Source organism: Nilaparvata lugens, chromosome 5 (assembly GCF_014356525.2).
Source record: "Nilaparvata lugens isolate BPH chromosome 5, ASM1435652v1, whole genome shotgun sequence".
In the NCBI taxonomy this organism is placed as follows: domain Eukaryota; kingdom Metazoa; phylum Arthropoda; class Insecta; order Hemiptera; family Delphacidae; genus Nilaparvata; species Nilaparvata lugens.
The window spans coordinates 73,937,328-74,081,506 of record NC_052508.1 but is presented as its reverse complement, the minus strand read 5'-3'; the positions used below and the strand labels follow the sequence as shown (position 1 = coordinate 74,081,506).

Genomic DNA, 144,179 nt, shown 5'->3' with positions numbered 1-144,179 from the left:
CTAAAAGATGACAATAAACGTTGTTGAAAATGTTAATAGGAGGCATAGACCTATCAGATATTGTCTGTTTCCTTAATTTATCTGAAAATAATAGGTCTTCAGTATTTAGTAAGCCTAATTCTAAAAGATGACAATAAACGTTGTTGAAAATGTTAATAGGAGGCATAGACCTATCAGATATTGTCTGTTTCCTTAATTTATCTGAAAATAATAGGTCTTCAGTATTTAGTAGGCCCAATTCTAAAATATGACTGACAAACGTTGTTGAAAAGGTTTTAAAGGCATAAACCTATCAGATATTGTTTTTTTCTTTAATTCATATAAAAGTAATTGACCTACTATTTAGTAATTTTGAAATATGACAAACGTTGTTAAAAAGGTTAATAGAAGGCATCGACCTATAGTGAGGTCCTCATTATAATGGCAGTGTTTGATTAGCAATATCATTATTGATATCCTTGTCTATCTTTCAGCAAAGCGGATAGCACTTCTCTTTCTCGCTTTGCTCTGTTATTGTCGGATCGTCTTTTAACAATGTAGAATTAATAATTAATTAACAAAATATTTCATCTTGATTATGAAAATTCATTATGAAATCATTGAGAAATATAATTTCTTGCTTGATAAAATATAATTGGTTATTGTAAACCAGAATGAACAGTTAATATTACAAGAATAAAACTGAATCAGCCACCGTCTATAGAAGGCATTGATAAGATTTGAACAGTTTTGGGCTTTAAGCCTGTTGTTCCTTTCCCAATCATTTATGGTTGAGAATGATATTGTATCTATCAATGTATAAATAAATAAGACTGAGGATCGGCAATGTTGTTCTCCTATCTTTCTCCATTGCCATTATAACGTGGACCTCACTATATCAGATATTGTCTGTTTCCCTAATTCCGTTTTGTTCTCATTTTGAAAATTAAACTATTTCAAAAGAGTTGCATCATCTTTTGAGTTATCATCCATCTGAGGTCAATATGAGGTTTGTTTTGGCGTTAAGCTATAAACTTCATTGAGTGGTATTATCATGTAATGTATTTAAAATAAATAGAATGCATCGAATATTATAAATAGAATATCTCATTTCAAAGAATATCAATTTCAGGTAAATATTTATTCCAGTTAAAAAAATAATATTACTTGATAATTAAAAAAAAAAGTCAATAATACATTTTTCTAGATAGTCTGAGAAATCAAATATTGATTCATACAATAAATACATTATCAAAATGATAGGGAGAGAAAAATAAGATAACCTTGTGCTATTTCTCTTCCAAATTTAGATAAGGTGACACATAGTCCGAAATAGGTTGAGTCTTGTAGTTGTTCACTCGACAAAATGTTCAGTCCCTAATTATTCCACAAAGTAAATTTTTAAATTCAGATGCTTCAAAGCCAAACATGGAAGAGATACGTCACATCATTTTTACTAAAATAAGAAATATTTGCATATTGAAGAAATAATTCTGCAGGACCAAACAACAAACTTAATATTCTCAAATATGTCATGAAATAATCAATATCTTAGAAAATAAATCTTTTTAATTCCATTGATTTATTTGCTACTTATTGGGAAATGGTTCTCCCATAAGATTCTACCTCTACTAGGCGACCATATCTCAAAAATTAAAATTTTCCCTTAAAAATTGGTTCCATTCTGGTAACTTTATAGTATCCAAATAGATATACTTTAAAGAATGTCCCCATTAAAAAGCTTAAAAAACTATAAATCGATATCAGAATGAATTAAAGATAGGGAAATATCGACTATAAGCATAATACAGATAAATTGTTCAAAATTAAATTACACTCCTTGGTCTGTATTGAAAATCTTTGGTATACTATATTGTTTTTAAATGCGTGGTGTACAGCTATAAAAACCATCAAGACCTGACGCTCATGAAATTCTTGTCCTGAAAATATATGACTGACCAACCACAAGTCCTGCAAAACATAATATTATGTTTTGTTGAATACATTATATTGATTTAATGAGTTTACCTATTTTATTCAGATCACAAATGAATTTAATACATAATAATAATTATTTGTCAAAATATTTTAATACTAGGCATTTATCATTCTTTATTTTCAAGTTTTATTTAATTATTTCTCCCTTTACTACCTGAGAAGTTGTCTCTCAGACTGAATTCAATTTATATAATGTTATCCTGTACTGTATTAAATTTTGTTTGTTTGTATTATACATTTTTACTAATTTTATTATAAAAAACTTTAATCCCATATCAGTGAATGAAGTTTGTAAATAGTAATTATTACACGCAATAAGCAACTAATTACTTATACCCCAACACATATGATATATAGTGGGGTGTATATTTATTCATTGAAATTATCATTTATTCATTGTTGAACACCGCTGATTTATGTAGTTATATTATCAATATTCTAATGTTGCATTCAATCTTCATTGTAATTAATAAGTTTTCATAATATGTGAAATTTGTTGCATAATTGGCTGTTGTACTGTAATTTATTGTAGATTCGTGTATGAACCAGAATGTATTGTAACTGTATTTCAAATTTTTGATATATCAAAATGAATATTTGTTTAATGAATTATATTTTGTTCATGTTTATTCTATGAACTACTCCACTATCGTGTTTTTTTTTGAAAGTGTTTGCTAATTTTTTGTTGAAGTGTTTGCTAAACTTTTTGTTTCATACAGTTACTTTTTTCTCTTGCTAGCTCGTTGCTAGCGCACAAACTTTGTTTTGCTTGCAACGCCAATACTATAGATTAGATTATTATTTAGTTTCAATGATAGCTTTTGCAATTTTGTTAGTAAATTTCTAATGTATGAAACTGAATTTTGTTTTGTGAATTATTTATATGATTTGGCAATAAATTTGATTTGATTTGATTCAATATCAGATGGAAATAAATTGGAAGTTGCATTTGTTCAAATGCTAATTAATGAATAATTATTATTAAACGAAAATCCTAATTAAATGCTGTAAATCACCCCGAAGACTTCTGCTACTGCAAATATTGACAACCGGGTAAACAGTTAGATGGTTTTTTGTATAATTTTTGTATAGTAGTGCTCATCGAATTTTCATCTAGCTGTTTACCCTGTTGTCAATATTTGTAGTAGCAGAAGTCTTCGGGGTGATTTACAGCATTTAATTGGGATTTTCGTTAAAAAATAATTATAATTGATATCGAGTGACCTGGCTGGCTCAGGTCTGGTGTCAGAGCTTTCAGGTTGCAACTGATCAATTTCAGGGCCTCTGACATGACCTAACGACTGCTTTCTAGGCAGCCGGGACCTACATATTAACGTGTCGGATTGAATTTAATCTTTATACCTTGCTCTTACTGCGACTCTTGTCCCTGGCCCTTGACGAGGAGGTGGCCCCGCCCCCCATCACAGTCACCACCCTGGACTTGGCGCGTCGTTTCTTCTTCCTGGACCTGCCCCGCCCCTTCTCCTCGTCATCGCCTCCCGCCCCCTTGCCGCCTCCAACCACCGCCCCCGCAGCAGCCAGTGACGGGTCCTCGCGCACGAACGCCTTCAATCAAACGCAATAGGGTTTCAGTAATTTGGACACAGTTTCTATAAATATAGTTGAAATTTAAAATTTCATTAGTTTGAAATTTATATTGGTTATATATTCAAATCAAATAGCTTTTTATTCACAAAAACATAATACAAATTAATAAAATTATTCAAACATTTAACAGTGAATACTCTCCTCAAAGACTTGCGAGTCTGTGAGTGGAGAGTGAGTCGTTTTTTTCATGTTTTGTACATATCAAACTATTATAATTGAATTTATTAACATTCTTCAGCAAATCAAAGAATATAAATCGCACACAATTAAACTCCATAGTTATAAGTATATATACAGACATATTTATAAAAAAGAATTATAGTACCCTTTAAAAATAAATAAAATATTGAAAAACAAGAATACAAATTGTAACGTAACTTGTTAATTGTAAATTGTTACGTTACAATTTGTATTCTTGTCTTTTATATTTTATTTATTTTCAAATGGTAATATAATTCTTCTCCATAATTATACAAGAAAGTAGCCCTGAATTCATACATTAAAAAAATACAGATATATATATATATATATATATATATATATATATATATATATAATATATATATATATATATATGGAAATAGCAGTAGCTAAAAATAAAGGCTATGGTCTTCATTACTCATTAGAAATGGCAAATGCACTATGAGTTCAATTTCTGAATGTAAAGGCGGATTAAATCAGTGCTGCTCTGCAGCATCCCTGCCAATTTGCAATAACTGTGGCGAATCATCATATATGATCCATATATTTGCAACCTGTGATTAACAACCTGTTTTCAACTGGAACTAGTTTGTTTAATAATATTGTTGGCCTATCAGTTTATTTAATATTTTCTCAATTCAATTTTGTCATCCCAACATTAAAACATCTAATCATTTATCCAGTTTTATTTAATCAATTTTATGATAGGAAATCGACAACTTAAATTTCCTATAATGGTGACCCCGATGTAACCATCTAATCAAATGTTGCCTGAAGGTGTTAATAATGGAGTTTTCTGGCTGTTTTATTATTTATTATCATTTAGTTTCAATGATTGAATATTGTTGGTGTTACCTCGTAGAGGAACTCGTGACACGCCTCGCCGGCACAGAACTCCTCGCCGCACTCCTTGCAAGACACGACACGTGTCTCGACTATGCCCGCCTTTGACTTCATCTTGCGCACAAAGTCGGTGGCGCTGATTCGCTTCTCACGCTCCTCTGTCTGCAGTCGCAGCTTGCCCAGTTCTACCAACCTATCACATAACATAAAAACATAATCATATTAATGTAACAAACAAAACCTACTCTAGAACATGGTACGCCATAGTGGAGTAGGTCAATTTCCTCACAGAAAACAATAAACATGTAGAAGACATATTATAAGAAATTTCTGAAACTAAAATAGTGTCTTTTGAGAACCTAAATTCTTGGACTTAGGATTTGGACAATCAATTAAATTCTCCTGGAGAGAATGAGAATGTACCCCCAAACGAAAACATTACTGGAAATTGAAAGAAAATCTCAAGAAACAGTTAACACTATGACAGCTGGGATTAGAATGATCGCTCTCCTAGTTTTCAGAGGCTTTCAGACTGATCAATGTTCTACCATAAAACTTTAAAATATTTACCCGATCGCCTGTGAATTTCTCTTCGCCCACTCTCTTTCTCCTCAGTAAATAAGGAAGGTGATACGTTCAAGCAAGAAGGAAACTAGGAGAGAAAAGTTATTTCCCTTTTGCAAGTTTAGAATTATGGGATTGATTCAGCATACTTCTGGCGTCTAGATCTGTCTTGAGAATAGATAATTCCAAGTGGGATCGTGGGAATCAAGGACTTTAATAAGATGCTGATCATAATTATAACGATTTTAGAAATGCTGGCTAAGTTGCCAATGAACAAGAATAAATTTACTATCTTTATGGGAACTGAAAATTACTTACTTAAGATAGAATAAATTCCATTTAATAACTCAAAATTTTGGTACACTAACTATCGTATGTAATATTGTAAACAATAAATTGATGTAGTAGTTTCAGTTCTATCTGGGGATGAATAAACATTTATTTATTCATCAATTTATTTACTTATTTATTTAAAAATGTGATTAACACACATAACATAATCTCAATAAAGTAGGTACAGTAAAACCATGTTGTATTGAATATCAATATTCATTTTATTCACCATATTAGGCTATAAAAGCAATATTAACAGGTTGGCCTTTTCCAAGTCAATTTATGTTATGGTGCACGTCACGTCTGTGGCGTAATTCCAGTGCTGCAAAAACATCTTTCATTTGGCAAAAACGAGCTATCAGAACAATTTGTAATATAAAAAATGAGGTATCCTATAGAACTTATTTTACAAATTTGAAAATAATGACTTTGGCATGTACCTTCATTTTCCAAAACTTGACTCATGACAAGGAATATTTAAATAATTTCACTTCCAATGATACTGTTCATACGAGACACAGGTATGATTTGGTAACACTGAGTGTTAGACTTAGCAAACCATTGAAAAGCCACAGTTATCTACAATGTAAACTGTATAACATTCTGCATTTGTGCATTAGATTGTTGCCGCTGAACATTTTTAAAAAACTATTGCCGGATGGCTTAAGGCTAGCGGATTTTACTCAACAGATGAGTACGGTATCTACATTGTAATATACTGTCTTTTCAACATTATTATTAACTTACCACTATTTAGCTATTTTAAAATACGGTAACTATTGCTGGATGGCTTAAGGTTAGATGATTTTACTCAACATATGAGTATCTACATTTCAATATATAAAGATATTGAAAGAAGCACTTTTCAACATTATTATTAACCTACCACTTGGGAATATTTATTAACAAGTAGTAGGCCTACAATAATTTTGAACACTTGTTGTTCATTGTTATTTCAGCACAGTATCATGTAATATTCGATTAATATTTTCACTTCCGTAACAGTAAATTAAAATTGTTCAGTTAAGTCCAGACGCGTTCAAGGTACCTATTAGGTTTCATCTTGAAAGTATAGATTACCCAAATTTTTTTATCTATTTATTTTTCATTCTTCATTGATTCATACAATAAGTACATCATTGAAATGATAGGGAGAGAAAAAATAACATTATTTATTTACCATTATTCATGCATTACCTGTTTATTTATTAACAGAAACACAAATAATAATAAAATGGAATAATCTGTCTATAATATAAATTTAGGTATATTCTGTGACAATGAAGAATATTTATTTCTATGATATGAAGTGGACAACAGGCTGAGACCAAATCTCTGTCTCTCTCCCACATTTTTATGAATATAATTTTTCAAATTATTACCAACAGTCCAACTTAGAATGGAAATCTTACAAGGTTTTATAATATAATTATAGTAAAATATTCATATGAATGAATCTATCTATATAATATAAAGCGAAATGGCACTCACTCACTGACTGACTCACTCACTCGCAGAACTAAAAGTCTACCGGACCAAAAACGTTCAAATTTGGTAGGTATGTTCAGTTGGCTCTTTAGAGGCGCACTAAGAACGGATTTGGAAAAATTTTCAAAGATACGCCCAAAATCAGCGTTTTTTCAGCGTTTTCTCAGCTTTATCGAGAACAAATGAACAGAAAATGTTCAAATTTACTACAGAAGCTTAGCTAGGGTGTAATAGTGTTGTGTTGGAAGGAATTTGAAATAACGACAAAGATACGCCCAAAATTAGCGGTTTTTTACGTTTTCTCATCAAGTAATAGACAGAGAATGTTCAAATTTGGTGATTGAATCGAGCGAGGAAGTTCTTCGACTTTCTGATGGAATGAAGCATGCTCAAATGAAAAATGCAGGCGAGAGAAGCGAGCTTGCTGATCTCATTTTTGGACGATCCAGTTGGGGTTCCAGGCTAGACGGATATGGCGAGCGAAGCGAGCCTGACAGCTAGTACCGGTATCTTATAAATCCATGTACACGGTGAGTAAAATTATTGAATGTTTCATCAATAGTTTTGAAGAGATTATTTGTGTATATATTGTGAGGTCTACGTTATAATGGCAGTGTTTGATTAGCAATGGTATTGCTATCCTTGCCTATCATTCAACAAAGCGGATATATAGCGCCATTATCTCTTTCTCGCTTTGCTCTGTTGCCAGAGGTCTTTTAACTATGTAGAATTAACAATGGTAATAAATTAACAACCTATTTCATCTTAGATATGAAGTTATTGAAAAATATATTTCTGAAAAAAATAATATAACTGATTATTTTAAACGAAGATGAACAATTGATATTACATTAATAAAATACCTGTATCAGCTACCGTTAAGAAGGCATTGACTAGACAGTGAGGATCGGCAACGTTGTTCTCCTATCTTTCTCCACTATGCCATTATAACGTGGACCTCACCATAGCAACGAAAGAAACAATATAATAAATAAATGTTGACCCACCTGGAGAAAAATTCATCCTCCAATTTGTTCTTGGGTCTGAGTGTTGTGAGCATTTTCCAAGGAATGTTGACAGAGCTGAGGTCCTCCAAGCGAACTCCCCGCATCTCAGCTGGCACCGGGTCAACAAATTGGTATTCGCGAATGCTCGGAGGTTTCAGCTCCCGTTTCGGTGTTTTAAAAGTGAAATCTTTCTCACGGATCTTGATGTCTTCTGGCTTTATCTTATAACAAAAACATTATAATGGTTGATAGAAGTAATATGCAAACTAAAATATGAATGTCATTTACTCATTTACTAGCCGTCAGGCTCGCTTCGCTCGCCATATCCGTCTAGCCAGGGGGCTCCGCCCCCTGGACCCCTGACTGGATCGTCCAAGAATGAGATCAGCAGGCTCGCTTCGCTCGCCTGCATTATTCATTTGGGCATTTTTATCATATGTTAGGACAATCCAGTCGGGGGTCCAGACTAAACGGCTGGCTAAACGGATATGGCGAGCGAAGCGAGCCTGACTGCTAGTAATATAATATTCCCAGGATTGAAGTAGCAGTGCCCAATCATTTTTTCCGTGATAAATGCATTTAAATCTTCAACTTGGTGCCAACCTAACAAAGTCAACTCAACTTAAGCCAACCTGACAAAATTATTAATTTAGTTGCCAGTTAACAACTGTTTCGAAGAGGTACTCTATCTAGATTATAGTTCTATAGTAACATATGATATGGAAATTTCAATTATAATTAAGAGATTGGGAGAAGAAGAATATACATGCTAAAAGACGAACTTTAAACCCTTAAAAACAACCCTTTTAGAGTTAAAATATTGCCAAAAGATTTCTTAGTGCGCCTCTAAAGGGCCAACTGAACATACCTACCAAATTTGAACGTTTTTGGTCCGGTAGATTTTTTGTTATGCGAGTGAGTGAGTGAGTCAGTCAGTCAATTAGTGAGTGAGTGCCATTTCGCTTTTATATATATAGATTCTTACAAAATATAATATATATCGGGTGTTTCAAAAAAAGAATGACCCAATTTGTGGAGTGATCCGTGGTCTAGTGGATAGAGTGCTTGCGTAGCAGCATAGAGATCCCGGGTTCAAACCCTGCTCTCAATACCAATTTTTTTTAACCAGATCACTTCCGTGTTATCGGATGGGCACGTTAAACTGTCGGTCCCGGCTGAAGTATGACAGTCGTAAGGCCCATTGACGGCTTAAATTATATATTAAGGCGGTGGGACCTTCCCGCAAGGGACTCCCCACCAACAAAAGCCATACGAATTTAATTTTAACCCAATTGAAAACAGTAGCTCAGACACTTTTGAGGCTCGGACGACATTCTAGACGGTAGCCGCAAATTCATCCCAGACTGTTCGCAAGATGTCTTCTCGGACTGTAGCTTCTGCATCAGTTATCCTGGTTTTTAGCTCCTCAATATCAAGTGCTAAGAGAGGAACAACGTTGAAGATCGTGTTTATGTTTCTACCTTAACACTTGATATTGATGAGCTGAAAGCCAGGATAACTGATGCAGTAGCTACAGTCCGAGAAGACATCTTGCGAACAGTCTGGGATGAATTCGGCTACCGTCTAGATGTCGTCCGAGCCTCAAAAGGAGGAGGCATAGAACACTTATAATACATCATCATAAACTTGATAGCTCTGTCAGTAATTTTATGTAAAATTGGTTTGTGTACATCACTTTGTTAAATAAATATAACTGTTTAAAATTGGATTATTCATAATAATTTGATTGTATGGTTTCTATGACAATATCAAAGTCTTATTCTTTCAATTATATGGATTATTCTTTTTGAAACACCCGGTAATAAATAGGCTAATTATAGGTACGGGCATAACTTTTTACTCTACTGACTTTTGATTGCCTATTCATATTTGTTTTAATTTTTTTGGCTTTTTCTTTCAGCAGTAAATTGATTAAGTTTATTGAAAAACACTTATTTTCAAAGACTTATTATTCAATACCGGTATTGAACTCTCATATTCATTACATTTCATTGTCATGTTCTGTTTCTATCTTTTTTTATTATCTATGCATATTTTGTATTGTATTTGTATTTTCTGCTAACGACGTGGTTAAGTGGTAGAGTAAAATAAAATTGAATTTTATAAAATATTCACATGAATACATGGACTTCGTCATTGATTTAACCTAAAGTAAGTTAAAACAATTACAAAAACACTAAGATCAGTATCTGTACAATACAATAAAATATGAATCGCATAAAACGATTCCAATCTAATAGCCATGTACGTTGTACAAACATTCATCAATTAACACTGCTTTCAATATATTTCTAAATTGTGTTTATGTGAGTACTTTCAAGTTAATTAAAACTGGTGTGGAGTTATATAATTTGATAGAAGTGCCAGTTTCTTTGTCATTTAGTATGACTGTACAACGAAATTCTAAGTTTGGGTCTTTTTCTTGTATTCAGACTATGGAAGCTATTATTAGAATCATACTTATTCAAATTGCTTTTTACATAAATATTTTTAAGACATATATAACGACGATGGCAATGTCAAGATACCTTGGTGAATGAAATAAAAGGTCCACTTTTGTGCATTATTATTATGGTACCGTACCGTAGCTTGCATATAGTGGACATATACTATATCTATCCTAGAGTGGACATTACTGTCCAAACTTCGCCACTTTAACAAATAAAGAAGTCAACTATTCTATTCTAATAATCGAATATGGTTTTTAAATACCTTTTCAGGCCTCGTTCGGAATTCAGGCACTTTTTCCAGAAGTTTCTTCAACTCTTCTTTGCTATTCGCTGTACATTTCGATAAATCCAAAATTGGAGCGACTTCTTTCTTTTTGGAGAGAAAATCGTCAAGCTTGATAGCCATTTTTGCTGAACAAGAAACACACAAATTGATCATTTAGGGTACTTGAGTATTAAACGGAGGCCACCTAACCTACAGAAATATTTCGTACGGGATACCATAAATAACTACATAATTGGAAAGAACACACTTTAATAGATTAACAGGTGAAGTTTAGAATTAATCCGACGCCTGGTTCTGACGTTGTGCAACCCAGAACGCAGCAATGTCGGTCAGGATGGAGTTGAAAGCGTCGCCGCCGCTAGCAGTCACATCTGATCGCCACACGTATTCTACCAAATAGCTATCCAAATGATGGCGCGCAGTTCCTCGCTGCCTTTTATTTCTCCACTTTGCACTGCCCCACATTCGCTCGACATATTGCGTACTAGCCCCAGTGTCAGGGTCCACGAAGTTGTATTTGTGGTTTACCGTGAAATGACAGGGGATGACAGGGAATGGCGCGCGCTCCGGTCAACGACCCTGACCTTGGCCTACTTGGAGGGGATTTTGCGAGTAGACACATGACCCATCTGATAACGCTCGACTCACAACAATACTAGAATAGTTCTACTACAACATCTATAACAATTTAACCTTCTATAAGTGCCGCGGCGCGTTTCGTAATAGTGGCCTCCGTTTAATACTCAAGTACCTCATTTAGATTATTTTTATTATAATAAATTTTAGCCTATTAATTGTTATTCTTACATACAATTACAATACTGGGAATAAAGATAAAGAAACTCAATCCTTAGAGATTCTATTAGATTGAACGGAAATTGACAAACACTCATGCTCATCATGTGTTTGATAAGTTAAGTTCAATCTAATGAAATCTATAAGGATGGAAAAATGAACATTTTGTTAATAACTTTGGTGTAAACGCAGCTTCAAACTGTGTTTTTTCAATGAATGAATTTTCATAGTACCATATTATACTACTGAAGTTCAACAAAAGAAGTTCAACTATAGTGAGGTTCACGTTATAATGACATTGGATAAAGATAGGAAAACAGCGTTGCCATTTGTCTGCCTTGATTAATTATATTTCTAAATTGTTAAAAACGGATTTGGCAACGTTGTGGAGCTAGAAAAGGATAGTGCTATCCATCTTGTCGAATAATAGACAAGGATAGCAACACCAATGTTAATCAAATACTGCCATTATAACGTGGACCTCAGTATAAATAAGTTTATCTGATACCTACTAACGGATAGCCTACTGGTATATATAATAAAAAAATTGTAGCTAATTAAGCTTTACATCAGAGATATATTATATGTTAATAATATTCAATAAAATCCACATCAGGTTTTGAGGTTTACTTACAGACTGAGTTTGAAATCGGCAGTCAACCCGGTTAATTCTTTCAGTTAGCTTATTTATTGCTCTTATAACTGGTGTGTTAAGATGTAACAAACAATACCTTACCTACCTTACCTCCTTACCTACGATAGTTTAGATGAGGACTCTCTTGCTCTTGTAACTACTAGTGTGTCACGGTATAGATGTAAAAAACAGTACCCCTTTTCTTACCTACGGTGTAGTTTAGATGATAACTTTCTTGCTCTTGTAACTACTAGTGTGTTATAGATATAACAAACAATACTCTCCTTGCCTACGGTAGTTTAGATGGGGAAGCTAGAAACATTATTTTAACAAAGCAATTCCAACTCCAACCACACCAGTTGCTGAGTTGATCTGTATTGATCAAACTTGGAGACAGCTTGGCACGGAAGTATAAAGTAGTATAACATAAACGGCTGTCAATTGCTGGTCTCTCCCAGCTAAAATGATTTGTCCTTATCCCTTATTCATACAAAATAGGGCTATTATCATAAAATAGAATGATAGTACACTTCGAAATTAATAAAATAATAGATTGAGAATGCAAAATTATTAATTTCAAAGGGTACTATGGGTAGTACCCATTAGGGTATAAGGGTATATTTCCCATATTACACATAAGGGTATAAGGCCATTTCATAAGCGTATATAATTGTTTTTTTTTTGACAAGACAGACAAAAGATATATATTTAAGAAAATGCAGTTTACAAAGTAATAATCTTATGTACGGTACTCATTTTCAATATAAAACAACAACAAAAAAATACAACTCATGAATACACTGATAGACTTAAATCTGAGCCAAATAAATCTTTGGAAAATGGTCTGCATGGGCAAAACATAACTGTGCGCAAACCAGAGTTGCATATTAAAAGTTTGATAGAGAGAAAGGAAACACTAATTTTGATGCATTCAGGATCTTATTTAAAATAATTATTACATACAGTTGATTATTGGATAGCTCAAAAAATAATAAAAAATTTCAACTAGTGTAATGGTTAAATGAAATTTGAATTTAAAATTTATAAATAAAAGAAAGTAGCCAATAATTCATACATTTTAGGAAATTGGCCTAATATTTTTCCTATGTCTGAACCAGCATGTTACTCCCTATAGTAAAAATGTATCTCTCTTTCCTGTGAACCACAAAAATGATTCAAATTTCAAATAAAAACATAAATATTCTTGTGTTGAGTAATTCTTATGCACGACAGTCATAATTTATGAATAAATAGCCTACCTTAGAACTATAGTACCCTTTGAAATTGATAAAATAATAGACTAAAGTTTTATAACCTGACGATGGTGTGAACACTGAAACTAGTTGTTATAATTTGTATTTTCAATCTATTATTTTATTAATTTAAAAGGGTACTATAATAAATATTCTATAAATAAAAGAAAGTAGTCCTATAAATTCATACATTCTAGCCTACCATAGACCAAACTGTGTGTGAGAACGGAATATTAACTCGAATTTATAATTTGATTTTAATCATTTTATTAATTACTCTTCTAACATTCACCTTTCATACACCTCTGATTTCTAATTACAGTACCTAGTATTTTTTTATTGTTTATGCTATTTTATTGCATGTGTTCATTTGTATCTTTTTATCTTCTCTTTGTATACTGTATTGTGAGTGTGAAGTAAATACATTTATGTGTGTGAAATGAATAAATAATGTTTTTTAGTTAGCGGATGTCTGCAGGTCATAGAGATTCTACCATTCTACCTATAGTTTCCGAATTATGTGCAATCGGAGAATATTATCATCTATGGGTTTATGGATTTTATTGCTTTGGCTTCATTTATAATTTATGGGTTTATTGGATTTATGGGATTCTATTGCTTTGGCTTCATACTAATAATTTGTGAATTTCATAAAACCATGATGAATTTGATGACTGTCATCTATATAGGCTTTAAGAATCACTGCTTTGTGTAGTATAGAATAAGATAATCATACTTCTTAGTATAACAAGTGAATATAATCATTTTTTACTTTAATAGTAGAAATATTTTCCAGCTACCAAACTTTAAAATAATCATCCATTTACTAAATACTTTGTTGATGGTAGCAATAGGACTATAAATATTTTAGATTGGCTAAATCTCATTTAAAATGCGATCTGTAGACCAAGAATCGGTTTCAAATTGATATAACCAATGGTTATCAATACCTATATTCAGAAAAATCTCAAATAAGTTGGCTACACATTTTAGGTAATATCTCAGAAATTGATAAAATACCTTTAATAACCATTGACTAGATAATTTCTTAGTGGTACCAATATATTTTAAAATAATCAAATCCAATGTAAAAATGATTTAGAACCGGTTACAAAATTTTTCATTTTCTCAATCGATAAATTATTCTATTTTTGAATTACCCGGCTTTATAGCCTATGCCATTAGAATAGATATTGAGGTAGCATAGAGAATAGTTCACCTTTTCTCCACTAGAGTAAAAACAGAAAACTTTCAAAATTTGCATCAACTAACCTAAAAGAACATTCTATTTCTGTGTGACTGTGACTGACTGGTAAAATTTTCCATACTTCGTCTATATTTTTAATTTGTGACAAAAGTATTTTAAACTGCTTTCATAAGATTCCATCGTGATTGAAAATTAAAATATGCCCTCATCCTATTCACTAAATTTAAAATTATAATAGTGTTACCGTAGCTCACGCTCAACAAAACGCCGAAGGTAATTTTTATATCTTCTAATATTTGACAGCAATTACTCAAATTTTTACTTCTATTTACTGGAAATTGTGAAATAAATTGAACATATTTCATTGAACACTGTTCAATTTTAGATAGTTGATGAGTTTTTTGATAACTACCAGTATGAGAACAAGCACCAACTAATGTAACAAGTTTGATTCGGTTTTCAAAAAGACTTTCTTGAAAAAAATTTCAAGTTTTGAGTTATTAACGATCGTATTCTATTATAATTATATAAGATGCTCTAATGTTACTCTTGTTAAATAGGCCTAGGTTTTTGATATGAAAAGAGTTAAGCTGCGTTTACACCAAAGCTATTAATAAAAGTTTTATTTCTCCGTCCTATAGATTCTATTAGATTGATTATGTTGTTTAATAAACATAACTTATCATACACACGATGAACGTAGGTATGTGTTTGTTAAGTTCCGTTCAATCTAATAGAATCTATAAGGACAGAAAATTTTGTTGATAACTTTGCGGTTAGCAGTTAGCTGCGGCAATTAAAAAAGCCAATTTTTTAATTTGTGATCGTATTCCATACAAAAGCATACATTAATTATTATAGGCCTATATTATTAAAACTATTGTAACTCATCTGTTGTTTGCTTCATTTTTTTCTTAGACTAGCGAGAATTTTATACCAGAAAAAACATTCCCAGAATTGACTTTTATATTTGACTTCTCTCAGTATGGAAGAACGACAAAAGGAGACAAAAGATGAGAAGGAGAAGGAGGAAAAGGAACAAGAAGCATTAATAATTGCCACTGCGGATACCCAACTAGTTTCGGAAATTACTGCAAGGTGAGGAAATAAAATACTATGCTCTTCTAAGATATTAATAGGCATATTTATGTTTTGTGTAGAATATTACTGGATCGTTTATGTCAAATCTTTTTTCTGACAATATCTTCAATCTTCAATCTTCATTTGTAGGACCATTAACCAGCCTGATGAGCTGGGTTGGTCAATACGTCAAAAATACAATATCACACAAAAGTTTTTGACAACACTGTCACGTCCAAAAAAATAAAACATAATGGCATAGATGGCTAAACACGGTGATGGCCACTAAATGTTAACTGTAGACTCCTGAAAATATTCACTCAAGGAGTAGTATGGTCTGGCACGCAGCCAGGACTTGAGTCTCCTCTTAAACTCACTGTCACTCAAATGACGCACAGATGGAGGTAGCATATTAAACATTTTAATAGCGATATTGGGATAACAGTTCTGAGCCTTACTTAGCCTACATCGAGGAACATTGACTTCGAGAGCATTTCGAAGTGAGTAGGCACTCTGCAACCCCCTCAAATTCACTGTCAGATTGGTATTCCTAATACCAACCAGGGAAGCAAAGATGAACTGGCTGAAAACTGTGAGAATCCCGAGTCTGGCGAAGAGTGGCCTACAGTGCTCCAGATGACCACTGGAAGACAATATCCGAACTGCCTTCTTCTGCAGCATAAGAATACTCTCACAGTGTGAAGAGTGTCCCCACAGCAGTATTCCATAAATATATTTACATATTTGTTTACTTCTTCATACTTTTCTCCTTAGTCATGACCAGATAATTACCTGGATTGACTGTGTCAGAAAGTGGACCTGACTTGGTCCTTGTCATAGGGTCGACATATAAACTATGTCAATAATATACACTTATTTACGTTTGTAAACTTAGTCAAACATATAAAAAATTTAAAAATAGTAATCTTTCAAATTTATCAAGATGGCCTTGTCTGTAGGCATCACATTTATCACTCGACGTTCAGCTGATGTTTTTAGTGGCCTCAAAGTATTCCTCCACTGAGTAGAATGGACTAATAATAATAATGATTTTGTTCATAGCACAGACATGCCGCCAGGGCATGTTCATAAGGAAACACATCAAGAGAAATAAAACCAAGTCCATAGACTTGAAGTCTATTGACTAAAGTGGTATTGACAATATCAAAGTCTTATTCTTTCAATCTATTGACTCTATTAATCAGTTCTTGATTTTTGCTCTGAAGCTCCTGTCAACCAAGTTCTTCCCACTGTCATGTAAAGCGTTGTAAATCCTCAGGGCTAGTACTGGAAAACAATCCTCCCTATTACTCAGCCTGCAGAAAGGGATGTCTATTTTCGATTTTCCTGTGGTGTTGCAGGAATTTCTGTCTTCTCATCTTGTGAGCAAGTGGAAATATCTCTTGCGTGCAACAGGGAGAGTCAGATATATTGATTGTATACCGTGAGTATTCTCAGCTTGATGAAGATTGGTCCAAGTAGCCCGCCGAGTCCAGGATTCTTAGAGCTTTCTTCTGCAGGAGCAGTACATCTTTACAACCTGGAGCATGTCCCCACAACTGAAGCACTACCTCCGTAAACAAAGCCATAGTGCATTCGTGTGACGTCAGCACAGGTAGGACTCCTGCACCAATAAAAACACTAGCTGATATAGCCTAGATCAGCTGAAATCAACGAATTTTTATTGGTGTATGAGTCCTAACTGTGCTGACGTCACACGAATGCACTACGGCTTTGTTTACGGTGGTAGTGACTGAAGTCTATAGTTGATATGGCTATGAAACATAGCAAAATACACCTCCTCCAGATGCTTCCTGGAGATTAATGGCTCCACTCATCACTCTGGCTAGTTTCAGACAGATGTTATGAATGTGGCTACTCCAGCTATTTCTTCCCACCTCACCTTGCTCAATAGACTGCCATATTCACTGTTATACTTTTAATATTTACAGCAAATCTGTAGATACAACACACTACTATAACTTATTATAGTCATCCAAATTACATTTCATTTCCCAATAATTCTTCAATTTATAATTTTAAAAGTTTGTTGATTAAGTCGCTATACTTTTAGCTATAGTGACGTCCACGTTAAGTGCGTACAGATATACGCGCCATGAACATGAGAAATTCACTTTTAATCAGCTGACTATATCAGTATTTTTACAGAAACGGTAAGATACAGATATAAAAAGCTTGGCATCAGCTGATTAAAAGTGAATTGCTCATGTTCGCGGCGCGTAAATCTGTACGCACCTTTATTATGGCAGTGGAGAAAGATAGGAGAAAAACGTTGCCGATCCTCTATCTTGTCAATGCCTTCTATGGAAGGTAGCTGATACCGTACAGGTTTATTGATGTAATATTAACGGTTCATTCTCGTTTAAAATAATCAATTATATTTTATTAAGCAAGAAATTATATTTTTCAATAATTTCATAATTAATATGAAATATTTTGTTAATTAATTATTAATTCTACATTGTTAAAAGACGATCTGGCAACAGAGCAAAGCGAGAAAGAGATAGTGCTATCCGCTTTGTTGAATAATAGACAAGGATTGTAATAACATTGCTAATCAAACACTGCCATTATAACGTGGACCTCACTATATCACTAATTGGTATGAAAGCTAAAATGTATTGTTATTTACTTGAATGAAGAAATCTATTTTAACAACATTGTTCAATTTATCCTAATTCTGTTTTTTTTCTTTTTTTTTGCAGTACTATGGATGCTGAGGAAAGCTTAGATTTATTGCTTCAGGATGACTCAGGTCAGTATAATGAAATTCAATTCAGCCTGTCAGCAGCCGTATTATTCATGCCAGTTTAAATTAACTCACTGTAAATGGATTTTTTTCTTCAGTTTCCAATCATTACTTTGAGCTATAGTGCTTTGGGACGGTAAGGCCCGCCGCAAAGTAGACCCACACTAATCCATGAAAAGCAACCCACGCCGTGGGATGTTTTGTAAAAACCATTGCTAGGCTTCTCCAGACATGCAATGGATAATCCACTTGTCAGTTGATTGATTATGAATAATTCTATAGCCTTAGGCTCGCCACAAAGTAGACCCACGCCAATCCACGAAAAGCAACCCACGCCATGGTATGTTCTGTAAACCATTGATAGGTTTTTCCAGACATCTGTGTAATACATACAATGAATAATCCACTTGTCAGCTGATTATATATATGCGTATGGCGTGAGAGAAGAAAAGAAACATGAATAACATTATTTAAATCTGTATTAAGTGTATATACAGTTATTTAAACTGTATGAAGTGCTGTCATAATAATAATAAAATAAAACAATATTATGAGACTGTCATGCTTGCCAGTCGAATGGCTCTGTCAAAATGTAATAACATAGAAAAAAAAAAGTTATTGGGTTCAAGTACCCTTCACAGAAAATGAAACTCCATATTTCAAATGTCAATCTCCAGGTCAGTCAGCCACTATAGCTTCTCTGGTGAGAGTGAGGAGGTCCACCGCCCCTGTTGGAAATCTGTACATTGGACACTGATTGTCAGCTGATTGATTAGGAATAATTCTAAAGCAATGGTTTACAAAACATCCCACGGCGTGGGTTGCTTTTCGTAGATTATGGTCTACTTTGCGGCTGGCCTAATAGTAGATCCCAATCAAAGAGTGCAGCTACTCAAAATATATTTTCCTCACATATCAAGTGCCAGTGTAAACAAAATTCCTCTTGAAACTGGATTAAATCCATATCAGCTCTCGCTTGTTATAATGTGATTCATTCTCAGTTCGAGCAACCAGCTGATTCAATTCAGTTTAAGCCTTGCATTTCTTTATCCATTACAAACTGCTATGTGTTTCATCAAGTTTCAACACTGAAATTACGACTTGTAGACTATAATAAATAAACTAATATTGTCGGCAATTCGTCATTTAAGTTAAAGCTTTTAAGCCTGGTTTTCATTAGTAGAGTTAGTGGTAGAGTTCCCTGGGCAAGTACTGACTATCTTGTGAACTCTCCCAATGTGAGCGTTCATGGTAGAGTACTATTTTTTAGTAGAGTAGAGTGGGATAGCATCGTGGGATAGTACTCTACCACTTGCCTTCCCCCACCACCGCTTCTCACTCTACTCTACCACCACTATGCTGATGAAAACAGTCTAGAGCTAGTAGAGTAGAGTTGTGCTGTAGGCTATCAAGTTTAAGAAGTATTGTTATTTTATTACCATTAAAAAGTGTTAATAAGAGTTCAAGTGTTAATTTATTAAAAAGTATTGACATTTTAATGTTAGCTCTGTTCACTAGACAACACACTTCACCTACTATTCTTAATTATGGTGACTACAGTTACTCGACCAAGTAAGTAGAGTAGAGTTAGCTCAGTAGAGTTGGTATGCCAGTTACTCGACCAGTAATTCTACTAGTGAAAACCAGGCTTTACTGTTTAAAGGACCCTAAAATTTCAAAGCCCAAAAAAGAACACGTTTCCTTTTTCACATTGGAAAGCCACAATTTCACACAATCTGGCAGCGCCTATATTTTGTAGGGTAGAGGCTCAACTTTTATTCAAATTATGATAGTTATAACGGGTTCTTGATGTTTTTGTCTCAACTTCTTTTGAGGATGATGCTCATAGAAACTCTAGGCTTGTTCCTAGATATGTCACAACGAGACAAGATGAAATTGGTTATGAGACAGATAATGGTGATATTTTCACTGGTTCGTGATGTTTTTTGTCTCACCTTTTGAGGATGATGCTCATAGCAGCTCCAGGCTTGTGCCTAGATACGTCACAACGAGACAACGGACAAGATGAAATGGGTTATGAGACAGATATGGTGATATTTTTACTGGTTCGTGATGTTTTTTGTCTCACCTTTTGAGGATGATGCTCACAGCGGCTCCAGGCTTGTGCCTAGATACGTCACAACGAGACAACGGACAAGATGAAATTGGTTATGAGACAGATAATGGTGATATTTTTACTGGTTCGTGATGTTTTTTGTCTCACCTTTTGAGGATGATGCTCACAACAGCTCTAGGCTTGTGCCTAGATACGTCACAACGAGACAACGGACAAGATGAAATGGGTTATGAGACAGAAATGATGATGATATTTGATCATGAATTTTTACATTACCAGGTCTGGAAAGATCCATGGCAAATATTTCATAATCAAATCAAATAATATTTTATTCACAGATTCAAAACACAGTACATGAATAAAAAATTATGAAACACTGAATTTTCCCCACATAGACAAGTCTGTGTGTGTGGGGAAAATTTAGTGTTTTATAATTTTTAAGTTATAGTTTATAATTCAGTGTTTTCATAGACAAGTCTGTGTGTGGGGAAAGAGTTCTAATGAAACATAACCTTGTACTAAAAAGAAAATAATAAATATTAACAATATAACTTATTATTATAATTATAATCAAGAATATAACAAATGAAGATGTGTGGTTTCTACATGAAACTGCAGTAACATACTGTATTAACGTCTAATAATGTGGATGTGACGTGACAAAATAAAACTATGATTTTTCAATTAATAAAATAACAATTTGATATTAGTAACAGATCAAATACAGTCAAAATAAATTATTATGAATGAGAGGTGAGTGGAGCTACAGCTTTTGTGTGGGTTCCGAACCATGTTGATTTTATGTTGAACTGATTGTTGATGTAGAAATTTTATGTTACTGTATTTTGTGTAAATTTGCAGTGAGGGAGCCCTCGTTCAACGAAGGCAATTTTATGAGTCACAATTTGTTGACTTCGGCCTCCACCCCTATTTGTCCCGCATCGGCTGTTAAGAGGCTGCTGCATCTTTCCAATGATAGCAGCGAAGATAACAGGTAATCAATAAATAATGGTAAAAAATATTACTGGCCAATCGTAGGTACCGCATATTGTGGTAAACAATACAATCAAACACTTCCATTATAACGTGGACCTCACTATACAACAGTTATGAATAAACTTACAATAATATTATTATTATTGTAAGTTTATATCAATAAACGTTATAATGGAAGTGTTTGATTAGCAATGGTATTGCTATCCTTGTTTATCATCCAACAAAGCGGACAGCGCTATCTATTTCTCGCTTTGATCTGTTGCCATATCGTCTTTTAACAATGTAGAATTGATATTTAATCTTAATTATGAAAATTCATTATGATATTATTGAAAAATATAATTTCTTGCTTAATAAAATATAATTGATGACGAGAATGAAACCGTTAATATTACATCAATAAACCTGTATCAGCTACTGTCTATAGAAGGCATTGACAAGCCAGGATCGGCAACGTTGTTCTCCTTTCCTTCTCAACCGCCATTATAACGTGAACCTCACTATAGTTCCATGTGACATTAATATTGGGTCAAATTGGATGCGGTTTGCGCCAAAAATGTATATCATGTGGAGGTTTCTTTCTGCAATATTTCAATTAGGCCTATGCCAAAAAATTAGGAAGCCTCCATTGAGCAGTTTATTTTCCAGAATCATTATAATTCTGGCTCTTCAGCCAGCAATGTACAAAAACTGCTACTTAAAGCCTGGTTTTCATCAATAGAGTTAGTGGTCGAGTAACTGGCATACTAACTCTACCGAACAAACTCTACTCTACTTACTTGGTCGAGTTACTGCTTCCACTACAATTGAGAATAGTAGGTAATGTGTGTTGTCCAGTGAACAGAACTAACCTTAAAATGCCAATACGGAACTCTACTCTACTCTACTCTGACTCTACTAGCTCGAGACTGTTTTCATTAGCATAGTAGTGGTAGAGTAGAGTGAGAAGCGGTGGTGGGGGAAGGCAAGTGGTAGAGTACTATCCCACGATGCTATCCCACTCTACTCTACTGTAAACTAGTACTCTACTATGACTCTACTCTACCATGAACGTTTTAATTGGGAGAGTTCACAAGATAGTTTGTACTTGCCCAGGGAACTCTATCACTAACTAATAATGAAAACCAGGCTTTAATGATCTGTGGTGGTAGAGTGCTGAGACACATAAGGCATTTTCTCAGACGAGTCGGCATGGCAAGCCAGGGCAATAAACTCTCTGATTGGGTGATTTGGTTAGGGTATCGAGAATCAGCCAATCGGAGAGTTTCATGTCCTGTCGTGCCGTGCCGACTCTTCTGAAAAAACGTCTCGTGTGTCTCCGCCCTTATTGTAAAGTTTTTAGGATCTAAGGGCTGTAGGTGTAGAGGATTATTATTTTTGTACCTAAAATTTATAGGCCCTATATTTACTTACTATAGTGAGGTTCACGTTATAATGGCTGTGAAGAAAGATAGGAGAGAAACGTTGTCGATCCTCTGTCTTGTCTATGCCTTCTATAGACGGTAGCTCATACATGTTTATTGATGTAATATCAACTGTTCATTCTCGTTTTAAATAATTAATTTTATTTTATTAAGCAGGAAATTATATTTTTCAATAATTCCATAATGAAATTTCACAATTAAAATAAAATATTTTGTTAATTATTAATTCTACATTGTTAAAAGACGATCTGGCAACAGAGAAAAGCGAGAAAGAGATAGCGCTATCCACTTTGTCGGATGATAGAATAGAATATAATAGAATATCTTTAATAGCCTCAATAGTGCATTACAATTTGACATATAGGCCAGTCAACACAATACAATACAGCACAATAAAAACTGCCAATAAAACACTACAATAAACAGTCACAGTACATTGGACTCAAATTCAAATATACATAATATCAAGATAGACGAGGATAGCAATACCATTGCTAATCAAACACTGCCATTATAACGTGGACCTCAATATAGAATCGCAGAACATGTAGCATGTGAGTAGCACATAGCCCCTATATAATTGACCGAGCGAAGTGAGGTCTAAGATTCAAATCGACGATTTGGCATTTCTGTTTAAATGTTCTAATGTTTATATGTTGCACATTTACGGCGCAACGCGGTGATAGATTTTCATGAAATTTGACAGGTATGTTCCTTTTTTAATTGCGCGTCGACGTATATACAAGGTTTTTGGAAATTTTTCATTTCAAGGATAATATAAAAGGAAAAAGGAGCCTCCTTCATACGCCAATATTAGAGTAAAAATCAGACTATAGAATTATTCATCATAAATCAGCTGACAAGTGATTACACAGATGTGTGGAGAAGCCAGTCTATTGCTGTATTTCCATACAGCATGACGGTCTATAGTTTCAATCAGGTACTTGTGGATGAGAATACTGCGTGAGGTCTACTGTTCACAGAACTACTAGTATTTATAAATATTAAATAAAATAAATGTGAAAGGTTCAACTAGATTACGGTTGATTGTTTCAGAACCCCTCCGAAAAAGCTTCGCACCGAAATGATTCCGAAATTGGCGGTGGTCGACGCAAACCAAGATAGTGATGGGGGATCTGACTCCTGGAAGAGTCACGACGAAAATCGGCTCATGAATCATCCATCTGACGCCCACCAAAAAGGTAACGTTGCAAAATGTGACAGCTTTATTTAAAAGCATGCCACCCGCCTGACGCCTATTAAAAAAGGAACTCTGCTTTATCCTATTTTGATCACCCGGTTGACGCCCTCCTAAGATGTGACAGCTTCATCTAAAAAGTTATCAACATTCAAAGTTAGTCGACAGAAGGTTGGTCACTCATCTATAGTATTTTAGTTGAAATGCAATTGGAGTTGGGAAACTGCAGTCGTGATGTAGGCTGTAGTAAATAGTAGGCAGAATATCGCATTCTTGAAAATCATACGGTGACGTATAGTCAAATTATATAACACAAACATTTTCTGACATGCAAGATTTCTGTTTCTGCTTTACAATAATTATCAAAACATTTGAATAATACAAGTATTTTGCCATATAAAAGCAAAAACCCCACCTCCTAACCTTCCCTTTCAAACCCTTAAGGTTTCTTCATCTTCTAGGTCGTGTTTATATTTTGTAGTTTGGCTATACATCAGCTTGTGAACTTCGGGGATGAGATATTTTGATTCTCGTAGAACATGTGCTCGATACCAGCATATGTTCAGTGCATTTATATGAATGAAATTCTTCGGATTTATTGGGATCGGTTTATCGGATTATTGCAATGCATTGGTTTATCAAGATTTTTTATGGGTTTATCTGAAATTATAATAGTATAACGTTGTCTACTAACGCTTTTCCAGCTTATTAACTTTTTCGTGTCACGTTTTTAGATTCTTGAAAAAACTTTCAACTTAACTTTATTCATACAAGTTGAATGAACTTGAAATATTTAACAACATCATTAGAATCAGTGATTCAATCGCTATAAGTATGGAGAATTTTTAAGTTCTAGATCAAACGACGATGTATTTGAAGATACAGTGAATAAACTGTATGCTCAGTATGGTTACTCTATCACTTTTTTACTACAAGTGACGTCACGATGGCGTTCCCCCTACCACTTCGAATCTTTCACCTGTGAGTGATCAACCTTCTGTCTACTAACGTTGATCAACATTAACATCACCCGTCTGACGCCCTTCCAAAACTAAATCAAAATTGTCATCAGCCGCCCTTAAAAAAAGTAACACTGTATTCATCCACTACCTCCGTAAACAAAGCCGTAGTGCATTCGTGTGACGTCAGCACACGTAGGGCTCCTACACCAATGAAAACACTACCTGATATCAATCAATCAATCAATCAAATTATTTATTGTCACACAGCATTAAAATGTTACAACAACGTCATTCTGCTGATATATACGTCAGCTGATATAGATCAGCTGAAATCAACGATTTTTTATTGGTGTAGAAGCCCTACCTGTGCTAACGTCACAAGAATGCATTAAGGTTTTGTTTACGGAGGTAGTGATTCATCCCAAACCAGTCATTAACATTACTAGTAGTTCTGTGAACAGTAGACCTCGCGCAGTTATACCACAGCCTCCTCTTATATTGTCCATCAGAGTAAATCCTGTCTGTATGTCATGTCGGCGAGATATCGTTGTGAAAACATCTTGGGGCTGTAAGGGTTGGTATATCAAAAATGCTGACATCAAAAGCTAATCTCCTTCAAGACATACTGGCAACAGGTCAGCCCGAGTTGAAAGCAGAGAAAGGTCGAGAGAAAGTACTATGTTACTTTCAGTTATTACGAGTAATATTGCATGCGTCACGTCAGATGATTTTTCACTAAGTTACATTGAGATATTAAATTGAATGAAATTAATAATCCACTCGACAGCTGATTTATGATGAATAATTCTTAGAGCTTGCTCACATGACCATTATTATTCATTTGGATCCTCGGACCATTATTATTCATTTTATATGTTAACGATTCACCACAAATAATAACAAGTGGTAAGGTTTTGATGTATGCTGACGACACATCCTACATTTGTAGTGCAAAGGATGCAGAAAAATTAGAATTAGATACTTTTGTCAATGTACATGCCATAGCCCAATTCCTCAGTCAACATAACCTCAAAGTGAACGAAACTAAAACGCAGTTCTTGCAGTTCAAACATAGAAATAATTATAGAGATCTTGAAGAGATAAACGTTCAAATAAATGGAGTGAATGTTGAACAACCTCTGTCTGTGAAATTTCTAGGTGTCGTGCTGGACCAGAACTTGTCTTGGGATAACTATATTGATCATTTGTGCTGTAAAATATCATCTGGAGTGTTTGCACTCAGGCAGATTTCAAGATTAAGTACTGGTAACACTATCTTAACCCTTTGCGGTCGGTTGGCCAGTTGTACTGGCCACATTAGTTTCATATGCAGCCCGGAAATATTTCAATCTGAGTTGTCTCCGATGCTCGCATGGCCAGTGCTACTGGCCAGCTCCTTCTCACTGTCAGCTCGACAGCCATATTGATAGTTCCCTCCCACCAACTCGGAATTATTTTTACTCCATTCTACAGGTTTTTTCAGAGTGTATTTCAAATTGAAAAACATAAATGAATTTAACTAAAAGTATTCTTTTATCTACATACACATATATTTAAGATGATGAATTTAATGGAATATATATTTAAAAGTTGAACATATTAATAAATCTCGCATAATCATTCTTGAAATCTTCTTCTTTTTCAGCTGTGAATCAATTCAGTCAAGTCCAATCAAGTTTCAGTCCAATTTAAATTTGTTGTTACAATTATATTTTTCAAAACCTCACCTACATGTAGTCCGGGATTTTTTGAACACGTTTTACAAAAAAAAACTGTTCTTTTTCTCTCTTTTCCTGGCCGTCTATCACTGCAAACAGCACAGTCTCTGGTCTTGCCGTCTGGTAGTTGATAGAGCAGATGCAATTTGCCACTAAGTCTCTCATCATCCACTAATTGAGACGATCTTCCTCGTTTTTTCAAATTTCTTACATCGAATTATTTGAATCTACATCGCTGTCATGCTCAGAATCAACTATCAGATGAACTTCGTCACAATCCTCTTTTAAGTAGTCTCGTATTTCATTGGATCCTAAAATATTCTCCTTATCCACTTAAACGACATGAACAACTCGAAATTGGTAAAGAAAATAATATAAGATATGAGAATCAAAAGTAACCATATTCACTTTAAAAACTCTCTATCATATGTAAACAATGTACAGTTGACATGAGAATGAGACTGAGACAGCTGTGGACAATATGCCATCTGTTGTTATTATTTTCACTACTTTATTCACTATAAAGTTGGCAGAAGTATTCTATTTAGTTAGAGAAATACTCAGTAGATCTCACCACTGAACAGAACAGACAGCAGTGTGAAAATATATATGTATTATGCAACATATTGTTGGCCAGTGGTGCTGGCCAGCCGAGCGTTCGATGACTTTTATGTTGGCCAGTCCCACTGGCCATCTGATCGGCTGGGACAACCCAGTTGAAATAAATCTGAGTTGCTACGCAAAATGGTCTGGTCAGTACAGCTGGCCACCCGACTGACAAAGACAACTTATAGCTTAGTTTTAAGATCGCAAAGGGTTAACATGTACAGTATATCATGCCCTCATAATGTCACATATTCGGTATGCAATATTGGTTTGGGGGGGCTCCAGTCTCAAAAATTTAGATAGAATCTTTAGAATGCAAAAGAGAGCTGTGAGAGCGATTAAAGGTCTTAAGCCATTAGAGTCCTGCAGAGAGTATTTTAAAGATCTAGGACTACTAACTGTGCCTGCACTGTACATTTTCGAAGTGATCATGTATATAAGAGATAAAAAAATTATAAGAAACTGTGACATACATAATTATGACACTAGAAATAAGAGTAAATTTTCACAGGACAGCTCAGTATGAAATAAGCCTTCTTATATGGGTATGAAATTTATGAGTAAACTGCCGTCAGCTTTGAGAGAAAATGAGAATACGGATATTTTCAAAAAGCTATTGAGAAAATATTTAGCAAACGGGGTTTACTACAGTATTCAAGAATTTATGGATGGAGAATGAGGCTTTTGGGAGGATTAAATTGCAATGTACATTGTGGAATGTGATGTATATAATATATGTTTATATGTATTCCTTTATTTTTTTGACAAATAGTCCTTGACGATTTCCTATACTCTTTAAAGAGTCTCCAGGGAGAAAATTTAATCAAATCAAATCAAATGACAGCGATTTACGCTCGGTTGTCACACGGTTGACCAACCGAGCGGTTGCCAGGTATAGGGAAAGACATGTGCCGTACACATGCAACGCTCGGTTTGAGCAGTCGCCGGCGAATCGCAGCGGTTGTAGTCTCCAGTCCAACCGCTCGGTTGTCGGGCGGTTCGATATACTAGAGCAGGCATGAGAGAGCGTACACATGTCTTAAGTCAACCGAGCGGTTTTTAGCAGAGCATTTCACATAGAGCACATTCTATTACAATTTTCAGTTCAGTTAGTTCGTTAGTTCAGTTTAAGTTAGTTTTCGCCCCACTTGGATGTAATGAGCTGGTTTTCGTGCGTCATATGGAGGCCGAAAATGATTGTTTTCTGACCAGGCCGGTAAAAGTTTTACGGCCCTAGGGCTGTAAAATAACCTTGAAGTCAGCTGATTCTGATTTGATGTGAACGTGTTCACAAAATGGTTAGTGAAACGGAATCAGTTTATGCTTCTAGAATTGAATAAGTATTCTGCAATAAGATACTATCATTTTATTTGGATGAATAAAATACAGATAAGATATATATTATAAACTATTCAAATTCTATTTTCAGAGTAGGATAGAACTTCTAACCTAAACTTCCGAAGTCAACGACAACAAGCATTGTTGACGTTGACATTCAGATTGGCCAATTTCAAGTGTGCTAAAACAGCTGATCAAAAAACTTTTCATTATTTGTGTTTATTATTCAAGAATCAAAACATTTATAATAATATCATCTTATCGTCATTTGGAAGAATAAAAAGTATAAACTCAACCTCTTACATAATATTGAACATAATCGTTTAGGTTATTTAGACAAATCAGAATGAAAAATAAAAATACTTGGACAATTTCCTGATATTCAGATTACCTCAGATTTGCTAGAGCTATGACCTTCCTGTTTTGCTTTCGGAAGTGCCTAATAAACAATTTATTCTCATATTTATATTGTTTATTTTTCTGTGTGGCTAAAAATAACTTTCTCACCATGGGAAAAAATGTTTTTTCGGCTCTCAATCTTTTCTAGTCTAGACTTGAAAACCGATTTCGAGCCGGAAAAGTCTCATTTTCGGCCCAAGGTGCGAAATATACTATTGTAGAGGATTATAGATCATAGTAGTATCCAGTTCAGTTTAGTTTCAAGTAGGTCATAGTAGAAATATGGAAGTAGGCCTAGAATCCTTTTGCACTGAATTGTTTATCGATGAAGTAGCGAAAAGAAAGTGCCTTTGGGACATGGAGTGCTCGGATTACAGGAATAGAGTTCTGAAAAGGTCTGCTTGGCAGGAGATAACAGACATACTACACTCTGTAATGATATATAAGTAGTTGATAAGTGATAAGGAAATATAATTGATACCTAATTTAGAGTGTAATGGATGTATTGAACTTTGTAAAATTGACTTTGTGTGCTTGTTGTTGCAGGCTCATGTTTGCCTTGTATTTACTAGAGTTACCAAACATGACGTTGTCTATAATGTGTAAACATTCTGTGACAATAAAGATATTTATTTATTTATTTATTTGTATCAACCAAAGACATGTTAACTCTTCCAACTCCATTGTTGTACTGAGTACTGCTTGATTGCTGTCCGACTAGCAAGGTTCACTGAACCCTTAACCGAGCGCAAACCGCTCATGAATCGCTGTCATGTGTACGAGGCTGGCAAACCGAGCGATTTGCCAATCAAGCGACAACCGAGCGTGAATCGCTGTCATGTGAACAAGCTCTTAGTCTAATTTTTACGGTAATATTGGCGTTCAAAGGAGACTCCTTTTTCTTTTGTATTATCCATAAAATTTAAAATTCCAAAAAACGTATATATATACGTCGAAGCGATATCCAAAAAGGAACATATCTGTCAAATCTCATGAAAATCTATTGCCGCGTCTCGCCGTAAATGCGGAACATAAATATAGACATATCAACATAAAGAGAAATGCAAAACCGTCGACTTGAATCTTAGGCTGGTCACACAACGATTAGTCAAGACAAGACTAGTCACGTTTAGACACAATACTTCACATTGCTGCTTAAAGGTGCGTACAGATATACGCGCCGCGAACATGAGCAATTATTCACTTTTAATCAGCTGATTATATCTGTATTTTTACAGAAACGGTAAGATACAGATATAAAAAGCTTGGCATCAGCTGATTAAAAGTATTTTCAGCTGATTATATCTGTATTTTTACAGAAACGGTAAGATACAGATATAAAAAGCTTGGCATCAGCTGATTAAAAGTGAATTGCTCATGTTCGCGGCGCGTATATCTGTACGCACCTTATGACGCAACACACACTGATTTCATTGCAATTAGACATGTCTTCATAAGCAACCATGTGAAGTATTGTGACTAAACGTGACTAGTCTTGTCTTGACTAATCGGTGTGTGACCAACCTTAGACCTCATTTCGCAACACACACTGATTAGTCATTGCAATTAGACATGACTCCATAAGCAGCAATGTGAAGTATTGTGACTAAACGTGACTAGTCTTGTCTTGACTAATCGGTGTGTGACCAGCCTTAGACCTCACTTCGCAATACACACTGATTAGTCATTGCAATTAGACATGACTCCATAAGCAGCAATCTGAGGTATTGTGACTAAACGTGACTAGTCTTGTCTTGACTAATCGGTGTGTGACCAGCCTTAGACCTCACTTCGCAACACACACTGATTAGTCATTGCTATTAGACATGACTCCATAAGCAACCATGTGAAGTATTGTGACTGAACGTGACTAGTCTTGTCTTGACTAATCGGTTTGTGACCAGCCTTAGACCTCGCTTCGCTCGGTCAATAAATTGTGTATTTGTGGTGTAGGTGGCAGCTTTATCCTGGACACGGGAGCCGCCGACGCCGACGCCGACAGCCACCACAAAAACGACAGCTTTTGCCAGGAGCACAACGGAGCCGGCGCCACCTCCTCCTACGATTCTCACCAAGGCCACATTTATCGCACCGGAATGTCCAGCGATAGACTATTAGACATGCGCACATCTCCCACAAAACAGCAGTTGGTGCGCATGGTGGAGAATTTGAACAGAAAGATTGCCAAATACGAGAACAACTATCCCTGCTACAACAAGAATGAGGTAGGTTATAATTTGTATAGTGAGGTATAGACTGTATAGACTGCCTTATTCACTGTTATACTTTTAATATTTACAGCAAATCTGTAGATACAACTCACTACTATAAACTTATATAGTCATACAAATTACATTTAATTTCCATTTGTCAATAATTCTCCAATTCATAATTTTAAAAATCTGGTGTGGCGCACTCACACAACTTTCCTTGCCGTTATGAAAATTGATCACCTGACGCTAGTGTTCCCGCGCATCTCAAGTCTACTATTCAGTGATTTGAGCCAGCTGGTGACAGGGTAATAACACTGGAGACACACATGAGGTCTGCTATCTCTTCATAGTGAATGATTTAATAGAATCAACAATAATTTGCAATTGAATAATCACATTTTCTCGAATTTAAAGCTTATTTCCAATTTTAGGTGAAAATGTTACTGAACATTAATTGTAGAGATTTTCATGCTCAATCTACTCCACTTGATTTTTTTTTGTTTCAATTGTATCTGAAGCCTGATAATTGGGATTCTATCTGCATTGATGGGGCGGAGCTCCTGAAATTTTTACAGATATGGGACTTGTAGCAGTTGATAGAGCTTATCGATGACAATTTTAGGTCTGAATTTGATCAAAATCGTTGGAGCCGTTTCCGAGAAAATCACGAAAAACCCTGTTTTTGACAACATTTTCGCCACTTTAGCCGCCATCTTGAATTGCATTTGATCAAAATTGTTCGTGTCGGATCCTTATAGTGAAAGGACCTTAAGTTCCAAATTTCAAGTCATTCCGTTAATTGGGAGATGAGATATCGTGTACACAGACGCACATACACTCATAAGCTGCGTACACATATTCGTGCTTCCAACCCGCACCGAGCACGCTCCTCCCTCGTACCGCCCTCGTTCCTCCATCGTACCGCAGTAGCTCCGCCTCCGCTCGGCAGTCGCACCCATCATGAACGTTACGGAAGATGTTAGATCTTCTCGCGTTCCCCAGTCGAACCACTGTTGTACCCCGGTCGATCATCAAACGCTCTGCTGGAGTGACGTTCGGTTGCGGAGCAGAGCGAAAGTCTGTACGCACCTCTAAACACACACACACACACACACCACACACACACACACACACACACACACACACACACACACACCACACACACACACACACACACACACACACACCACACACACACACACACACATACAGACCAATACCCAAAAACCAGTTTTTTGGACTCAGGGGACCTTCAAACGTATAGAAATTTAGAAATTGGGGTACCTTAATTTTTTTCGGAAAGCAATACTTTCCTTACCTATGGTAATAGGGCAAGGGAAGTAAAACTTCGTTGATTAGGTCGCTGTACTTTTAGCTGTAGTGAGGTCCACGTTATAATGGCAGTGGAGAAAGATAGGAGAACAACGTTGCCGATCCTCTGTCTTCTATAGACGATAGCTGATACCATAGAGAAACAATAGCGTAAGTAGATAACCATGGTATAGGGCGTTTATGTCGCAACTTTTACTGTTATCTCAGGCCGATTATTGTCGATTTTCACTGTTTTGTTGGGGTGAGAGTGTATGAACGGCACAATATGAGAAACTACCAGTGTCACACAGCTTCAAGGGAAACAGCTACGTGGACTATCGGCTTGAGATAACAGTAAAAGTTGCGCCATAAACGCCCTATACCATGGATATCTACTTACGTCATTGTTTCTCTATGGTTCTAATTTGTATAGTGAGGTCCACGTTATAATGGCAGTGGAGAAAGATAGGAGAGCAACTTTGCCGATTATCTGTCTTGTCAATGCCTTCTATTGACGGTAGCTGATACAGGTTTATTGATGTCATTTTAACTGTTCATTCTCGTTTTAAATAATCATTTATATTTTATTAAGTAAGAAATTTTATTTTTTAATAATTTTATAATGAATTTTCATAATTAAAATATAATATTTTGTTGATTAATTATCAATTCTACATTGTTAAAAGACGATCTGGCAACAGAGCAAAGCAAGAAAGAGAGCGCTGTCCGCTTTGTTGAATGATAGACAAGGATAGCAATACCATTGCTAATCAAACACTGCCATTATAACGTGAACCTCACCATAGTTGAAACTATCCCAGAAATTACTATGGAGCCTGTATTTTTATAAGAAATTTGTATTGTTTTGCATTTTGATTTCTTTTGTGTTTAATTGAATAAAATTATTGATTGATTGAATTATTATAATATCTCAATAACCATTGGCTAAATAATCATTTGGTTGCATCAATATCTTCTTAAAATAGTCAAATCGTATGTAACATTTGATTTGGAGTCCAATAAACTGACTTCTCTGAAAGGGGCTGCATTATTCATTACCGTCTACTCCAGAGGATATCAGGTTGTGCAGCAGATATAAATTATTTGTATCAAAGATAACTAGGACATTTGTAGAGGCTTGTCCTTATACCATTGAGGAGTGTTTTAGAGCATTTATATGACACCGTTCTTTAAATGACATATTGTAATCCACTTGAGTACTGCTCAGAATTTGTGGCTTCACACTACAAAAATAGTAATGAAAATAATAAAATAAAATGATAACAATAGAACCAGTTTAAAGTTCATATCTTCAATGGTGATTGGGATATTTAAAACAATATAATATGCACAATTCAGTGCACAAATTAGACGCAATTGACTTGAATCAATGTGAGAGTACGTTATATTCTGTAATCTTTATACTTCACTAGCCGTCAGGCTCGCTTCGCTCGCCATATCCGTCTAGCCAGGGGCTCCGCCCCCTGGACCCCTGACTGGATCGACCAAGAATGAGATCAGCAGGCTCGCTTCGCTCGCCTGCATTTTTCATTTGGGCATTTTTATCATATGTTAGGACAATCCAGTCGGGGGTCCAGACTAAACGGCTGGCTAAACGGAAATGGCGAGCGAAGCGAGCCTGACTTCTAGTAATATAATATTCCCAGGATTGAAGTAGCAGTGCCCAATCAATTTTTCCGCGATAAATGCATTTAAATCTTCAACTTGGTGCCAACCTAACAAAGTCAACTCAACTTAATGCCAACCTGACAAAATTATTAATTTAGTTGCCAGTTAACAACTGTTTCGAAGAGGTACTCTATCTAGATTATAGTTCTATAGTAACATATGATATGGAAATTTCAATTATAATTAAGAGATTGGGAGAAGAAGAATATACATGCTAAAAGACGAACTTTAAACCCTTAAAAACAACCCTTAGAGTTAAAATATTGCCAAAAGATTTCTTAGTGCGCCTCTAAAGGGCCAACTGAACATACCTACCAAATTTGAACGTTTTTGGTCCGGTAGATTTTTAGTTATGTGAGTGAGTGAGTGAGTCAGTCAGTCAGTCAGTCAGTCAATCAGTGAGTGAGTGCCATTTCGCTTTTATATATATATAGAATAGAATATAGATTAAGATTATTTGTTCTGTGAAGTGAACAACTACATGACTTTACCTATTTCGGACTATGTGTAACCTTATCACAGCTGTGCTTTCAGTGAATTAGTTTGTGTTTTATTTCTGGTTCAAAATTTTTCTCAATAACTCAATATTTTTAAGTTCTGAGAGTTTATTGAATGTAATCATACTATTATATTCGGTTTTCAATCAAATCAAATTCAAAATTTCTAGTTTATTTATTTCTGGACTGAAAAGTGGACTCAAACAATTCAAGTGGATAGCATAACCTATAATTTTTATTCATTCATAACTCTACCTTCATTGTATTATCATTCATCCCATCATCATCACTAGGCTTAAAATACTTCTAGAAAGTCGCCTTTGTAAAATAATAAATAATATTATGGAACAGCTAACAAATAATATCTAAATTTGGGAGAGGAATAGCACAAGATTACCTTATTTTTCCCTCACTATCATTTTGATGATATACTTAGTGTATGAATCAATAAAGAATAGTTTGTTGTTATCAAAATTCAGGAGAAAACCCGTTTTTGGTTGAGTGTCTGTTGTTCTGCTCCCCAATAATTGTAATTAACAATTAAAATTATCATCAACTTGATATTTTCGTGATTTTTTTTCATTTGCTTTTCAGCTATTGGAGAACTCTGGGAAGAAGTTGACATTTGTAATGAATGCTGTATGTGTGGTTGAAATGAAGGATGAAAACTGTGCTCATATCAGGTATGTATCATCTATTCATTCATTGTCACAATACATAATATTCTTTTTTAATCACCCTGTATTATGATTTCTATGGCAATAGTTACTACCCTTGATTCCAGTGCACACCTGTAAATCGTACCCTGCTTGACGATGTTAATATTGTGAAGGGATGGATTCAAGGATCCAAAGGTTCAAAGAACCTCAGACGTCAACCGTAGCTATTGTGTGTTCCAAGTATGTTAGTTGGGCAAACCAATACCTGTGTCCTTTACAAGGTTCAGGAGTTTTTTCTCTCTACTAACATCCCATTCCTCACCTGGTTGCTTGCAGCCAAACAGAGCCCTCCTTCTAGCTCCAAGTCTTTCGCAATCCAGTATGATATGCTTGGCATTTTTTGTGTAGTTGATATTGTGGTAATTATTCATATTGAATGGAAATTCAATTTCTTAGACAATTTCTTAGTCTTTTTCATTCAATATGCTTGGCAGTCTCTTCAGACTGATTACAAAGCCTACACATCTGGCTTTCATTTCTGAGTCCAATTGTGTGGAGATGTCTCCTGAAGTGGCCGTGTCCAGTTATCAGGGCAATCAACTGCTTGACCTGACCTCTACCCAGACTCACCAGCCAGCTGGTGAAGCGAGGGCTTGCGTCTGCCAGCAGCCTTTTGCCAAGTGCTTGACCAGGGTGACCCTGCCATTGCTGGTGGAAAGGGATAGTGCCATCTGCTTTGTCGAATGATAGACAAGGATAGCAACACCAATGTTAATAATAATAATAGGCAATTATGTAGCTTCGCTTGCCTATGGAGGAGAATGGATTAGGAATGTTAAGAAAGATCTAGTTTTGGCAGGAATTACTGATGATGAAATTAAAAATAGAAATAATTTCAAAACAAAAGTGAACAAATGGGAAATTATTCCAGAGATAAAAGCACCAAGAGTTGGCACAAGATGGAGTGAAGAAAGAAAAGCTGCATTTTCTCAGAGAATGAAAAGCTGGTGGGCGAACAAGAAAACCGCCAAGTCTAATAAAAATCGATTATCACGATTTTACTCAGCGTCTTCCACTTCGGGAGCTCTACGACTAATAATAATAATAGGCAATTTTATGTGCAACTAGCCGTCAGGCTCACTTCGCTCGCCATATCCGTCTAGCCAGGGGGCTCCGCCCCCTGGACCCCCGACTGGATCGTCCAAGAATGAGATCAGCAGGCTCGCTTCGCTCGCCTGCTTCATTTGAGCATTTTCATCATATGTTAGGACGATCCAGTCGGGGGTCCAGACTAAACGTCTGGCTAAACAGGTATGGCGAGCGAAGCGAGCCTGACGGCTAGTAATATAATATTCCCAGGAATAGCTCTGATTGAAGTAGCAGTGCCCAATCAATTTTCCCGCGATAAATGCATTTCAATCTTCAACTAGGTGCCAACCTAACAAAGTCAACTCAACTTAATGCCAACCTTAAAAAATTATTAATTTAGTTACCAGTTAACAACTGTTTCGAAGAGGTACTCTCTCTAGATTATAGTTCTATATTAACATATGGTATGGACATTTTTCAATTATTATAATTAAGAGAATAAGAAGAATATACATGCTAAAAAAGTTAAGACGAACTTTAAACTCTTAAAAACCACTCTTAGAGTTAAAATATTGCCAAAAGATTTCTTAGTGCGCCTCTAAAGGGCCAACTGAACATACCTACCAAATTTGAACGTTTCTGGTCCGGTAGATTTTTAGTTCTGCGAGTGAGTGAGTCAGTCAGTCAGTCAGTCAGTCAGTCAGTCAGTGAGTGAGTGAGTGCCATTTCGCTTTTATATATATATATATATATAAATATATATAAATAATATATATAAATATATATATTTATATATATATATAGATATAGAACGGCTTAAGCCTTTGTATATTGCAGCTGTCAATGAAGATCAATTAATATATCAGTCTTTGATATTGAGTGTCAAGAATCTCTTTTATATATATATATATATATATAAAAATGTATATATAGATATAGAACGGCTTAAGCCTTTGTATATTGCAGCTGTCAATGAAGATCAATTAATATATCAGTCTTTGATATTGAGTGTCAAGAATCTCTTATCTGGGTGTGGCTTCTTGCAAAGATTTTATTTCATTTTTGAATAAATTGGAATGTTCAAAGAAGTCGATTCTATTGGCCAAACGGTTGCCTATTGTGATACATCTTTCAAGATGCGATGTATAACTTATCACATGGGCATGAAACTGATGGAAATTCCTCAAGTTTCGTGTGGGCACTACAATTCCAACTCCATGATTTCCAACTTTCAGGTGTCCATTCATTCATTCATTTACATTCATTCATTTATTACATTCCTTAATCACAACATCAAATTAATGATTGGGAGAAAATCAACAGGATAAACCTAAAACTGTTCCTCTCCCTAATTTTGATAAAAATAGTCCAAATGAGGTTATGAAAACACTTTTATAAAGATCACAAAAATTTACAGTCCAAATATATCATTATACTAAAAATTTTGTATCTCGGTTGAAGTCATTTGTGCAGAAATATAGCATCAAGCTTCTCTCTCCGCCATTCCAGAGTTTCCAGGTCAACTTCACGACAAAACTGGCTGTAGGATAAATGCTGCATATCCGGTTGAAGTCGCTTCAACATCAGACTCACAAATCTCCTTTGAACGGATTCAATCTTTTTGGTTGTGAAAAGCCATTATAACGTGAACGTCACTATAGTATTTAGGTACTAGCCGTCAGGCTCGCTTCGCTCGCCATATCCGTCTAGCCAGGGCGCTCCGCCCCCTGGACCCCCGACTGGATCGACCAAGAATGAAATTAGCAGGCTCGATTCGCTCGCCTGCATTTTTCATTTGAGCATTTTTATCATATGTTAGGACAATCCAGTCGGGGGCCAGACTAAACGTCTGACTAAAAGGATATGGCGAGCGAAGCGAGCCTGACGGCTAGTAATATAATATTCCCAGGATTGAAGTAGCAGTGCCCAATCAATTTTTCCGCGATAAATGCATTTAAATCTTCAACTTGGTGCCAACTTAACAAAGTCAACTCAACTTAATGCCAACCTGACAAAATTATTAATTTAGTTGCCAGTTAACAACTGTTTCGAAGAGGTACTCTATCTAGATTATAGTTCTATAGTAACATATGATATGGAAATTTCAATTATAATTAAGAGATTGGGAGAAGAAGAATATACATGCTAAAAAACGAACTTTAAACCCTTAAAAACAACCCTTAGAGTTAAAATATTGCCAAAAGATTTCTTAGTGCGCCTCTAAAGGGCCAACTGAACATACCTACCAAATTTGAACGTTTTTGGTCCGGTAGATTTTTAGTTATGTGAGTGAGTGAGTGAGTGAGTGAGTGAGTGAGTGAGTCAGTCAGTCAGTCAGTCAGTCAGTGAGTGAGTGCCATTTCGCTTTTATATATATAGATTATTTTAATGTTAGTTATCTGTTGGCCAGGTCGATCGCCATGTGTGAAGAGCCCCATCTGATGCCAGCTAACACATATTGCAGTAACGAGCCTCCGTACCCGGGCTGTATGGGTGGCCATCACAACGGTAGTAGCGATGCTGATAGATCTTCCTCACTTACTAACGGCTCATCACAGGTTAGCAAATTATTAATTATTATTAAAGTTAATAAATTTATTCATTGAGTCAATATAAGGTTAGCGTATTATTAAATTTATTTTAAATGAAAAAGACTAAGAAATTGTCAAAAAACCACAAAATCCTTAGTAAGTCTCTAAGTATCAATTAAACGATTCATTAATATTTATTCATTTAATATGAATAGGCCTAATTACCAAAATATCAACTTCTCAACTACACAAAAAATTAAATTTATTTATATTGATTCATTTACATATATACGTTTGCATATTAAATTTATATGTATAGGGTGATTATAAAAGGACTTTACAACTTTGAAAGCACATAAATATTTATTGAAATTACTTACAGAATAATTGAGAAAGGTGTCATTTTGTTACAGAACACTTCAAGTTTAAGGTGTGTGTTTTATATTGGTTCGATGTGACACCCGTTGGTAATGCCACAGAATAGATACAGAATGGAAACTGTCAATCAAACGCCTATCCAATCAATGCTTTTTACATGGCACAAATACTAGACACGTCACGTGACCTTACGAAGTTTCAATCCTGGTCTTCTGATTGGCTCGCGGCAGTGAACGAGATCAATTGATCCGGATCAGTAAAGGGATCCGAACCTCCCATCAATACTATTACAATGCGGAACTTCCTAACAAGATGGCGGAGTTTTGCGCCAGGGTAGTAGCCGAGTTTCCATACTGTATGTATACTGTGGTAATGCGACATACATCCCACCGATAATCGATTTCTTGCCACACTCGTACCAGCATATCAGACGTAACTTGAGCAACCGCAGCGATCTGATTATGATCAGATTTTGGAGGTCATTAAGATTGCCTGGTAGAGATGGAACATATTGTTTATTGTTTTTGAAGGGACGGATTCAAGGATCCAAAAGTTCAAAGAACCCTACACGTCAACCGAAGCTTATTGTGTTCACTAGTAGTATGTTAGGCAAACCAATACCTAAGTCTTTTATAAGAACCAGGAGTTTCTTCCTATACTAACATTCCATTCATCACCTGGTTGCAATCAAATCAAATCAAATCTTTATTCACACAAACTGTTCCGATACTTCTCTATAGATCACTTGAATTACGAAAAAGACAATTTCACAAACATCATCGACAATCCTTGTCGCAATCCAGTGTGATATGCTTGGCAGTCTCTTCAGACTGATTAGTCCTCGTGACCTACGAGAGTTCCACTCCTTGCCTTATTTGAAGATCCTTCCGCAGAGGAAGGGGCGGCCAAGTTGCCTCTAGGGCGCCCGGCGACCCTTGACTCAGCCTCTTGACCCACATTTGTGCCTGGAGGGGGCAATCGATGGAACATAAAGTTGATGAAACCCCACAGGGTGAGCGAGGTGGCCCTGCATGGAAATGAGGTGGTGCACCGTCATGCTGAACAAGATGTACAAGTGCCCTTTCACTTTTAGCATGACGGTGCACCACCTCATTTCCACGGAGAAGTTTGGGATTTTCTAGACATTCGCATTCAACTTCGCTGGATTGGCCGTGCAGGGCCAATTGCTTGGCCATCTCTTGTCACCGGATTTAACACAAATTAATGGAATTCTCCATGTGGGGTTTCATCAATTTTATGTTCCACCTCCACCAGACAATCTTAATGACCTCCGAAATCGGATCACATTCGGATCGCTGCGGTTGCACAAGTTACACCTGATATGCTGGTACGAGTGTGGCAAGAAATCGATTATCGGTGGGATGTATGTCGCATTACCAACGGCTGTCACATCCAACCAAAATAACTCCCACACCTTAATTTATATTACAAGTATATTATTATATTACAATTAAATTATAAAATTTTATAGTTTATAGTTTTTAAGTTTGGAATTTTCTAATCAATTGTGATTGATTTAATTTTATTTAGAAGTATTTTTTAATTTAAAAATGATTTTTGTGTGTTTTGAATTGTAAACTGAGTGTGGAATTGATGAATGTAGAAGTGACACATAACCTAGCTACATTTGGACTGTTGTATAAATTAGAATTGGAACCGTTTTGGGCTTATAAGCCTGTGGTACTTTTTGTAAGTTGTGTAATATTCTGAATGATTAAATAAATAAATATGCTGGTAGGAGTGTGGCAAGAAATCGGTTATCGATGGGATGTATGTCGCATTACCAACGGTTGTCACGTCCAACCAAAATAACACCCACAAGTTAAACATGAAGTGTTTTGTAACAAAATTGCACCTTTCTCAATTCTGTAAGTAATCTCAATAAATATTGATGTGCCATCAAAGTTGTAAAGTCCTTTTATAATCACCCTTTATTCGTATTATGTATATTTTATCATATTATGATATTAGTTATAATATTTATATCTAAATGAATATTATTTAATTTGACTGATGATTCAGGCGAGTGGACCTGGCCCGTTCGAGGTTCCTCAGTTGACTCATTTGGCGCGGATGACCCACGACTCTCTCACCTCATCAACAACCACCTCCTCGTCAGCTGGGGGACGTAACAATCAGGTGAGGATGTTGTCGAAAAGAGACTGTTTTCATTAGCATAGTAGTGGTAGAGTAGAGTGAAAAGCGGTGGTGGGGGGAAGGAAAGTGGTAGAGTACTATCCCACGGTGCTATCCCACTCTACTCTACTAAAAACTGGTACTCTACCATGAACGTTTTCATTGGGAGAGTTCACAAGATAGTTAGTACTTGCCCAGGGAACTCTATCACTAAGGGCTGTTTGCACAGTGTAAGTTTAAGCTAAAGCTTAACCCAAATCTGGATTTTTTAGGTTTAAACTAAAATTCCGTTTGCACAGTATCAACTCTGTATTGAGTTTAAACTCTGGGAAAGTTTAAACCTTCAAAGCAGGAGGTTTAAACCAAATAATTTGGATTAACTTGACATCTGTAAAGATTTGATGGGAAAAGAGCTGATAGTAAATTATTTTTCGACGTTTGTTTTTAATGCTTCTGTAGACGATAATGATATTCAAGTTATAGTAAATCATTATTTGAATGTAAAAATAATTATAATGGAGGAATTGATAGAAGTTTTTAATGCGATTGATAAAGATGACTGCGAAGAAATTTTAAAACTGAGAAAAATTGGGCAAAAACGAATGATTTAAATTTCTGGGATGATTTCAAGTTGCTTGAGTAAAGCAACTGCCAATCCAGTATTTGATTAAATAAACCACTTGATAGAAAATAAGACAATTTTTAACAGTGGTCTTTGATTAGGAAACATATTTTTAATAACACATAACTGAGATATTTTGCTTTCTAGAGATTTCTAATAAACGAGGAAGACCGTAGTAGATTTAAGCGTAACAAAAACGCTTTTTTAAAAACATTCTAAAATATATTTTTTGGTGCCTACTAAATATAAGTTTGTATCTATTAGTAATATAGCAATTCATCATTTTTTGAAGAATTTCTTGATCGCTTTTCACTTTTATTACTGTACAGCTAACAGCTCTGTGGATTTTGAACAAGGAGATAGTAGCAACATAATCTCAATTTACTGATGGTTTGGGAACAAATAACAAATTTCCTGTAAAATTCATATTATAAACGATGACATTCTATTACCAACTTAGCGCTAAACTAGTTTAAATTAAACTGGATTAGTAAATGCACTAAGAAAACCGATTCAAGTTTAAACTTTCAGATTAACTTAAACTCGATTAACTTAATAATACTTAACTATACTTAACTAAACTGTGCAAACGGCCCTAACTCTACTTATGAAAACCAGGCTTAGAATCAATCATTCTTTTATATGAATTCATGCCCAATCGTAGGTTGAAAAAATGACAGAAAAATCATTATTAATTATCAAAAATTCATTCATTATTTATCAAAAATTATCATTTATTGATCTTAAATGATGATTTCATGTAGAGAAAATCTCATGGATTGAAAAAATCAAATTTGAAATAGATGTTTCTGCTTCTAGGGCCTCACCGCCGACAACCACAGACACATCAAACTGTCGTCAGACAAATTAACGGCGCTGTCAGACAAATTCGCACATCACATGCGGATGGCCTGTCCCCGCTGTGACTACACGTTCAGCCGTCATCTGCCACCGACCAATCACAGTCGATCTTCCAGCAGCACTGCCTCGCCATTGGTCGAACTGCAGGAGAAAGCCCACCAATTCAGGGACACCTTCAACCTGGACACGCCCCCCATGGATCTCAAAGCTAAAAAGAGAACGGTATCGGTTGGAAGTGAAGCTAGAAAGAGTACAATTACCTCTGGAAATGAAGCTAAAAAGAGTACAATGTTGGATAGGGACACCACAGCTGCTAAAGAGAGTACAATTTCAACTGAAAATGAAGCTAAAAAGAGTACAATTACCTCTGGAAATGAAGCTAAAAAGAGTACAATGTTGGATAGGGACACCACAGCTGCTAAAGAGAGTACAATTTCAACTGAAAATGAAGCTAAAAAGAGTGCAATTACTTCTGGAAATGAAGCTCCAGATTGTAAAAAGAGAACGATTTCGGTTGGGGAATCTACAGCTGCTAAAGAGAGTACAATTTCAACTGAAAATGAAGCTAAAAAGATTACAATTACTTCTGGAAATGAAGCTCCAGATTGTAAAAAGAGAACGATTTCGGTTGGGAAATCTACAGCTGCTAAAGAGAGTACAATTTCAACTGGAAATGAAGCTAAAATTACTAATAAGAGTCCAATAACGGCTGGAAATGAAGGAACCGATTGTAAAATGAGTACAATGACCGTAAGGGATTCAATGGCTGCTAAAGAGAGTACAATTACGACTGGAAATGTAGCTGCAGGTTCTAATAAGAGTCCAATAACGGCTGGAAATGAAGCTCTAGATTGTAAAATGAGTACAATGTTGGATAGGGAAATCACAGCTGCTAAAGAGAGTACAATTTCAACTGAAAATGAAGCTACTGCTGTTAAAAACAGTACACTGAAATCCAGCAAACCTAGAAATGTTGAAGAGAGTACAATAACATCTGGAAATGGAGCTACATTAGCTGCAACGAGTAATGCAGCTAAAGTATTTGAAGAAAGTTCTTCTACTATTGAAAATGAACCTTCAGAAGACAAGAAACCTGTAGTAGCTAAAGAAAGTACTGGAAATGAACCAAATTTTGTTAAAAGTAGTACAATGACGGCTAGGGAAACGGCAGCTGCTAAAGAGAGTACAATCTCGCTTAAGAGACCTACATCAACTGGAGAATATACAAGCGGTGAACCCCCAGCTGCTAAAAGGAGGACATCTGATGAATACAGCACAATAGCAGCTGCAAATGAAGGCATATTAGCTAAAAACAGTACAATGTTTCCTAGCAAACCTAAATCTGTTAAAGAGAGTAAAAAGACGTCTGAAGATGAACTTCTATTAGCTAAAAACAGTACAATGTTGTCTAGCAAACCGTTGTGTGTTAAAGAGAGTACAAAGACGTCTGAAGATGAACCTCTATCAGCTAAAAACAGTACAATGTTGTCTAGCAAACCTTTATGTGTTAAAGAGAGTACAAAGACGTCTGAAGATGAACATTTATCAGCTAAAAACAGTACAATGTTGTCTAGCAAACCTTTATGTGTTAAAGAGAGTACAAAGACGTCTGAAGATGATCATTTATCAGCTAAAAACAGTACAATGTTGTCTAGCAAACCTGTATGTGTTAAAGAGAGTACAAGAACGTCTGAAGATGAACCTCTATTAGCTAAAAACAGTACAATGTTGTCTAGCAAACCGTTGTGTGTTAAAGAGAGTACAAAGACGTCTGAAGATGAACCTTCATCAGCTAAAAACAGTACAAGCAAACTCACAACGGTTAAAGAAGTTTCTAAACAGAGTACATTGTCGCTTGGAGTGACTAGAGAGAGTCGTATGATAGCTAGTCAGCCCACAACAAGTAGTGGCCATAAAGGTACTGGAATTCCTTTCTTGTGTTTGGATACCAGCTCAATGTCCACAGATTCTGATGCTGAAAACTTCTATTTTCCTCCTATTCTAGGTGAGTGATAGAATTAAGTTAGAAATTACAGGTTGTAGTTACAAGTGATCTAATTTGTTATAAGTTTCTCAAGCTTAGGAACCATAGATCATCTTCTACTTGATAATGGGATAAATACCAAACTAGTAGTATCTCAAATAAAAATAAAAAGGGTACCACTGTAGAAAATCTATGTGCCATTGCTACACTTTATAAAAAATTGAGTAATTGCATAGCCACCTCTAATAGAGGTATTAGAGGTGGCTATTGTAATTGCCATCACCTTGTGTGTAAACTTTTTTCAGTAAATTCGTAATGATAATAAAAACTGGTCAATGCCAAAGGAGATGAAATTTGTCAAAATATTTCGAGTTTGACAAAGAATTTATGCACAAAATACAGAGTGTTTATAAAAGGATTATACAACTTTGAAAGCACATAAATATTTATTGAAATTACTTACAGAATTGAGAAAGGTGTCATTTTGTTACAAAACACTTTGAGTTTAAGGTGTGGGTGTTATTTTGGTTGGATGTGTCAGCCGTTGGTAATGCGACATAAATCCCACCGATAATCGATTTCTTGCCACACTCGTACCAGCATATCAGGCGTAACTTGTTCAACCGTAACGATCCGATTTTGGAGATCATTCAGATTGGCTGGTAGAGGTGGAACATAAACCTTATCCTTGATGAAACCTCAAAGGAAGAAATCCATCGGTGTTGAATCCGATGAGCTAGAGATGTCCATGAAATTGGCCCTTAACGGCCAATTTTCAAATTTTCAAACAATGCGATTGTTTAGAAAATCCCAAACTTCTCCGTGGAAATGAGCTGGTGCACCGTCATGCTGAAAGTAAAAGGGCACTTGTTCATCTTGTACAGCATGACGGTGCACCACCTCATTTCCACGGAGAAGTTTGGGATTTTCTATATAATCGCTTTCAACTTCGCTGGATTGGCCGTGCAGGGCCAATCGCATGGCCACCTCGCTCACCGGATTTAACACCGATGCATTTCTTCCTGTGGGGTTTCATCAAAGATAAGGTTTATGTTCCACATCTACCAGACAATTTTAATGACCTCCGAAATCGGATCACATTCGGATCGCTACAGTTGCACACAATATGCCTGCTATGCTGGTACGAGTGTGGCAAGAAATCGATTATCGGTGGGATGTATGTCGCATTACCAACGACTGTCACATCAAACCAAAATAACCCCCACACCTTGAACTTGAAGTGTTTTGTAACAAAATGACACCTTTCTCAATTATGTAAGTAATTTCAATAAATATTTATGTGCTTTCAAAGTTGTAAAGTCCTTTTATAATCACTCTGTATTTTGTGCATAAATGTTTTGTCAAACTCGAAATATTTTGACAAATTTCATCTCCTTTGGCAATGACTAGTTTTTATTATCATTACGAATTTACTGAAAAAAGTTTACACACAAGGTGATGGCAATTACTATAGCCACCTCTAATACCTCTATTAGAGGTGGCTATGCAATTACTCAATTTTTTATAAAGTGTAGCAATGGCACTCTGCTCATGTATTACACATTCAATTTGATAAATTATAATATATTTATGTATTTCGAACAATTTTCCAATGTATGTATTGTGGAATGGAAAACAAATTTAAATTTCTTGAGAGATTTAATTATTTCTTTTATATGTGAATATTTCCTATTTTAGTGATAATAATGTGAAATATTTCAATGTTTGGTTTTGAAGCATCTAAATTTAAATCTACTTTGTAGAAATAATTAATTACTGAAAATTTTGTGAAGTGAACAACTACAAGACTTAACCTATTTCGGACTATGTGTAACCTTATCTAAGTTTGGGAGAGGAATAGCACAAGGTTACCTTATTTTCCCTCTCCCTATCATTTTGATGATGTAGCCTACTTATTGTATGAATCAATAAATACAACAATGAAATATGAAAAAATCAAATGTTACATACGATCTGACCATTTTGAGAAGATATTGATGCAACCAAAATATTATTTAGCCAATTGTATGAATCAATAAAGAATAACGTTTCTGAAAAGAATAAAGAATAATTGTTGTCATTTCAATTTTGCAGATGACCCTTCAATCAGGTCGCAGTTTCTTGACGTGGAGGCTGTGGGTGGTGAGGCAGAGTTCGATGACGTCACAAAGGGTTGTAAAGCGTTGATGGGTGACGAGAAAATGACAAACAAGAGCAAGACAGAGCTATCGCCTAATCGTCAGTTTTTGGCGCAGATGGAACTGATAAAGAAGGGACCTATTCCCGAATCCGGTAGTGATTTGTTCAAGGTAGATTCTGATCCTGCTACTTCTTAAGAGTTGAAAATTCAACTCTTTCAACTCTTGAAAATTCAATTCAAGAGTTAAATGTAAATTCTCTTCATTAGGCGGAGATGAGATTTGTTTCTGTTCCATCAACTTCTTAGACTGGCCACTAACGATAGTACATGCATGATGAATATGTGTGTACATACAAGTCGTCATACATTGTCGTATCATCATAGCATATTATTATCATTTATCATAGCAAAAGGCGCAGAAGACGAATATCTTGGTTGAGCAACTTAAGGGATTGGTTCCAGTGTACATCCAATGACCTATTCAGAGCAGCTGTAAATAAAATTAAAATCGCCATCATGATAGCCAACCTCCGCCATGGAGACGGTACATGAAGAAGAAGAAGAAGATAGCAAAAGGCTTCGAACAACATTTTTTGAGGTTAGGCTTTTGCATCTTCGATTTTTGTGTTTATTCTCTGCTGCTCTATTTGAGGTTATATAGGGTGACACAGAATAACGGGAACTTTTAAAAACGTCATAAAACTAGTGGGAAGGACAAAAATGATTTTATTCAAACTAATGTAAAGCTCAATACTTACCATCTGAGTATTATTAAACAAAAGTTGGAAGGGCAAAAATGATTTTATTTAAACTAAAGTGGAGTTCAAGACTTGCCATTTGAAAATTACTAATAACATCTATCACTTTTTGACAATTACTTCTTCAAGATGGCTTCCTCCTGCACGAATACAATCTTGAAATCTGTGTTCAAGATTCCTGAACGATTGCTGCAACATTTCAGCTGGGATATTGTTAATTTAATTTTGAATTGTTTGTTATGATTGAACCACAATTATTGGTCAAGTTGTGAAAACGTTTGATTTGAGATAGCTCCACAAACAGAAAATCGCTGGTGGACAGATCATGGGACCAGGAAACGCAGATGTTGCAGCGATCAATGAGGAATCGTCAACACAGATTTCAAGAGTGTATTCGTTCAGGAGGAAGCCATCTTGAAGAAGTAATTGTCAAAAAGTGATAGATGTTATTAATAATTCTCAAATGGCAAGTCTTGAACTTTACATTAGTTTGAATAAAATCATTTTTGCACCTCCCACTAATGTTGTATGGCGTTTTTAAAATTTCCCGTTATTCTGTGTCTCCCTTTATTTATGTTTGTGATTTTCTTTTTTTACCACCTAATACAAGAAAATGACAAACACACAATCATAAATACCGACCTACAAATCAAACACATGAAAAAGAAAGGACCAGAGCTAGACACAATAGAACAATTTGAAATGTACACCCAATTTAAAAGCAATAGGCAATGTACATTAAATGAGCAAACCTACTTCAAATTCTTCTCAGCCACAACAATAGACACCAATAACAGCTCACTAAAAATTGCCATTCTATCCTTCTACTTGTCTATGATTACAACCAGGAAGATGGCAGACCTGCCGAAAGATCCCGTTGCTACAGTAAGGCTAGGGCCACCCGAGCGCACATAGTGCGTCCGTTGCAACTTACTTTTTGACGGCCGTCGCCATTGACACCACACGAGCGTTGAGTGTGGTGCGTCAAAGTCAGTTGGCTTTACGCAATGGAACCCAACGAAGCAATAACTTTTGCATTGCTCGACGTGCGTTGTAGCATTTCTGCGCAGTTCAAAAATCACCGTCCGTTACGACTTCCGTTACTTGGTACGCACGTACCTCGTGTGTTGTCACCAATTCACTTCCATGTATTTCTACAACGGACGTCAAAAAGTAAGTTGTTGCAACGGACGCACTTTGTGCGCTCGTGTGGCCCTAGCCTTAGTGAATAAATTCATTCATTGAAAAATATGACTGCTAGTCGTTCTTTTTACTAGCAAAAAAGTGATTTAATAATAAGCAGTTCGTGATGGGGGAACAACATTGAAGATGACGTATAACCATAGAGAAACAATAGCGTTAAGTAGATATCCCATGGTAAAGGGCGTTTATGTCGCAACTTTTACTGTTATCTCAAGCCGATTACTGTCGATTATTGTCGATTCTTACTGTTTTGACCGGATAAGAGCGTATGAACGGCACAATATGAGAGATTACCAGTGTCATAAATCTTCAAAGGAAAGAACTACGTGGACTATAGGCTTGAGATAACAGTAAAAGTTGCGACATAAACGCCCTATACCATGGGATATCTACTTATGCTATTGTTTCTCTATGGTATAACCTAGCAACATTTAGACGGTTGTATAAATTAGAATTGGAATCGTTTTGGGCTTTAGCCCGTAGTACTTTTCTAGAAGTTGTGAGACCAATAATACCTATAATAAAGGAAAGAATTGGCTTATACACGTACGAAATAGGAAATTCACGAATCACACATCATTACATCTTTACTACTAAACTGATTAACTTGAAATTTTGCATACAGATTCTAAATTTACCGAGGATGGTTATAGGCCCATTTTAAACTCTTCAAGATTTCAGTACGTCAAGTTTTCAGTTTGTCAAGTTTAAAAATAGACCCTTGCGAAGCACGGGTTACCTGCTAGTTGAATGAATAAATCTCAAAATTTGACCCTCAAATGTCTCAATTGACTCCCACAGTTTTGAGTTTCACTCCAATTTTTAAACGACAGCAAACGAAAAACGCAGATTTTGAATGTTTTTTTATGGATGTTTTTGCGGTTTGTCTAGGGCTGCAGCGTGGTGTTCTCGCGGTGCTTACGTCACATCGACGTGTGGCGCACTCTGCGGTCGACGGACACCGAGGGAGACAGCGATCGCGAGTACCGCGCGCCCTCTGAGGACCACAGTCCCATGGATGTGCAGCGGCTCACCAGACAGGTTGGTCAACTTTCAAATAACGGTGTTTAATCAAGGACGCAACCCTATCTGGAAATAGTCTATCATTAAATGTGATTTAGTTTCTAACAAAAATAAGTCACCCTTTCCAATATCCATATCTGTAAATGGTAGGCACATCAGCTACGTCTAAATTTCTGGGAGTTACTATTGATAAGCATATCTCTTAGATTCCTCACATCACTGAAGTGTACAGTAGACTTAGAAGAGTGTGCCTTACATTGAGAATATTAAATAAAGAATAATTCTTATTGAACGAAAATACAAATTAAATTATGTAAATCACCCCGAAGACTCTGCTACTGCAAAATTAATATTGACAACAGAATCGGGAAAATGGTTAGAACAGAGTAGGAAATGGTGCAAACATTTTGCACTGGAAACACAAATATCATATAAACTAGACTCTCAAATAAGATGAAAAAACTTGATTACATACTTAATACCAACTGTTCAGTGTAAAATATGTGCTGAAATCCTATTATATTAAGCGAGCAATTTCTGTATGTATCTGGTTATTTTTATATCTGGTTATTTTTATATCTGGTTATTTTTATATCTGGTTATTTATGTTTTACGGATCTCGAAAACTGCTCTAACGATTTTCACGAAATTTGGAACATAGTAGGTTTATGATATAAAGATTCGATTGCACTAGGTCTCATTCTTTGGAAAACTCGCTGAACGACATTAAAAGGATAATTCATCCTTGGAAAACAGATGATAATTTCGTCGTCTCTCGATAACAGAAGATGCGTGTGCCTGTGTGGGAGAGAGACCGAATTATTTCCAGCTGTGTAATCATAATAAATCAGCGAGAAATTTTATCTAGCTAGACCATTTTTAATCGATTTGATCAACATAATGTGGTTTGTTGACATGACATGATAATCCTACTAAACTAGAGTATATCATAATTTTGAAAGTTGATCATTATTTGACAATTTCAAGTGATTAGTAAGTGTTATTTTGTTATTTAATTTGGTTTGTATATAATCTAAACAATAATTTTTTTGTTTTCAAATGTTTGAACAGATATTGAACCTGAGTTCAAGTGTGTGGAACATAACCTACTTTCTGGACTATTTATAGTGAACAAATCAAAATTCGGGAAAAAACAGTTTTGGGCTGTGCCTGTTAGTACTTCCCCAATCATTTTAAAGAATTGTGTTCGGTTTATCAAGAGTCAATAAATAGATAACGAGCGAAGCTCGGTGCCCTGATATTATTCTTTAACAGAATAAAAACACCGGCTCCAATGAGTGAAAGCTTGAAATGATTTTCATCCATCAGTATAATACTCAATGGTATTTTATTCAATTCACTTTGAATAAATTTAATTTTTCTAAATTTAAAATTTGCATCTCATATTTATATTTTATATTCATCTCATATTTATATTCATATTCATATTTTTGGACGAAAGTTGAGCTTGAACTTCATACAGAAGAAACATAACCTATTTTTTGGGCATGTAATCAAAATTTGGGAATAGAATAGTTTTGGGCCAAGCCTGTTGTTCCTTCCCAATCATATTTATATGATTTGTTATTGTATCCACGTATAAAATAAATTAATTAATTCAGCCCTTCCAACCTGCTTTGTTAAAATCCATTCATCTTTACTCTTGTACCTAATCCAGCTACTTATTGATCGAGTCTTGTACGTTTCAGGTGCTAGCCGGCGGTGGACAGGTGTTCTCCCGTCTGCACCAGGTGCCAGGTGACATGCGACACACCCTCTACCTGGTGACAGACCGGCCATCGCGGTCCGCGCGCTATCTCAGCTGTGTGCTGGATGGAGTCCCAGTGGTCAGCTATATGGCGGTCATATCGGCCTGCATTGACAAGCAGCACTTTGGCAGAATGGTGCAACAGAACTGCGACTTTTGGCTGCCCGTCGGCTGGAGCGATGAGACAGGTATAAATAAATGAATAAATGAATAAATGAATAAATGAATAATGAATAAATGAATAAATGAATAAATGAATAATGAATAAATGAATAAATGAATATAATTTACTGCCATTCAACTGATCATAGTTACAGACAACGTCATAATTCTAATTATAATTCAACACACAACAAATTCGAATTCAAATTCAATACCAAACACACATACATCTATATAATCTATATCATCTAAAGTGAAGTCAGTTAGTAATGGGTTGAAAAATGACCCTGTCTAAATTTACATAGTTAGGCTTTAATAAGGTAACATTGAAATAGAAAAATCTGAAATATTAAACTTAATATTTCAGATTTTTCTATTTCAATGTTACCTTATTAAAGCCTAACTATGTAAATTTAGACAGGGTCATTTTTCAACCCATTACTAACTGACTTCACTTTAGATGATATAGATTATATAGATGTATGTGTGTTTGGTATTGAATTTGAATTCGAATTTGTTGTGTGTTGAATTATAATTAGAATTATGACGTTGTCTGTAACTATGATCAGTTGAATGGCAGTAAATTATATTCATTTATTCATTTATTCATTTATTCATTTATTCATTTATTCATTTATTCATTTATTCATTTATTTATACCTGTCTCATCGCTCCAGCCGACGGGCAGCCAAAAGTCGCAGTTCTGTTGCACCATTCTGCCAAAGTGCTGCTTGTCAATGCAGGCCGATATGACGGCCATATAGCTGACCACCGGGACTCCATCCAGCACACAGCTGAGATAGCGCGCGGACCGCGATGGCCGGTCTGTCACCAGGTAGAGGGTGTGTCGCAAGTCACCTGGCACCTGGTGCAGACGGGAGAACACCTGTCCACCGCCGGCTAGCACCTGAACGTACAAGACTCGATCAATAAGTAGCTAGATTAGGTACAAGAGTAAAGATGAATGGATTTTAACAAAGCAGGTTGGGAGGGCTGAATTAATTAATTTATTTTATACGTGGATACAATAACAAATCATATAAATATGATTGGAAGGAACAACAGGCTTGGCCCAAAACTATTCTATTCCCAAATTTTGATTACATGCCCAAAAAATAGGTTATGTTTCTTCTGTATGAAGTTCAAGCTCAACTTTCGTCCAAAAATATGAATATGAATATAAATATGAGATGAATATAAAATATAAATATGAGATGCAAATTTTAAATTTAGAAAAATTAAATTTATTCAAAGTGAATTGAATAAAATACCATTGAATATTATACTGATGGATGAAAATCATTTCAAGCTTTCACTCATTGGAGCCGGTGTTTTTATTCTGTTAAAGAATAATATCAGGGCACCGAGCTTCGCTCGTTATCTATTTATTGACTTTTGATAAACCGAACACAATTCTTTAAATGATTGGGGAAGTACTAACAGGCACAGCCCAAAACTGTTTTTTCCCGAATTTTGATTTGTTCACTATAAATAGTCCAGAAAGTAGGTTATGTTCCACACACTTGAAATCAGGTTCAATATCTGTTCAAACATTTAAAAACAAAAAATTTATTATTTAGATTATATACAACCAAATTAAATAACAAAATAACACTTATTAATCACTTGAAATTGACAAATAATGATCAACTTTGAAAATTATGATATACTCTAGTTTAGTAGGATTATCATGTCATGTCAACAAACCACATTATGTTGATCAAATCGATTAAAAATGGTCTAGCTAGATAAAATTTCTCGCTGATTTATTATGATTACACAGCTGGAAATAATTCGGTCTCTCTCCCACACAGGCACACGCATCTTCTGTTATCGAGAGACGACGAAATTATCATCTGTTTTCCAAGGATGAATTATCCTTTTAATGTCGTTCAGCGAGTTTTCCAAAGAATGAGACCTAGTGCAATCGAATCTTTATATCATAAACCGACTATGTTCCAAATTTCGTGAAAATCGTTAGAGCAGTTTTCGAGATCCGTAAAGCATAAATAACCAGATATAAAAATATAATTCATTGCTTATTAAAAATATAATTGATTATTTTAAACGAGAATGAACGTTAATATTACATCAATAAACCTGTATCTGAGTTCACAGAACTCATTCCCCACACCTAGACTTGTTGTCTTTGTGAGGAATATTTATTATGCATAATATTGTCTCTACTGCTGTACTTTTTTCTTGTGTGAATAAAGATTATTTGAATTTGTTACCGTCTATAGAAGGCATTGACAAGACAGAGGATCGGCAACGTTGTTCTGATATCTTTCTCCACTGTCATTGAAACTTGGACCTCACTACAGTGGTGTATTTCAGGGGATGGAAGCCTTTTATTATCTGTTTGTGCACTCTACTTTGTTCACTTAACTGTCGCTAAGTAAATAATTTGACTAATCAGCATATATCTACTGACTAGCCGTCAGGCTCGCTTCGCTCGCCGTATCCGTCTAGCCAGGGGGCTCCGCCCCCTGGACCCCCGACTGGATCGTCCAAGGATGAGATCAGCAGGCTCGCTTCGCTCGCCTGCATTTTTAATTTGAGCATTTTTATCATATGTTAAGACGATCCAGTCGGGGGTCCAGACTAAACGGATATGGCGAGCGAAGCGAGCCTGACGGCTAGTAATATAATATTCCCAGGATTGAAGTAGCAGTGCCCAATCAATTTTTCCGCGATAAATGCATTTAAATCTTCAACTTGGTGCCAACCTAACAAAGTCAACTCAACTTAATGCCAACCTGACAAAATTATTAATTTAGTTGCCAGTTAACAACTGTTTTGAAGAGGTACTCTATCTAGATTATAGTTCTATAGTAACATATGATATGGAAATTTCAATTATAATTAAGAGATTGGGAGAAGAAGAATATACATGCTAAAAGACGAACTTTAAACCCTTAAAACACCCTTAGAGTTAAAATATTGCCAAAAGATTTCTTAGTGCGCCTCTAAAGGGCCAACTGAACATACCCACCAAATTTGAACGTTTTTGGTCCGGTAGATTTTTAGTTCTGCGAGTGAGTGAGTGAGTTAGTGAGTGCCATTTCGCTTTTATATATATAGATATGATGAGGTCTCAAATCATATTGCCGACAATACCTATCAGAACTATTTTCAGTGTTTACACCGATAACACTCGAGTAAAAATGTTTTGGTCTTGGAAAATTTACAATTTTATGTTTCAACATAACTTTAAGGCTCAACTCACACTACCTCGACTCAAATCGTACGACTCCAGTCGAGGATACTCCAGTCTCTCGACCTTACGACTTTCTTGCTCATTGTCACTACTTCAGTTCCATGCTACTCCATTTCTAACCTTACTTTATTAAAAATATAAGATCTAATTCATCACTAATTGGCATGTAACAAACTCAATAATAATTATTATGAATATATTGTCTTATCTAATTATTATTATTGTCTCATCTAAAGCTGCGTACACATATTCGTGCTTCCAACCCGCACCGAGCACGCTCCTCCCTCGTACTGCCCTCGTACCGCCTTCGTACCACCATCGAACCACAGTCGGACCGCCCACGCACCCATCATGAACGTTACGGAAGATGTTAGATCTTCTCGCGTTCCCCGGTCGAACTACTCTTGCTCCCCGGTCGATCATCAATCGCTCTGCTGGAGTGACGTTCGGTTGTGGAGCAGAGCGAGAGTCTGTATGCACCTTTAAATGATTAAGGCTCAACTCACACTTACGCGACTCAGGTCGTGAAGAGACTCGACTCTAGTCGAGAGCATGTGTTTTCAAATGGTTACAGTCGCAGAGACTAGAGTCGACTTGTCTGGAACACATGCTCTTGACTAGAGTCGAGTATCTTCTCGACTTGAGTCGTGTAAGTGTGAGTTGAACCCAAACATCACTTTCATAAAACATAAGCTCACTTTCATTAAAAATGCACGGTACTAAGCAAATCAAGTCGAGGTTCGACCAACATGTCGAGTCGGCGCTCGACTCAGTCTCACAGTCGTGAGGTCGCGGAGACTAGAATCAACTGGCCTGAGTGTCATCATTTGGAGAAACACATGCTCACGACTAGAGTCGAGTCTCTCCTTGACCTGAGTCGCATAAGGCTCATCTCACACTTACGCGACTCAGGTCGAGAAGAGACTCAACTCTAGTCGAGAGCATGTGTTTTCAAATGGTGACACTCAGACCAGTCGATTCTAGTCTCCGCGACGTCACCATTTGAAAACACATGCTCTCGACTAGAGTCGAGTCTCTTCTCGACCTGAGTCGCGTAAGTGTGAGTTGAGCTTTCGTGTTAACACCGCACCATTTATTTAAATTGTTTTGATCTACCAAATTTACAATTTATGTTGCAACACTATTTTCAGTGAAAAACCCCCGCAAAAACAAGTTCGAGTAAAAATGTTCTGATCTTGTAAAATCGCCAATTTTTCGCAGGTCACAGCATCCTGCGACACCCTGAGAAACGGCAACCGTTGCTGGGCAAACGAGTGCTGTACACGTGCGGAAACCACGTGACACACCGCTTCTGGCGGGAGATTTTGGCGCGAATGGGCGCCCACGTGGTCAGTTTGGCGGGAAACCACCATGAGGTGGACATTGTGGTGAGCAGTGATGCGCATGCGCAGAGCAATTACCACGTGCCGGTGGTCAACTGCAATTGGATTGTGCATACGTTGCTGCACGGAAGTTGCAGACGCCATGATGCGTCGCCGTTCTATAGCCCTGATTACTGTGATGGGGGTGGTGACTCCTCGTGTTAGCACTTTTAGGTTAGGTCAAGGCCATAGTGTATTCGTGTGACGTCAGCACAGGTAGGGCTCCTACACCAATGATTTCAGCTGATTCGTTGATTTCAGCTGATCTATATTCTATTGGTGTAGGAGCCCTACCTGTGCTGATGTCACACGAATGCACTATGGCTTTGTACTGGTTGGATTGGCATTTAAGCCTTCAGGGTGTGCAAAGGCTAAAAATAAACTTTCTACTCGTGATATTTTTCAAAGTTTTTCGATTTGTATATCATTAAGCTATCAAAATTTTACTCACGAAAACATTTTTTCCGATCATTACTTTTTGAGATATCAGTGCCTAAAGTTAAAATTTTGGGACAGAACATTTCAAATTCGGTTAGAGATGAATCCATGAGATTTATAGGATACATTCTTTATGGTATTATTTATCTAGTAAAACAAACATTTTCTGAAAATTAATATCCATTTTTAAAATAGTTATTCAATTTACTAAAAATAACTTTTTGTTGAGTTATTTTTGGTAAATTGAATAACTTTTTCAAAAATTGATATTTTCATAAAATTTTTGATTTACTATATCAACAATACCATGTAGAATCTATCCTCTAAATCTCATGGATTTATATCTTACCGAATTTGAAATGTTCTGTCCCAAAAACTCAAACTTCAGGCGCTCATATCTCAAAAAGTAATGATCGGAAGAAAATGTTTCCCTGAGAAAACTTTTTCATTTTGATAGCTTAATGATATACAAATCGAAAAACTTTGAAAAATATCACGAGTAGAAAGTTTATTTTTAGCCTTTGCACTGCCTTAACATATATTTGCGAGCTAGATATTTCAGAGAACTTGTCAGTTTATATGTAATTTTATGTGCGTAAAGCTGGCACCAGTTACAAATCATTCCTCATAACTATATTCCATAGAACTTGAAGTAAGTTTGTTTATTTATGCGATTACATGTGCGTAGAGCAGACACTAGATTCAAATAATAGAATCATCTAGCAAACAAGTAACTAATTATGTGTAAGGCAAGATTGAAAACATAAAATAGAATCAAAATAGTAAATAAACATGTGCGTAGAGCAGGCACTAGATTCAAATAATAATGTAATCTAGCAAACAATAATTGATTAATTATGTGTTAGGCTAGATTGGAAACATCTAAAATAGAATCCAAACAGTAAATATACCCTTCAATTTCATGTGCGTAGAGCAGACACTAGATTCAAATAATAAAGTAATTTAGCAAACAATTAATTAATTATGTGCAAGGCTAGATTGGAAACATCTAAAATAGAATCAAATAGTAAATATACCCTTCAATTTCATGTGCGTAGAGCAAGCACTAGATTCAAATAATAAAGTAATCTAACAAACAAGTAATTGATCATGTGTAAGGCTAGATTGGAAACATCTAAAATAGAATCCAAACAGTAAATATACCCTTCAATTTCATGTGCGTAGAGCAGGCACTAGATTCAAATAATAAAGTAATCTAGCAAACAATTAATTATGTGTAAGGCAAGATTGGAGACATAAAATAAAATCAAAACAGTAAATATACCCTTCAAATCTTGGAACATTCAACAGCATTGTTCTAGTGAACAACATTGTTCTGCCATGGTGTACCGGGTGTTTCAAAAAGAATGACCCAATTTCAAACAGTTATATTTATTTGAAAAATGGTGCACACCAACCAATTTTACATCAAATTACTCACAGAAGTATCAAGTTTATGATGATGTATTATAAGTGTTCTATGTGCCCTCCTTTCGAGGCTCGGACGACATCTAGACGGTAGCCAAATTCATCCCAGACTGTTCGCAAGATGTCGGTCTTCTCGGCTGTAGCCACTGCATCAGTTATCCTGGTTTTCAGCTCCTCTATATCAAGTGCTGAGGGAGGAACATAAACACGATCTTTAATGTTGTTCCTCCCTTAGCACTTGATATTGAGGAGCTAAAAACCAGGGTAACTGATGCAGTAGCTACAGTCCGGGAAGACATCTTGCGAACAGTCTGGGATGAATTTGGATACAGTCTAGATGTCATCCGAGCCTCAAAATGAGGGCACATAGAAGACATTATCATGAACTTGGTACTTCTGTGAGTAATTTGATGTAAAGTTGGTTTGTGTACTCCATTTTTTAAAAATAAATATAACTGTTTGAAATTGGGTCATTCTTTTTGAAACATTCGGTATATGACAATTTAAAATAACAATACAGAACTTTCCTGTAGAGTTTTAGTTTTATTTGTGCTTGAACTATATTTTGTAGTTGGCATGGGTTCAACTCCCACCTTTTTTATATTTTTTATATTAATTTTGTTTTAAGGTTTCATTAGACTACTCGAATTTTTCAAGTTTATTTTTATTTATTTGTAATATTTCTCAATCCTTGTTGTGATATTATTGTTCTCCTACTCATTCAATCATTTTGATTCAATGACGTAATAGCTAGAGGTTAAGTTCTGTGTTTCAATTACTTTACTATTGGACAAATGAATAAGAAAGCAATTTTTTGTAGGAGTGTTCACAAATCGACAGACTGCATCTATATGAACACTCTCATAAGAACCAATAATATTCTTCTTCTTCTCAGTATAGCAGAAATTAATTTTAATTTAATTAGGTTTTATTTGAAATTCAAATTCATTCAATTAGGCAGCAGATCTCTATGTTGATTAGTTTCCTATCAACATAACTTTCTTGAGTTTATCAGCAATAAATTATTCCAGTGCAATAATCAATACTTTGATAAAGGTGCCTTTATATCTGTGATAAACTAGAAGGATTTCGTCACAAAGACTTTCAACTTGATTTTATTTAGTTGATATCTCTGATTTTGTGTAGTATTATTTTTGTATAAATTGGTGTTAATTTTGTCTTTAATTTTTTTCTATGAATTTTGACCTTTTTTGTATTTTTCCGTCTATTTTCTACCTCAAATACAGTATTCAAATTGTATGTTTTTAGATATTAGTTTTATTGTTAACATTATTCTAGTATAGTAATTCTATTATTTTATAGGAACCGACTGTCCATACATTGGTGACTTAAGGCAAGTGACGAAATCAGTCATTTGATCAGAAATTTAGAAATTAAGTGTATTGTATAAGTAAATTAACTTTAAATTAATGATCATTAAGTATTAATTGAATTTGTGTAATATAGAACCCAGTATCAATTATTGTAACTATTCAGGCCTGGTTGCACAAAAGCCAGTTGAATTTTAACCGTGATTAATTCTACGAGAACCAATTAGAGAAGGCGTTTTTTATAAGACGGCTTCTCTGATTGGTTCTCGTGAAATCGATCACGGTTAAATTTTAACCGGCTTTTTGCAACCGGTATTAACTGTATTAACTTTAGGCTACCTTCACACGCTTTCGGTTTCATTCGGTTCGGTTCGGTTCGTTACCGAAAACGAATGAGGCTTTCATACATGTCAGGTTTTAATTCGTACGGTTCTAATTAGGTATTTTCTTCTCAAACACAGCTGTGTTTTTCACAATTCATGCTGGTATATTTAAATATAACAGCTGGTGTTAAATTGTAAGATGTTATTTCTTGAACAAAATTTTAAAGTTAATTAAAAATGGTGAATTATTTGAATAGTTTCTTTTTGATTATGTTAATCTTGGATGTGCAGAGAGATTATTTTTTTAAATTGAAAATTTGTTCCTTGTTTTGACACATGGTATATAAACTTCATCTCTCCTCTCCATTGATGAAATCATTTAATATTCGTGGAAAAAAAATTAAAATTCTCCCTTAGTTTTTATTTATATATTTCATATTTTTTTAGCAAACTATTCATTGAGAGAAAATTTTTCTGTGAACTAACAGAAATGAATTGACCATATGATTTTGACTTGGAAAATTTGAAACAGATAATCACGATATCAGGTTAAAATAAAAACAAAAAAGGCAAGCGTGTGTAAAAGACTTTGCTTTTCCTGTTCCCCCAGCAATGAATCCGAATATAATGAAACCTATTCGTGTCGAGGGGGCGTTCGGTGCTATGCGGTTGCTATTCGGTACCGAATTCAAACCAAATCATCGTTTCACACTTATCGGAATTTGCCGAAAACGAAACGAACCGAAAGTGTGTGAAAGAAGCCTCTCGCTAGCAACGAATTGAAACCTGATGAAATTTATTAGAGTCAAGTGGGCGTTCGGTTCTATGCGGTTTCTATTCGGTACCGAATTCAAACCGAATTACCGTTTCACACTTATCGGAATTTGCCGAAAACGAAACGAACCGAATGAGTGTGTAACTAGCCTTAGAGTATTGATCATTAAGGCCCAAATTCACCAAAAACAAAAACTAGGTTTGAACGGCAGTTGATTCTAAGTCAGATGACTTTGAATTGGTTTTGTAATATGATTTTTTGTTCATTAAGAATCAACTGACTCTCAAACCACGACCTCCTAAATATTTAGGACGTCCTGCTCAAACCAAGTTTTCGTTTTGGTGAATTCGGTCCTAAGTATTCATTGAATTTGTCTAAAATAGAACCCAGTATCTATTATTATAATAACTATTCAGTACTCATAATTAGTTTTTCATCTTATATTATTAGACCAATAACTACATACGTATAAGTTTTTGAGGTGGATAGTGTTCTCATCATCTGACTAGATTTATAGATAAATTGTATAAAAAATATTCAATTTGATTTGCAAATTATATATGATTGAAAATTGTGGACAGTTCATTGCTGAGAAAATATCTTGAATCTGAATAATAAATTGTATATTGATTAAATTTTGATATTGATAATAAATTCTGAAGAGTTTTCTACATTTATTTAGATATTTTAAATGATTTTTCACAACATTTCCTCGTGACTGAATCTGCAGTATGTTGCATAATATATCCTTTTCTAAAGCTCGAATATTAAGCCGCGTTTACACCAAAGTTATTACCAAAATGTTTATTTCTCCGTCCTTATAGATTATATTAGATTGAACATAACTTCACATACACATGATGAGCATATGTGTTTGTCAAGCTCCGTTCAATCTAATAGAATCTATAAGGACGGAAAAATAAACATTTTGTTAATAACTTTGGTGTAAACGCAACTTTAGTGTAATATTATAGAAAAATTCAAAATATAGTATGATATCTCCTTTAGTAATAATTAAAAAATGAAAGAAGAAAATGAACTGACAACACAATATATCAACAGTTTTTATTCACAATGTTAACAGAAATATTGTCCAGTAGTGATAATGTTAGTATAAATAGTCGCTCTATCCAATTTTGACAATTGGTGATATTTTAGCTAACAATTTTATCGAGCTAAACGCTGAAACTTTATGATTTAAAAATGAATGGGTGATTGTCAACGTATATCACTGCGCATTGATGTATATTGAGGTCCACGTTATAATGGCAGTGGAGGAAGATAGGAGAACAACGCTGCCGATCCTCCGTCTTGTCAATGCCTTCTATAGACGGTAGCTGATACAGGTTTATTGATCTAATATTAACTGCAGATGGAAATAAATTGGAAGTTTCATTTGTTCAAATGCTAATTAATGAATAATTATTATTAAACGAAATCCCAATTAAATGCTGTGAATAATCCCGAAGACCTCTGCTACTGCAAATATTGACAACAGGGTAAACAGCTGGATGGAAATTCGATGAGCGCTACTATACAAAAATTATTTGTCAGCTCGGGAACTGTTCAATCTAGTTTAAAATAATTCATTATATTTTATCAAGTAGGAAATTATATTTTTCAATAATTTCATAATGAATTTTCATAGTTAAGGTGAAATATTCTGTTAATTAAGTATCAATTGTACATTGTTAAAAGACGATCTGACAACAGAGCAAAGCGAGAAAGAGATAGCGCTATCTGCTTTGTTGAATGAAAGACAAGGATAGCAATACCATTGCTAATCAAACACTGCCATTATAACGTGAACCTCACTATAGCCTTATTGTGTTTGTGATAAATTAATATAACTATCCATCACTACAAGGCATGAAGTTTAAATAAAAAGCCTGCATTTTGTTTTATTCAATTAATTATGACATTTTTTAACGGTTTGTAGAATGCATACGAAAAACGATACTCAAGCTTTATTACATAGAGTTACTAGTACCTTTTTTATTTTTCCTTGAGACACAACTAGTTTTTTAGTCAATGACACTTGATAATGGGATAAATACCAAACTAAAAGTATCTCAAATAAAAATAAAAAAGGTACTACCGTAGAAAATCTATACAGAATGATTATAAAAGGACTTTACAACTTTAAAATTACATAAATTTCAATTAAAATTACTTTCAGAATTGAGAAAGATGTAATTTTGTTACAAAACACTTCAAGTTTAAGGTGTGGGTGTTATCTTGGTTGGATGTGACAGCCGTTGGCAATGGGACATACATCCCACCGATAATCGATTTCTTGCCACACTTGTTCCAGCATATCAGGCGTAACTTGTGCTACCGCAGCGATCCGAATGTGATCCGATTTCGGACGTCATTGAGATTGTCTGGTAGAGGCAGAATATAAACATTATACTTAATGAAACCCCACACGAAGAAATCCATGGTTGTTAAATCCGGTGAGCGAGGTGGCCATGCAATTAGCCCTGCATGGTAAATCCATCGAAGTTGGAAGCAATTGTCTAGAAAATCCCGAACTCCTCCGTGCAAATGAGCTGGTGCTCATGAACTTTCAGCATGACGGTGCACCAGCTCATTTGCAGGGAGAAGTTCGGGATTTTCTAGACAATTACTTTCAACTTCGCTGGATTTACCATGCAGGGCTGTCCCGGTGGGATATCTCGCGAGAAATCTAGGAATTATAGACTCGATCAAAATAATCTGATTCGTTGACATGACATGGTATATCATAATATTCAAAATTAATAATTATTTTAAAGTTTTAAGTAATTAGTGAGTGTTATTCTGTTACCTATTCAATTTGGTTTGTAAACCTTCTAAATTAGAACTTTTTCGTTTCAAAATATTTGGACTTAAAATTGGACCTGAATTCAAGTGTATGGGACATAACCTACTTTTTGGACTATTTATAGTGTATAAATCAAAATTCGGAGAAGAAATCGTTTTTGGAATGTGCCTGTTAGTCCTTCCCCAATCATTTTGAAGAATTGTGTCCTGTTTATCAATAAATAAATATCGAGCGAAGCACGGTGGCCCGATATTAATCATTAATTAATAAATAACTATGGGTCGGATATAAATGATCCAGACACCAATAGAAAGGAGCCATTCTCCCTGTTGATTTGATATAAAATCGACGCCCAATGATTCTAAGAGAAGTGATATTGAAAAGTAAAACAAATCTTCGCGATGTTTCCAATTTTATCATAAAATTTAAATTTATAAAATCTGCACATTGTGTCAAAAGTTATGAGTGTTTGAAATTTTTGATCCTTGAGGTGTCCTTAACTGCGCCTCTCCACTAGGAAATACTGAAATGAAGTGCATCTAACGGGTGATTCTCATAGAACATAATCTCATGAACTTATGTAATTGTGCGAAATATCAATGAGAGGACAATGTAGTTGGTGATGATGGTTGAAGCTGAAAATTAGGTGTTTTTCACAATACAAATACAAGGAGCGTTGTTGTTAGGTGTACCTGGAAATCTATATGAGATAAAGCGCTCTACCTGATCTCAGATTGTAGAGCACAAAAATACGCCCTGAGGGATTATGGATGTGTCGATCACCAACGGCTGTCACATCCAACCAAAATAACACCCACACCTTAAACTTGAAGTGTTTTGTAACACAATTACACCTTTCTCAATTCTGTAAGTAGTTTCAATAAAATATTTATGTGCTTTCAAAGTTGTAAAGTCTTTTTATGATCACTCTGTTTAATGAAACCATAGAGAAACAATAGCCTAAGTAGATATCCCGTGGTATAGGACGTTTATGTCGCAACTTCTACTGTTATCTAAAGCCGATAGTCCACGTAGTTCTTTCCCGTGAAGCTGTGTGACGCTCGTAGTCTCTCATACTGTGCCGTTCATACACTCTCACCCCAACAAAACAGTAAAAATCGACAATAATCGACAGTAGTAGGCTTGAAATAACAGTAAAAGTTGCAACATAAACGCCCCATGTTATGAGATATCGATGGAATTAAATAGAGAATGCATTTATTCAAATGCTAACTAATATATAATTATTATTGAACGAAAATCCTAAATAAATGCTGCAAATCACCCCGAAGACTAATTTTTGGATAGTAGTTCTCAACGAATTTCCATCTAGCTGTTAGCCCTGTTGTCAATGTCTGCAGTAGCAGAAGTCTTCGGGGTGATTTGCAGCATTTATTTAGGATTTTCGTTCAATAATAATTATGAGATATCTATTTACGCTATTGTTTCTCTATGATGAAACTTTCAAGAGATATAGTCCTTACAAGCCAATAACACATTTCAATAAAACGTTTCTGTCTATAATTGATTAAAGTTAGAGATTTTTATAAAACTATCTACAAAATTAATAACAATAGTCTTCATGTTTTTACAAGGTTCGTGTGAAGGAAGAATTCTATATGAGATAGATGAGTTCTGAAGAATGATTATTTCTTGTGAATTGAATGTCGTTAAGGCAGTTGGATTCCGTTTGTGATATAGCTATCACTATGAAATTCTAAGATCTTGAAGACACCTCGGAGTAAGGGGTCTGACACCTCGATATGTCCCACTCGTGTTGTTTTTGGGATAGACCCTGAAAAAAATTAACAAATCTTGAAAATGGGTAATTTATATATTTTGAAAAGTTACAAAAATGATTGATCAACAAAAAATCAGGAAGTACTGTTTTAATTGACCGAGCGAAGTGAGGTCTAAAGCCGCGTCCACACTATGTCGATCGACTCTGTCGACCCGGTCGATCGATAAAGTCGCTCGACACCTTCGACTGTGTCAACTCGACAAAATTGCCTTAGTACATGTGGACGAGTCGACCGACAACCATCATCAATTTTCATACATAATCGAGTGTTTTATTTTAAATATAAATCGAGTTTTTATATAAAATGAGTGATGATGAAGATGCTTGAGCAGCGGCTTCTGCTGCAATTCTTATTGCCATCTTGGGAAGCCAAAAAGATAGTCACCCGCGGAGATTTTGGTACGGCCTAGCCTTGTTCGAGGCAGAAAAACGTATAGTACGGAGGAATTTATGGAAGATGAGGTTGACGAATATTAAATCTAGAATATAGATGTGACGCGGGCTTTTATAGGCGTCATCAGCGCCAGTCCCGGTCTTCCTCGACTCGCTCTCTTTCTTTCTCCCTTTCAAATTGACTTTGCAAATTTCTAATTTTCTTTTCCACCTCCACTTTTCAATGCCAAATGACACCGCAATTTCCACCAAACCATCATGCCGTTGTTTCTGTTTTTATAGTCAACTCACTTGAATCCCATAAGTAAAACGATCACGGTACATTTCAATAAAATTCAACGTTTGGGTATCACTCCAATTCATTTTCAATAAAAATGTAAGCACTTGAACAACAGTATAGCACTATTCTATTTTTTAAAACGGCAGTGACAAGATCAACACGTCCACACTGGTGCCTTCGACTCGACTGTCTTTGATCCGGACCGACCTGATTCGGGTTGTGTTCGACTCGACTCGACAGCGCTCAACAATGTCTAGCGACACGTCCAGACTTGTTCGACATTGTCGATCGACTTTGTTGATCGGTGTCGATCGACATAGTGTGGACGCGGCTTAAGATTCAAGTCGACGGTTTCGCATTTCTCTTTATGTTTATATTTATTTATGTTCCGCATTTACGGCGAAACGCGGCAATAGATTTTCATGAAATGTGACAGGTATGTTCCTTTCTGAATTTCGCCTGGACGTATATTTAAGGTTTTTTATGAAATTTTGCATTCTTATTTATCAATGAACTGCAAAATGTTCTGATAACAATTTCCAAACCAGTAATTAAAAACCATCTTGCATTGTTGGACGTTATCTTATCTTTAGCGGTTGGTGTAAAATACAAAAGGAAAAGGAGTCTCCTTCGAACGCCAATATTACCGTAAAAATCATACTATAGAATTATTCATAATAAATCAGCTGTTGAGTGGATTATTAATTGCATTGCATGCAATCTTAGAGCAGGTATTCTATATCTGGTCTAAGCATACAATTAATTAATTTATATATATAAAAGCGAAATGGCACTCACTCACTGACTGACTAACTGACTCACTCACTCACTCACTCACTCACTCGCAGAACTAAAATCTACCGGACCAAAAACGTTCAAATTGGTAGGTATGTTCAGTTGGCCCTTTAGAGGCGCACTAAGAAATATTTTTGCAATATTTAACTCTAAGGGTTGTTTTTAAGGTTCAAAGTTCGTCTTTTAGCATGTATATTCTTCTTCTCCCTATCTCTTAATTATAATTGAAATTTCCATATCATATGTTACTATAGAACTATAATCTAGATAGAGTTTCTTTTCGAAACAGTTGTTAACTGGCAACTGAATTAATAATTTTGTCAGGTTGGCATTAAGTTGAGTTGACTTTGTTAGGTTGGCACCAAGTTGAAGATTTAAATGCATTTATCGCGGAAAAATTGATTGGGCACTGCTACTTCAATCCTGGGAATATTATATTACTAGCCGTCAGGCTCGCTTCGCTCGCCATATCCGTTTAGTCTGGACCCCCGACCGGATTGTCCTAACATATGATAAAAATGCTCAAATGAAAAATTCAGGCGAGCGAAGCGAGCCTGCTGATCTTATTCTTGGACGATCCAGTCGGGGGTCCAGGGGGCGGAGCCCCCTGGCTAGACGGATATGGCGAGCGAAGCGAGCCTGACGGCTAGTATCTCAATGTAACTTAGTGAAAAACCAGCTGTCGTGTGGACTATCCATTGCATGCAATCACGGTATTTAGAGGAAATATCTTCTTCTATATACCGTGGCATGCAATGACGCATGCAATTAATAACTGAAAGTAAACATACGGTAGTATCAATTTTCTCTCAACCTTTCTCTGCTTTCAACTCGAGCTGACCTGTTGCAATACCTCCGTAAACAAAGCCGTAGTGCATTCTGGTGACGTCATCACAGGTAGGGCCACTCACCAGCTCCTACACTAATAAAAAGCTAAAATATTAAAGATAAAAAGATAATAAAAACTGATACAGATCAGCTGAAATCAACAAATGTGAGTTGGTGTTTTTATTGGTGTAGGAAGTGGTGAGCAGCCCTACCTGTGCTGACGTCACCAGAATGCACTATGGCTTTGTTTACGGAGGTAGTGCCTGTTGCCAGTATGTCTTGAAGGAGATTAGCTTTTGATGCCATTTTTTATACACCAACCCCAACAGCCATTCGCCGTTTTCACAGCGATATCTCGCCGACACGACATACAGACACGATTTACTCTGATGGACATTATAAAGCTGCGTTTACACCAAAGTTATTAACAAAATGTTTATTTTTCCGTCCATATAGATTCTATTAGATTGAACGGAACTTGATAAACACATCTCATGTGTATGATAAGTTATGTTCAATCTAATAGAATCTATAAGGACGGAGAAATAAACATTTTGTTAATAACTTTGGTGTAAACGCGGCTTTAGAGGAGGCTGTGGTTTATAACTGCACGAGGTCTACTGTTCACAAAACTACTAGTATCTGTGATTCTGATTATTCAAGAACCTGTCACTCTGTTTATGAAATAGAGTTTTTGCTACAATTAAAAAACTAACTCATTTACCTGGCGCAACGAGGTGAGCTGATTAAGGACGTCTCTCACTGAGACGATCTCCGTTTTTTCATGATTGACAACATTTTCTTCCAAATTCATTTTCGGCTGCTGCAGCTGGACCCTGTTCAACATTCTCTGTCGCAGATGATTACTATGCATTACAGCTCCTGGAATTAAGGAAAATATGTATGTTCAAGAAAATTGCTTACTCTAATATGTGATGTTTCCTATTTTACTGATAATAATGTGAAATATTCCTTTTATGTTTGGTTTTGAAGCATATAAATTTAAAAATCTACTTGTGAAAATTTAGTGAAGTGGACAACTACAAGACTTAACCTATTTCGAACTATGTGTAACCTTATATCTAAATTTGGGAGAGGAATAGCACAAGGTTACCTTATTTTTTCTGTCCCTATCATTTTGATGATGTACTTATTGTATAAATCAATAAAGAATAGAAGGCCGAAACTAGTTGTTTTAAATGCTTTAAATGAAAGGGTATTTCATGTTTTTATATTATTTTTAATAATGTTATAAGTTATCACATAGTGTAGCAAGATTCTTAAAATGATTTTTTCTCATCGAGACGGGGGTGAATCAAGAATTCCTCATATTTCTCATTCAAGATTCAAGATTTCTTTATTGTGGAAAACATTTGTACAAATTCATAGCATCGTCATAAAATACACATGATAAATACAAAGTATTTACATTCAAAGAAATACAAATTCAAAACACAAGCATACAAACAGCACAAAATATACCCTCAAATTAGAAACTCCTCTTTCCTGTATGGACATATTTGAATGAAACTAGTTTTTATGGCTCTCTTAAAATTACCCACATCTAGCTCCCTTAAATGTTCAGGAATCAAGCTTATTATAAGTATGGACATATTTGAATGAAACTAGTTTTTATGGCTCTCTTAAAATTACCCACATCTAGCTCCCTTAAATGTTCAGGAATTAATCTTATTATAAGCTCTCATACCAAACTCCTTGAAACAGTTCAATGTATTTGCATAATTGCACTGGTTCACTCTAAGAAATTCAGAATTTCTAGTGTAGGTTGTGAACGTTGCTATTTACAGAAATACTTGCTAAATTAGTTCTTACATACATAAAGATGTGTACAGATTTACGCGCCGCAAACATGAGCAATTCACTTTTAATTAGCCGACTATATCTGTATTTTTACAGAAACGGTGAGATACAGATATAAAAAGCTTGGCATCAGCTAAACATAAGCAATTCACTTTTAATCAGCTGATGCCAAGCTTTTTTATATCTGTATCTTACCGTTTCTGTAAAAATACAGATATAGTCAGCTGATTAAAAGTGAATTGCTCATGTTTGCGGCGCGTACATCTGTACACACCTTAAGACACTCAAGAATGTAAATAGCTGATACAGTCAGAATTTTGAATTCCTTGAATAAATCTTCACAATGAAACCGACTATTCACATTAGCAATGACTCTTACTGCCCGTTTTTGTAACACAAATAATTTTTTTACATTCGCATCATTACCCCAGGCAACCACACCATAATACAAATGAGAATGAAAATAAGCAAAATACTCTGAAATTAAAACACTCTCATCAACAATGAACTTCAATCTATTTAACATAAAAATTCCCTTCGACAGTTTGCCACATAATATTTTGATGTGTAAGTCCAATTTCAAATTTAGAAAATAATCATCCATGCAGAAGCACTTTTAGAGATCTTAGGCTGCTCACCCTACCATCCATTTATATCTATCGCGTCCTACTTTTCACTGCAGATAGAATTGGTACATTAAAACATAATTCAGATGTTCATAAATATTTTACACGTGGTACAAGAAATCCATTCATTGAACATCATAGGTTAAAATTTTCAGATAAGAGTCCGATTGTTTATGGCTTGCAACTTTTCAGCAAGCTGCCTAAAAATTTGTCAAAGTCAAGTAGGCCTAATTTTAAAAGAGATTTGTATGCATTTCTGGTTGACAAGGCATATTATAGTTTTGAAGAGTTTTTAAATTATAGGGTGTTATAATTTGTTCAACTGTAAAATTACAGTTACTTTTTGTATGTAAAGTGTAGAAGAATGTTATAATTTATGTGACGTGCAATATTTATGTAAGCTTCTGTTATTCTATTTATTTATTTCATGTATTTTTCAATACCTGTTGACATGGCCAGTTGTAAAGTGTTTTGGCTTAATAAAATTGAATTGAATTTGAATTAAATTGCTTTGAACTGTTATACCAAGAAACTTTGCATTGTCAGGTTGTAATCTAAATCCAAATTCCAAGAGTTGAGTTTACAGGTTTACATTTTACAGGGTAAAGTATAATATTCTTAATCTGTGTTTACTACAGTGTGTTTTATCAACAAACTGTCAAATAATTTTTAGTAGCTAAACTAGGCCCCTGCTAATGGCCAGCATAGCTTTAAACAGTGAAAACATAAAATGGCCTTCAAAGAATACATGGAGGAAGCCAAATCGACAGGAACGTCGATAGCAAAGAATATTATCATAGAGAAACGATAGCATAAGTAGATATCCCATGGTATAGGGCGTTTATGTCGCAACTTTTACTGTTATCCCAAGCCGATAGTTCACGTAGTTCTTTCCCATGCAGCTGTGTGACGCTGATAGTCTCTCAAGTTGTGCCGTTCATACAATCTCACCCCAAAAAAACAGTAAAAATTGACAATAATCGACAGTAATCGGCTTGAGATAACAGTAAAAGTTGCGACATAAATTCCCTATACCATGGGATATCTACTTACGCTATTGTTTCTCTATGATATTATCCTCAATTACATTTATATTGTAGAGCTCACCTTTCACAGAAATGTATCTAGGCCTTCCAGCTGATGACTTTCTTATGCTACCTACTTTCTGGATCACTTGCAAACGGGGTGTTGTGGTACCTCGACTCACTGATATACCTGTCAATCAATACAAAACATCACTAAATTATCTAAAGTTTCACTATCTGTTCAAAAAAATTAATCTCGCCTTCAATAATTCAGTACTAACAATGCTAAGTTGAGCTGGACTCGCAGACAACAGTGAAAATATAATTTCCAGACTGAAAATCTACTTTGTGAAAATAATCAAGAACTGGAAATTTTGTGAAGTGAACAACTACAGAACTTAGCCTATTTCAGACTATGTGTAACCTTTTCTAAATTTGGGAGAGGAATAGCACAAGGTTACTTCATTCTTTCTCTCCCTATCATTTTGATAATGTACTTATTGTATGAATCAATAGAGTTGTAAATTGAACTATTCTCATTCAGCCCGGCCGAGCTTGTATGAATAATCCTATTAAAACCCATGTAAATTATATTTTCACTGTTCACTGTTCTGTGGAAATCCAGCTGTATACACATTCATAAAACAAATTGATGCCAAAGAAAAAATTATTATTTGTACAGTTAGGTCCACGTTATAACGGCAGTGTTTGATTAGCAATGGTATTGCTATCCTAGTCTCTCATTCAACAAAGCGGATAGCGCTATCTCTTTCTCGCTTCGCTCTGTTGCCAGATCGTCTTTTAACAATGTAGAATTAATAATTCATCAACAAAATATTTTATCATAATGGAAATTAATTATGAAATCATTAAAAAATATCATTTCTTGCGTAATGAAATGTAATTGATTATTTTGAACGAGAATGAACAGTTAATATTACATAAATAAACCTGTATCAGCTATCGTCCATAGAAGGCATTGACAAGACAGAGGATCGGCAACGTTGTTTTGCTATCTTTCTCCACTGCCATTATAACGTGGACCTCACTATAGTGTGAAGGTCAACTAGAGTAACTGTATTAAAAGTGATGAAGAAGATGATCTTACTGCGGTGATTCTGTCAAATTTGTCAACTACGAATAAAATTCAAATTTTAAGGGTACCGTAAGCTTTTCGAGTTGTGAGTGTGGACAGAGAGTATAGAATATATACTTATCATAGAGACTGTATGTAGCCTACATTATAAATAAAAATAGAAATCTAAGTACTTTTTTAAAAATAATTACAACATGTAGGCCTACATGTAAAGTGTACTTAGATTTATATTTTTATTTATATTCAAGATTATAGCCCTAACTTGAAAAAAACAGAGTATACATTCTATACTTTCTGAGTGTAGGTAGTTATTATTGAAGGCCTACTCGCTTTGAACAACATGGCTTACCTGCTTCTTGTCAGAAAATGATGGCTTTAAGGGAAAAGAAATGTAAGGAATCAGCTTCTATTTTTCAATTAAAATCTTCTCTGTTATGACCTACACTACTAAATTTGTGAACTGATATTACTGTGTTGGTGGAGAAAGTGATAGAGTGTAGGCTGATCATGCACTGTCTACTTATTGATTTAATTATTAGACTATTTATTTAAATATAGACTATTTAACATTTAATTATTAGACTATTAATTATTCATTTGTCGACATAATTAATTACAGATCATAAATATTATTAATAGGTCTATAATTGGGATTAAAACAGGCTTGGCCCAAACTATTCTACTCTCAAATAAATTGAAAAAAATTGAAAAAATAAATTGACGAATTGACAGATTCTTGGCTATATTCAAGAAAATCTAGAACAAGTGAAGGCCCTATCATGCACTCTCTACTTATTGATTTAATTATTAGACTATTTATTTATTTATATATCCCTGTACACTATTTAATTATTAGACTATTCATTATTTATTTGTTGACATAATTACAGATCATAAATAATTAATTATGAATATGATTATGATTGAACAACAGGCTTGGCACAAAACTATTCTACTCTCAAATAAATTGTAAAAAATTGAAAAAAAAATTGGTGAATTGACAGATTCTTGGCTATATTCAAGAAAATCTAGAACAAATTCTGTATTCTAGATTCCTTGGTTATATCCATATGATACCGTATTGAAAGTTTTCTTATAATAATTCCTAGGTTTATCTATAGAATGTTTAGTTTTAAAAATGAATTTACAAATTTGAAAATTGATAGGAATAAATTGAAAAGCATAATAAAGTTGACATGAGATCATTAAAATTTTATTCATACTGGGTGGGCTACATAGATACAAATTCGTGTGAGTTTTACATTGAAGGGAAGAAAAGATTATAATATAGCATTGCTAACTAACATTAATATAACTCTGTCATCTACTTTTAATAGAATTTGTGGTTTTGACTATTTTTCAGTCTTTTTATTTAATACTAGATTACCCGGCGAATTTCGTACCGCCAAAAACTCAATGTATCTCATGTCACACTTGACTTTATTTGGTGAATCATGAAATTTTTCTGACAATCAATATTTTTATTCACATTTCAATACGGACTTACTATGTGCTTAAAACTACCGTTTTAATACCAGTAAACAATTTTATCACAGAGTGACGTGTTTCTTACAGCTGGTAAGTTCATATGCTAAATCATATTATCACATTATGATCTTGAATCATGATAATCTTCCCGTTCTACGTTAGCCGTTCGGCCGACAATTTCGAAAACATAGGTCTGTAAAATTGATTAATTTATAATTACTATTAGCCCCCCCCTATTAAAATTTCTGGTCAGAAACCATCCTCAATATTCGCACAACATATCCCCATAGTTTCATGCCGTTCTGTCAAGTAGTTTACGAGTCTACAGGGAACAAACAAACTAACAAACGAACAAACTAACACACAAACAGACATTCATTTTTATACATAGAGATTTTGACATCTTATGAGACCAGCCACCCCAAATTACTTGAGAGAGAATCATGAGTTTGTTATTCAAGCACGTTTGATCTGGGAGACTGAAATCCAAATAATAAATTCATTAATTCATGGATACAATCACGAATCATATTAATATGATAAGGGAGGAACAGCAGGCTTGGCCCAAAACTATTCAATTTCCAAATTTTAATAATGAATAAAATGACCAAAAATTAGGTTATGTTTCTATAATGGATGAGAAACATTAGGCATCAAAGACAAATGAGTCCTGAGAAATAGATCCTGAGAATAGATTATGTATTGCTAGTGACATTGCTCAAAGAACAATATATTATTATCAGTTATAAGTTACCTGTTATAGAAGGGCTGTTGGACGTGATACTCTTATGAGTTGTTTCCGAGTGGTGGCTGCTATTGAAAACCGAGTGTTTTCCTGGAGAAGGGGACCTGAAAATGATCACAATCATCTCAGAATTAATTCAATCTATTATTTCTTCCAGTAAGTTATCAGTTTTTGTAAATAAATAAATAAATTAATGAAAGAATGAATGAATAAATAAATAAATTTATTAATGATACTACTAGTTATTATAGAGCTAGAATGATTGGAATTGGAATAGGCTTACAGACCTGCTTGTCTCCTGGCTAGTATTGCGACCCCGTGTGACTCTGCTGTTGTTGACGATTCGCCGGAACCTATAAGGATCGCGGTCACTCTGCTTGATGTACTGCATTTCGGGTCTGTTGACGCCCCATTTGGGGCGGTCCTCCAGGCGTGGCGGTTGCTGGCTCCTACTGTAACGCAGTGGAAGCTTATTGTTGCGTTCGCATCTGTAATCACAAATTGGTGAAATTACAATCAAAATCAGCTTTCATAGCTTAAGCTCTGTAGTTTCCAAATCAACACAAATACACAAAAATCTGATGTGGCGCACTCACATAACTTTCCTTGCCGTTATGAAAATTGATCACCGGACGCTAGTGTTCCCGCGCATCTCAAGTCTACTATTCAAAGATTTGAGCCAGCTGGTGACAAGGCAATAGCGCTGGAGACACACGAGGTCTGCTATCTCTTCATAGTGAATAGAATCAACAGTTGCCAACAGTTTGCAGTTGGATAATCACATTTTATCGAATTTCAAGCTTATTTTTAATTTTAGGTGAAAATGTTACTGAACATTAATTGTAGAGATTCTCATGCTCAATCTTTTCACTCAATTTTTTTTGTTTGAATTGTATCTGAAGCCTGATAATTGAGAATCTAAAATAAACTTTGCATAGATGGGGCGGAGCTCCTGAAATTTTTACAGATATGGGACTTGTGACAGTTGATAGAACTTATCGATGACTATTCCAGGTATGAATTCGATCAAAATCGTTGGAGCCGTTTTTGAGAAAATCGCGAAAAACCCTGTTTTTGACAACATTTTTGCCATTTTAGCCGCCATCTTGAATCGCATTTGATTGAAATTGTTCGTGTCGGATCCTTATATTGTAAGGACCTTACGTTCCGAGTTTCAAGTCATTCCGTTGATTGGGAGATGAGATATCGTGTACACAGACGCACATACACTCATACACACACACACACACACACACACACACACACACATACAGACCAATACCCAAAAACCACTTTTTGGACTCAGGGAACCTTGAAATGTATAGAAATTTAAAAATTGGGGTACCTTAATTTTTTTCGGAAAGCAATACTTTCCTTACCTATGGTAATAGGGCAAGGAAAGTAAAACACCTACAGCATCATCCAGCATTTCAACGTTTAATCTACACAATGCGCAGGCCCCGGGCTTTGCTGAATGGCGCCCTGGGCAAATGTTCTACTGGCGTCCCCCTTATTACTGTAGGTAATGTAAAAACAAATAAACAATGTCACTTATATTTTATGGAGTGAATAACAAGAGATAACAAGATCACGTCTTTCAAACACAAAACTGTAGACCTATTCTTCAGACGATTTAAAGCGGAAAATCCTCTCTCTGCAGAGCAGTTGGTGACTGTTCTGCTTATAGAAAAATAGAATGCTTAGAAAAATATTCTAACAGCTACTTCAAGATTTGAGAAGGTAGATTTCAATTCATGTTCTATAGTTTTTTTCAAAAACGTCATGGATTCCACCAAGATCTTCCTGTTCTCCATACATTTTAAAGTGCAGATATTCTCAAATTCACTTCTAATATCATTAGAGTAGGAGGCATAAAGTTTGCTTGCAGCTTGTGATATGGTTTTTGAACAAGAGCAGAGAGTATGGTACTTAAATCTTAAGAGTTAAATTTTCAAAAGAGATATCAGCTTATGAATTCTCATGTTCCTTACTATTTACATTTTAAATTTCCAGTAGCCTGTATTATATTTACATGTTCAGTTCTATGTATTTTTGAAAATCTTGTGTCAGATATTTTTAGAGGTTAGGCCTATTTTGATTCTCCAAATTATTTCCGTCATTTGCGCCCTCAAGAATTTGGTAAATGCCCAGTCTGCCCATTTATAGCCAGGGGCCGGATAATACGTTCCGTTCAGATCTACAATCACGAATACGTACAATATTGCAATAGAGAGTTAGCTTAGACCTAACATAAGAATTAGCATTCATAATACTTATTTCATTTCATAATTTCTTCATTCATAAATTTGTACAATGGATGCAATGAATAGTTTCACTTAGTTCCCAAATCAGTACGAATATAGGTTACTTTAATTCATGGAATCCATGAATTAAATGAACATCATGGATTTTTGCAAAACTGGTCAAGAATTTGAATCGCTCAAACTTTCAGGAATGATAGTACTTGACGAGAGGAATAATAATATGTCAACACATTGGCAAAATTCACTCCTATTCTTGAGTTATAAGCATTTGAAGATCAGTGATTTTTCTGATCTGAAAGTGGAGGTAAGATTTTCTGTTTGAGTGAATAACTCACCCTGTATTGTAGCGAAACATCTCATATTATAGCACAACACTTGTTAGGTCAACCTCTATCCATAGCCCGAATATCATCCAAATCTGGGAGATATGAATTTTCATAGATTCCATGAGTTATCATGGTTTTTTGCAGAAATAATCAACAATTAAAATCGCTCAAACACTCAGGAATGATAGTACTTGACGAGAGAAACAATAATATGTCATCACATTGGCGAAATTCACGGCTATTCTTGAGTTATAAGCATTTGAAGATGAGTGATTTTTCTGATCTGAGAGTGTAGGTAAGTTATATACTAAACTAGTATATAAACGAGTTCATATACTAAACTCAATTGAAGTTCGTCCAAGATCTAAGACTCATGATCTAAGATCTAAGATATAAGATCCAACGTTCAAGTTTCCAGGATCTTGAAAACACAGGGTCTAAACTAGGTACAACAAAAATATTTTATAGTTTTGTAACTTAACTCGATTCTTGTTCGTCCAAGATCCAAGACCCAAGATCTAAGATCTAAGACAATGGACGCCAAACTTAAGAGCCTGTGAGCTAGAATAGCATTTATAAATGTTCTAGTGAGCTACCAAGGAGTATTAGACTGAAGAAAGTAGGTATGAAAAATGAAATTTTCACACTTTTATTGCCTCTAAAGATACATTTTTAGTGTTGTAATTTACTTATCTCATAGCAAAAAGTATAACAGAAGTTGAAATGTACATTTCAATGAGAGCGGTAGAACTCTTTTTGGTCATCAAGTATTTTCTTGATGTTTGGAGTGTACGTTGTAGCCACCATTCTGAAGCAGTTGTCCAAATGTTCATCAGTCAGTCTGTTCCTATATCGATTTTTTATGAATTTCATACCTACTTGAAAAAGATGCTTCGCACAAGTAAATAGAGCTGAACATGGCTTTCAACCTCAATGCAACTTGAATAATATTTGGATATTTTTTCTTTGGGGACTTGAGGGCGAATATTCATAGTTTAAGAAAGTGATCTGAGAGACAGATCATTTTGAAGCCTGATCTCCACCAAAATGTTTTACAACAAAAGCTGCAAAATATTCTGCATAGATCTCTACAAAAGAGAGTTGATGAATTGTACCATATTTGATATGCTTTTAAAATCTTGAAATCGTTGATCAAACTGTTCTCTCAAATCTGAAAGAATCGTAACGTATTCTTTGTTATTGCTGCAGTGCTGTGGAGGATTTTTCTCGTCATTGATTCTCTTCAGACTGAGAAAGTGTTTATATTCAAACTGGACGACATTCTTTTGCACGAGCATTTCTGTGAGCTACCAAAAACCGCCCCACGAGCTACCGGTAGCTCGCGATCGACTGTTTGGCGACCACCGATCTAAGATACAAGATGCAACGTCCAAGTCTCTTGGAAACACAGGGTCTAAACTGGGTACCGTACAACAAAAATATTTTATCATGAGAAAATACAGTTTTTATATATTCTCTTACTTGTTAAGGAAGGTTTGGGTTGCTTTTTCTACGGCTCGCTGGCGTGTTCGGAATTTGCTGGGCGTGAGGAGCCTCCCAGGCGAGGGTATCACAGACAGCTGGTTGCGGAGATCTCCTGCGGCGAAAGAACTATCCCAATTGAAGTTGAAACTGAAGAACTTTCTTCACTTTCTGCAAAAATTTCAACAGAGAGAAATAAGCATGAATATAAAAAAATGGGAAACATTTCAACTTGAAAATGACCTAAGTTATGGTCATAGTTATTTGTGCAACTAGTGCGCAAAGTGACAGTTTGCTGCACCGAAAGAAACGTTTACGCCCGAGCCGTAGGCGAGGGCGGAATGGTTTCTTGAGTGCCAGCAGCAGAGGAACTTTGCGCACGTATTTCACATTAAGTTTTTCCTACAGTTACCATTGAATATGAAAAGTGGGTAATTATGGGTAAAATTGCCTGAAATGCATCAAATGTTTTTCTGTGTAATTTATTATTGATAAAAACCTTAATTTATTGCCAAATTGAATAAAAATGTTGTCCTTGGTTATAATATATAATGTAATAATTAGCGCGTTGTGCTTCGTTGCACCTCTGCTCACTATAGCAGCCCAGTCACTGTTACCAACTTCATTTTGATTTGCTGCACTGTTGCTCCATATAACCTACTAAGTATTTTGCGTTGCCATGTTGCAAATCTGGAGTGCAGAAAAAGTTTTCCCGCACTAGGGCGGAAAAGTGATTCTTTGCGTTCTGTAATCAGTGCAGCAATGGCCACTTTTCAACGTAACTGTAGGAAAAAACTATTTCATTTCATTTCATTTATTTATCGTCACATTACATCAATTTTTGAGTAACACTCATTTGACTGGTGACATGTCAATACTAGAACAAATTATATTTAAAAGACTTAGTTCTAACTTCTTGAAAGTAAAATAAATAAATACACTCTATGATGTATCTCATCAAATTCACATGGAAATGAAAGTCACAAAAAGTTAAGTTACACTCTACAGCCCCTTTTCACAAATTAAAATTCGGCAGCAGAGTATAGGGCTTTCTCTACTAGCATTTTTCTGACTGTTAGTTTGAATTGTTTATTGAATCTAGATTTCTGATGGCTGCAGGTAATTTATTAAAATAACGTATTCCAGAGTAGAATGGAGTTTTTTCTAGAGCTGTGTGCCTATGTACTGGAAAAGCAATGAGACTACTATTACGTGTATTATACCCGTGATTATCTGTGCAGAATTGAAATTTATCTAAATTCTGTTTAACAAAAACCAACAATTGATAGATATAAATAGATGGTAGCGTTAGAATGTTTAGGTTTTTGAAGAATGCTTTGCAAGAATCTCTTGATCTCAATCCACAAATGACTCTTGGATTATAAAAATTTTACCGCTATCAACAGAATTTCCCCAGAAAATGGTTCCATAGCTTAGATATGAGTAGACATATGCGTAGTAGACGGCCAATAGGATGCTTTTGTCTATAGTGAGGTCCACGTTATAATGGCAGTGGAAAAGGATAGGAGAGCAGCGTTGCTGATTCTCTGTCTTGCCAGATAATATTTCTACATTGTTGAATAACGATCTGGTTGCGGTGTGGAGCTAGAGAAGGATAGCGCTGTCTGCTTTGTCGAATGGTAGACAAGGATAGCAACACCAACGTTGATCAAATACTGCCATTATAACATGGACCGCACTATAGTCGTAATATTTTAAATAATAAAGGGTACTTCAAGTTTCCATATTGCTTTTATTAAAAAAAATGGATATGAATTTTTTTATGTCTTTGAATAATACAACAATTGAATACAATCATGGTTTCAGATTCATGTACCTGAAAGAAGCATGTAAATTGCTTTAATTTTGACAACTAAGTAGCAAGTTTGTTAGCAAATTCATTAATTTAAAACATGGTCAATTCTTACTTTAAAAACTCAAAGTAAAAATCAAAGTACATTTCATAATCTGAAAAGAAGACACATAAAAACAACTACAATAATAGCCACTCAATACATAAACCTGTTGTTTTACCTGGATTATATTTGCATGTGAATAAATTAATAAATCTAGTTAGAATACACACTATCCTATTATATTAAGCGAGCAATTTTTGTATTTATTCATGTATGTACTCGCGCTTCGCGCTCGGCAGGGGGCTTCGCCCCCTGCACCCTCAGTAGAGTGGGTTAGCAGCCTCCGCGCTTCGCCCGCCCAATTGCCTGTAATGACTTTATAGAGTTGGATAGCAGCCTCTGCGCTTCGCGCTCCGGCTGAGAGGTATGTCTAACGGATCTCGAAAACGGCTCTACCGATTTTCACGAAATTTGGAACATATTAGGTTTATGATATAGAAATTCGATTGCACTAGGTCTCATCCCTGGGAAAACTCGATAAAGGACATTGGAAGGATAATAATTTCTCAAATTTAGTTCAATATAATATTTTTCATAATTTAGTTTATCGATTTTAAATTCAGCGAATCGCCAGGACCTCATAAACACAGGCTTAAGCCTACATGTGAGTCTCCCACAACGTAAGGGTTATACTGTATAAATGTACTGTGACTGTACTGTATTATTTGTAAATTGTGAGAATAAATTGATTTGAATTATTCATCCTGGGATGCACCAGAGAGGACAGGCTTTATAATATCAATATCCGTAGAGAGCTCAAGGTGATCTCTATACCTCAACAAGTTGATCCGTGTTTCGGATGGACACGTTAAGCCGTCGGTCCCGGCTGCCTAAAAAGCAGTCGTTAGGTCATGTCAGAGGCCCTGAAATCGATCAGTTGCGACCTGAAAACTCTGACACCAGACCTGAGCCAGCAGGTCACTCGATATTATTATTATTATTATAACAAGTTGACGAGAATTGGCAACAGTGGAGAGAACACGTTGAGAGAATGGGAAACGGAAGAATCCCCGAAAGCTGCCATTGCTTACAAGCCAGAAGGGAGAAGTATTGGCAGACCAAGAGAAAGGTGGGAGAATGTTTGAAGGCGGAACAGGTACTAATGCCTACCCCTGTAACAAGGCGACGACGAAGACGATTATTCATCCTTGGAAAAACAGCTGATAATTTCGTCGTCTGTCGATAATGGAAGTGAGTGAGCGAGTGCATGTGTGTGGGACTGAGAGAAAATTATGACTCAGCTGTTGAACTATTTGCAATCAGGTACTTAACCAAAGTCGGTTGAATTTTAATCCTGATCAATTCCAGGAGAACCAATCAGAGAAGCCGTATTTTCAAAATGGTCTTCTCTGATTTGGATCACGTGAGATTAATCAGGATTAAAATTTAACCGGCTTTTGTGCAACCGGGCCTTTGTGGAAGAGATTTTTGTTTTCCACTGGGTATCTCAATCTCAATTAACTGTGATAAGATAGAACCTTTCTGTATAAACTATAAATATATTGTAATCTCCTCTTTCGTAATTTACCGAGCGAAGTGAGGTCTAAGATTCAAGTCGACGGTTTTGAATTACTCTTTATGTTTATATGTTTTTATGTTCCGCATTTACGGCGAAACGCGGCAATAGATTTCCATGAAATTTAAGAGGAGTATGTTCCTCTTTAAATTGCGCGACGACATATATACAAGGTCTTTCCTTGAAATTTTGCATTTCAAGGATAATACAAAAGGAAAAGGAGTCTCTTTCAAACGCCAATATTACCATAAAAATCAGAATATAGAATAATATTATTCATCATGCATAAGCTGTCGAGTGGATTATTAATTGCATGCAATGACGCATGCAATTAATATCCCCATGTAATTTGGTAAAAGATCAGCTGTCTTGTTGACTATTAATTGCAAGCGATGAGGCATGCGATATTGATAACTCAAAGTAGCTTATTATTTTCTCCCCTTTTCTCTGCTTTCAACTCGGTAAGCTTTTAATGATAGTAACATACCGTAGTTGTTTACAACAATATTATTAGCATCCTACTGATAATGATTAAAATTAATATTAATAATTATTGTCGATACAACATTTGAAACAGCCATTAGCTGTTTACACACCGATATCTTGCCGAAACGTCAGGACAGGACATAATTCCCTCTGGAGGCTGTAGTTTTTACTGCGCGAGGTCTACTGTTCACAGAACTACTAGTAAATTTTCTATGACTTTGTACTCCAGATCAAAGCTATCGGTCTCCCAATATTTACAATATACTAACTCCTAGAAGCAGATAGAAAATCTGAATTTATTTAGTGATCAACTCATTTTATCATGTTGTGATAATATTGAATCAGGACCAACCTTGTTCGGAGTGGTCAGCATGATCGTTGGGAGGTGGCTGCGACGCAAGAGGCGCGACTACAGCTGCAGCGACAACGGCAGCGATTGGTCGCTCATCATCGGCGACACGCGACACCGCTTTTCGTCGCTCGTCGTCAGCGACACGCGACATCGCTTCCCTCGCGTCATCAGCGTTGTTGTTATTGGTCAACTGCTGATTGCGATACTGTTCTTGAATCTTCAAATCTTGAATCTTGAATCTTGAATCTTGCTGATCGCAGCTACTGCTGACGCTGCTGCCGCTGCTGATGACGTCATTGTTGAGCGACTGCTGCTCGGTGATCTGAACTCGTCGCATCGACTCGTCCAAGTCGCTTGTCGCGTGTCGCTCTGACGCGTGCCGCCGTCGCTCGCGTATCTTGTCTTCACGCGCCAGCCGCTCTGCATTTTCTAACGCTTCGCGCATCGCCTGCGCTTTGCGCTCCTCTTTCTCCTAGAAATATAAATATAAAAATTTTCATATTATAATAATTAGTTTCTAAATGATATTTTGATTATATTTAAAGCTATCAAGTTTAAAATTTTAGAGCCAGCTCCGAAGCTCGGGATTTAGCTAATTTCTAGACTTTAAACATAGGTAAGGAAAGTATTGCTTTTCGAAAAAAATTAAGGTACCCCAATTTCTAAATTTCTTTACGTTTCAAGGCCCCCTGAGTCCAAAAAGTGGTTTTTTGGTATTGGTCTGTATGTGTGTCTGTGTACATGATATCTCATATCCCAATAAACGGAATGACTTGAAATTTGGAACTTAAGATCCTTACAATATAAGGATCCGACACGAACAATTTCGATCAAATGCAATTCAAGTTGGTGGCTAGAATGGCATCAATGTTGTCAAAATCAGGGTCTTTCGCAATTTTCTCGAAAACGGCTCCAACGAAAATTTATACCTAAAATTGTAATTGATGAGCTTTATCAACTGTCATAAGTCCCATATCTGTAAAAATTTTAGAAGCTCCTCCCCATCTATGCAAAGTTTGATTTTAGATTTCCAATTATCAGGTTTTAGATACAATTTAAACAAATATTTCAAGTGAGAAAGATCGAGCATGAAAATCTCTACAATATGTTCAGTAACATTTTCACCTAAAATTGAGAAGAAGCTTGAAATTCGAGAAAATGTTATTATTCAATTGGCAACTGTTGATTCTATTAAATCATTGACTTTGAAGAGATAGCAGACCTCGTGTGTCTCCAGCGTTATTGTCCTGTCACCAGCTGGCTCAGATCTTTGAATAGTAGACTTGAGATGCGCGTGAACACTAGCGTCAGGTGATAAATTTTCATAACGGCAAGGAAAGTTGTGTGAGTGCACCACACCAGATTTGTTTATGTTTTGAATGTGACTATAAATTGTTATGCTTGCTTTTGTTCATACTGATTATACCAACTCTTACCTCTTTATCTTTCTGTCTTCTTTGTTCATCTTCCAGTCTTTTCCTCTCCATTTCCTGTTGCTTTTTCATCCTCTCATCGGCCTTTCTCTCTTCTAACATCCGTTTTTCTTTCTCTTCTCTCCGTTTGCGTTCCCGCTCCTCCAGCTGATAACAAAGAATAATTCACGATTAATTTTAGAATGGTTCTCTAGATTTTCAATAGACTACATGCTTTTTTTAGTAAGACTAAATCTTTTTATTCAATCAACCCATATGCATTAACATCCTGTCCAAAATAATCTAGAATATTCAAGTCATAGTATTAATAGTGAGGTCCACGTTATAACGGCAGTGTTTGCTTAGCTATGGCTTGTCTATTATTCAACAAAGCAGATAGCGCTATCTTAATCTCGCTTTGCTCTATGGCCAGATCGTCTTTTGTCAATGTAGAATTGATAATTAATTAACAAATTATTTAATCTTGATTATGAGAATTCATTATAGAATTATTGAAAAATAGAATCTCTTGCTTAATAAACAAAAAATATGTGGAGGCAAACAGGTAAAACCCAAAACTTGCCACCTTGAAACAAACATAACAAAATATAATTGATTATTTTAAACGAGAATGAACCGTTAATATTACATCAATAAACCTGTATCAGCTACCGTCTATAGAAGGCATTGACAAGACAGAGGATTGGCAACGTTGATCTCCCATCTTTCTCCACTGCCATTAAAACGTGGACCTCACATTACATTACATACATTATTTGAGAAATACAGAAAAGGGATATTCAAACATACACTATTTGAATAAAAAAAATATGTACCCTAGCGAAAAAAGACACTATTAGATCATTCTAATGATAATATAAGATTATTTTATAGGAAGTATAGTGTTCATTTTCAAAATGAATAAATGAGAAAACGAGAGTTCGAAATTGAACAGGAAAAATATGTAAACTTTCTCTAATATTTTCTGAAGAACATTCTTTCTTCACCAATATCCATGTACAGTGAGTTTCAAAAAGTCACAGCTTCTATAGTACTGATATTGTTTATTCTTTATTGATTCATAACATAAGTACATCATAAAAATGATAGGGAGAGAAAGAATAAGGTAACCTTGTGCTATTCCTCTCCCAAATTTAGATAAGGTTACACATAGTCCGAAATAGATTGAGTCTTGTAGTTGTTCTCTACAAACTCATAACTCGAATCAAATCAAATTGCTCTTTATTTACAAAAACATATACAAATTTATAAAATTAATTTAAACATTCAACAGTGAATACTCTGCACAAAGACTTGGAGTCTGTGAGTGAAGAGTGAGTTCTTTCAAGTTGATTGAGATTATGTTCTCAGTTCTGTACATATGCCTATTATAATTAAAACTACTCTCGTAGTTGTTATTCAAACTCATTCAAAGATTTATTTATTTTTTATACAGAGGGGTGATTAGTTTTCAATTTATACTTACTTGTTGCCTAATGGCGTTCTGATGTTCCAACGCTTTCCGCCGCTTTATTTCTCGTTCAGCCAGCTCTTCTGGCTCCAGAGGTATATTTTGTCCTCTAAGATACGTAGTCCTGTGAAATATTATCCACTGTATCAGTAAGATATCATGTGAAAGCCTACAATGAGGGATATCACACTCCACTTACTATCATAAGAGTGTTTGAGTTGCTATTTCATTTGATATACCGGGTGTTTCAAAAAGAATAACCCAATTTTAAACAGTTATATTTATTTCAAAAAATTGTGTACATAAACCAATTTTACATGGAATTACTCACAGAAGTATCTTGGAATGACGATAATTTGACTCGTGGAATGAACGTTTGATGAAGGCCTAATATATATATTAAAACAGAGTTAAACCCCGCTATTCATTTCGAAACACCCGATATTAGAAGTTAATCATTGGTTAATCATTGGCTGGTATAAAGTGAAAATCCACACTCAAATTACAACTACAAAATATATTATGTTTCTAAAGCGAAAAATCAACCTTTCATACTTTTTGAAAGGAAGATAAAATCCGATTTGACCTGAACTCCAAATTAAAAAATCTGGTGTGGTACACTCACACGACTTTCCTTACTCATTGAACTGGGAGCCTCATTCTTAAACGATATAATTTAGAGAAATAACATAATGACGATTGGCGGCAACATAATTATTTGAAACTACGATCGGACTACTGTAATGTGTGTATATAATTATTGTTTTCAGAGTACTTTTTCCTTGTGTAAATTGTGAAATCCGATGATTTTTTAAAAGTCGTCAAAACAGCTGTTCTACAGATGAAATATCTCGACTATTTTTATAGACTGCTCTACCTACCTACCTCATGCACGAGAAGGAGGTTACAAAGTACATTTCTCAAGGATGGGGTGAACCCCCCATCAGTTTCCCAGAGAGGAGACTCATGCCAGTTGATGGGGCTGATAAACAACTATACGGAGTATGAATTTGAAATAAATCAGTCGAGTAATTTTTGAGAAAATCGTGAAAAACATGGTTTTTCAGTAATTATCCGCCATTTTTCTCGAGAATATTACGCAGCTCCTGCAATTTTCCTAGAAATAAGACTCATGTCAGTTGATAGGGCTTATAAATCCATGGTATAAATTTGAAGAAAATCGTTAGAACCGTTTTCGAGAAAATCGTGAAAAACATGGTTTTTTAGTAATTATCCGCCATTTTTCTCGAGAATATTACGCAGCTCCTGCAATTTTCCCAGAAATGAGACTCATGTCAGTTGATAGGACTTATAAATAGCTATCCATGGTATGAATTTAAAGAAAATCGTTAGAGCCGTTTTTGAGAAATCGTGAAAAACATGGTTTTTAGTAATTATCCGCCATTTTTTCCGCAATCTTGAATTGAATTTTATTGAATTTCTTATTGTCGGGTCCTCATGGTATAAGGACCTTAATTGAAATTTCAAGTCAATCGGTTAATTAGGAATGGAGTTATCGTGTTCACAGATTACACACATACACACTACAAACACACACACACACACACACAACACACAACACAACACACACCACACACACACACACACACACACACACACATACACACACACACACAGACCAACACCAAAAATCATGTTTTTGGACTCAGGGGACCTTGAAACGTATAGAAAACTTGAAATTGGGGTACCTTAATTTTTTCTGGAAAGCAATACTTTCCTTACCTATGGTAGTAGGGCAAGGAAAGTAAAAAATCGAAAATTCTCAGGGTCTACATGTACACCACTGCTTGTCTATAGAATTAATGCTTCAATTATATTCAGAATTATACAATACTAGCAGGTAACCCATGCTACGCAAGGGTCTATTTCAAAACTTGTCAAACTGAAAACTTGACGTAATAAAATCTTGAAGAATTGAAGATAGGCCTATAGCCATCCTTGGTTGATTAGGAATCTATATGCAAAAATTTCAAGTTAATCAGTCCAGTAGTTCAGACGTGATGATGCGTCAAACATAATTTTCCTATCCCGTACGTGTATAAGCCATTTCTTTCCTTTATTATCCTTTCCTTTATTAAGATTAGCTTATATAATCTAATTAGAATCAAGTTTAATTACCTTTAAGGCTCGTTTAGCATGAATTGCCTCAAAATACTGAACGGTCTATTTGAAACATAGATAATGTAAGTCTAGTCCAACATAGTCTATTTGAAATATAGTTGATTCGAATAGTACTCACTTTGTACATTCGGATGAGTTGATAGAATCACAGCTCCAGTGAAATCCTTAGATCTAGTGCTGGCATCATCTCGATGCGATATGACAAGTATTTGAGCGGGCTCCCTGCAACGGAGAGAGGTTCACTTATTAAAATCAAACACAACAAATCAAAACAAAAAAAACTCAACAAATCAAACAACAACAACTAACAAAACATCTGCAACAATCTACACAAAACCAAACAACAAATTACCAAAATCACAACAAATTCAGCTCCTGAAATCTCTTATCTAGAATTTAGAATATATTTATTATTTTCACAAGGAGCACTGACCGAGAGAGAAAAACTAAGGATACTCCTTGTTTTATTTCTCTCCTAAATTTGGATAGAATTTAAAAGTCCGAAATAGGATTATGATTTTACTCTTCTAAAATTTTGTCCATTTTTACTCGAAAACAACAAACACTGGAAGTTTTGAATTTTGACAATTTGAAAACTGTATAAAAACACACAAAGATTACAGTAGAATTGAGTGTATTCAATTCGTGTATTTTGAGTATATTTGAATTAAGTGTATTAAATTCAATTAACTAGAAAATGTTTGCAACATTTGAAAAAACATGGAGCCAGAAAAACACAACTCACTCTTGGAAAAAAGAATGAAAAAGAATTTATGATACAAGATGAATAAAAACTTAATACAGAAAGTAAATATTTGGATACAAGAAGTATCCTACATTACTAGTGTGAGAATATATTCTTGAAACCTTCCTACAGTGAGGCTCACTATAGTGAGGTCCACGTTATAATGGCAGTGGAGAAAGATAGGAGAACAACGTTGCCGATCCTCTGTCTTGTCTATGCCTCCTTCTATAGACGGTAGCTGATACAGGTTATTGATGTAATATTAACGGTTCATTCTCGTTTTAAATAATCAATTTATTTTATTAAGCAGAAATTGATATTTTCCAATAATTTCATAATTACTTTTCATAATAAAGACAAAATATGTTGTTAATCAATTATTAATTATTCAACACTAACTTAACTTAGGTCTTCTAAGAAACGATTATCTACAACGCCAATCAATAGGTAGTGTCTATTGATTGGCGTTGTAGATAATCGTTTCTTAGAAGACCTATACAAATAATTATCACTCCTCTATCATTGAGAAACTGGAAAATGTTGGAAAAAAATATTCACCTCATGGAAGAGAGTTGCTCTCATTGCTTTGATTAATTACTGAAGAATGACAGACTAATTTACATTTTTTAAGAATTTAGCTTAGGTTATATTCATCCTAAAATGGAAGATGGAAAGGATATGGAATTCTGTGTAATTCATCATACATCGCATATTTCCTGGACCATCTATTGACAATCAACAACTATGAAAACATTAAATTCATCTTTGAAGCACTTATTTAACCTATTTATTCTATTTCAATTCAACACTTTACTGATAGATATTACTACCAATTGATTGAAAAGAAAATGTTTTAGGAACTTTTATAAATAGTATCTATATAATAAGAGAGAGTAGGGTTGTGTTTGTTCGTGTGTTCGTTTGTTCGTTTGTTCACATCAAAACATGTCAACTTGTGGATTGCATACCGGAAAAACGTGAATGATTCAGATCTCCAAATTTTGAACATAGATTCTAAAATATCAATCTCGTGCACCTGGAAGCCAAATTTCAATTTTCCTTCTAGATTTTTCAGAATTGATGTTCAAATTCATCTATGCTACCGTAGGCTACATGAAGTTTCATAGCCCAAAGTGTGTCTGTTTATGAGCAGGTTATAAGACTACTATTTACGAACGTCTATGTAGCGTAGCGGTAAAAGGCCTGCTTACGGAGCGATGGTTCCTCGGTTCCGAGAATCCCTGAGGCTTCTCATTTTTTTGTTCTTAATTTTTTCCCTCGAAACGTATTATTATCAATTATTTTTTGAAGGAATTTGTTTTCATTACTATTGAACTTGGATTTTATCAAATAATTATTTTTAATGTAAAATTTTGCCACCAGTATTTGTACTTAGTGTACTGAATTGGACATAGTCTTCATGCTGTAGGCCTATAATTGAATTTCATAAGAAAAACATGAATAGATCACAATAAAATGAGAAATAATTATATTCTTCAGTTATAATGTACTATCAGACACGAATTCCCAGTGAAACGAGTATTTTAGGTATTTTGTTTGGAATTGGGAAAACAAAAGGCTGCCTGATTCAAATTGAGGAGGATCCTAATCGAACTAAAATTTATTGATGTATTGGAAAAATCAATATGATTCTGTGAGGTTTCCAAGTATTATGTATTATTCAGTTTTCTATACTATAATAAAGGAAAGAACTGGCTTATACACGTAAGGAATAGGAAATTATGTTTGACGCATCATCACGTCTGAAATATACTCAACTGATTAATTTGAAATTTTGCATATAGAATCTTCATTAACCGAGGATGGTTATAGGTCTATTTTCAAATTTCGATTTTTTATTACGTCAAGTTTTCATTTTGCAGTTTTAAAATAGACCCTTGCGAAGCACGGGTTACCTACTAGTAATATTATAATATTATAGGAATAATTGCTGCATGACTAAGCACATAGGAAGTCCGTATTGAGATGTAAATGAAAATATTGATTGTCAGATAAATTTCATGATTTACCAAATAAAGTCAAGTGTGACATGAGATACATTGACTTTTTGGCGGTACGAAGTTTGTCAGGTAAGCTAGTACTAGAACATAACATTCTATATTCTCTGGTATAGGCTGGGCTGATGACGCATAGTTTATCTCTCATTACGCCCATTCATTGTCATTTCGATACTACATCTCCACCTCAGTCAGTGACGTAATAGTATATTTCGCACCTAGGGTCGAAAATGTACGTTTTCCGGCTCGAGATCGCGGTTTTCAAGTTCGAGACGAAGTCGAGAACTTGAAGCGTTCGAGAGCCGGAAAAACATTTTTGCCTGTGTTGCGAACGCTATTTTTCGCCACACCAAAAAAAAAACTTCCCAATATTTATAAGAAATTGAAAAATTAATAAAATTCAAACAGCCTATTTTGATAGTTTGAATCTTGGTTATGACAACTTTTACTGTCAATTAATTTCAATATTACTAATTAATAATTTACAATAGTGACCATATTTTTATGCTATTAATATTTCGAATAATTGTTTGAATTTTTATAGCTCGCGCTTTGCGCCCGGTGCAATATATCATGGATAGATGGATGAATAGAATTTTCATTACTATTTTGAAATAATGTGATGAAAAAATTAATATAATTGCATATTTCACAGTTTTGTCTCAAAATATATCTAAAAAATTGATTGAAATTTAAATTATGGTAACTAATATAAAAAATAGCTAATAAAAGTCGAAATTCATCGACAAAAAAAAATGTCATTGACCGAGATTCGAACCTAGATCGTGTTTGTTATTCACTGAGCTGAGTTCAGTTGTATTACGCCTTAACGCTCTCGGCTATTGGGTATTGTTGAAGGAAGAGGCCTGACTGATAACTCTTAGCATACACGTAATACTGTAAACTAGACTTCTAAAAAAGTTTACTTCACTCCTAAAAAGCGTACAACCTTTGACTATAGAAAGAAGGTTGTTATTTCTATAGAAGAAGGTTCTTTCTATAGTCAAAGGTACAACGGACTTTGGCTCATGACTTATATTATTAAAATTAATATTATTATCTGTTTCACAATAAAATTTTCACTCTGAATTAAGTCAGGTAACGTATGTAGGCTACTATAATAGTGTATAGCGGCATATTAATTTGAAGCCGGTTTGCCGGCATTTTCACAACAAAATATTGCTCTGAAATCATAGAGAAAACATTCGAAGATTCAATCTTGAGTGGGCCTAATGTTTTCTCTATATGGTTCAATATTGAAGAAAAATTATCTAAAAGTTTTAATAATGAATTACGGAAAAATTACTAGGAATTTTTTAGTCAAGGCTGAGTTTCACCAGTAGGCTTACCTTAAACTTCAGATCTCTGCTGTATTTTCTTGTTATTATAGTTGATTGTATTGCATTAAGAAGTGGAATTCGATAATAAAAAAGAAACAATTATTACTCTACTCACTTTTAAATATTGATACAATTATTGTACTTTGATTTCAAATTCGATTCTTCACTTTTAAATACTTGCGATACGTACCTTTCTGACAATGGACAATGCAGCCATTGTATTCATTGTTTGATATCAAAAACACAATAATAATAATATTAAATTACTAAACAGTAATTTATAAAATATATTATAGACATAATACCGCGATTCACGATACATAATTATATAGATTATTACAGTCGTTATGAGATTATCTCTATGACTTTTGTGAGATCGGGATCGGACACGATCAGCTGTTATTCAAGGTCATTTTACAGCCCTAGGGCCGTAAAGTTTTACCGGCCTGGTCGGAAAACAATCACTTTCGGCCTCCATATGACAGACGTAAACCAGCTCATTACATCCAAGTGTGGCGAAAATATCATTTTGGATCCTGAATCCATCAAACGACAAAAGCAATGTTATTAGCTGTCAGTGGTTTCCTTTGTTAGACGCGGAAACCATCCGAGCCAGAAATAACAGTTATTGATTGACTTGCTCACATTTTGACAGCCGAACTGATATTCAACTCTCAGGGCATCCATCACGAATCGTCAACGCAACACGCCTGCTATCACGTTTGCAACAGATGATCACACATTCAACGCATTGGCCACAATGAGGTGAATGATGTTTGGTCTAGGGTCAATATCGGGGAACCGAGCTTCGCTCGTTATTTATTAATAAACTATTGAAAAACAGAACATAATTTTTGAAAAATCTGGTGTGGCGCACTCACACAACTTTCCTTGCCATTATGAAAATTGATCATCTGACGCTAGTGTTCACGCGCATCTGAAGTCTACCATTCAGATCTGAGCCAGCTGGTGATGGGACAATAACGCTGGAGACACACGAGGTCTGCTATCTCTTCATAGTGAATGATTTAATAGAATCAACAGTTGCCAACAGTTTGCAATTGAATAATCACATTTTCTCGAATTTTGATCTTATTTTCATTTTTTGGTGAAAATGTAACTGAACATCAATTGTAGAGATTTTCATGCTTAATCGTTTCCACTTGAAATTTTTTGTTTAAATTGTATCTGAAGACCGATAATTGGGAATCTAGAATCAAACTTTTCATAGATGGGGCGAAGCTCATAAATGTTTACAGATATTGGACTTGTGACAGTTGATACAGCTTATCAATGACTATTTTAGGTATAAATTTGATAATAATTATTGGAGCCGTTTTCGAGAAAATCAAAAAAAGCCCTTTTTTGACAACATTTTCGACATTTTAGCCGCCATCTTGAATTGCATTTGATTGAAATTGTTCGTGACGGATTCTTATAGTGTAAGGTCCTTAAGTTCTAAATTTCAAGTTATTCCGTTGATTGGGAGACGAGATATCGTGTACACAGACGCACATACACTCATACACACACACACACACACACACACACACACACACACATACATACCAATACACAAAAAACACTTTTTTGGACTCAGGGGACCTTGAAACGTATAGAAATTGGGGTACCTTAATTTTTTCGGAAAGTAAAATGATTGGGGAAGGACTAACAGACACAGCCCAAAGCTGTTTCTTCCCTAATTTTCTATTTATACACTATAAATAGTCCAGAAAGTAGGTTATGTTCTATACACTTGAATTCGGGTTCAAATTTCAGTACAAACATTGAAAACAAAAAAGTTCTAATTTAGATTGTTTACAAACCAAATCGAACAACAAAATAGCACTCACTAATCACTATATATATATATATATACAGAAATTGCTCGCTCAATATAATAGGATATGAACAATTCATGTTTAACGCTAAACTAGTGCCCCCTGGGTTGAAGAACTCGCTCAAGAACTGTTTAATTGTAATTTTTGAAACCCGCAACTTTTAATTATTATACTGAGTTGATGAAAATCATGGAGACAGCTAATGCTTCTCTTACAAGAATAATTTGACAGTGGGTTTCATTGGGGATCGATCCTATTTGAAATGAAAAATTACTCTATCTTCACTTTTTGTGTAGTTGAGAAGTTGATATTGTGGTAATTATTCAAATTGAATAAAAATATTAAGAAATTGTCAAAAACCACAGATTCATTGATACTTGGAAAGACCGGTTTCGGTTGTTACACCATTGTCAATCTCTGATAAACAGAGTTCATACAGAGTTTATACAGAGTTTATCAGAGCTTGTCAATGGTGTAACAACCGGAACCGGTCTTTCTAAGTATCAATAAATCTGTGGTTTTTACAGTTTCTTAGTATTTTCATTCAATTACTCTGCCTTCAGCTGACTAGATCACAACACATTTATTTCTTTTGCACTTCCAATGTTATTTCCACATCCTGAAAAAGGACGAAGGAGTGAGTTAATTTTGTTGTCCAGTGAATTCGACCTTAAAAAAGGGTCGAAGAGTACGTGTTCAAAATTTGAAGCTGATTGATCGATTCTTTCCAAAGTTATTGTAGAACATACAAACAGAATATAAATAAGTGTGTGAATACAGCTGTGCTTTAAGAATTAAGTTTGTATTTCGGTAATTATTCAAAATTATATTTTTAACATGTGAATATTTTCTTTTTAGTTATAATAATGTGAAATATTATTCTATTTTTAGTTTTTAAGTATCTAAATTTAAAAATCTACTATGTAAACATATTTAAGGACTGAACATTTTGTGAAGTGAACAACTACAAGACTTAACCTATTTCGGACTATGTGTGTAACCTTATCTAAATTTGGGAGAGGAATAGCACAAGGTTACCTTATTTTTTTCTCTCTCTATTATTTGATAATGTACTTATTGTATAAATGGGACGGACAAAGACTTTGGCCTTCAGTAAGTCAAAAGTGAAAACTCGCTAACGCTCGTTCAACTACGATTACATGGAGGTATGGTCGCGATTAATGTGTAGTTCCTGATTTGAAGAAACAGCTGATCCATCCCTGTTTAAAACTTGGACCAGATACAGAAATAGATATAGAATTCTATATCTGGTAGGTTCAAACCAAGGTGGTACACATGGCACTTAAGGTGCGTACAGATTTACGCGCCGCGAACATGAGCAATTCACGTTTAGGCCTAATCAGCTGATGCCAAGCTTTTTATATCTGTATCTTACCGTTTCTATATAAATATAGATATAATCAGCTGATTAAAAGTGAGTTGCTCATGTTCGCGGCGCGTATATCTGTACGCACCTTTAGAAATAACCTTTCAACTAATAACTAATTAGCCTTGAGCAAGAGGTCTACTAAAACTCCTCAATAGAAATTATGTAATGGGAAAATATCTTTCATACAATCACTGTTCTGAAAACACTGTTTCTGAAAATAATCAGATTGATTGATTGATTGATTGAGTACTTTATGTATGTAGATTTCTCTCAGAGAGAGAATAATAGAAAACTGTCAATGACTCCACACTGTTCAGAATCTGTCTTTATTGATTGATTGATTCTTCATTGATTCTCACAATAAGTACATCATCAAAATGATAGGGAGAGAAAAAATAAGGCATTCGTGTGCTATTCCTTTCCCAAATTAAGATAAGGTTATATATTGTCCTATCATTTAACAAGCTGTTTATGATTTAAAATCATACTGATTTTATCGTGATTGATGTGCTTTTTCTGAAAACCGCTCATAGCGACCGCACTTGGGGCTCTGTATAACACGCCTCTTAGGTTTTTATCCCTCAAAGATGAAAATAGATACTGAATCTACCAGATAGTAGGGCCAGATAGTAGAATGACCAGATAGTATTGAATGAAATAATGTATGGAATAGATTCTATACTTTCTGGGTGGGACTACCCACTGGGAACAGTACCCGAGTTTGTTGAGCCGACGATGCAACCAGGCTGGCGGCGTGGGACCTGGACGATCTGAGACCTGGGGCAGCCGCGCCTCCGGGTTGTGGGTGGTGGGGGCCCACAGGTGTCCCACCCCCACCCCCTTGTCGCCCCACCGCGGACGACCCATCTCCGAGGAACACGTCACCGAGTCGGGACTCTGTCGTCTGCTGAAATCAGGTCAGAATTGTGAATTGCAGTTCAAATAATAAGAAGAACTAGTTCAGTTTGAAGAAATAGAAACTAATTTGAGCTCAGTGTCTATAAAGCCTGGTTTTCATTAGTAGAGTTAGGCTCAACTCACACTTACGCGACTCAGGTCGAAAAGAGACTCGACTCTAGTCGAGAGCATGTGTTTCCAAATGGTGACATTCAGACCAGTCGATTCTAGTCTCCGCGACGTCACATGCTCTATGAAAGCACATGCTCTTGAAAACACATGCTCTAGACTAGAGTCGAGTCTCTTCTCGACCTGAGTCGCGTAAGTGTGAGTTGAGCCTAAGTGATACAGTTCCCTAGACAAGTACCAAATATCTTGTGAGCTCTCCCAATGAAAATGTTCATAGTAGAGTAGAGTCATGGTAGAGTACTAGTTTTTAGTAGAGTAGAGTGGGATATCACCGTGGGATAGAGCTCTACCACTTGCCTTCCCCCACCAGCGCTTCTCACTCTAATCTTCCACTACTATGCTGATGGAAACAGTCTCGAACTAGTAGAGTAGAGTCGTGCCGTAGGCTATCAAGTTTAAAAAATATTGTTATTTATTAAAAATAATTAATTTATTAAAAAGTGTTAATTTATTAGAGTGTTCAAGTGTTAATTTATAAACTAATGAAAACAGTCTCGAGCTAGTAGAGTAGAGTCGTGCCGTAGGCTATCAAGTTTAAAAAATATTGTTATTTATTAAAAAGTGTTAATTTATCAAAGTGTTCAAGTGTTAATTTATAAAAAAGTATCAACATTTTAAGGTTAGTTCTGTTCACTAGACAACACACTTTACCTACTATTCTCAATTGTAGTGAAAACAGTTATCGACCAAGTAAGTAGAGTAGAGTTAGCTCGGTAGAGTTAGTATGCCAGTTACTCGACCACTAACTCTACTAGTGAAAACCAGGCTTTAATGACGGCTATCAACGATTCTATTGCAGTATTTAAAGCAAATAATAACGGTGATAAAAATATGATTGATATTATGTGACAAGAGTATTATTAAATATCAAGGCCTATTTGTTGAAAAAGAGTTATTTATCTATTGTACATATTTACTAATCATACTGTAACTCTTTATCCTGGTTGCACAAAAGCCTGTTAAATCTCAATCGTGATTGAATGCATCTAGAACTAATCAGAGAAGATTTTTTTGTGAAGAAAGCTTCTCTGATTGTTTTTCGTGGCATACAATCATGATTGAAATTTGACATGCTTTTGTGCAAGTGAGCCCTTATCTACTATAGTGAGGTCCACGTTATAATGGCAGTGTTTGATTAGCAATGGTATTGCTATCCTTGTCTATCATTCAACAAAGCTGATAGCCCTATCTCTTTCTCGCTTTGCTCTGTTGCCAGATCGTCTTTTAACAATGTAGAATTAATAATTAACTAACAAAATATTCAATCTTAATTATGAAAATTCATTATGGATCTATTGAAAAATATAATTTCTTGATTAATAAAATATAATTGATTATTTTAAACGAGAATGAACCGTTAATAATACATCAATAAACCTGTATCAGCTATCGTCTATAGAAGGCATTGACAAGCCAGAGGATCGGCAACGTTGTTCCACTATCTTTCACTAATGTCATTATAACGTGGACCTCACTATAAAATAGTGAGGTTGACGTTATAAAGTAAGTGAAAATGATAAGACTATAGTTTTGCCGATTCTTCGCTAGCACCGCCTTCTATATTAGAAGTAGTGTGGATCACACTATGAGATTCACGGTATAGAGTCAGTGGAAATGATAGGACTACAGTATTGCCGATTCTCTGTTACCACCGTCTTCTGCAGTAGATAGCTGTGATTTGATTCATTCCGATATATCTGACGTAATATCAATAGCTGATTCTTTATTGATTGATACAAGAAGTAGGCCTACATAAATAAGGTAAAAAATCTGGTGTGGCGCACTCACACAACTTTCCTTGCCGTTATGAAAATTGATCACCTGACGCTAGTGTTCCCGCGCATCTCAAGTCTACTATTCAAAGATTTGAGCCAGCTGGTGACAGGGCAATAACGCTGGAGACACACATGAGGTCTGCTATCTCTTCATAGTGAATGATTTAATAGAATCAACAATAATTTGCAATTGAATAATCAAATTTTCTCGAATTTAAAGCTTATTTTCAATTTTAGGTGAAAATGTTACTGAACATTAATTGTAGAGATTTTCATGCTCAATCTACTCCACTTGATTTTTTTTGTTTCAATTGTATCTGAAGCCTGATAATTGGGAATCTATCTGCATTGATAGGGCGGAGCTCCTGAAATTTTTACAGATATGGGACTTGTGGCAGTTGATAGAGCTTATCGATGACTATTTCAGGTATGAATTTGATCAAAATCGTTGGAGCCGTTTCCGAGAAAATCACGAAAAACCATGTTTTTGACAACATTTTCGCCATTTTAGCAGCCATCTTGAACTGCATTTGATCGAAATTGTTCGTGTGGGATCCTTATAGTGGAAGGACCTTAAGTTCCAAATTTCAAGTCATTCCGTTAATTGGGAGGTGAGATATCGTGTACACAGACGCACATACACTTATACACACACACACACACACACACACACACACACACACACACACACACACATACAGACCAATACCCAAAAACCAGCTTTTTGGACTCAGGGGACCTTGAAACGTATAGAAATTGGGGTACCTTAATTTTTTTTCGGAAAGCAATACTTTCCTTACCTATGGTAATAGGGCAAGGAAAGTAAAAATAAGGTAACCTTGTGCTATTCCTCTCCCAAATTTGGATAAGGTTAATAATAATTATGAACTCCATCTCAAATATATTTCATCCATGAAATAAATACAAGTAATCATGATTTGTGATTTAATTAATCCTGGTTTATCTGATGTAATATTAAAAGCTGATTCTTCTCAATAATTATTATGAACTCCATCTCAAATAGGGTACCTCCAATTCATCATAAAATTACATTTTCTCATCATTCAAAAAAACATTTTCATAATTCAGATAAAATATTTAGGTAGTTTATCATGTAAAGGTGCGTACAGACTTTCGCTCTGCTCCGCAACCGAACGTCACTCCAGCAGAGAGATTGATGATCGACCGGCGAGCAAGAGTGGTTCGACCGGGGAACGCGAGAAGATCGCGTACTAACATTATCTACTTAATCTACGTACCTTATCTACTAACATCTTCCGTAACGTTCATGATGGGTGCGTGGGCGGAGCCACTGTGGTTCGATGGTGGTACGAGGGCGGTACGAGGGCAGTACGAGGGAGGAGCGTGCTCGGTGCGGGTTGGAAGCGCTAATATGTGTACGCAGCTTAAGATATAAGATAGAGAAAAGATTTGATAATTAAGAAAAGATTTGGCACCAGTGCGGAGGTAGAAAAATATAGAACTATCTGCTTCGACCAATGACAGACAAAATAGCAAATCAATGCTATTCAAGAGCTGACTTTTTATAACGTTGATCTTACTGTAGAACGAAAATATTTGTCAATCAATGGTCGAATGCCTCTTTAACACTGATCAGAGGATTTTCATAGGAATTCCATTGCTAATTAAAATCTGCCATTATAACGTGGACCTCACTATAGAACTAATCAGAGAAGATTCTTTCGAGAAGCAAGCTTCTCTGATTGGTTCTCGTGGCATCTAACCAGGATTGAAATTAAACAGGCTTTTGTGCAAGTGGGCCCTTATTTTATCCATTATCTATCCATTATCTAAAATCTTCTATCTATCTTCTCTATCTATTAACCATTAAGCTGGTACAACTGCATCAGAGAAGCAAGCTTCTTTGATTTGTTCTCGTGGCATCCAATCATAATTAGAATTTCAATTTCAATTCAATTTCAATTTCAATTTCAATTTATTTATTCACACAAACACACATAAGATACATCAATATGAAATAAAAATTAATAACATCAATAAAAAAACATTACAGTATAAAATAAATAGCATAAATATGAGAACACATTACAATATTAGAAGGCAAATTATACATGTTATGAGGTGAAGAAGGGTAGAGGATCAAAAGTTCTTCCAACCAACGCTATCCATGTCATAGGAAGGCTTTTGATCCTTGGAATTTTTGGAAAGGATTGGGAAAGGTATGTGATAGAGCACAAGTAGGGGAAGTGAGCGCACTAATCAGAAAAGCTCTCTGTTAACTTATTATAGTTCTCAAAGGTAGAAGAAGTAGTTAATTTTGATTCAAGCATTGATATCCGTTTTTACTTTTTTTGTTATCTTGGCACAGCTAATAATTTGTTCAGGAGTTTTATTTATAATTTTAGTGCTTAAATATATGAGTTGTCTTCTAATATTTTCAATGTTAGTATGATAGATTAGGTACTTATTTGAGGTGGGTCTTTAATTGTATTGATTATTGATAGTATTATTAGTGCAAATGAAATTATTTTTATATTTAAATATATACTTCACTACATTCATTACATACAACTGTCTAACTGTCAACACGTTAAACTCTTCAATTTAACAGGCTTTTGTGCAAGTGGGCCCTTATCTACTAATCTATCTATTATCAAAATCTTATATCTATCTTCTCTATCTACTAACCATTAAGCTGGTACAACTGCGTAGTGTTCGGAAAACACGTGATTTCCATGACAGCGGAAGCAAACCAACTAGGCTACCGTACTGCATTGCATAGTGCGGGAAATTCTCGCGGTGCAATGTGCTCTACTCTACACACGAAATTGGGAATTTGTGTTTTGAGGTCACTGACCGGAAGTTGTTATGGGACTGCCACTGATTGGCTGTTGAGGTCGGGTTCCTCTGTATAGCCCCACCCCACGCCTGCGCCACGTGGTACTCGTTTCCACCACCAGAGTCGCTGGCGTAGCCCGACGTTCCCCCCTCCTCACCATCACCTGTTTCACCCTCATCCTCACCTTCAGCGTCTCCGTCATTCTATATAAATGAAAAAAATTGAAAATTCTTGATTAATAGGGAATTGAGTTTACAAGTTTATGCTTCTTCAATGGTTCCAAATTTTCCTAAATAACTCAATAATATCGGTGGACCCAGCTTTGCTCTGGAGTGTAAAAGCATGGAAAATTTGTAATGAAAGATTGAATTTATAGTTTATATTCATTTATTCATTTTCTCAGTCGTACAATTTTTTTACAGTTATATGAGGAGGCACAACAGGCTTATGCCCAAAACTGTCCCTTTTAAAATTTATAGTACAGTCCATATAAAAATCTAGTCCATATCAAATCTACTATCACTCATCAAAATAACAATCTATTCACACTTCAAAAAACAATTACATCATCAATTAAAAATAGTTATACTATAAATTCGATGTAGTATAATATACTATGTTTGCCACAATATTTTTTAATATACTATGTACTATTCTATACTAACAGCATCTAGTTACTATTTTGGACTTTCTGAAGTGAACATGTTTCCTAAAAAGAAGAGAAATAAAAGAAAATGGGTTTTCCTTGCTGAATGTTTCTTCTCAGCTGGATGATCCCACACATGCACTCGTTCACTCTCTTTCATTACGGTATCGACAAACGACAAAATTTGCAGCTGTTTTCCAAGGACGTATTTATCCTTTTAATGTCCTTCAGCGAGTTATCCCAGGGTTGAGACCTAGTGCAATCGAATTTTCGTATCATAAACCTACTTTGTTCCAAATTTCGTGAGAATCGTTAGAGCCGTTTTCGAGATCCTGTCAGATACAGATATATAAACATATAAACATCGAAACATTTCAACAGAAATTGCTCGTTTAATAATATAGGAAATGTGTTTACAAGTTCACACTTTTTACAAGTTTATGTTTCCTCAATGGTTCCAAATTTTCTTGAATAACTCAATATTATTCGTTACAAGTTGTAAATGAGTGGAATATTTCTAATCAATTTATTAATTCAAGCCATTTAAATTCAAAATTTATAGTTTTCATGTTTATTTTGGACTAAAATTCTATAAAAATTGTACACGTGAAATTCCAACCTTATCTTGGACTTTGTCACCTATAAATTTGGAAGAAAAATAGCACAAGGACTACCTTATTATTTAATCTACCAATGTTATTACATTAGTATCATTTGCATTGTGGATAAATAAGTAAAAAAAAATAGAGGATTAGAATGTAATATGTGAATATTTCCTATTTTAGTTATAATAATATGTCATTCTCCTTTTATGTTTGTTTTTGAAGTATTCAAATTTGAAAATCTACTACTTTGTAAAAATAATAAAGAGCTGAAAATTTTGTGAAGTGAATAAGTACAAGACTCGACCTATTTCGGACTATGTGTAACCTTATCTAAATTTGGGAGAGGTATAGACAAGGTTACCTCATTTTTTCTATCCCTATCATTTTGATGATGTGCCTATTGTATGAATCAATAAAGACTCAGTAACAAAATAAAAATTCTAAATTGGATAGAGAAGTTGAGGATTAGAATAAAACGTGTAGGAACAACATTAATTTCAGTCGTGAAGAAATGGGGATACAACTAAAATTGAAGAAAAGAAAATTAATTCGTCACTTCTGCGCATGCAACAAGTTTTATTATAATCATTATGAATATATTTTGTCTTATCTAATTCCATCTATTGTATTATCTAAAATGATAGAGCATCACTTTCATGAAATATAACCTTACTTTCATTGAAAATGCACTGTACTGTGCAACTCAAGTCGAGGCTCGACCAACATGTGGAGTCGACGCTCGACTCAGTCTCACAGTCGTGAGGTCGCGGAGACTATAATCAACTGGTTTGAGTGTCACCATTTGAAAACACATGCTGAGTCGAGAAGAGACTAGAGTCGCAGTCTCTTCTCGACTTGAGTCACGTAAGGCTCAACTCACACTTACGCGACTCATAGTCAAGAGCATGTGTTTCCAAATAGTTACACTCAGACCAGTCGATTCTAGTCTCCGCGACTGTGACCATTTGAAAACACATGCTCTCGACTAGAGTCGAGTCTCTTCTCGGCTTGAGTCACGTAAGTGTGAGTTGAGCCTTGGGTGAGTTGAGCCTGACAATGTTTTGATTGCAGTTATGTAAACTATTACTACAAGACACCTACAAGACACCATGTGTTGTTCACATCTCAAGGAGAATTCATATTATGTAAATATATTGAACTTAGTCTTAAGTCTCACCCCATAGCATGAAGACTGTTTCTCAGGACTGAATATAGGAGGTAAACTAGGGCTTCGTCTGAGAGAGAACTTCATTGTAGACGTGCTGTGACTGTCTCTGTCTTCCCCGGAAGCATCAGATGCATCCGGACTCGTGTCCACATGGTGATTCAAATCTATTGACGACAGGTATTGTGATCTGAAAATGATAACACATAGATAAGAACGGTGCCAATGATAACATATCTATGTTTCAGAAATGATGATACATTGCCAAAGTAATTCAAGTGAAAGTTTATATTATTGGAAAATAGGTGAAGTTCACTGTTTTAAAGACTCTCAATAATTAATAATGATTCACTTTTGATCAACTAAATTACGACATGACAGTCAGGTATCTATGAATAATAGTTATTTGTATATCTAGAGTGAAAAGTACGACTTTTCCTCCCTGTGGGAAAAAGTTTGAAGCCCGAGGTGAAGCCGAGGGCAGCAATTTTACTGAGGGAGAAAAAGTATTTTTCGCTCGTGATGTACACAACATTTTTCCTCCATCTACATTTTTCCATAGAAACTGCAAATAAAATCATTCTAATAACTTACGTATTGGTGACAATGATTCCTAACAACATAACCTAAATCTAAAACCTAAAAACCGGTCATCTGATTGGCACTGCCGATTGCGCTCTCCATCGACAAAAGTTGTAACAATTATATCAGCTGGGTGTCTACCAAAAATGGCTGACTCCAGATCACGCGGTTCACATTTGAATTGCAGATCAAAAATATTTGTTGGCTGGTATTTTGAATAGAATAAGAAATTTTAAAAATTGTATAAATTTTTATCGTCTACTAATATTAAGAATATAATATCATACAAACATATATTTCATGAGTTGATCAAATTTCTGGTTGTGGTATTGAATTCAGTTGACTCAATGACAGACACCTCTTTATGCTTTCTCATCTGAGAGACTTCTAACCTATTATAATGTAAGTTTTTAAAATAGAGATGCTTCCCATGTTATTTAAATGGAGTCACTTTTACTCCCTAGGGAGTTTTTCTGTTTTTTACTACCGAGAGCGAAAAAGTGACACTTTAGTATTATGTTTCAGGGAGTAAAGTAAGTACTTTAGCCAGTAGGTGGAGGAAAAAGCTCACATTAGTGGAGCGCTTTCGGACACTAGGCCCTTCCTCAACACTGACTGTTAGTTGTTAGTTGTTCAAAAGTGATTATTAACAAGCAGTTCGTAATGGAAACAAATATTGAAGAAAATAATTAATTAACAAAATATTTCATCTTAATTATGAAAATTTATTGAAACATTAATGAAAAACATAATTTCTTGCTCAATAAATTATAATTGATTATTTTAAACGAGAATGAACAGTTAATATTACATCGATAACCCTCTATCAGCAAATACAGGTCTTGTCATTGACAAGACAGAGTATCAGCAACGTTGTTCTACTATCTTTCTTCACTGCCATTATGACGTGGACCTCACTATAGGAACAAATTCAAGAACAAATTTGAATGATGAACTCTTGCAGTAACCCAAAAGCCCAGTTCATACGATGCCAATTGGCGAGACAATTGTTATAAGGCTTTTTGTGTAGTTGAGAAGTTGATATTGTGGTAATTATTCATATTGAATGAAAAAGACTAAGAAATTGTCAAAACCACAGATTTATTGATACTTAGAAAGACCGGTTTCGGTTATTACACCATTGTCAATCTCTGATAAACTTATTTATCAAAAACGTTTTCAAAGTGTACAACTTTAGTGTACAAAATTTGATAAACTTATCAGAGATTGACAATGGTGTAATAACCGAAACCGGTCTTTCTAAGTATCAATAAATCTGTGGTTTTTGACAATTTCTTAGTCTTCTTCATTCAATTGTCATAAGGCATGAAATTATTGTCTTCGTATAAACACTTCAGGACAATTGTCTTGCCAACTATTCCGACAATTGGCGATACAATTATTGTCATAAAGCAACTGACTGGCATAAAATTATTGCCGTCGTATAAACACTTCAGGCCGATAATAGTCTTGCCAACTGTCCCGACAATTGGCCCGAAATTCAACTGTCTCCGGGAGTACAACAGAGGACAAAAGGCTGGGTCCAGCGAGCCCCCCCCCCACCAATCTGAATCTTAATTGTCGCGCCATTTGGCGCCGTATGAACGGTGTAGGCCAGTGCGCTGTCTTGTTTTTGGCCAGTTCAGTCAAAACAATTCATTGTGTGAGACGTTTTCTAGGTTAGGTTAGACGTCAACTCGAGTTCCAACGAAAATGGCACTTAAATGGAGAGACGATATGAGTATTAAATTTCTTGAGCTTTATGAAGATCAAAGATGTTTATGGGATCAGAGAAACGAATACGTATTTCAGAAAACGAGAAACGTAAAACTTGAAACTGCACTCTTGAAACTGAAAACTTGAATCTAAAAACTGAAACTGAAACAAATTGTATAAGGATAAGAATGCGCGGCAAACTGCACTCGCTGCAATTGCTGAAGTCATGAACGTTCATGACTTCGGTGCAGCTGAAGTGGAAACTTTTTTCTGTGAGGCTACTCTTGAATAAAAATCTGGTGTGGTGCACTCACACAACTTTCCTTGCCGTTATGAAAATTGATCACCTGGCGCTAGTGTTCACGCGCATCTCAAGTCTACTATTCAAAGATCTGAGCCAGATGGTGACAGGACAATAACGCTGGAGACACACGAAGTCTGCTATCTTTTCATAGTGAATAGAATCAACAGCTGCCAACAGTTTGCAATTGGATAATCACATTTTCTCGAATTTCGAGCTTATTTTCAATTTTAGATGAAATGTTACTGAACATTAATTGTAGAGATTTTCATGCTCAATGTTTTCCACTTGAATTTTTTTGTCCAAATTGTATTTGACGCCTGTTAATTGGTAATCTAAAATCAATGTTTGCATAGATGGGGCGGAGCTCCTGAAACTTTTACAGATATGGGACTTGTGGCAGTTGATATAGCTTATCAATGACTAGTTTAGGTATAAATTTGATCAAAATCGTTGAAGCCGTTTTCGAGATAATCGCGAAAACCATGTTTTCGACAACATTTTCGCCATTTTAGCCGTCTTATTGAATTGCATTTGATTGAAATTGTTCGTGTTAGATCCTTGTACTGTAAGGACCTCAAGTTCCAAATTTCTAGTCATTCCTCCGATTGGGAGATGAGATATCGTGTACACAGACGCACATACACTCATACACACACACACACACATACAGACCAATACCCAAGAACCACTTTTTTGGACTCAGTGGACCTTGAAACGTATAGAAATTCACAAATTGGTGTACCTTAATTTTTTCGGGAAGCAATACCTCCCTTACCTATGGTAATAGGGTAATAGTGTGTGTGTGTGTGTGTGTGTGTGTGTGTGTGTGTGTGTGTGTGTGGTGTGTGTGTGTGTGTGTGTTGTGTGTGTGTGTGTGTGTTGTGTGTGTGTGTGTGTGTGTATATATATGAGTGTATGTGCGTCTGTGTACACGATATCTCATTTCCCAATTAACGGAATGACTTGAAATTTGGAACGTGAGGTCCTTACAATATAAGGACGAACAATTTAGATCAAATGCGATTCAAGATGGCGGCTGAAATGGCGAAAATGTTATTAAAAACAGGGTTTTTCGTAATTTTCTCGGAAACGGCTCCAACGATTTTGATCAAATTCGTACCTAAAATAGTCATCGATAAGCTCTATCAACTGCCACAAGTCCCATATCTGTAAAAATTTCAGGAGCTCCGCCCCAGCAATGCAGATAGATTCCCAATTATCAGGCTTCAGATACAATTGAAACAAAAATAAAATCAAGTGGAGTAGATTGAGCATGAAAATCTCTACAATTAATGTTCAGTGACATTTTCACCTAAAATTGAAAATAAGCTTTAAATTCGAGAAAATGATGTGATTATTCAATTGCAAATTATTGTTTATTCTATTAAATCATTCACTATGAAGAGATAGCAGACCTCATGTGTGTCTCCAGCGTTATTGCCCTGTCACCAGCTGGCTCAAATCTTTGAATAGTAGACTTGAGATGCGCGGGAACACTAGCGTCAGGTGATCAATTTTCATAACGGCAAGGAAAGTTGTGTGAGTGCGCCACACCAGATTTTTATATATCTCCTCTTCCAGCACATTGCAAGACTCACTGATAAATTCCTTGCAAAGCTGGTTTAACATTCGTTTCAAGTCCTCACGGGACACAATAGACGACAAGCATTCGGCCATGTTTTCGAATATTGTCGTGGCAATAGTTTGTCCCATCTTCTCGCTCAGCTGGACTTGCCTTGGACAATAATTGGCAACCACGTGATGACAACTGTCCTCGGACAATTGTCTCGCCAATATTGGCATCGTATAAACTAGGCTAAACATTCCCCCATCGATTGTATGCCATTTACGTCAACCCGAAACCATAAAATTGGAGGCAAATTGCTCACGCTAGATATGCACTCTCATATCGAGTGACTAATCTGAATCAAGATCGCTCTGTCCCCGTTCTGAGGCAATAGCTGCTTAATAGTTCACGTTCGTGTGAAATGTATCGATTGCTCCACTTGCAAACAGAGAGTATATTCATACATTCTATTACAGTGTGTACATTCTATACTCTGTGGTTGCAAAATGGGTTCGATGGAAAAATGGTGGAAAGCTATGATGGAAAAATGTGTGGCTCGTTGGAGTAAGATTCATCTCTCATATTGAACACATTTTAAATGTTTCTGATCGACTGTTGGGCTTTTTTATTAGAACTTGCAAACATTTTCGTAATTTAGATACCATCATATATCTGTACAAGTCGTTAGTAAGACTTTTTGTGTAGTTGAGAAATTGATATTGTGGTAATTATTCATATTGAATGAAAAAGACTAAGAAATTGTCAAAAAACCACTGATTTATTGATAATTAGAAAGGCCGGTTTCGGTTATTACACCATTGTCTATCTCTGATAAACTAAAACTAAATACAAGAGCAGCAGAATTTATACTAGTAGGCGAGTACTGCTACTAGCAGTACTAACAGTACTCGCCTACTAGTATAACTACTAGCAGAATTTATACTAGTAGGCGAGTACTGCTACTAGCAGTACTAACAGTACTCGCCTACTAGTATAACTACTAGCAGAATTTATACTAGTAGGCGAGTACTGCTACTAGCAGTACTAGTATAAATTCTGCTGCTCTTGTATTAGTTTTAGTTTATCAGAGATTGACAATGGTGTAATAACCGAAACCGGTCTTTCTAACTATCAATAAATCAGTGGTTTTTGACAATTTCTTAGTCTTTTTCATTCGTTAGTGAGAAGTAGATTGGAGTATGCCTCAATTATTTGGGATCCTTATCATGCTGAATATTCTAATTCTCTTGAAAAAGTTCAAAATAAATTCCTTCGCTACCTGTATTTTAACCCACTTCACAGCTCAGAATCATGTTCAAAATTCCTAAATTAGAGTCCAGACGTAATCTTACATTTATATAAAGTAGTTAATGGTCTTACACAGCATCCTAACCACCTGGAAAGATTGGGCTTCTATGTGCCGACTGTTTCTCGTGGGAGGTATTTTTCGTTTTTTACACCAAGATCTCGAACGTTGCAAGATTATAACTCACCCATCAATCGATCCAAGAGACTTTTCAACACAGTATCTCGTGATATCGATCTCTTCAATCCGTCTTGCTTCTATTAAATCATGCTCTATATTACTTGAATATTAGTTCTTTTGTCAATTTTCAACTTTAAGCACCCTCTCTCTCTCTCTCCTCTCTTCTTCTGCTATCTATCTCTAAATATATTTTTACCTTACTTCTTCTCTATTTTATTATTTTCATTGTAATTTTGTTTAGTTTAATTAGCCAACTCTTTTTTTCTCATTTATATTCAACTTGCTCTTATTTTTCTCTTATTTCAATTAAACTTATTTATATTGTACGATACGAATATAATTATATAAATAATTAGTATTTTATTCTAAGATTTAGCATGTAATTCTTAAATTTTTGTTTAATTTCTGTACAAGTTGTTTTTTCTTCTTCTGTATTATTTTGTGTGGAGTGCGGTTTTGGGCAGTGTGCCTGTCGTATCCACACTGATTCACTACATTCTTTACAATGTCCAATTTATTTCCAATAAATTGAAATTGAAATTGAAAGTGATAACGCGCCGGTCTAATAATCAAGAGAACCTGAGTTCGAAACCTCGACCAGGGCAAAATTTTTGACCACAGCACAATCACATAGATACGGAGGAGTCTTTCGGAGGAGACGATAAGCCGTCGGTCCCGACTACCTAAATGTGGTCGTCATCTCTCATCATCATTACCCACGCACAAGCTTGAGACCTTATGTGAGCATCACCCTCAGTATTATTATTAGAAAATGTCCTTGAATGGACTCGCAAAATTTTAATTGCACAATATTTTAGAAAGGTGTTCGCTTGGCTTGCTTATTAATAATATTAGTAACTGACTGAACCTGGAGAATGGTGTCTCGGAACAGAGGAGTAGAGCCGGGCCCGATTATCTGCTGTAGATAGTTGCAGGTCCCGTCCTCGTAACCGTCTGCCAAGAGGCATACATTTTTCAGTCCAATTTTACTTGCCATGAATTTTCACCGTCATCAACACTTTTAATTTTTAAACAATGGTTACTCTTGGACTGTGAAAATGCATGTCAAATAACATACACTTGTTATGTGGAAATCCACTGTAGATACACTCTCTCTTCTCTCTCTCACACCGAAAATCCGGATTCCTTCATATCCATAATCCTCTATATTCTACATAATCACCCAACGTTTTCATTTTCAGCACGAATTTTCACAAATATGTTATGTACTCTTATTGTAATTAATTTTTTCATCATAGAAGTGTTATTATTTTGTTTATTATTAACAGTGTTTGCCATAGGTCTTGTCAGACCTTGTAATGTCATAAGGAACAATAGCATAAGTAGATATCCCATGGTATAGAGCGTTTATGTCGCAACTTTTACTGTTATCTCAAGCTTATAGTCCACGTAGTACTTTCCTGTGAAGATTTATGACACTGGTAATCTCTCATATTGTGCTGTTCATACACTCTTACCCGGTCAAAACAGTAAAAATCGACAGTAATCGGCTTGAGATAACAGTAAAAGTTGCGACATAAACTCCCTATACCATGGGATATCTACTTACGCTATTGTTTCTCTATGGTGATATTTACCAAATAAATATCAAATGGGCTGCCTAGAACGAAAGTGGTCTAAGTCACTCCAACAAGCTCTTGAATAATTGGCGTTTTATCAAAACAAGATATTAGAAAATCCAGGTGATAATCTTGAAACTTGTATTCCAGGGTATTTCAGAGGAACGGGAAATTTTGAAAGTTGAATAATTTCAAGTAAAACAGACCTTTAAATAATGTTTTTCATATCATTATTTGAGGGTAATAGTCAAAAGAATGCCAATAGTAAAAAGAATGCCATTTTAGAATAAATAATACCGTAACATCTATTTTTTGAAGATGACATCTTACAGGTATGCTCCTTTTCTATGCAAACATTCCTGTAGTCTCTTCATCACATTGTCCATGCATGGTTTGACGTAACATTACAACCGGAATTTGAAATCGCTTCTCGAATCTTGGCTTTCAATTCTGCAACAACGGAAGAATTGAAAGCCAAGATTCGAGAAACGATTTCAAATTCCGGTTGTAATGTTACGTCAAACCATGGACAATGTGATGAAGAGACTACAGGAATGTTCGCATAGAAAAGGAACATACCTGCAAGATGTCATCTTCAAAAATTAGATGTTACGGTATTGATTATTCTAAAATGGCATTATTTTTACTATTGAATGATAAGAAAAACATTTTTCAAAGATTTGTTTTACTTTTTCACTTGAAATTATTCAACTTTCAAAATTTCCCGTTTCTCTAAAACACCCTTTACTATTGACTTGGATCCACTTCATTACAGAGCTTAGTAGTGTACATTTTTCACTTGAACCACTTTCATTCTAAGCAGCTCAATATCTCTCTCACACACACTCACTCTCTCTTTCTCTCTCCCAGCCCCATACTCTCCCACTCTCTTGCACTAACTTTGAACCAACTTTGCGACCTGACAAGAGCTTGCACGCAACGTTGAAACCTTGCTGGCCCCAAATCGTTTGACCAGCAGCAGCAAAGTTTTGCAACGACAGCTAAAATCTCACCCCCGCCACCAATTACCCGCCCCCATCCCAACCTCAAATCCGACCGAGGTCATTACAGTGAAAGGCTGGGGTCAGCAGAGGTCATCGCACTACTAGAGTTGTCGATGCCGTCGCCTTAATTATGCAAGTGCTTGACTATTGTCCGTCTTGTAAAGTTCAGACGATTCACCTGCCCTGTCGTCTGAACTGGAAGACCCTAAGTAATTATCCCAAAACCCACACATCAGATAACCAGAAAACTCTGTCTGTACTCTGAACTCTCTCTGAGTCGAAGCTATCAAGGTACAAATGACGTCTGTCTACCTCAAAGACGCAACCCATGTTCTCTGAATCTATAGTGAGGTCCACGTTATAATGGCAGTAGATAAAAATAGGTGAATAGCGTAGCTGAATCTCTGCCTTAATTAATTATACCATAGAGAAACGATAGCATAGATATCCCATGGTATAGGGCGTTTAAGTCGCAAGTTTTACTGTTATCCCAAGCAGATAGTTCACATAGTTCTTTCCTATGCAGCTGTGTGACGCTGGTAGTCTCTCAAATTGTGCCATTCATACACTCTCACCCCAACAAAACAGTAAAAATTGACAATAATCGACAGTAATCGGCTTGAGATAACAGTAAAAGCTGCGACATAAATTCCCTATACCATGGGATATCTACTTACGCTATTGTTTCTCTATGATTATACTTCTACATCGTGGAAGACAGATTTGGCAACATTGCAGAGCTAGGAAGTGATATCTGCTTTGATGAATGATAGACAAGGATAGCAACACAATGTTAATCAAACACTGCTATTATAACGTGAACCTCATTATAGAATAAACACTTCATAGACCTTGAGCCATATGAATAAAGTTCAGCATTTGCTTATACTTCTAAAATATGGAGCATTTGCTTCATTTTCTATGAATAAACGTGAGCAAAACCTTTTGCTCATGCTCATAAAAAAATAGTTTGAGCATTTGCTCAAGAGTAAAAGCTTATATTCAAAACTGTATGAATAAACTAGAGCATTTGCTCAACTTTTGAAGCAAATGCTTCAAAAAAGGTGAGTCTAGTCTAGAGCAGCTTATCACCTTTTGCTCATAGTAAAATGGCTCAACTAATTCGTATGAGGAAGAGGAAACTATACCAGATACGATCACAACCAATAGTTGAGAACTATAGAACTCTTTTTAGATTCAACCATGATATATATCACCATTATCCCCAGACAAGAATAAATACAAAAGATAGCTACCTGATAACAAGATAGCCATCACAAAATAGGAAATATGCATTTAAGAAGATGAGAGTGTAGTCGATTATAAGAAGGCTGGCTATTGATATTATAAGAATATGCTGGAGATTATTATAAAGATGACATTTTTTCACGTTATTATTTCAAAATTCTAAACTCAACTAACCTAAAACTCTATTCATAAATATAGAAAACAGAGCAGACGACGCAAACACAAGCGGTGCCCCCTTCTTGCATATTTAGCGCTTCCGTGAGCTATAAAAACAAAGTAAGGCTACAAAAGCGAATCAGCTGATGAAAAATCTTTAAAATACGTGAGCATTTGCTCCAGAGTCCAGGAGCATAAGGTAAGAGTATAAGGTAAAGCTTATTCATATAAAAATGAGCAAATGCTTTTGCTTCCACCTTCTGCTCATGAGCAAAACCTTATGCTCCATGCTCTTGCTCATGAGCATTTGCTCTGGTTTTATTCATATGGGCCAAGGTCTCCTAATTTTATGAGTATATACTATTTATATTGTACTATATTGACCGTCTCGAGACGGCTTTAGAAATTAGCTTCGTCCAAACTCACATTTCTCTTATGAAATGCCACCTTTGAACTGGGGAAAATAAAATTAGAATAGAATAATTTCCTTCATTGAGGACGTACTGTAGGTCCTCTTTGCCACAGAACCCTTCAAATTTCATACAGAAAAAGTATATAAATGAAAATATAATCTGTGTACCCTTTTTACTTTCCTTGCCCTATTACCAAAGGTAAGGAAAGTATTTCTTTCCGAAAAAAATTAAGGTAGGTACCAAAATTTCTGAATTTCTATACGTCTCAAGGTCCCCTAAGTCCAAAAAAGTGGTTTTTGGGTATTGGTCTGTATGTGTGTGTGTGTGTGTGTGTGTGTATGAGTGTATGTGCGTCTGTGTACACGATATCTCATCTCCCAATTAACGGAATGACTTGAATTTGGAACGTGAGGTCCTCACAGTATAAGGATCCCACACGAACAATTTCGATCAAATGCGATTCAAGATGGCGGCTAAAATGGCGAAAATGTTGTCAAAAACAGGGGTTTTCGCGATTTTCTCGAAAACGGCTCCAACGATTTTGATTAAAGTTATACCTGAAATAGTCATCGATAAGGTCTATCAACTGCCACAAGTCCCATATCTGTAAAAATTTCAGGAGCTCCGCCGCATCTATGCAAAGTTTGATTTTAGATTCTCAATTATCAGGCTTCAGATACAATTGAAACAAAAAATCAAGTGGAGTAGATTGAGCATGAAAATCTTTACAATTAATGTTCAGTAACATTTTCACCTAAAATTGAAAATAAGCTTTAAATTCGAGAAAATGTGATTATTCAATTGCAAATTATTGTTGATTCTATTAAATCATTCACTATGAAGAGATAGCAGACCTCGTGTGTCTCCAGCGTTATGACCCTGTCACCAGCTGGCTCAAATATTTGAATAGTAGACTTCATATGTGCTGGAACACTAGCGTCAGTGATCAATTTTCATAACGGCAAGGAAAGTTGTGTGAGTGCGCCACACCAGATTTCTATTTTTATTCAAGAGTAGCCTCAAAGAAAAAATATAAGAAAAAGTATATAGAGTGAGATAGCATTGGACCGATAGCATTTTATACTATAAAACTAGTTATTTTATACTCTAGACTTGAAAATGGCATTAGTAGCCGAAACATGTCGTGACGAAATAATCTGATTGGGTACTCAGATTCATATTTTTATTTAAATTTTATACTGTCTTTCCTCTATGGTATAGGGTAAGTGATATCACATTTCCACCACTCAATAATATCACAGTGAAACAATAGCATAAGTAGATATCCCATGGTATAGGGCGTTTATGTCACAACTTTTACTGTTATCTCAAGCTGATAGTCCACGTAGTTCTTTCCTGTAAAGCTTTCAGACGCTGGTAGTCTCTCATATTGTACCGTTCATACACTCTCACCCAGCCAAAAAAGTAAAAATCGACAATAATCATGGGATATCTACTTACGCTATTGTTTCTCTATGATAATATTTTCTGTTGTTCTGCAGAAAAGAGTTCAATGAACTCCAGTATAGGAACTGGGAAGCCGGCACTCCACTATCATTAAAGAACTAAAATTAGATACCTTTGCAAATCAATAGGTTGTAACAATGATATTGAAACGAACGGGTGAATGATCTTTTTATTCTTCTGTTGCCTAACTTATTCACTAACAATTCAAATTCAAATGTTTTTATTCAGATGAGTTTTTTAGATAATTTATTGGATTTTTAGAGTACAAAGATTTTTGGAGGAAAGGGGACTGAAAATTAGCCGATCAAAAACACAGTACATGGTATTGGGAAACAATGATGGGCTACCCTCACAGCATAGATGTGGAGATACAGCATAGAATAAATTGTGGATGGATGAACAGAGAAAAATGAGTGGTGTTGTTTGTGATAAGAGAGTGAATTGTCAACTGAAGGGAAAAGTGTATAGATCAGTTGTGAGGCCAGCTATGCTGTATGGAGCAGAAACATGGCACATTTCAAAGAAACAGGAACGAAAGATGGAAGTGACTGAGATGAGAATGTTAAGATGGATGTGCGGGGTTACAAGAAGAGATAAAATAATATATGAATTGATCAGTGGCACTGTAAAAGTTGGACAACTGGGAAAGAAAATGCAGGAGACAAGGATGAGGTGGTTTGGGCATGTACAGCGACGGGAGGAGGATTATGTAGGACGAAGAGTGCAGGATTTGGTTTTGGATGGTGCGAGAGGACGAGGTAGACCAAGATGAGGTGGGGAGATAGAATAGCGGGAGAGTGGTTGGAGGAGAGAGCAAGCATTGGATAGGGCTTTGTGGAGAGGCAGACTAAGAGGAAGGAATGCCGACCCCATTTAAATGGGATAAGGCACAGCCAAAGAAGAAGAAGAAGATTGGATTTTCAGAGTAAAGGAAGAAAGTCTTGAATTTCTGATGAGAATGGATCCTATGCGATTCGAAATCATGCTCCAGTACATCCATGACAAAATTACTATTATTATTAGAAAAATATTGATAATTACCTGATTGACGACCGATCAGAATCGTGATAAGATCTTGCAAATGAACCCCATATTCCACAAAGTCCCAGCATTTCCTCTGAAACAAACAAACAATTCAATCAATAAATTTACACGGATTTTGTAGCATCCTATTCTATTTTAAAGGAATCAATTGAGTTTGAATGAAGAACTATTCTTAATAATATCAATCATAGAGAATGAAATATACAATGTTTCTTAATAAGAAAAATCTGGTGTGGCGCACTCACACAACTTTCCTTGCCGTTATGAAAATGATCACCTGACGCTAGTGTTCCCGCGCATCTCAAGTCTACTATTCAAAGATTTGAGCCAGCTGGTAACAGGGCAATAACGCTGGAGACACACATGAGGTCTGCTATCTCTTCATAGTGAATGATTTAATAGAATCAACAGTTGCAAACAGTTTGCAATTGAATAATCCTATTTTCTCGAATTTCGGGCTTATTTTCAATTTTAGGTGAGAATGCTACTGAACATTAATTGTAGAGATTTTCATGCTCAATATTTTCCACTTCATTTTTTTTGTTTAAATTGTATCTGAAGCCTGATAATTGGGAATCTATCTGCATTGATGGGGCGGAGCTCCTGAAATTTTTACAGATATGGGACTTGTGGCAGTTGATAGAGCTTATTGATGACTATTTTAGGTATGAATTTGATCAAAATCGTTGGAGCCGTACCCGAGAAAATCACGAAAAACCCTGTCTTTGACAACATTTTCGCCATTTTAGCCGCCATCTTGAATTGCATTTGATCGAAATTGTTCGTGTCGGATCCTTATAGTGAAAGGACCTTAAGTTCCAAATTTCAAGTCATTCCGTTAATTGGGAGATGAGATATCGTGTACACAGACGCACATACACTCATACACACACACACACCCACACACACATACAGACCAATACCTAAAAAACTCTTTTTTGGACTCAGGGGACCTTGAAACGTATAGAAATTTATAAATTGGGGTACCTTAATTTTTTTCGGAAAGCAATACTTTCCTTAGGCCTATGGTAATAGGGCAAGTAAAAATATGTAAACTTTTAGTACCCGTTATTATTTTAAATATTACAACGACTAGTTTCTAGTACTAGTAAAAGTTTTCATATTGTTCTTATTAATTAGTAAAAAAGTGAAGTGTTTTTGGAATGTTTCTTCTATGTTTAGTTTTGAAACATGTAAATTTGAAAATCTATTTTGTGAAAATATTTGAGGACTGAATATTCTGTGAATTGGAGAATCGACTTAACTCATCTCTCACTATGTGTTACGTTATCTAAATTTGGGAGAGGAATAACACAAGGTTACCTTATTTTTTCTTTCCTTATCATTTCGATAATGTACTTATTGTATGGATGAATAAAGAATAAGGGGAGAAACTGATTTTACAATCGAAAAGGGAAACTTTCTGGGAGCAATGTGGCCAACCTTGAATAATAACTAGTTCCCTTTACTATATAAAATATTATACTTCTATCAATTGACATTTAAAATATCTACCACCACGAAGACTTTTGCTGTTAACGTACAGCAAATATTGACATCTGGGTGAACAGCTAGGAGGAAATTCAAAGAGAGATTCTTTAAAGCTTCTTGTATACATTGTTTATAACTTATACTTTTCCAGTGACAGGTTCTTCATTGGGTTGCATCAATGCTCTCCAGGTGTATCATCCTCTCAGTAATCTTTATATATAAAAGCGAAATGGCACTCACTCACTGACTGACTGACTGACTGACTCACTCACTCACTCACTCACTCGCAGAACTAAAAATCTACCGGACCAAAAACGTTCAAATTTGGTAGGTATGTTCAGTTGGCCCTTTAGAGGCGCACTAAGAAATCTTTTGGCAATATTTTAACTCTAAGGGTTGTTTTTAAGGGTTTAAAGTTCGTCTTTTAGCATGTATATTCTTCTTCTCCCAATCTCTTAATTATAATTGAAATTTCCATATCATATGTTACTATAGAGCTATAATCTAGGTAGAGTACCTCTTCGAAACAGTTGTTAACTGGCAACTAAATTAATAATTTTGTCAGGTTGGCATTAAGTTGAGTTGACTTTGTTAGGTTGGCACAAAGTTGAAGATTTAAATGCATTTATCGCGGAAAAATTGATTGGGCACTGCTACTTCAATCCTGGGAATATTATATTACTTGCCGTCAGGCTTGCTTCGCTCGCCATATCCGTTTAGCCAGACGTTTAGTCTGGACCCCTGACTGGATTGTCCTAACATATGATAGAAATGCTCAAATGAAGAATGCAGGCGAGCGAAGCGAGCCTGCTGATCTCATTCTTGTGTCCAGGGGGCGGAGCCCCCTGGCTAGACCGATATGGCGAGCGAAGCGAGCCTGACGGCTAGTTTTTCTATAATGATCAAACTCATTATCATTCAATAATTATTAACTATTCAAGGATTCAGTATTCAAGAATTACTTTATCCTTCTCAAACCACAAAATTTTTATTCTAAATAAAGAACAGACTCCTCTCCACACACAGGCTTAAGCCTTCGTGGACGAGATGCATGTTAATTTCTCTTTTATTTTATTTTATTCTTCTTCTTCTTCTTCTCCTGTCTTCTTCTTCTTTTTCTTCTTCTGCTTAAAGAAGGGCGGCCATTCAGGCAAAGCTTCTTGGAAGTGGTGAGGCTTTTGACCCGGCAGAGTTTCGGGGGGACAAAAAGAAAAACCCAAGAGACCAGAGATGGGTGAAACTCCAGGCACAAATGTGGGTCAAGAGGCTGAGTCGAAGGTGGCCGGGCGCCGGGCACTCTAGAGGCAATTTGGCGTCCCCTCTCTTTGCGGAAGGACCTACAAAAAGGCCAGGAGTGGAACTCACGTAGGTCACGAGGACCAATCAGTCTGAAGAGACTGCCAAGCATATCACACTGGATTGTGACAAGGATTGCAACCAGGTGATGAATGGAATGTTAGAATAGGGAATAACTCCTGGTTCTTGTAAAGGACATAGGTTAGCCTAACTAATATACTACTTGGGAACACAATAAGCTTCAGTTGACGTGTGGGGTTCTTTGAACTTTTGGATCCTTGAATCCGTCCCTTCAAAAACAATAAACAATATGAACATACTTCTTCTCTTTTCAATTCGGTATTCTATCTCTTGTGAATGGTACTATTGTTCATTTATAGTGGATCCAAGGTTGGTATAGCTCTCCACTCTTTCTATAGCTCTCCACTCTTTCTATAACACCACATTCTAATCTTAATTGCCTCGTCACAATGTTGTTTTTACTGATAATCATCGAAGAAAGAGACTATCCCAAAATTATTTTCCAGCCCGTAACAAGTGCATCCTCATCTATTTCCATGTGATTACTTTATCACTCCATACTGTAAATGTATTTCCCTCTAGTGAAAAAAGTTCTCATACCGAAATCCAGAGACGTTCAACTTTCCGTTCTGTTTTCACAGGTGAGATCATTCTGGATTCAGTAGTGCCAACGCAACTTTGAATCTCACATGAGAACATAATAACAATTCTTGAAACATCAACACACAAGTTTTAATCCTCATGAGAGGTTGATACTGGAAACAATCCTCCAAGTTGAGGAGATAAAATCTCAGAAGTGTGCGAAGTTTTAATGGAAAATTAAAAATTCCACTCACTTTTTCACTTGCATATTGAGTTCCCCACACAACTTTCTTATCCTGCAACTAAAAATTCACAACGCGTTTCTGATAGCCTCTTTAATCGGTTCAAAACACATCTCCGATACAAATTTACCGTGTGGGCGTTTCCTACAGGAGGTGAATTTTAATGGGTAAGATTTGAGGAATCAGTGACGAATGTGAATAAATGTTGTATTTGTAATAGTGGTTGACAAAATTCTACAGATGGAAATTACTGATATATTGCAATTATTCAAATGCTAATGAATTGATTATTATTAAACGAAAATCCAAATTAAATGCTGCAATTCACCCCGAAGACTTCTGCTACTGCAATTATTGACAACAGGGTAAACAGCTAAATGGAAATTCGATGAGCGTTACTGTTCAAAAATTATTTGTCAGCCGGGAATCGAACCCAATACCTCCTAATAATAATAATTAATCTATTAGCATTTGAATAATTGCAATATCTCAGTAATTTCCACTGTAGACTGGCTGGCCGCTACGGCTTTGTATAAAGTGAGCGCTGCTATTCATAGATTGTCAGTTTGGTGTAAGGGTAAGCATCTCTGACCGGCAATTAGGAGGTACTGGGTTCGATTCCCGGGCTGACAAATAATTTTGAACAGTAGCGCTCATCGAATTTCCATCTAGCTGTTTACCTGTTGTCAATATTTGCAGTAGCAGAAGTCTTCGGGGTGAATTACAACATTTGGATTCTCGTTTAGTAATAATAAAATTGATAATAATAATAATAATAATGATAATAATGATAATAATGATAATAATGATAATAATGATAATAATGATAATAATAATAATATAATAATAATTTATAATAAAAGTTGACAAAATTCATTTGTGTTTATTCTTTAACAGTACTGAAACTACATGTGCAGTACTATGACTTCACTTTTGAGTATGATATTCAAGTTTCCAGATTTTATTGATATAAAATTATTGATTTATTATTTAGTTATTTAGTTATTGATTTATTTTATTTTCTCTATATAGGATTGGGCTGTAACTGACATTATTATTTACTAGATCTTAAATTATATTTCCACTATTTTTAGAATTCTATCAAGTTAACTTTGTATATGAATGTTATAATTTGTAAGTTTTCAATGTACATGACATTTGTCGATGTTTACTGTTGTTAAGCCTGTAACAAATTATGAATTAATTGAATTGAATGTGATAATATCCAATTTGACAACATAGTCGATTCAGAGTTGTCAGTTCGAGCATTTCTAGTGATATGGACTTGCATTAAAAGATCGAATTTGCGCACAGTTTGGCAACAAGGATATTTTGTCCAAGTTCCTTGTGAATTGAGAACGTGTCTGTAGTGGAGTGAGTGTCTCGGATCGCTCTAATCGTAAATAAAGTAAAACAGAGCAGAGTTTCGGGGGGACAAAAAGAAAACCCCAAGAGACCGAGATGGGTGAAACTCCAGGCACAAATGTGGGTCAAGAGGCTGAGTCGAAGGGGCCGGGCGCCGGGCACTCTAGAGGCAATTGGCGTCCCCTCTCTTTGCGGAAGGACCTACAAAAAGGCCAGGAGTGGAACTCACGTAGGTCACGAGGACCAATCAGTCTGAAGAGACTGCCAAGCATATCACACTGGATTGTGACAAGGATTGCAACCAGGTGATGAATGGAATGTTAGAATAGGGAATAACTCCTGGTTCTTGTAAAGGACATAGGTTAGCCTAACTAATATACTACTTGGCAACACAATAAGCTTCGGTTGACTTGTGGGGTTCTTTGAACATTTGGATCCTTGAATCCGTCCCTTCAAAAACAATAAATAATATGAACATACTTCTGCTGCTTTCAATTCGGTATTCTATCTCTTGTGAATGGTCCTATTGTTCATTTATAGTGGATCCAAGGTTGGTATAGCTCTCCACTCTTTCTATAGCTCTCCACTTTCTATAAACACCACATTCTAATCTTAATTGCCTCGTCACAATGTTGTTTTTACTGATAATCATCGAAGAAAGAGACTAAATTATTTTCCAGCCCGTAACAAGGCATCCTCATCTTTCCATGTGATTACTTTATCACTCCATACTGTAAATGTATTTCCCTCTAGTGAAAAAAGTTCTCATACCAAAATCCAGAGACGCTCAACTTTCCGTTCAGTTTTCACAGGTGAGATCATTCTGGATTCAGTAGTGCCAACGCAACTTTGAATCTCACATGAGAACATAATAACAATTCTTGAAACATCAACACACAAGTTTTAATCCTCATGAGAGGTTGATACTGGAAACAATCCTCCAAGTTGAGGAGATAAAATCTCAGAAGTGTGCGAAGTTTTAATGGAAAATTAAAAATTCCACTCACTTTTTCACTTGCATATTGAGTTCCCACACAACTTTCTTATCCTGCAACTAAAAATTCACAACGCGTTTCTGATAGCCTCTTTAATCGGTTCAAAAAACATCTCCGATACAAATTTACCGTGTGGGCGTTTCCTACAGGAGGTGAATTTTAATGGGTAAGATTTGAGGAATCAGTGACGAATGTGAATAAATGTTGTATTTGTAATAGTGGTTGACAAAATTCTACAGATGGAAATTACTGATATATTGCAATTATTCAAATGCTAATGAATTGATTATTATTAAACGAAAATCCAAATTAAATGCTGCAATTCACCCCGAAGACTTCTGCTACTGCAATTATTGACAACAGGGTAAACAGCTAAATGGAAATTCGATGAGCGTTACTGTTCAAAAATTATTTGTCAGCCCGGGAATCGAACCCAATACTCCTAATAATAATAATTAATCTATTAGCATTTGAATAATTGCAATATCTCAGTAATTTCCACTGTAGACTGGCTGGCCGCTACGGCTTTGTATAAAGTGAGCGCTGCTATTCATAGATTGTCAGTTTGGTGTAAGGGTAAGCATCTCTGACCGGCAATTAGGAGGTACTGGGTTCGATTCCCGGGCTGACAAATAATTTTTGAACAGTAGCGCTCATCGAATTTCCATCTAGCTGTTTACCCTGTTGTCAATATTTGCAGTAGCAGAAGTCTTCGGGGTGAATTACAACATTTGGATTCTCGTTTAGTAATAATAAAAATTGATAATAATAATATAATAATAATAATAATAATAATAATAATAATAATGATAATAATGATAATAATGATAATAATGATAATAATAATATAATTATAATAAAAGTTGACAAAATTCATTTGTGTTTATTCTTTAACAGTACTGAAACTACATGTGCAGTACTATGACTTCACTTTTGAGTATGATATTCAAGTTTCCAGATTTTATTGATATAAAATTATTGATTTATTTATTTAGTTATTTAGTTATTGATTTATTTTATTTTCTCTATATAGGATTGGGCTGTAACTGACATTATTATTTACTAGATCTTAAATTATATTTCCACTATTTTTAGAATTCTATCAAGTTAACTTTGTATATGAATGTTATAATTTGTAAGTTTTCAATGTACATGACATTTGTCGATGTTTACTGTTGTTAAGCCTGTAACAAATTATGAATTAATTGAATTGAATGTGATAATATCCAATTTGACAACATAGTCGATTCAGAGTTGTCAGTTCGAGCATTTCTAGTGATATGGACTTGCATTAAAAGATCGAATTTGCGCACAGTTTGGCAACAAGGATATTTTGTCCAAGTTCCTTGTGAATTGAGAACGTGTCTGTAGTGGAGTGAGTGTCTCGGATCGCTCTAATCGTAAATAAAGTAAAACAGAGCACAGCTGAACAGGGCAAGCCAATGCATGACATTTTGGGCTTGCAAACCAGCACACAAACTGCGTGGTATCACGCCAAGGTGAGGGCGCACTTAGTAACCAGCTAGTCAGGTTAAAAAGTAGGCAGTCATTCGGCCAGTTATTGATTGCACCAGCAAGAAAATAATTCAAATATCTATGTTGAGGTCCACGTTATAATGGCAGTGTTTGATTAGCAATGGTATTGCTATCCTTGTCCATCATCTAACAAAACGAATGGCGCTATCTCTTCCTCGCTTCGCTCTGTAGCCAGATCTCTATCGCCTTTTATCAATGTAGAATTGATAATTAATTAACAAAATATTCCATATTAATTATGGAATTTTTGAAAAATATGATTATTCGCTCAATAAACTAGTAGTTCTGTGAACAGTAGACCTCACGCAGTATTCTCATCCACAAGTACCTGATTGAAATTATAGACCTTATGGAAATACAGCAATAGACTGGCTTCTCCACACATCTGTGTAATCACTTGTCAGCTGATTCATGATGAGTAATTCTATAGTCTGATTTTTACTCTAATATTGGCGTATGAAGGAGGCCCCTTTTTCCTTTTAAATTATCCTTTTAATGAAAAATTTACAAAAACCTTGTATATACGTCGACGCGCAATTAAAAAAGGAACATACCTGTCAAATTTCATGAAAATCTATTACCGCGTTTTGCCGTGAATGCGCAACATATAAGGCCGGTTACAGAGCTCGACAGACCGTCAGTGCGTACGTCAGTCGCGCTTGTCTTTTCCATTGATATTCCATGTATCCATACAGAGCAGGACTGACGGCACGCATGCGCACGGTCAGGACCATGCGTTTTATACAGCGTACGAATACCATCGGTCGAGCTCGTGCGCATCCGTTCCATCGGTCGACTGACGCGCTATTGAAACAAATAGATGCTTTCAGAGCTGTACTGATCAGTAGCCCGATCGCAACATAACCAATGTGCTGACACCTCTGCCCGACAATCAGCTGATATTGAATTGAATAGCATAATGAGTGAATTCAATAATTAATAGTGTCATATTTGAATTCAGAGTTTTTCTATACATTTCTTCAATCATTTCTAAATTTTTTATTGAAAAAATCATATATTAGGCTATTAATATTATCTACATTCATTTGATCCGTAGCTTGAAGTGACTGCAAGTATTCCCAATGGTGATACAAGCTCGAAATAACTCCTCAAAATTTCTGATGGACATTCTGAGGTAGTTGAAAAATGTATCTTCACCCCAAGCAATGATGTATATAATGGTACTAAAATAATTATCTTTGAAATGCTCTTTGGGCGCCCATCGGGTGAACGTCATCGGTTGATATCTACGTCTTTTAATCTTTCGTTTACGAAGATAATAAGCTGCAATTAAATAATCTGTAAAGGCGTCCATTTTGTGAGTCAGAAAAACTGATGTATGGTCAGGATGGTACATATGCACTGACGGTCGGTCGAGCTCTGAATGTGTAAAACTGATTCATCGATGCTTACGGTCAGGATGGTACATACGCACTGACGGACGGTCGAGCTCTGTAACCGGCCTAAACATTCAAACATTCAAACATTAAGAGAAATGCCAAACCGTCAACTTGAATCTTAGACCTCACTTCGGTCGGTCAAATATAATATTAAATACTAATACTAAGAAATAGTCTATTCAGCTGGAGTAAAGACAAAATTGATATTTGGGATAAATGTTGGGTGTACAAACTCAAATGTAGTGATTGTAATGCTTGTTACGTGGGTCAGACAGGTAGAAGTTTTAAAAGTCGAATTAAAGAACATGTCAGAGATTGGAATAAACAAAATGGGGAATCTAAGTTTGCAGAGCATTTGATAGCATATAATCACAAGTTCACAGCTGAGGAGAATGTTGAGTTTCTGCATGTTAATAACAAAGGCAGATCTTTGAATATTCTAGAGGCTTTAGAAATAACAAGAGTAATTAAGGACAATTCCCAATATAGTTTAAATTACCAGATTCATTTCAATCAATACAACACTACGAGTTTAGTTTTATCTCAACATTGTAAGCATACTTTAGTCAATAGTTTTTCTATTTACATATTTGTTTTATTATCTTTTACTTATATTTTAGCTCTTATTTCGTACTAAAAGTAAATTTTGTTGTCATGGCGAGTCTGTTGCTTAAGCCGCCATTTTGTGAGACCGTTAAGTGGAGGAGACTGTCTAGCTGGGCCAATGGCAGGCGTTCATGCACTTGACCAATAGCAGTACTCGCCTACTAGTACAAATTCTGCTGCTCTTGTATTTAGTTTTAGTCTATCAGAGATTGACAATGGTGTAACAACCGAAACTGGTCTTTCTAACTACCAATAAATCTGTGGTTTTTGACGATTTCTTAGTATTTTTATTTAATATGGATAATTATCACAATATCAACTTCTCAACTACACGAAAAGTAGAATATAATAGATTATTTCAAACGATAATGGACAGTCAATATTACATCAATAAAGCTGTATCAGCTACCGTCTATAGAAGGCATTGACAAGACAGAGGATCGGCAACGTTGTTCTTCTATCTTTCTCCACTAACATGGACCTCACTAGTAATATGCTACTATTGGTCTTGGCTGAATCAGTACCAGGTTGAAGAAGTGTGATGAAGAACCCTTTAGTTCCATCTAACTCCCCCTATACCATTCCACCCACATTTTACTTCTCTCTAGGAGGTTGGCAGTTGAATAGAATGAATAGCTGTTGGAGCCGGAATGAAGATTTGCTGCAAATAGGTTGGTCGCTTGCTTGAAAAACACGTTTCGCATGAATTGGTAATGCCGCTGCATACAGTTGCGGTGCTGAATGAATGGAGATGCAATGGAAATTTATTGTCTTCTCCATGTTCACAGCTAATGATTGACATTCATCTAACAAGAATGAAGCTGAGAAAAAGATGACTTAAGATTTTTTATTGCCAAGTAAAGAAATATTCTTTCGCCCCATTTGAATGTAATGAGCTGGTTTTCGTGCGTCATATGGAGGCCGAAAATGATTGTTTTCTGACCAGGCCGGTAAAGTTTTACGGCCCTAGGGCTGTAAAATAACCTTGAAGTCAGCTGATTCTAATTTGATGTGAACGTGTTTACAAAATGGTTTGTGAAACGGAATCAGTTTATGCTTCTAGAAATTGAATAAAGTATTTTGCAATAAGATACTATCATTTTATTTGGATGAATTAAATACAAATAATGAGATATTATAAACTATCCAAATTCAATTTTCAGAGTAGGATAGAACTTCTAACCTCAACTTCCGATAACAAGCATTGTTGACATCCAGATTGTCCAAATTTCAAGTGCGCTAGAACAGCTGATCCAAAAATGATCAATATTTGTGTTTATTATTCAAGAATCAAAACATTCATAATAATATAATCTTATTGCCATTTGAAAGAATAAAAAAGTATAAACTCAACCTCCCACATTAAACATGATTGAACATAATATTTAAGGTTATTTAGACAAATGAAATCTACCAGTAAGTACTGCGTTTACCACTAAACCTAGTGGAAATTTTGGAACTACTTGAAACTACTAAAACCAACCTATTTTCGGACATGTTATTCATTATCAATATTTGGAAACAGAATAGTTTGGGCCATGCCTATTGTTCTTCCCCGATCATATTTAAATGATTTGTAATTGTATTCATTGAAAATGAAAAAAAAAAATACTTGGAGAATTTCCTGATATTAAGGTTACCTCAGATTTGTTAGAGCTATGACCTTCCAGTTTTGCTTTCGGAAGTGCCTAATAAACAATTATTCTCATATATATATATGTTTTTATTTTTTGTGTGGCGAAAATACCGTTCGCACCACGGGCAAAATGTGTTTCCGGCTCTGAACCTTTTCTAGTCCTCGGCTACGGCCTCGGACTTGAAAACCGATTTCGAGCCAGAAAAGTCTCATTTTCGGCCCCGGGGGTGCGAAATATACTATTACAAATAAAGATAATCATTGAATTACAATAGTTTTTGGCGTGACTGGAAAAAGAAGCCTTGAGCTCCAGCCACGATTTCTAAAAATAAGAAATACGTTTTTTAATCTAATAACAGCAGTACAATTAATACAATTCTGATGATGAATGAAAATCTATGGATGTTGAGTTTTATCAATAATCAAGTACTTAATAAACAAAACATAAGGAAAACTTATAAACAAAACTTTCTTTCTTATAATATTTGAAATAATAAGACTTTGTCATTTTGAATGATAACAGTTCTCATATCCAAGCATATTCTCTCTCTCTCTCATCCTTCTTCTTCTTTTTCTCCTTCTTCTTCTTCTTCTTCGTCTTCTTCTTCTTCTTCTCTTCTTTTCTTATTTTCTTCTCTTCGTCTTCTTTTCTTCTTCTCCTTCTTCTTCTTCTTCTTCTTCTTATTCTTTTCTTCTTCTTCTTCTTCTTCTTCTTCTTTTTTCTTCCTTCTTCTTCTTCTTTTTTTTTTCTTCTTCTTCTTCTTCTTCGTCTTCTTCTTCTTCTTCTTCTCTCTTCTTCTTCTTCTTCTTTTCTTCTTTCTTATTTTCTTCTTCTTCTTTTCTTCTTCTTTTCTTCTTCTTCTTCTTCTTTTCTTCTTCTTCTTCTTCTTCTTCTTCTCCTAATATCTATATGTATAGAAGCGAAATGGCACTCACTCACTCACTGACTGACTGACTGACTCACTCACTTCACTCACTCACTCCACTCGCAGAACTAAAAATCTACTGGACCAAAAACGTTCAAATTGGTAGGTATGTTCAGTTGGCCCTTTTATGCGCACTAAGAAATCTTTTGTGAATATTTCAACTCTAAGGGTGGTTTTAAGGTTTAGGTTTTAAAGTTCGTGTTTTGCATGTTTATTTCTTATTCTCTTAATATAATTGAAAAATGTCCATACCACATGTTAATATAGAACTATAATCTAAAGAGAGTACCTCTTCGTAACAGTTGTTAACTGGTAACTAATTTAATAATTTTGTCAGGTGGCATTAAGTTGAGTTGACTTTGTTTAGGTTGGCACCAAGTTGAAGATTGAAATGCATTCATCGCGGAAAACTGATGGGCCACTGCTATTTCAATCAGAGCTATTCCTGGGAATATTATATTACTAGCCGTCAGGCTTGCTTCGCTCGCCATATCCGTTTAGCCAGACGTTTAGTCTGGACCCCCGACTGGATTGTCCTAGGCCTTATGATAAATGCAGGCGAGCGAAGCGAGCCTGCTAATCTCATTCTTGGACGATCCAGTCGGGGATCCAAGGGGCGGAGCCCCCTGGCTAGACGTATATGGCGAGCGAAGCGAGCCTGACGGCTAGTCTAAGCATATTCTCTCTCTCTCTCATTTTCATTTTCTTCTTCTTCTTCTTCTCCTTCTCCTAATATTTATTTCATATAGCCAAAACATATTGTGACTCAATACTTTTGAAAAGGGTACTTAGTGCCGTTGCACAAAACGGTTAAATTTTAACCGTGATTAATTCCACGAGAACCAATCAGAGAAGCCGTTTTTAAAAAACGCCTTTTTGATTGGTTCTCGTGGGAACTCAATCACGGTTTAAAATTGAAATGAAAAAATAAAGATCATCATAATGCTATCAGCCCAGTCAACGGAGTGTTTTATAGAGGGAAAAGTTGGAAGACATTTTTGACCCCACAGTTCTGTTTAGGGTAGTGAGGAGGTAACACATATAAATCAAAAGTCCCCACCCCTACCGCCTGTGCTAAAGTACCATTTTTTGATTTCTCGCATAGAACTCGAAAACTATGCATTTTACAGACATAACTAATTCATAAGAAATTGAAGCTTACATAATTTCTATAATATTGATTTCACAACTTTTTCGATATCTCTTTCATTTTTCGAGATATCCGCTCTAGAAGATGTGACATTTTTGAAAAAATCTGGTGTGGCGTACTCACACTACTTTCCTTGCCGTTATGAAAATTGATCACCTGACACTAGTGTTCCCGCGCATCTCAATTCAAGGATTTGAGCCAGCTGGTGACAGGGCAATAACGGTGGAGACACACATGAGGTCCTGCTATCTCTTCATAGTGAATGATTTATAGAATCAACAATAATTGCAACTGAATAATCACATTTCTCGAATTTAAAGCTTATTTTCAATTTTAGGTGAAAATGTTACTGAACATAAACTGTAGAGATTTTCATGCTGAATCTTTTCCACTTAATTTTCAGTTTAAAATTGTATCTGAAGACTTATAATTGGGATCTAAATCAAAACTTGCATAGATAGGGCGGTGCTCCTGAAATTTCCACAGATATGGGACTTATGGCAGTCGATAGAGTTAATCAATGACTTTTTTAGTTATGAAATTGATCAAAATCGTTGAAGCCGTTTTCGAGAAAATCGCGAAAAACTCTCTTTTTGACAATATTTTCGCCATTTTAGCCGCCATCTTGAATTGCATGTGATCGAAATATTGTTCGTGTCAGATCCTTATAGTGTAAGGACCTTAAGTTCCAAATTTCAAGTAATTCCGTTGATTGGGAGATGAGATATCGTGTACACATACGCACATACACTATACACACACACACACACACAACCACACACACACACACACACCACACACACACACACACATACAGATCAATACCAAAAACACTTTTTCGGACTCAGGGGACCTTGAAACGTATAGAAATTTAGAAATTGGAGTACCTTATTTTTTCGGAAAGCAATACATCCTTACCTATGGTAATAGGGCAAGGAAAGTAAAAACACATTTCTCCTCAATTTTTTGCTATTATTGTTCTTATAACTTTTTGAATATCGATGGGAATAATCCATGCTGAACATGAGCTTATAAATTCTCTTCAATTTTTGTATAATTTCACAATTTTACGCACATCCCACGACTGTTGCAGCAGCTTCAGTGGTGAGTGTGAGATCTTCAGTTATGTCTAGCCTTACAGTCACTCAGGTCACACACCGATTAGTCAAGACAAGACTAGTCACGTTTAGTCACAATACTTCACATTTAGCTTATGACGCAACACACACTGATTCATTGCAATTAGACATGTCTTCATAAGCACTATATATAGCATATGCATACATAGGCCAAAATTAGAAAAAAAAACATATTTTACACTTATATTTCAAATACCATAGAATTTAGAATGTTCTGGAGCCACTGACACGCATCTTCTCCAGCATCATGGAGGGCCGACAGCCCTCATGATAGGAGTGTTGTGGACACTCAGATATTAGGTGGTTCATTGATTGGATTTGTCCACATTGGCACAGAGGATCAGATGTGTATCCCCATGCTGTCATCAGCTCAGCACACTTCCCACCTGCGTCCTGAACCGGTTAAGGCCACACCACTCTCTACGTCTCAGCTGGGTGCCAGGAACAATGTATTAGGGTCATCCACAAGGCCTTTGTTCCTGACCCTCCCTGCAACCATCTCAGTCTCCATAACTCCCTTGCACTTCTAATTTCCTCCTGCTCATCAAGTCTCAAGTATCTTCTTGACTTGAGGCGCCTTGGTGGAGGGTTAGCCAAATCTCTAGAGACTGGGAGATCCTCATGAATGTGTTGTAACTGGGAAATGAACTTGTTCTTCTTCTCCAACCTTCTGAGATCTGGAGGCATGATGTTACTAAGCACAGGCAACCACTCAGTCTCTGTTGGTCTCAATGTCCCACTAATCTTCCTCATAGTTTCATTGAAAACTGTATCATTTTCTCAACATGTCTGCTGCGAGCCAGACAGAAGAGCAGTACTCCCTGTACTGTACATAAGTGCAAGACTTGATGTTCGAAGGGCATTCATGTCACAACCCCAGGTTGTTCCCGCAAGTTTGCTGATGATATTTAGCCTTGTCTTCAGTTTATCTCTCAACCCCTGCAGATGTTGTCGATATGTGAGGGATCTATCAAGTCTGACTCCTAGGTAACGGGGAGCTTCCTGATGAGATATTCTTTTGCCACATAACCTGAGATTAATTGTCTTTTTTGCATGCTGGTTACTGAGATGGAATATTGTTGAGACAGTTTTGGACGGGTTTGGCTTCAAGAACCACTGCTGGAAGTATTCTGCCATTAACTCTAAGTCCTCATTCAACACAATTTGGAGCTGATCAAAATTTCGACCTTGAGTAACAAGCCCAATGTCATCGGCATAAATAAACTTGCGTGATTGAGTAACAGGCAGGTCTGCAGTGTAAACATTGAACAAAATTGGTGAAAGAACCGATCCTTGAGGTAAACCATTTTGTAATCTTCTTATAGTGCTGAGTTTACCATAAAGAGACACTCTGCATGTACGGTCTCTCAAAATAGCTCCAAAGAGATTGACGGTTGCCTTGCATTTCAGGATCCTTGCTAACTTCAGAAGAAGACCAGATCTCCACACTGTGTCATATGCTGCACTAAGGTCCAGAAATACGGCTCCTGATTTGAGGTTTCTCTCAAACCCATGCTCAATGTAAGTGTGAGCCCCAATACTTGTTCCTCACAACTCCTACCCTCCCTGAAACCAGCCTGCTCCTCTGGCAAACACTCATCCATTCTGCTCCCGACTCTTGTCAGCAGGACTCGTTCAAAAAGTTTGTACACAACTGACAACAGGGCTATTGGTCTATAGCTTTTTGGTCTCTTGATCTTTTCCTGGCTTCAATACTGCTACGACCTTTGTTTGTTTCCAGGATTTGGGGAGCTCAGCTCTAGCCATTACTTCAGAAAAATACTTTGAGAGCCACATTATAGCTTTTGGTCCCAAATTCTTGATAAACTCAGGCAGAACTCCATCAACTCCTGGTGCTCTATTGCCTTTCATCTTTTTATGGCAGCTATAATCTCTTCAGAACTTACCAACTCAGCCAAAAAGGATTGTTGCATGCAGTTTTTCAGCTCCTTCTGTAGTTTCCGCTTCATTTGAGCTTTCAGCTTTGGGGGCACATCTATATCACCATTTTCCTGGAAGATGTCAGCTATTTGATCAGGAGTCACATCCGCTCTTTTTATGGATCTTGTGTTCCCACTCAGCTTCGGAGTAAACTCCATGATTTTCTGCTGGAGTGAGTGAAATCCAGACTCTGCATGGCTTCCATCCAACGATTGCGTCTTCCTTCATCCAAATTTTTTATCAGGCTATTGGCAAGCTCATCAGTTGGTGAAACTTTATATTCAGCAGTAAACCATCACATTCTGCATTCCAACATGGGACATAATTCTTTCTATGGCCTCTGGGATAGATCTCTTTGCAGCCATGAAAAGCAGTCTGCTAAACCTTCCATAGTTTGGTATGTTGATAGGGATTCTGGAAACTGTTTTTTCAACTTCTTCAGTAAACTTTGCCCAAACTGCCTTACGGAGATTCACCTTGGAAGTTCAGGATTTTGAACACATGGCAACCTCATGCCAATCTCTAAAACCACCATGCTATGTTGACTTTAGGGAATCTTGATTCAACTGATCTTGTCACATGCAAAGGTCTACCTTCCCTATTACATGACACAAAGCACAGATCTGGAGTGGTAGAAGTTCCCCATCTGGCAGAATGAAAAGTGCTGCCTTGTTTAGCATCATATTCCAAGTGACATCATTTACTTCAGCCCATCGAATCAGACTCTCACCATCCCTGTTTTCAGTTCTGTAGCCCCACAGAGGGCTATGAGAGTTGAAATCGCCAGCATAAATGCACGGATATGCAGCATGAGGGAGGGCAGGGTTCTCCCATTCTTCCCCAGGGGGTTTGTACACATTGAATATACTCAGCCCTCCGTATACTATGCCTATGCATGACTATTTCCATTTAAACCACTACAATTAGAAGCAATATTCGATGTAACAAATGTGGCAATTCCATGCTTATCATGATTTAAACTGTAACAAGTGTATAGCCTGGAATCTTCAGCTTGTTATCCATATTCGCTGCTACATGTGTTTCTTGAATCAGTATGATGTCAATTTTGAGATCTTTACTCATTTTTCCACAAATTCTCCTTTAGCTCTTGTCATGCCCTCAATATTAAGTTGTGCTATTCTAAGTAAGTTACTATCTGGATTGCCCTGAAAAGGACTTTGGCCTATGTAGCCGGGAGACATTACTGGAATGTGTCCGGCTTGCAAAAAATGAGCTTCAAATTGATTTCAAAATCCACTCAATATCTAATGTACAATTACATTAAAATTAGAAAAGTACTTAAAAACACAAGGCAGAAACATTGAAAAACATCAATACCTACTCCCATCTCCATAAAACATTTTGAGGTTAGAAAATATTTGTAGGCCTTTAAAATTTCTTATGAGATTCACTTTAAAAAAAAAACTTTTTCTTTTCAAACCTTCAGAAATAGTTGACATCAAATAATATAAGCATAAAAACTATCCAAAAAGGAAATTGAAAATAAAATTATGTTAAAAGTAGGAGTTTGAAAATTTTCATAAGCAACTATGTGAAGTATTGTGACTAAACGTGACTAGTATTGACTTATCGGTGAGTGACCAGGCTAATTATTCTAAAATTGTATCATCACTGATGCTCTGTGTTTATAAGTGGCAGAGTGTGATACAGCTATGTCAATAGTGAAGGAAATCAATGATCAAAAATCAAATCAGCGAATGAATAATTAATAACATATCAACAAAGATTCATTAGCGGAACAGTATAATGCAATGTAGATTCTAGCTATTTGGTTAGCTGATATTAGCTATCTCATCCGCAAACATTATACAGTTTCACACAGTATGCAGTTCTATCGCGATTATACAGTTGCGATTGCTATCTGAATCCCGTTGGTATGTTGAAGCGAGAAAGAGATGGTGCTATCCGCTTTGGTGAATGATAGACAAGGATAGCAATACCATTCCTGTTGTAGCGTAAAGGGATTAAGCCTGTGAACGGCTCATTGAGTTCTGAATGGATAATCATTATTATCGGTATATGTGTTCTATTAATTGCGCCCCTGACTGCTGTAGGATGCTCTATAAGTAATTGTTATTGTTTGCAAATCAATGGTTCTCGTGTAATGAATTTATGTGGAAGATCTGGTCGGTCGTATATAATTGCGAGAATACGGTATCGCCAGAAGTTTTGGAAATGCACTACTTGTTTTGACAAGTCATCGTAGGGATAACCAATTAGCTATAAAGCCTAATTTCATTAGTAGAGTATTAGTGGTAGAGTTTCCTGGGCAAGTACTAACTATCTTGTGAACTCTCCCAATGAAAACGTTCATGGTAGAGTACTAGTTTTTAGTAGAATAGAGTGGGATAGCACCGTGGGATAGTACTCTACCACTTGCCTTCCCCACCACCGCTTCTCACTTTACTCTACCACTACTATGCTGATGAAAACAGTCTCGAACTAGTATTGACATTTTATGGTTGGTTCTGTTCAGTAGACAACACACTTTACCTACTATTCTTAATTGTAGTGAAAACTCGACCAAATAAGTAGAGTAGAGTTAGCTCGGTAGAGTTAGTATGCCAGTTACTCGACCACTAACTCTCAAAACCAGTAGTGAAAACCTGGCTTAAGGGCAAGATCATATTACGTGTTTTCAGGCGTTTTCTGTGGTCCACACTATATAAAAGTTTTTATGAAACAGATATTTCAAGCAATTTAGATACAGTAAATCAACTACAAACCATACCTTGAAGTTAGTCTTACAACTTGAGCAGTTTGATGATTGCCCAATATTTACCAATTTTTTGTTAATGTAATTATTAAACATTCTTATGAATTTGAAGTCCACTTTTGGGTTGATTTAACAACTTGTGAAGTTCGATGATGGGCCAATATTCCCTAATTGTTCTTAATAATTGAATGAGCGTTAGCTCAACTAAGTTCTTAGTTCTACACGTAATTAATACTTGTGATAGCAGTTGCTATGATAATTTAGTTCAAAGTGTTGAAATGTGATTAGAAGCTACTATTAGTGTTCACTAACACTAGATCATTCAATGTATAGGCACCGTACTCATTCATTTCATTTTTTTATCATTTATCAGTACCTTCAAATGTTGAGGTCATTGAAACGGTTTGAGACATCGATTTGCGGGTTTAGCCATTAATTTACTTTGAAATTCTGTATCCGAATCATCTATCACAAAAATGGAGTTGGTCTCATATGACGGGTCCAAGATGGCGGACAAAAGTTTTGAAGCGACAGAAAGTATTTTTCAATTAAAATAGGATTCCCATGGAGCCTACTACTGTAATATCAGACTTGTAAAATATATATTTAGCTGTTTCCATAATGATTCTCACCAACACTGTATAATTACAAGTTGCGGATCTCAGAGATCAATACAACATTTATGAACGAATTCTTCAACCCAGGGGGTCTCTAGTTGTACAACTATTGATGAGTTTTATGGACTTAGAAAGAATTTGAATCGATTCCAGTTTTCTAGAAAACTCTACTCAAAACTCCACTACTTGGCAACTAGTGCAGGTCGATGATGGGCCAATATTTGCCTGTTTGTTGGAGTAAGTTGTGAAATAGAGGCTGTCATTGCCGTGTGATATGCACAGAGAAACACGAGTGAGCGACGGCGACAAGCGAGCTTTCAGGTGACAGCAGAGTTTGAGTTGCAGTTTGGCGTGAACTGTGTGAAGAGTGACGTCATCAGCAGTCGCTCACAGCTTTTGATAAACGACAATCAGAGCCGAGAGTCGAGATTAGAGCTCTACTATCTGGAGTCTCGAGTTTCCAGAGTCTCTAGAGTCCCTATAGTGAGGTGCACGTTTTAACGGCAGTGGAGAAAGATAGGAAAACAACGTTGCCAATCCTCAATGTCTTGTCAATGCCTTCTTGACTGTAGCTGATACAGGTTTATTGATGTAATTTTAACTGTTCATTCTCGATTAGATTGATCAATATTATATTTCCGCCATACTGCACAGGAAGCAGCTGTTTTCCAGTCCCTACGTAGATCTGAAAGACATTGTTTGCAGAAGACTCTCGTCTGACGTCAGAACAGGTTTCTCACATAATTGAACATCATCTTTTAGGTTATGTAGACAAATCAGAATAAAAAATGAAAATACTTGAACAATTTCCTGATATTCAGATTACCTCAGAATTGCTAGAGCTATCACCTTCCACTTCTGCTTTCGGAAGTGCTTAGTAAACAACTATTCTCATATATATGTTGTTAATTTTTGTGTGTGGCGGAAAATAGCGTTCGCACCACGGGAAAAAATGTTTTTCCGGCTCTCAATCTTTTCTAGTCCTCGGCCTACGGCCTCAGACTTGAAAACCGATTTCGAGCCAGAAAAATCTCATTTTCTGCTCTAGGTGCGAAATATACTATTTAATATCGGGGACCGAGCTTCGCTCTGGGGTACAAAAGCATAACAATTTATTACGAGAGAAGAAATTATAATAACATTCATGGTTCATACAGAAATGTCCTATCTAATCACAGTAAATTGATATTAATTCCAAGAGAAATGAAAAAATTGCTGGTTAAATTTTAATCCTGATTGATTTCACGTGAACCAAATCAGAGAAGACCATTTCAAAATCATGGATCTACTGGAATTTATCAGGATTGAAAATAGCCCAACTTTTTTGCAACTGGCACTAAGCACCTGATTGAATGATTACAAAAGTTCAAAAGCTGAGTCATAATTTTGACACAGTCCCACACACATGAACTCGTTCATTCACTTCCATCATCAACAGACGACGATATAATTATTATCAGCTGTTTTTCCAAAGATGGATAATAATAATCCTTTTAATGTCCTTCAGCGAGTTTCCTCGTTCACTCACTTCAATCATCAACAGACGACGATATAATTATTATCAGCTGTTTTTCCAAAGATGAATCATAATAATCCTTTTAATGTCCTTCAGCGAGTTTTCCCAGGGATGAGACCTAGTGCAATGGAATTTTTGTTCTACTATGTTTTGAATTTCGTGAGAATCGTTTAGAGCCGTTTTCGAGATCCGGTGAAATACAAACATATAAACAGTAATAATTGCTCGTTTAATAGTATAGGATTAAGCAATAAATTGAAAATGAATTTTCATAATTAAGATGGAATATTTTGATATTTGAATATTGATTCAACATTGTTAAAAGTCGATCTGGCAACAGAGCAAAGCGAGAAAGAGATGGCGCTATCTGCTTTGTTGAATGATAGACAAGGATATCAATACCATTGCCAATCAAACACTGCCATTATAACGTGGACTTCACTATAGAGCTCTCTAGAGTCAAGAGTCTAGAGTCCCTAGAGCTCCAGAGTCTCGACTATTGAGTCATCAAATGCCATCAATTACGATAAGATTGCAACTTATCCGTCACCTTGACTGGAGCGTCGCGGCGCCCGCCGCATGATCCCTTATTCAGGATTATCGTCAGCAGGCAACTAAAGCCTGAGCTGATTACATGCGTTGAAGCCCTTCACGCATAATTAAAAGGTATTCACCAGCTGAGAAGCTTACACGAGAGCCGAACAGTGCCGTAGTTAATCACCGCATAGTAGTACAGTTATTACGGTTTCTACAACACACATTAGATGGCTGTCGAGATCTTATGTATTCTGGAATTCTTATGGTAATTGAAATTTATTTATTTATTTATTTATTTATTTATACGTGGATACAATAACAAATCATATAAATATGACTGGGAAGGAACAAAAGGCCTGGCCCAAAACTATTCCATTCCCAAATTTTGATTACATGTCCAAAAAATAGGTTATGTCATACATCTATCACATACATTTCGGTATACAGACTGTTGTAGATATAATCATAGAGAAATAATAGCATAATTAGATATACCATGGTAAAGGGCGTTTATGTCGCAACTTTTACTGTTATCTCAAGCTGATAGTCCACGTAGTTCTTTCCTGTGAAGCTTTATGACGCTGGTAGTCTCTCATATTGTGCCGTTCGTACACTCTTACCCGGTCAAAACTGTAAAAATCGATAGTAATCGGCTTGTGATAACAGTAAAAGTTGCGACATAAACGCCCTATACCATGGGATATCTACTTATGCTATTGTTTCTCTATGATATAATACTGTAACCTCAAGCATAAGTTATTGGTCGAATAGTCTACCTTGACGTACAACTGAATTTCAACCCCTCTTGAGGGGGTGACTTAGGGGTTGTAACTCGAATTTTTTAAATGTAAACATCCATTGTGTGGTACATAATCACAAAGGCCTTCTCAGAACAAGAAAGATGGCATCAATAAAAATGTTGAATGATATCTTTATCCAAAATGGCGGTTGATTGAAGTTTTAGTTTTCACTTGAAACTTCAATCAGCCGTTATTTGGATACTAGTATCAAGATTAAATGTTTCGTTAATTAATTATTCATTTATTAATTTATACAATAAGTACATCATCAAAATGATACAGAGAGGAAAAATAAGATAACATTGTGCTATTCCTCTACCAAATTTAGATAACACATAGTCCAAAATAGGTTAAGTATGTAGTTCTTTTCACAGGAAAAATTATCAGGAAAATGAGAACTAGTATGAGAGCAATGCTAAGGATCATGTTGGGAGTTACGAAAAGAGATAAAAAGACGAAAATATGGATATCCAAAGAGACAATGGTTGAGGACATAGGACGGTTGATAGTAGAAAGAAAATGGAACTGGGCAGGACATATAGCGAGAACAAAAGACAACAGATGGACAAAGAAGATAATAGACTGGTATCCACGAACACTGAAGAGAAGCAGAGGACGACCAACCAACAGATGGGACGAGGAATTTAGGAGAGTCTGCGGTGGAGCAACATGGCAGAGGGTAGCACAGGAGAGGACGGATGGGACAGGATGAAGAAGGTGTACGGCGGTGTTTGGCTATACAAACACTAAATTTCAAAAGTGAATGTTATTTATCATGTTCATATTTCATTTGGTGCCAACCAAAGAAGTAACCTCAGCGGAAGCTGATTTGCAACCATGAAAATTTTATTTTATTTTTACTATGTACCAATAGGTAAATACTGTAAAAGTTGCAATAAAAGGTTTATTTATTTATTTATTTATTTATTTATTTATTGTAGTTCTTCAATTCACAAAATTTACAGTCCTCAAGTTTTTTCACAATGTAGTTTTTCAAATTTAGATGCTTCAAAACTAAGCATAGAAGATATATTTCAAATTATTATATCTAAAATAGGAAATAATCACATATTAAAAATATAATTTTGAAGAATTACCGAAAAACAAACTTAATTGATTCTTTATTGTTAAAAGACGATCTGGCAACAGAGCAAAGAGAGAAGTAGCTAGTGCCATCTGCTTTGTTGAATGATATTTTTCATTTTTTTTTCATTTCATTTTTTTCATCTCTTGATTGATTGAGTACTTTATTTATGTAGATTACAATATATACTGGCTTATACACTTATATACAATAGCTTACAAAACAGCAAAATTATAGATGAATTTACATAATATAGACTAAGAAAATAATTATTGAACTGTATATGATATGGGAAGCAATTTGTAATGTAATAACTATAGATAATAATCATATTGTTATGCATCTACATAAATCGGCGGAGCTTTGGACATATCAATGTCCATTCTTCGGAAAGAATATTAAAAATATCCTCCCCACTAACTCTCTGACCACCTATGAAAGGGGTATAAGGATTTGTCAATTATAATCTAAGTCGTCAATCTTTGCATTCTATAATGCAAAAAGAATTCCTCATGGAATAAGGACAAACCTGCAACAACTCCTCCCTCACCTTAATTCTGAACTTTTCACCTGTAAGAGCTTTTATGCGTGTTGGCAATGAATTATAATGCCGAGTCCAGCACTACTCCAAGTACCTTTGCCTCGTTTGCTGAACCTATGTTTCCATCTCTCGTATCCAATACTGCTTCCCGAGCCGTCCATATCGGAGTGAAAACAGCTTATTGCTGTTGGGGTTGGTGTATCAAAAATGCTAACATAAAAAATCTGGTGTGGTGCACTCACACAACTTTCCTTGCCGTTATGAAAATTGAACACTTGACGCTAGTGTTCCCGCGCATCTCCAGTCTACTATTCAAAGATGTGAGCCAGCTGGTGACAGGGCAATAACCCTGGAGACACACGAGGTCTGCTACCTATCTCTTCATAGTGAATGATTTAATAGAATCAACAGTTGCCAACAGTTTGCAATTATTGGATAATCACATTTTCTCGAATTTCGACCTTATTTCTGATTTTAGGTGAAAATGTTACTGAACATTAATTGTGGAGATTCTCATGCTCGATCTTTTCCACTTGAATTCTTTTGTTTAAATTGTATCTGAAGCTTGATAATTGAGAATCTAAAATCAAACTCTGCATAGATGAGGCGGAGCTCCTGAATTTTTTACAGATATGGCACTTCTGGCAGTTGATATAGCTTATCGATGACTATTCCAGGTATGAAATTAATCAAATCGTTGAGCGGTTTTCGAGAAAATCGCGAGAAACCCTGTTTTTGACAACATTTTGGCCATTTTAGCTGCCATCATGAATCGCATTTGATCGAAATTGTTCGTGTCGGATCCTTATATTGTAAGGACCTTACGTTCCAAATTTCAAGTCATTTCGTTAATTGGGAGATGAGATATCGTGTACACAGACGCACATACACTCATACACACACACACACACACACACACACCACACACACACACACACACACACCACACACACACACACACACACACACACACACACAGACCAATACCCAAAAACCACTTTTTTGGACTCAGGGGAACTAGAAACGTATAGAAATCTAGAAATTTGGGTACCTTAATTTTTTTCCTTACCTATGGTAATAGGGCAAGCAAAGTAAAAAACAGGCTACTGCCCAAAACTTTCTCAATTTCCTAATTTAGTTTTAATTATTTTGTATTTCAGTTTACAGCTGTGGATAACAAATAGTGAGTAGGTTTTTGATTTTGTATTGAAATTTTTTGAAAAAGTGCAATTATTTCTAAAGTTTTTAATTCATTGTGATACATTCTTTGATTCATCTAGAGTATAAAATCAACCTTCAAAATTCTAAATTTTAAATCATCATTCCTGGACCGAAAATCAAGTAATGAAGCAGTGTGAGATGTGACATAACCTTATCTTTTGGACAACATTAACATTTTATCAAAATGTTTGGAGAGAAATAGCCTAGTTTTTCCTCCAATGTCATAATTGTATTATGAATATAGTATTTTATACAATAAATGAAATGAAATATACATTAAGATTGAGGTCTTAAGATAGTGAGGTCCTTTAATTCTAGGTATTGATAAGTAACTGAATAACTTACCTCTCTCCTTGGCCCATTGCAGTTTCTTCTGTTCTAGAAGTGAATGACTCCTCACAGATGACGTCATTGTTTTCGAAAAAATTGCAACTAAAATATGAACCAGAACGGATGATTTGACATTGTTCAACTGGGGATTACAGTCACTGAAGGATATGAGACACGACTGAACTACACTGTGGGACGGATGTTTTGTGAACTGAAGTCACAATGAGAAGTCGAAACGGAGAAGTAGACGAAAATGAGAAGTAGAAATGTAGGAGTAGACTCGGTGGGTCTCTTTCGTTAACTGGTGGTGGTCATAGACCCAATATGGTCGTCGGTATGCGTTGTATCGTTTCCATGGCAGCCGAACGGGTGATCGGTCGATATACGCTGCTTTTTCCTACTCTTCCCTCTCTCACTCTTTCCCTTCTCTTCCTTATTTACTCCATTTTCCTTCTCATCCTCGTATTTTCCTTCCCATTCTGTTCTCCTCTAACACCATCCCTGGTAAGGGAAACTATACAAATACAAATAAATTTTATTCCATTAATATACAAATGAACAATCTAATCAATAAAATGTACACAATATTCAAAAATACAATATATGAAATTTACTACAACTAGTTGACCGAACGAAGTGAGGTCTAAGATTCAAGTCGACGGTTTGGCATTTCTCTCAATGTTTAAATGTTTATATGTTTATATGTTGCGCATTTACGGCGAAACGCGGTAATAGATTTTCATGAAATTTGACAGGTATGGACACCTGCTCTAGAACATGGGTTTCCCATAGTTGAGTAGGTTAATTTCCGAAAAAATGCAATTTATTGACCGAGAGAAGTGAGGTCTAAGATTCAAGTCGACGGTTTGGCATTTCTCTTGATGTTTAAATGTTTATATGTTGCGCATTTACGGCGAAACGCGGTAATAGATTTTCATGAAATCGACAGGTATGTTCCTTTTTAAATTGCGCGTCGACGTATACACAAGGTTTTTGGAAATTTTGCATTTCAAGGATAATATAAAAGGAAGAAGAAGCCTCCTTCATACGTCAATATTAGAGTGGAAATCTGACTATAGAATTATTCATCAAAAATCAGCTGTCTAGTGGACTATAATACTACTGTGCCGGGCACTGTCTTTAATTCAGGCCTTTTCCCAAGTTATAATAGTAAATTTAATACGCAATAGACTAGAGCCATTATTGTAAGTGAGTTAGCGAAATAAATTATTTTCTCTCTCTATTATGAACGGCCATGACTTCGAGTTTCCCATGATAGATATTTAAAAATTGTGGCTCCGAGTCGTCGAGGAATGTAGATTATGGAATTATCTCTAAAACTTAGCCTTCTTGTCGCGACATAAAATGCGATAAGTTGGAAAACAGCAAGCATTGAAATTATAACAAACTACCGATTTTGCAGTTACTATTTGGTCCAAAGGCTGTAGAAGCCACGCGACGATTGGTCAAATTGATTCCATTCGCCCAATAGGAGACCTGTTTCTAAATACAGTAGGGGGGATTCCCCAGTCGAGAGACCAGATTACGTTCCGGAGGACACTTTGCTAGGAGCACTACGAGAGTAAAGATGTAGTCACTATGTTTCGCCCTTTTTGGGCAAGTTTATGAGTTTATATCATTTTTAGTTAATGTAGGAGCTAGTTTTATTTTTATTAATGTTTAAATTTACTAGTAGTGCCATGTCCTGAAAAGTTTAATTGTGTTTCTTCATCATGTACGAATAATTGTTTCTTCAAATAACCGCTAAGGTACGTAAAATAAGGTTAAAATATAATTTAGGGAGTTTTATTGATTGAAACTTCCATAAGAGTATTGAATTAATTAAGCCTGTTATTTTTCAAGTTAATAATATTGATTGAGAATAATCCTTTTGATTTTATTAGTGATGGAAGATACTTATAAATTTTTTTCTACAGAAGTATAGAAAGTTTTCAGTTACGTTACATTTGAGTTATTGTTTCTGGAGATATATTATCGTAGAGTATTGCTGAAAGTCAGGAAGATAGCCTTTAAATTGAAATGAAACTTTTAAGAATTGTTCATATTGAGTTTATGACATTTTTTAATTTATATTTTTCAGACTCTGTTTTCTTATGTCATTAAGGCTTTTGAATGATTTAGTAAATTTTTTATGATAGAAATCTTAATAGATGAAGAAGAAAGTTTTTCTTCTCCAGGAAATTAATATTAATGAATGTTCAA

The 144,179-nt window shown here is 35.6% G+C and overlaps 4 protein-coding genes across 7 annotated transcripts in view; 1 reads left to right on the top strand and 3 right to left on the bottom strand.

Moving 5' to 3' along the window:
* The window catches only part of LOC111054926, a 42,102-nt gene extending 29,789 nt beyond the window's left edge, over positions 1–12,313 (bottom strand). Inside the window, exons 1-5 of the mRNA XM_039429610.1 lie at positions 12,208–12,313; positions 10,755–10,903; positions 8,022–8,242; positions 4,642–4,822; positions 3,340–3,543 (exon numbers count right to left, since the gene is read on the bottom strand). Coding sequence (XP_039285544.1) covers positions 3,340–3,543; positions 4,642–4,822; positions 8,022–8,242; positions 10,755–10,898 — 750 coding nt within the window. The 5' untranslated portion in view covers positions 10,899–10,903; positions 12,208–12,313. The remainder of the gene's footprint in view (positions 1–3,339; positions 3,544–4,641; positions 4,823–8,021; positions 8,243–10,754; positions 10,904–12,207) is intronic.
* Positions 12,314–14,766: 2,453 nt separating this feature from the next.
* LOC111061941 lies at positions 14,767–57,129 on the top strand. Of its 3 annotated transcripts, XM_039429264.1 has the most exons (15): positions 14,767–14,940; positions 15,586–15,765; positions 18,474–18,523; positions 21,456–21,588; positions 24,071–24,216; positions 31,189–31,460; positions 35,540–35,628; positions 39,104–39,251; positions 41,646–41,762; positions 43,201–43,615; positions 43,721–45,247; positions 47,321–47,535; positions 50,219–50,368; positions 52,060–52,306; positions 56,722–57,129. In XM_039429264.1, exons 2-15 carry the CDS (start codon positions 15,653–15,655, stop codon positions 57,045–57,047), a joined length of 3,948 nt encoding a protein of 1,315 aa, XP_039285198.1. In that variant the 5' UTR covers positions 14,767–14,940; positions 15,586–15,652; the 3' UTR covers positions 57,048–57,129. The 3 variants fall into 3 exon arrangements, with proteins under 3 accessions (XP_039285198.1, XP_039285197.1, XP_039285196.1); XM_039429263.1 differs by having other exon boundaries at positions 15,652–15,765; positions 43,201–45,247; XM_039429262.1 differs by having other exon boundaries at positions 43,201–45,247.
* Positions 57,130–65,358: 8,229 nt separating this feature from the next.
* LOC120351668 lies at positions 65,359–84,758 on the bottom strand. The gene is made up of 9 exons (XM_039429609.1): positions 84,660–84,758; positions 83,224–83,695; positions 80,882–80,921; positions 78,954–79,115; positions 75,169–75,369; positions 74,891–74,985; positions 71,635–71,742; positions 68,805–68,962; positions 65,359–65,778 (listed from the first exon to the last, which is right to left on the bottom strand). Exons 1-9 carry the CDS (start codon positions 84,756–84,758, stop codon positions 65,701–65,703), a joined length of 1,413 nt encoding a protein of 470 aa, XP_039285543.1. The 3' UTR covers positions 65,359–65,700.
* LOC120351518 lies at positions 84,673–142,230 on the bottom strand. Of its 2 annotated transcripts, none has more exons than XM_039429260.1 (8): positions 141,972–142,230; positions 116,245–116,320; positions 103,693–103,870; positions 101,283–101,467; positions 96,298–96,489; positions 88,367–88,470; positions 86,122–86,230; positions 84,673–84,803 (listed from the first exon to the last, which is right to left on the bottom strand). In XM_039429260.1, exons 1-7 carry the CDS (start codon positions 142,036–142,038, stop codon positions 86,166–86,168), a joined length of 867 nt encoding a protein of 288 aa, XP_039285194.1. In that variant the 5' UTR covers positions 142,039–142,230; the 3' UTR covers positions 84,673–84,803; positions 86,122–86,165. The 2 variants fall into 2 exon arrangements, with proteins under 2 accessions (XP_039285194.1, XP_039285195.1); XM_039429261.1 differs by having other exon boundaries at positions 96,298–96,486.
* Between the last annotated feature and the right edge of the window lie 1,949 nt (positions 142,231–144,179).

Excerpts from the sequence above, each read along its gene's own strand:
- LOC120351668 (XM_039429609.1), bottom strand. The coding sequence starts at position 84,758 with ATGTTAGAAGAGAGAAAGGCCGATGAGAGGATGAAAAAGCAACAGGAA. Across the intron at positions 83,696-84,659 it reads GAAGACAGAAAGATAAAGAG|GAGAAAGAGGAGCGCAAAGC; the intron begins GTAAGAGTTGGT and ends TTATATTTCTAG. Across the intron at positions 80,922-83,223 it reads TGCTGACCACTCCGAACAAG|ATTATGAAATGTACTTTGAT; the intron begins GTTGGTCCTGAT and ends TCTTCTTTTCAG.
- LOC120351518 (XM_039429260.1), bottom strand. The coding sequence starts at position 142,038 with ATGACGTCATCTGTGAGGAGTCATTCACTTCTAGAACAGAAGAAACTG. Across the intron at positions 96,490-101,282 it reads CAGTCCCATAACAACTTCCG|CAGACGACAGAGTCCCGACT; the intron begins GTCAGTGACCTC and ends ACCTGATTTCAG. Across the intron at positions 86,231-88,366 it reads AACTCATCCGAATGTACAAA|GACTACGTATCTTAGAGGAC; the intron begins GTGAGTACTATT and ends AATATTTCACAG.
- LOC111061941 (XM_039429263.1), top strand. The coding sequence starts at position 15,653 with ATGGAAGAACGACAAAAGGAGACAAAAGATGAGAAGGAGAAGGAGGAA. Across the intron at positions 35,629-39,103 it reads GAAAACTGTGCTCATATCAG|GTCGATCGCCATGTGTGAAG; the intron begins GTATGTATCATC and ends TCTGTTGGCCAG. Across the intron at positions 41,763-43,200 it reads CTGGGGGACGTAACAATCAG|GGCCTCACCGCCGACAACCA; the intron begins GTGAGGATGTTG and ends TTCTGCTTCTAG.